This window comes from Manacus vitellinus, unplaced genomic scaffold (genome assembly GCF_001715985.3).
Source record: "Manacus vitellinus isolate BGI_N305 unplaced genomic scaffold, ASM171598v3 scaffold_29_pilon, whole genome shotgun sequence".
Classification (NCBI taxonomy): Eukaryota; Metazoa; Chordata; class Aves; order Passeriformes; family Pipridae; genus Manacus; species Manacus vitellinus.
The window spans coordinates 8258675-8402853 of NW_021940207.1; the positions used below are offsets into that span (position 1 = coordinate 8258675).

At 37.7% G+C, this 144179-nt stretch overlaps 2 protein-coding genes and 1 long non-coding RNA gene across 4 annotated transcripts in view; 2 read left to right on the forward strand and 1 right to left on the reverse strand.

Moving 5' to 3' along the window:
• Positions 1-18252: 18252 nt before the first annotated feature.
• On the forward strand, positions 18253-91478 carry LOC103759258 (sodium/hydrogen exchanger 9). The gene is made up of 9 exons (XM_018074813.2): positions 18253-18594; positions 26582-26784; positions 29713-29790; positions 30403-30479; positions 59239-59354; positions 67423-67528; positions 90068-90206; positions 91045-91150; positions 91372-91478. The coding sequence occupies exons 1-9, from the start codon at positions 18420-18422 to the stop codon at positions 91476-91478; spliced, it is 1107 nt and encodes a 368-aa protein (XP_017930302.2). The 5' UTR covers positions 18253-18419.
• On the reverse strand, positions 30862-42750 carry LOC108640122. Of its 2 annotated transcripts, none has more exons than XR_003915891.1 (5): positions 42639-42750; positions 41018-41119; positions 39734-39859; positions 33373-33476; positions 30862-30966 (listed from the first exon to the last, which is right to left on the reverse strand). It is a non-coding gene; the product is annotated as an uncharacterized LOC108640122 (long non-coding RNA). The 2 variants fall into 2 exon arrangements; XR_003915892.1 differs by having other exon boundaries at positions 41015-41119.
• A 7917-nt stretch (positions 91479-99395) lies between the features above and the next one.
• The window catches only part of LOC108640121 (sodium/hydrogen exchanger 9-like), a 57285-nt gene continuing 12501 nt past the window's right edge, over positions 99396-144179 (forward strand). Inside the window, exons 1-4 of the mRNA XM_018075029.1 lie at positions 99396-99481; positions 116910-117023; positions 118425-118536; positions 124051-124204. Coding sequence (XP_017930518.1) covers positions 99467-99481; positions 116910-117023; positions 118425-118536; positions 124051-124204 — 395 coding nt within the window. The 5' untranslated portion in view covers positions 99396-99466. The remainder of the gene's footprint in view (positions 99482-116909; positions 117024-118424; positions 118537-124050; positions 124205-144179) is intronic.

A 144179-nucleotide genomic window follows, 5' to 3' on the forward strand; every position in this document is an offset into this window, starting at 1 on the left:
GCATGTAATACAACCTCTGTTCTATGCTCTGCCTTCTGCAGACTTAAAACCTATTTTGCTCTGTTGTACTGCTTACTGATGGCAAAATGAAATTAGCATGGTTCTGGAAAAATAACACCTAAAATATGGGTTGGGTTAATATGTCATGTTTGAAGCAGGAGGGAGTGTCCTTTAACCAATAAAAAACTGCAGTAAATTGGTGTTCTAATTGTCTATGTACGATATAATTCCTGTTTAGAGTGCAAGCAAAAATGGTAAAAAAGCAACAAGACTCCCTTTTTTATAAATAATCATAAAATTTTTAATTGGGTTGAATTTCATGCATGTAACACGCTGTATGTGCTGCAGCATAACACAGAAATACTGGCTCTGTAGAATTTTTGCCTTTAGAAATCTGGCATTTTTCCTCAATTTCTCCTTCCTTTTAATTGCTGCCTGGGTATTACAGCCTTTGAACAGCTGAACAACATTACAGATTATTTTGCTGAATCAACGTCCTAGAAAATATGCTTTATCATCATGATGTGGACATTTGCTGATTATTGCACTGAACTTAAATATTAAAAGCTGCAGAAGTATTTTCAAGTTCTCCTTTCTCTTTCCTCACATCTGCAAGTATAGATTAAGGATGGTCATTATTTTTGTCCTTTAAAGTCAACAACTTTTCTTATCCTGATTTCATGTAGTATGTTGGTGTAAGAATAAGGTGACAGTGCCTATGTCCTTGTGTGAAGTCTAATTAATTTGTTTAATTAATTTGTTTCTGATGGAAATATTGAGATCTCTCGATGAAAACAATAATTTGTTTTCATCTTTGAGCAATAGTTTTACCATAATATCTTTTTCTTCAGTGCAGAATTTTGCTACTTTTATGTGTAGCTTGATTTTGTTCAATTAGTTGTGTGTAAGTATAATATAGCATCTGACATCTCTTTATTTAAATGTATCATTGCTTTATGTGGATTTTCAGGTTTGTCTACTGGGAGGGTTTAGGTTGTCAGGTTTTTTTTCCTTTCTTCCTATTTACCATACAATGATCAGTTTGCAAGTTTCATATTATACTAATCAGAATTTTCATGACATGGAAATTGTGGGCCCCTCAAAGTTATTCTTCTTTTTGTATTATTTTATATAAGTATGAATCTGATAAGACTGCACTAAATATATCATTGTTTGGAAATTGGCTTGGACTTTTATTGAGTTGTCCTGTGTCTGATGTTACTGATTCAAATGATAATTTGCAAGTAATTATTTAGATTTGAAGAAAGGAACTGAAAACCAACTCTGTAATTTACTTCATTGCGCCCCTTCAGTGCTGACTGTCCATCTGTTGATGGAGTTAGTTTACTGTAAGCAGTGCCAATCTGTAATATATGAAACCACCTGAATGCCATTGGCAACTTTTGCATTCTTGTTTACTAAAGCTGCTGTTATTATAAATGAATCTGAAAGTGACTGTGGGAACGCATTGCTATGGTAACTGTGATCCACAACAGCAGCTGCTTGCTTTTAGTTGCTGTTGCATATATACATTAAAGCTGACAATGCCTCTTCATTCAATTTTAACATGTGTAACCTGAAAAAAAGACATCAGCATTCCAAAAGCTACACATCTTATGTCAAATGAAGCCAATCTATGAGTTAGGTTTATTTAGTCTTTTGGTTTCCGTCTTAGAGTTGTTGAAAACTATCTAAAACCTTAGCTTTAATGTGATTTTGTGCCATGAGAAGGGGTAAAACAACAAAGGTTCTTCCATACTGTTTTGTCAAATTCAAAACATTAGAATATTTTCCACTAATTCAGTTCCAGAAAATGTCTTTGTTATCAATATTTACCAGTTTTTATAGTAATTATATTCAATAGTTATGAAGACATTTTCCTCCCTTGCCAGCCTTTCCAGGAGCAATCTGTAACTGGGGGTTCTGTTCCGTTTTTTAATGTCCCATAGTCTAAGAACTAAAATCTGGTAGTTGTCCTCCAGTTCTACACTGTATTCTATTTTACATTTCAGAGATGTCTTTAGCTCTAAGCTATGCTGTTCTGGAGATACTTCGTAAAAAATATGTTTCTTGGGCCAGCGGGCAGAGGAAATACAAAGTGTGTCCCTCATGTCAGTAAGAGTAAAATAATCACATTAGTCGTCTTAAAAATCTCGTCAGAGAAAGTATTTGATGGTCTATGTGGATATTTAGTTTGGGCCACTGGGCTTGTCCTTCAGTGTCCATACCCCGTAAACAGCATCTCCTTTCAAAGTATAAAACAACTATAAGGTATTTAGTCTTACTATATTTGGTTTTCACACATGAAACAAATGCAAATATTTGAACATTGTTGGCAGATCAACTGTTTGACAGTAGGTCCATTATTATTCTGTTTATAAAACGTTGCATCTTCAAACGCTTCAACTTCAGTGTAAACTGAAGGGCTTAAACACTTGCTTTCATGTCCATTCATTGACATATTTTTTAAAACCTAATTGAAAGTGTGCTGCCACTGGGATGAAACTTTTAAAGGATGTAGAAGTTCTCTTAACTGCATTTTGATAACTTTCAAGAGTAGGAAGCATAATGTGAAATTACTGAGCTCATTAAAATTAAGTAATACTGGAAGAAACAAACATTTGGTGACTCTGAAAGTCCTTACCACAGTAATAAGATGCAGAACTGGCTTCCACAAAAGACACTACATTTTTAATATTATTTCTTTTCTATTCCTTTATGAATATCACTTATGGTGCATTCATACCACCCCTGCAGCACACACACTCCATATCCCTGCTAGCAAAACCTTGCCACATAAACCTGATGTAGAAATCTTCGAGGAAACTAAATATTTTGACTATGCTATACTTGCCAAACAATCTTAAAGCTTCAGCTGGCAGATAAATAACTAATTAAAAGAGAAATTAAATAAATTTTACTGTCATACAAAGTATGTACTAGAACCATTTATGACAGCTAATGAAAATAGTAGTAAAGAGAAATATAAAACTAAATTTTAAGCTACAGTAACAGGAATTAAGTTTTTGCAAGGAGAGTAAAATGCAAAGAATAACAACAGAACATACTGTATGGCAATAAATGTGTTTAAAAATTAAGATTTGATATAGAAAAAATAGGACACATGTAGGAATTGGTAGATAAGTTCAAGCCTTAGCATAGGGCTGCCAGTATAACTGTGTCTTTAAGTAGAGGTTCTGTAATACACTGCAAACTATTGTAAATAATTATAGTCAAGGGACTGCAAGAATAATTATAATCAAGGGACCTCGCCATTTTAAGAATATTTGCTTAGGAAGGGAAGTTCTGAAATTGGCATCTAATTAGAAAATGCTGCAGTCAAGATTAGATATTCAGAGTAAAGGATTAACCATTGGAAGTGTTACCATGATCCACTAGTAGCCTACATGCCCTTCACTAACAAAGGATACCTTTTTCCTGTGAGGACTCTTCCCACCTTGTTTTCTCTGTTTAGATGACAACTGAAGTTACGGACACCTCAGCTGTCAGGACTGCCCCAGTGCTCTGGACACACCAGTACAAATCCCTTACAGGTTCCAGTGTAAATGATAAATGAACCACTCACTTTAAACACAATTATATCTGGTAAGTGAGAGCATCAAGGAAGTGTGGGTTAAAGCAAAAAAGAGTAGAGGGTTTTTTAAAAGGCATGGAAGGCTCTCTGAGTCACTGAGAACAGGACTACTAAAGGGAATTGAGGTATTTTTCTTCTGCTTTAACACTAAGTGTGGGATAAAGCTTTGATTTCTGTGGAATGGAGAAAATCCACAAAAGGCAAAATGAGGCTTTTACATCTTACAATAGTGGATAAAACCAAACTACTTTCATTACTCTTTTATGAAAGAGTACACATAGAGACACAACCTGGAGAATAATAAACCACACCAGGATACAGCAATTTAAAAAAAATTGTAAGGGCCATGCTTTCAAAGAAAAGTCTGACCACATAAGAATTTAGCCCACCTCTTTCCCAAAAAATACAATTCAAAGAAGAATGTAATCTTTTTCTTAACTATTAAATATGTTATTTAGTCCAGAATCAGAACTATTACTATATAGGAGCTATGAAAAGTTCCACATTGTCCAGTGAGATGGATTAGTTTAGCCTAGGGACAAATCTCTCCAGAGTATTTGTCTAACAAAATAGAAACTTATCTCTGGCAAGGAAATAAATCTCTTTGTCTTATACAGGCAGATTTTTCTTTTTTCTTAGTCAAGCAACCACTGGGGATTCTTAAAAATTCAATAGAACAACCAAAATGTGTCGGAAGCAGAATTCTTTTTCAATATTGCATGTTGTTTTACAAGTTCAGAAAAAAGTTTTGCTGAGAGGTGGAATATCCTGTGTCAGTCAGCACCTACAAAGTGTAGCCAATGACTGTTGGTTCACAGCTGACACCATGTCTGAGCAGGAAGGCACAGTTTGTTCCCATCTACCTGTAAAGCCCCGCAGAGCCACTTCACTGCTGTCCCAAGGTCTTAATAACAAGTTGGTAATTAGTCTAGAAGGGCAGGACTGGGGCCACTTGAAAGTAGCTGAAAGCACCTCATGCTGGACATGCTTTCATCAGGGAAAAGGACTAGGTGATCTGACTTCCTTTGAAACCCAAAATAATCTGCATTTCTGTGGGTTTTTTTCCAATTCACAATTGCAGAATAGACTGCTGTTTGATTAAGCAGTGGATTTAGCTTAATGAAAGGGTAACTCTGAAATTTAACTGTATGCAGTAAGACCCCAAGCTGTATGATTCAGTACTCCTTTCTGGTCTAGGAAACTACGAAGCTCAGGAAAATGCAACCCATATTTTAATATTACAATAGTAGATACACCAGAAGTAGAAAAATGGATTCAATATATACAGTCATCTGCTCAACACTCTACTGAGGCTTTGTTGAGAAATAAATAACAAATTGCTGTCAAGTTGGCATAACTTAAAAGCCAGTTCTAGCTAGTTTTTGCTTCAGTCAACAGTTTCACACATGGAAAACCATACAGTGCTTATTCTGCTTTGCAGATGGACATGATAACAAGGCCAAATGTTTGCAGACCTCCTAATAAGGATGACTAGTGTAAGGAGTATCATGGTTAATCATGCCTCAGACCTTCAGGAAAGTTGATTATTTCCACACAACTGGATGTAGGTAGATCACAGCCACAGCAAATTCAGCTGAAAGGTTGGTGTTTACTGGCTACTCTGTATTAGGAGACAGTGTGCTTTTGGTCTGAAGTTTGACCTAAAGATCACAATCTGGAAATACATGATTTCTAGCAAGTAACCATGAAAATTAGTAGAGCTGGATTTTTTATTTAGCAATCCAAAGAAGCTTACTTTTAGGTATCTGAGGTCATAGGATTGAGCAGCAGTATTACAGAGTGCTGTCTGTAATACTGGCATGTCTTTCAAGTTCACAAATAATTCACATTTCAGAGCAAGCTTTGCAGCAGTCCATACTAATCACTGATACATCTCATATGAGGGACAGAAGAAAAAAGGAAATGGCCTCACCAAGCCAAAATATCAATAGTTTTAGCCTCTGATTCTGAAAATTCCTACAGAGACAAGGTCAGTTAAATTACATACTTTCTGTACTTTACTCCAGCTGACAATCTGCTGGTTATAATGCAAGAACACAAGGGCTCAAATAGATTTTCCTGCCATGCTGTACCATCTGGCACAGAGCAGTCTCACAAATGCTGCTTCCCCGCTCTGCTTCTGCAGATCTAGTGACGGGATAATTGTAAGCCCTGGCAGTTTTCAGCAGCAAAGTCAGCTTAATGCAATCTATCTGTAGGTATCAAAGTCACTTGCCAGATGCAAATGTTTCATGGTCCAAAGTTAAAGATGTAACTATATTTCCAGGCAGAAAATAAATCTCCAACATTGGAAGCACCTTTGAAAGTGTAGCAGGATTAAAACAAAAAGTAGGGATTATATCTGGGACTGGTTGGTAAATTGATGCTTAATGGAATAATGCATTAGGTAGCAAATGAGTTATTTCACTGTTATGGGCCCAGATTGTGGTCTTATTTCCTCAGATGCAAGAGAGATGAGAATCTGCTTTTAATAAGTGAAGCAGTAACAGAATGAACCATCCTGCAGTCTCATGCTGAAGTGTTCCCAAGCAGCACTGTCAGTACATCTCAGTGCTGAGGCAGGAATGCGTGTCTGTCTAACTTGGATTTCATAGCATTCAGAATGATGCTACAGTGTGTGGTAATGCTGCACAGATGGGCACTGTCATAAAATTCCTCTTTCATTTGTGATTCAACTCAGAATCCAACCTTAGGTCTTCAGCAGGGACAGGAGAGAAAACCAACTCACAGCAACAGGTTTTTTTCTTTCAATGAAATTTTTTAAATATCTGCTTGATGCTGCTGTTGCTGATGAAATCTTAGTTCCTAAATATTAATGCTACAAGGAATAAAAGACCTGCAGATTTTACAGTAAAAGCATCATGTATTCTGATATGCTGAATAGCTAGATCTGCTGTTCTAAAAGATACCTTTTAATACAAAGATCCCATCCTATTTTTTCCATATTTATCTATGTATGGCACTAACTGGTGTTGATTTCATCTTCCTCAGGACAAAATTCAGTGTTCAAGTGAACAGAAGGCACTCCTTTAACCATTTCTGATATAATATTGTTTACTGGAGCCAATATACACCTCAGACTGTGGAGGTACACAAAGAAATTTGGTACACTTGCATTTAACCACCATAATTTTGTACTCCTACAGGTAAGATTGCAGCTTTCTGTGGTTATGCAGTTTTAGGAATGCCATTTTCCCATGGAAATCTCTGTTCACTGTGGTAACTTAAAATTGGAGGCCCATGAGCTACAGTCCATAGGGTACATAGTGTAAAGCACAATTTAGTGCTTAAAGAACACAGAAACATTACTTTTCTGTAAATGGGAGTGAAACAGAGGGCAGTTGAAAGAAAAGATGTGTCTTCTATAGAGATATTGGTAGCATTTCTTCAATGGCATATCCAAATAGAGGGTTGGGCATGGTAGCATCAAAATATTAAGCCCCTACATAGCCGGATGTGTTCCTTTAGGAAAATGCTGAATTACTTGGCAATTCTTCAGTAACAGTACTGAACACTTGTATAGTAACTGCTCAGAAATCCAAAAATTGTTTATAAACATGAGTAAATTGTACCTCACAAGTCATAAATTCCCTATGGGAAGTATGTGGCAAAGTCAGGCAAGGAAATCAGATGTCCCATCTCCCAGATCTGGGCTTTAGAAGAACTAGACTTCATAAATTCTACATTTTTTATAAGAAATTTTCACTCTGAGTGATCAATTGCTGAAAAAGAAAGCATCAGAGCCCCCAAGAGGTAACAAAAAGCCCCAGTTTTGGAGAAGTGGTGTCCTAACACCTTAGTGCTTTGGGACAGTATTTTCTCTCAGTTTACAGGATCCATCTATTTGGATGATGCTGCCTTCTTCCAATGCCAGCTCAACACTGGTCTCAGTATTGAGGGCTCAGAGTTTTTCCTCAATTCTACACATTGACTGAATTTGCCTGTCCTTCCTTGTTTTCCTACAAGACAAAATGACTGTCCCAGAAGAAATAGTTTCTACCTCTTCATGAAAGAGGGATGGGGCCAATTCCCAGTTTCCTTGTAGATGTATTACCATCTGCAACAGTTGTCCAATGCCTTAAGAGCAAGATGGAAAATACATGGTGACTTGTTCAAAAGTAGTTTCATTTTAGAAGCCCTTTTACATTTTACTTCAAGATTTCTTAACCACTGGCTGGTTTTTTTGTTGATTTTGTTTAGTTGGGTTTTTGTAAGAAAACCATATCATATGAAAAGGAGTGGGGGGAAAAATCCTATTTATAACCCCCAAAATATTTACTATTATTTAAGAAATAAATATCTTTTTCCCCATTAATAAAATGATATTGACTTCTATTTGCTTTGCAACAGAAGCTCAAAGGAGTAACTTTTGCTTACAGATATGAATGCTGGAAACAAAATCCATTATTTACAGTACTTTTGAAAATGTTATCTCACTTACAGGAAGATGTTTGGACTATTTAAAGTAATTTTACCACTTCCTTAGGACAAAGCACATACTCTATTTTACCATATTAGCTAGTAATAAAAAAAAAAAAAAAACAAACCTAAATTCATATCTAAAAATATCAAAAGGGATTTATTTTTATAATAAGTCCAGGTAGAATGACAGAACACAAGAAACAAGTAGTGAATTGCTTGTTTTTATGGCAATATCACCTTTATGAATTGCAAAACAAATGTGTCTGCATTAGATTTAGATTGCACAGAAAGAAAAAGCCAAGCTGAAACAGAACAATAATTTATGGCTGAGCAGATGGCAACTCAGGATAACTCTGGATTTGATTCCAGAGCAAAAATTCTGTTTAAAATACATTGTTAATCTGGCTAGCTACTTTTATGGCCCCCTTCCATTCATTGCAAATGAGTGATAAATTTGAGGATTGTCCCAAGGGGTTCTTGCAATATCAAAAATTGTATTATTTCCCTTTAAAAAATTATGATTTTAATATAAATTCTAATAATGTTAAGGAAGGACATGTAAATTTGATCATTCCCATTTGGAATGCAAATATTCCTCTATTTGCCTACTATGACTGCAATTCAGTTTAAGATCACATTTTAGCCTACCTTTTAAAATGCTATATATCTTTTGAAATATCACATGGAAAGTTACGTGACCCACTTTAAAAAAAAAAACAACAGTGTAGTAAAAGGTATTTCTCAGCTTACCATATTTCATTTTGGGGATATGCTGAATGACATATTAGTCAGTGACTTTAAATAATATATTAAAACATTTTTGCTGACTTTTTTCCTAAAAATTCTAGCTCTTATGTTAGATGTGAATTATTAAATTTCACAGCACCAAATTCTATGAGGGATTTAGGAGGAGATTTTTAAATCTGAATTTTCATTGGGAAAATGCAACCCATTGTATTATCAGAATACTAACATACTCTCAGTTTCTTCTACTATTTTAAGACATGAAAAATACCTATTGTTATAAAATATTACTATATCTGCATTCCAAGTGTTATCATTAATATTATATTTTGAGATTCATAATTCCTAGATAGAGGAGCAACTTGTAAAGCCTGATAATGGTATTTGCAATTTTACTTCCTTTAAAACCCCTAAAACTAAGTCAGTATGCAAGATGTAAATGGAACTCAAGGAATTACTTTCTTCAGAGCCAATAACTGACTTTTTGCTCACCCACAGTGTGTCTTTCATTGAAAGGCCATATTCAAAACCAGACAACAGATTAACAAAATAGTCTGTGCTCTGCTGGCAGAGTCTTCCATAGTCACAAAGAGAACCTTTAAGCCTGCACAGGAATGTGGTAAACACGTTTTATGATGTAATACACCCCATTTAACACCCTAAAAATACCCTGGGGGCTTTTTCCATGGGGAATATTATGAAATATATTAAGAACTACATGCAAATACTATTTCTCTATACATTTAGAAGATGGGAAGAATAGGAAAGCAACAACAAGTGGAGTGCTAAATCTTTGTGACTGTTCTGTCTCCACATCCAGGAAAAGCCAACTGGTCAGGAAGTTCCGACTTTTCCACTTTTCCAAGGCCAGTTCAATTCTTTCCTCTTTGGAGTGACAGAATATGTGGATGCACAAAAGTTGTGGGATTTGCTGCTACTAAAACAAACCAAAAAGGGCTGCTGTGAGACAGTGATCTAATACGCCCTTATTTATGGCTCTTCTCAGTGTAGAGAATCTTATTTCTGTTCGGTGAGGACCTATCCTGCTGTCCTCTGTACACATGTAGGGTGTGCTCTGCAGGTAGAGTGTTGCCAGGTTTAGACTGTCAGACATGGAGCAGAGAACATTCCTCAAAGAAGAATTCAAGCTGTGCTCCAGAGGAGTTCCTAAGTTGTAATGGCAACGTTTCTCCATTTCATACTTCTTCCATAGCAAATGAAACACTCTGTTTATTCTGGCCTAGCACTTTAGAAAGGATCAATGGCAGTTATTTCATGTACTTTCACAATTTTCTTTCATCTAGTCATGACTGCTTAAAATGAGCAGATTTTCATACAAGATATGCATGGTAGAAGTCTTCTTATAGATTTCTGAGGTTTCAAATTTTGCAGCAGCTGTTGAAGTGGGCATGTCAGAGATGTTATTCTGAGCATACCAAAAATCAGACATTTTGTAATCTTGCCTGTAACTTAGCCCTTACTGAGGGGATCAAGGGGAAGAACTTCTGTTCTTCTGACACAAGCTCACAGTGTATTTCCCCACAGGTTCACAAAAACAGTGGATAAACAGGAGAACAGTAATCAGTTCCTAAAAAGGCCACCAAATGAAGGCACAAGCCACTACAACTGACATATGTGATAATTTGGGTATAACCTAACAAAACAAACATATGTGGATGCACACATCAAATATAGTGCTTTCCAGTCTCAGTTTCTCCTTGAATTGGATTCCCGTGACTTTAAAAGTATCTCCAGGATACCTTAAATAGAACAGAAATAGCTCAAAGACAAAGTTGACTTTAAGACATTCTTCAGAGGTCATTCCCACAGTGTCAAAAAAGATTCAGGGAGATTGCCAAGAAATAATGTCTTCTGGAAGAGCAGCATTATATCTACCTTTCCAGCAGGGATACCACTTCTGTGAAGTGATGATGTCTTCTTGAAAACCTTTACTCTCTTGTCACTCTTTCCACAAAGCAACAAAAGGGAAACATTTCTCCTGGAAGAAAACCAAAATGATCAAAGTATTTTAAAGATTTTTGTTTTACAATTCCTCTATTTAAAAGCATACACACACCATCCCCACAAGGACCATGACATGTTTGGTCTGAGAACTGACTATTTAGAATCACAAAATTTCTATATTATTCAGAAGAAAAAGACTATCATTTAAGTCAGACTTTACTAAAATACAGTCACAGACATCAGAGCTTTGTTACCGGGTTCAGCTATTACTGACTGAATGAAGCCATACTCTGCCACTGAGCTGAAAGTAGATTCCTTTTGTTATTTATGGACTGGGGAGTTTAGGATCAAACTGTGGTCTCACTGAAGTTAATGGCAAAACTCCCACTGACTTCAATTAGAACAGAATTTGGCTCACAGTCTCATTACTGAGCATAACAATTAAAAGAAGCTTTTACAAGCTGTATTGCTGTGTAAAAGGGCATGAACCACGTAGCAGATTTCATTGAACCCACAGCCAACAGTCATTGCTATAGCAACTGAGGTTCTAACAAAGGTAGTCACTGTCTCTGTAATCATCAGGTGTCTCTATAGCAACTAGAGTTTCCAGAGAACAAGAGAAAAATATTTGAAAACTGTCAGTTGAAAGAAAAGAGGTCTGTGAATAAGGAGGTTGGAACCAAAAGCAACGTAAGGGTAAAACATGGCTCAGAGTAAAGAGAAATGATTGTCCTGAACATACACAGACAATGGCAAAGGAAGAGAGAGCACAGGCCAAGAGCTGGACTGAAGATGAGACACGGCTTTCCCTTGGGTGAGGAAAGCAATATGGCACTTCAAAGAGATATTCCCAGATCTAAATTAGTTATATATCAGACATAATTCTGTTAAAGAAAGATTAGTTACTATGTGAGAGAAGCAGGGCCAAACCTTGTCTGTAATAGGAGTTACAGTCCACTGGGGTTTTCAAAAGCACCTGCCTGCACTTCTTGTGCCTACATTCCTTTACAAGCACAGCCCTGTTTCTCTTCAGAATGGAAGAACACAACCTGTGTTACTGAGCTGCTATTAGCACAGTACAACTAGAAATGATGGTTAAATGTTCTTATTCACAAATTTTTAAACAGTGTTGAAGTGAAAAAAGGAATAGCTGCTGTTTGGATACTGATAGAGATGAAAACAGCATCGTTCATCATAGATCTATTCAGTAAAATATGCTTTTAATCTCCAAGGTCGGAAGATAGCAGGGTTACACATAAGAACAGCATGTGTAAATATCAGACCCCACGAAACAATACTTTAGTGGTATTGACAGAACCCATAAAATAAAAATTTTGGACTAATCTGATTCCTACCAATATCAGGGAAATATGAATTTGGGTGACGTGTTTAATTTAAGCAGGAATTATCTAAAATATTTCTGTTCACAGACTAAAAATAATTTAATTGGATCGGCGTGCTTCCTCTGAAAGTAAAGTCACAATACTAATTATATATTCCAAATGGGATCCTATCCAGTATACTTATGCACTACAATGCGTTTCTTAAGTAAACCAAAACCCATCTTTAACCTGAAAAATTGATAAAAAATCCAGTAGTTCTAAAGTCAGATTTCCATTTCACGTGTAAGGAGAGCCCTCTAGTGGGATGAACTTTCAGATTCGACTCACGGAAAAGAGCAGTCCTTGTTATGCCAGTCAGTTAAATCAGGTATTTTCCCCACTTTCCTTACTAGCATTTTGTTACAACACAGTACAGTTTGTATCCAAAACAGAAGTCACCACACGACACACTGTGGTGTCATATCAACTGGTTTAAGTTTAGTTTCCTATAAAGCAGGCAATGCATCAGTCCCACAAACTCTGCTACAGGTTGTGTTAAGTAAAAACTGAGGCAAAAAGGTCATTGAATTCCTTTGGCTTTTCCATGTCCTTTACCACTAGTTTCTCTGCCACACTGAGGCCTGGGTCTACATTTCCAAGAGCTACTTTTGCTGCCGGCATAGTCACAGAAGCGCTTTTCCTTATATCCCTAGGGAGTTTCAACTCTAATTGCCTCAACATTTCTCTGTATGCTCAAGCGACATCTCTATATTCCTCCTGTATTGCCTCTTCCTGCTTCCACTTTCTGTGCTTCCTTTTCCAATTTGAGTTCAGCCAAGTGTTCCTTTTTCATCTACACCAGCCTTCTGCCCTACTTGCTTGACCTTCTGCATGTCGGGAGGTCTTTGTGATTTGAAGAAGCCACATTTGGAGATCAATCTGCTCTCCTGGGCTGGTGACATTAATACCCCAGGCTTCCATATCAACAGTGATATGGCAGCACTGATTCAATTGTATTGGGTAAACAGCAACTACAGAAATACAGACAAATCCAGGAGTGCCATATCTCAGCAGCAAACACCCTGACTGTCACTGCCATTTAAAGCTTAACCTCCTGCCACCCCTCAGGAAACCCCACCAAACTCAAACAAAAAACCCCCAAACAAACAAACAAAAGCTCCCTGATAAAGTATATCAGTATAGTGCTTTTCATTTTTCTCAGGTTCATTGTTCATCACTAACACTAACTTCATTATCTTTACATTTTTAAGTTAAATCTTGCCATCTAGATTCTTTTTGAGTTTATTAAAATGTGAAAGAAAATACCACAGGACAGCAGTTCAAGCTGAAAATGAACATTAAACCCACAAAAGTAAACTTGGAAATACCTCCTTCATAATCCTGACATTTAATGATGTGGATTAATTTAAACTGTATAAACAGGTGATATCAGTTTCCCAGAATTTTATAAGAACTCATCTTAGTTCTGAACCTATTGGTTAAAATTGTCTAAACTGGAACAGATTAACCGTACAATAACAACTCATAGAACCAAACTCCTCCCTCTCTTTCAGAGCTTTAGTTTCTTCAGGTGTGCTGGCATTTCTGTCTTCTCAGTGAGAAAAATGCACATAAGCATTTCTACTCTCTCAGAACTGAATTTGGTCTCTAAAGGAGATCCCAGCATGATGATTACAGTGTGCTGAGCTGGTTGTTACATCACATGGTCCATTGAATTCATTCATGCTCAAAAAGGAGGAAATATTTTCCTGTGTTGATGCAATGCCTGGAGACAGTGACATGAGCAGAAGTATCACAACTCTTGGGAGATTAAAAGTCCAGTTCCACTCAACTTAATGTATATTCATCATAATTAGTACTGTATTGTGATCAGTCACTAAAACAGGCTCCAAATCAAGGAGGGAAAAAAAAAACCAACCCAGACTTTACCTTCTGGATAGAAAGATGTATTCCAGTCAGCAGAAATTATTTTTAAAGCTATTTTTAAGCTAAGGGTAATAGCTGTAATATAATAGATATATAGATTATGTGGATTTATTTCTCTCACTAGAGACTCTGTGACCAATGTAGATGGAATACCAGCAATGTCGAATAAGCAATAGTAAAACCAGAGTTTGACCTCAGAAAGAAAGAGAACCTGCAAATAAACTGATTTCATAGGAATCAGTAGAAGAATAGATTTCAAAATACACTGTAGCCTGGCAGTTATAAACTGACCCTTAGCCCAGCACTGTGGGCTTAGTGGCCTTAAGTGGCCTTAGCCCACAGTATTTCCTAGGCAGTTGTGTATCAGAACAGGAGCTAGCAGGGCAGATCTTCTTGGCTGGAATGGATTAGAGAAGGATAACCACTTGTGATCCCACTAATCCTGTTCCAGTCTGTCTGGGGATTTTAGGCAAGCGAGCTGTGACAGAACATTTGTTATCTGTGCACTCACAATGTGGTTGATTTCTCAGTTTCAGAGTTGGCTTTGCTCGGTTTTTTAATTACATGTATAGATACACTTGTTTTCAGTGTTTGCTTTTACTTTTGGCTCTACTTTTCCTATACTTGCAGAATTGCCAGTGCTGCTAAAGCTTTGCATCTTTGCTTAGAATTCTCACTAACTATAATTAATTACAATTTTTACACTGTGCTCCTTTTCTGACTTTGTATTTTCCAAAGTGAGAATCCCTCTACTGATTTACAAGATTCTTCTTGCTTTCTGTTCCATCTTGATAGTTTCTATAAGAGCAGACTTCTACATCTGCCAAGCTAAGGGAGGAAAGGATTATTTTTCTGTGAAATGCGTAGAGTTGATAAGGTGAACATAGAAAATTAGTAAGAACTACCTCTTGTTCATCAAAATTACATGCCAAGGGAGATAAAGCATGGTATTATGAGAATTACCTGATGCACTGCCTTCCAGAAACTTTAATTTGTTTGGCTTTGTATTTGGTCTGTTAAATAATATTCAAAACACCCTCCCTGTGAAAACTTTCTTCATTTACCTGGTAGTCTATTCTGAAAGTCAAAATGTAACTTTCTATTTTATCAAGTTCCTTCCTTCTTGAATTACCATCTGCATTAATATTGCAAATATGATGCAACTGCTGCAATATACTGTTGTCCTATCTGACATGCAAACCAACCAAAACTTGGAGAGAAGTTATTCCACTTAGGAGGCGAAATTGGTGAGGGGTTTGGATACCACTGAAAATCTGGTTACATGTAAGAATGTGGAAAGACCTGAGCACAGAAAGAATCAAACAGATTACCTGGTAATATTGCCAACGCTTTTTCAAATGAGAACCTATTGCAAAACCTGATTAGTTTTTCTGAGGCTATACGGTTTTCCTGTGTATTCTTCATGGGTAGCTCTGCTTTCTCAGTAGAGCTGTTTTTCATCTAACTGAACTCATTCTTCTTTACAAAACTGTACGTAGCAAAAGTTTCCTGAAGAAAAACTGGAGAGGTGATTTGGTTTAATTTAGCTCAAGAGGTATTTGGCTCTGTGTATCTATATTTCTAATAAAATAATATGGCATACAGAGAACAATAATACAGCCATACCATTCAGCACAAAGTATAACAAAACTAACTGGATTGAAACTTATAATATAGCCTCTTCTATTACTTACAAGTTTCACATTAGCTCTTCTCCATGTATGAGCCTGAACATTTGGGACATCCCTCTGAGTAGCTTATAAGTGCCAAAATATCCTCAGGTTATTAAAAGCAAAAAACATTCTTAAGGTCCTGCACCATTTAGTTCCAATATATTTCCCCAATAACACATATATATAATTCTCACTTGCAAACATGCTGCAACAGATAGTTAGCTTGCCTTAATCATCCTATCTTTTGCATATTACAGATGGTGTACTGTAATAATTAATTAATACAATGTTTGAGGATGCAAAGAGAAACAACAGTTTTGGATGTCATTTCTGGATTGCTCGTAAGTGGCAGCTGTGATGGGTGGCTGTGGCTGGGAGCTTTGTCAGAATTTAAGCCCCAAGCCCAACACCTGCAAGCCTGGTAACTAAATCTGACATTCTGTTTTCATTTAAGCTCTGGCATGGTGCAAGTCACTGTAATGTGCAATTGTTTCATGAACATGCATCAGATTATCTTGTGAGATAGGGCAGAGTCATAACCCAATTTTGCTTCGGGAAATTAACACTTATGTGTTTCAAATATTTCATACTGCACCTACTCGAGCAGTAAGATTAAGAAACCCCTTTTTATTTGCTGAAAAATATGGGTTTGGGTAAATGCAAATAAAAAAATGAACTTGGTCTCCCAAATCTGAGGTAAACAATCTAATCACTGAGATTCTTCGTATAAGTGACCTCCTTTTACTGTTTCATGCTTCTTCTCCATTGATTTTATTATAAGTGCTTGCAAATTACCTATTTGACAGGGTAGAAAAGAACTCTGACTTTCATAGTAAACAAACCTTTGGTTTTCATTGCAAAAGATACTGAATGTGATTGTGTTCAATTGATCTTTTTTGCTTGCTTTTGATACCTCCACACTGGAGATGGATGATCAGACTCACAAAATTGAGGTCATTATCATTCTAAACTGTGAATATGACATCCACATCAACTCTTCATTTTTATTTTTTCTCCTTTATAAAGGGTAGAAGCCTTAGCTATTTGACTAACACTTTTTAGACAGTTGCATCTGTTGTATAATGAAATTGCTGCACCTAATTCCCTTACACATTATTTTTTAATTCAAAATACAGTATTGAATACTTCTCAAAAAGTACAGGTTACCACCATTATCCTTGCTTAAAATTGACTTGCCCGGTTCATTAGTTTGGGAAGTGTCATCTGGGCTTTGCCAACTTTTCATCTCACAGAGACTCCCTTGAAAATCCTTTCACAAATACAGTTTTGCCTTAACCAATGCTGACTGTGTTTGCAAATTATCAGGTAAAATTACAAAAAGAAAGAGAAAATGAGGGAAACACAAAGGAGAGAAGATAGTGAAAGAGTGGAGAGAACAGAGTGAAACCACTCTCAGATAGAGATGGAAAAAATGTCTGGTAAGCAAGGAGAAAGCATTAACTGAAAAAGAACTAGAAGGAATCAACTTTTCTTACAAGCTGAAAGAAAAAAAACTGAAAACCTGTAAAATGGGATGAAATTAGTTTATGCAGAGGACAGAGCTGATTGATTATCAAGCTAAAATTATTTTAAAACATGATAGATTGATTGAAGCAACAGTGCCTCCCCAAGAACACTCAGCCCTGAAAGTACTGAGAGTATGGACAGCTGGGTATTTCTGGTTTATTCACCTGTGACACATATCTGACTTGGAATAGGCTGTGTCCAGATTAGTTTGCCCCAAAATATTTTAAAAAATAAATTTTAGCAGACTTTAACATCAAATAATGAGAAGACTGTCTTTTTGTAATGAGAAGCAGAATTGATGTTTTTTTCTGATGAAGATGAGAGTTTATTTGGAATTCTTCCATATAGACATGCATTGCATCCTTGAGCTCAGATAGAAAAGCTTCCAGGAGGATTTGCTGTACATAGTTAGAGTATTTCTACTGTTTTCCTGGCCTAATTGAGTAAATGAAAACATGCAAACAGCAGAAACGATGGGGAGTAAATTCCACTGCATTTTGTTCCGTTTGATAGAGGTTTTTAATTACTTTTAATTCTAGGTAATTAGACCCTTGCTTTTACAGAGATCACTCTGTCTTCTGGCAGGTTCAATACATGTGCAATGCCTAAATCTTGAAATCCTTATTCACTGATTTGTTTTTTTCTTCTGTCTTTGCACCATAGTAAAGTGCCACCTGTATTCTACCTCACCTGCACTTAAACATGGGCAACTGGGAAACAGGAAAGATTTTTAAACTTCCGAAATGTAGTAAAGGTTTCTATCTCATTCTTTTAACATAATTTTTTCTGTCTTGAGCTGTCAAGGCAAAATATGATTTTTAGGATTCAGATTGTGCTATTAACTCCAGGGACAAACATTATGAACATGCACTGAGTTTTACAACAGAATTTTAGAAATTAAGAGAGTCTGAGGCTCAGAGGCAGTTTGTGCATCCACAGCTTGAGCAAGCGCAGTCCAGCGACACAACTGTAACATCAAAAATGAGACAGGGCAGCTTTAAGAGAGAAACAGGAAGCTGTAACTAGAATCCAGCTGAATTCTGAGCTGGGGCACTTTACTATGAGGCTGCAAATGGAACAGATGTGCTTGCTGTGAATTTCTGTAGTATCTGGACTTTTTGTACCAAAGGTGATAACACTTCTGTTCCTGTGATTTTTTTTTCTTCTTTTATTTTTCACATATTTTTCCATAAAGGGAATGAAATGGAGAAGTTGAAGAAATACATACCAGTGAAAGATGAAGATCAGTTTTATCATCAGGGAGCTGTGGAGCTGCTAGTCTTTAACTTTTTGCTCATTCTTACAATATTAACAATTTGGTTGTTTAAAAACCATCGATTCCGCTTTCTGCATGAAACTGGAGGAGCTATGCTTTATGGTGAGTAAAAATTCAAGTGCCAGCATAACATGGGGCTAGTTGCATATTTTTGATCAGGCACTTGAGATCAAGTGCTGACAAAGCTCAGAAAATGTGTGAATTAAATGTCATCAGCTCCTTAACTGTATGGCAAAATAATAATGTAGCAGCATCTCTCCTGAAGTAGCTGGAGGCTGCCTTGAGGAGAGAGCAATTGTCATGAGCTGGTTATCCTCAGGATGTGCATGTTCTGTTCCTCTGTGGTCCAACAGCCACTGCATGACACCTTGGGAGTTGGGGAGTTTGCTGTTTACCAAAGAATGAAATGTCCTCAGTGGCTTTTGTAACACTCAAAGATATTAGATTAAGGAGCCTTGTGGGTACAGACATGTTGTCTAATAAAGTTTAAATGATCTTTAGAATTTTCTTTTGGTTTTGCTCTATGCCTTTGAAAAACACAATATGATGAATGCCTCTGTCAGTCTTCTCTGAATGCTGTCATTGTGCTGTAAGTTCAGTTTGCCTGTCTAGTTCTAATCTTTCATGAAGTTTTGTCATGTTACATATCGCTTTCCTGTAGAACTTCCTGCATTGTCCCCGAGTACTCACTGGTTTAATGGTATACACTTACATGTATAATGATTTTTCTTGTCATTCTCTTACTGTTGTTTCACTTTGAGAGATGTGGTTGCCATTTCTCCTACCATAAAACGCATATAGGAAGGTAATGCTGCCACAATGGAAGATAGAAATCAAGAGCTCAATCATTACCCATCTAAATGCCAGCCTGTTCAGGCACATTCTGTGCACATAATATACTCTAGCAGTGTAATATCCAAACCTGACTTTGTTAAGATTCCATATTCTGAAGAATATTTGTTTATCATGGGACACCACATACAAAAAGTTTCATCTGAAAGCCTGCAACAGCAAAGGCAACTGAGCCCTACATTTTGAGGTAAATGTTTCATTTGCTATATCAAGCATTTTCAGGTGATCTCAGCATCTTTGGAGGACTGAAGCTGAAACTCAGTCTTCCTTGCATCCCTTAAAGCTGTTTTGTGTGAGACATTAACTGTACGAATTTTCAAGAACACAAGCTATTTCATCTTCTTGGCTCACTGTCTTCACAAGTAACTTGATACTTTAAAGGAAAGCAAGCAAAAAAGAAACTCCTGTATTAATCCAGTCACTGAGCCCCTAACACTTGAGTCTGTGGGATTCTTCATTCTCATCTGCCTTGCCTGTATTTTAAAGTTGTGGGAAAATATTTCTTTAATAATATACTGTTTTTCTAATCTTTAAATCTGTTACACACAGAAAGCACACTTCAACTGAATCCGTTGAGACTGAAATACACATCACATGACACTTATTTGGGACACTTTTTGTTGTCAGACATCACCTGGATTGTTGTTTAACAGTTTTATGAGGTACAAGTTACAAAACACTGAGAATACATTTGCTTATTGCATTTCTGTTAACATGTCTCAAAAGGAAAATCATGAGACAGTGGGCAATATATTCATTATGATCCACTTGTAAATTGCAATGTTTTCCTAAATACATGGGTGCCTCTTCTATAGTAGCTATAGTATACTATTGGGCTGTTTCCCATGTACAGCTGATAACATTTGTTGAAGATTTAGACAAAAGCCTGTCAAAACAGAAATGAAATATGGAGAAATACAACATAACACAAACCAGTATTTAATTAGAGTTTTTTCTGTCCTTTGGTTCTATTTTGCTGCCTGCCCAGGACATACTCTGCACATCATGAGGACAATGCACTCATATTCTTTTGATCAGTTCAGAGATTAGTGCTCCAGCAGGACAGAGCTTTTGAATTATTAAAACAGTCATGAACAAAGGAAGCATTCCTCATTATTGTAAATAAACTACCTGTTTAGTCTTTCATTATTTATGGCAATCTTCAAACAGGGAAAAAAGCTTATTTGTAGCATCCAAAAAGTTGATGATGTCCCTTTTATCCTTCAAAATTTTGGATATGGGTTTAGTTATCTTTAGCATTGTGGAATAGCAATAATGAAAAGAAATTGAAATTTCAGAGGTCATGAGAGAAGTGTCAGATCAACAGCAACAGCTTCAGGAGTAAATCTGTGTGGCACCAAGCACTGACAGTGAGTCAAATCCTGCCCTCACATAATTTTTGCCTTCCATATCCAAACAATTCTGATTTATACCTGTTCAATTCAAACTCAAAGTCTCGGTCCTACAGTTTGCTTTGCTCTTGCCCATTCAGCTATTCATTAGATATGTGAATAGCAACAAAAGAAACAGATAATTTGGTTTTGAGTGACAGAAGAATATGGCCACTTATTGCAGACTGTGCCCCACAGCATGACAGATGGGTCTGTATTTCTCATCAAGTGTGCCATTAGAGGTGCAGCAGTGGAGAGGATAGAGAAAATGAAGTGTGAGGAAGATCAGGAGAAAAAAACCACAGAAATACAAAAACAGGAAGTTTTACAGCTACTGCAAAGTGCTGAACAGCCACAAATTGAACATAGCCTGATAGAAAGTTCTATTTAAAGTACAGAACAAATAAAAGAGGGGGTTGGCTTTTTTTTTTCTTTTTTTGCATCAGCTTTGTAGGAAAATTCAGTTTTAGATTGAATAGTTCCAGCTCATTAAAAAAAGAACATAAGCCCATAGTGGAAAACTGTCCATTTAGAAACTTTCAGAACTGAGGTGTTTCAGCTCTACTTTTTTATCAAAGAAATGGTTCAACACTAAGTATAGCTATATTTAATTTCAAAGTCTTTCAGTAGTTACAAAGAAAAAAAAAACAAAGCATTTAACATAACCCAGTATTAATTCACAAAAAATAATTCAGCATGAATTCAACATTATTTCACAAAAAATTATGTGCACGTATGTGTGTTTGCATATACATTGCAAGGCATTCAGCTTGAAAGTATTTAAAGACTCAAATTATTTTGTTTTGAGACCAAACTGAAAAATCACTCACAAACAATAAAGAATACAGATTCACCTGTTTATTCATTGATTCCTTTATTTTCCTGTATCTCAGAGAGCAAGTTTCTCTGCACGTTGCAGTTTGGTTTGATAAACAGACCTCAAATAATAAATTCAACTCACTTCCTGATATCTGTATACCAAGGAGGCAGGTGGTTATGAAACAATAATTTTGTGCCACCCAGAAGGGGATGAACATCCTTTCTATGCATTATCAGCACGGTTACTGTACAAGAGCATAGTGAGAAATAGTGTGGTAGATTATAGACACAAACAAAACCAGAATTGTCACTTCTCTCAGATCAGAGTAGGTGACCCCTCTCATAGCACCACACCCTAGAAGATACCTCTTAGTACCAGTCAAGAGACAACCAGCCAATAAAACACTGAAGTGCCTGTAGCCACCTCCTGCAGGGCCTGGTGTCTTTAGATACCTCAGCCAAAAAAACATTAGGTGCCAAATTCCCCATATGATAAGTAAGTCATGGCACTTCACATTAGTGGGGAAATAGTCTAGAGCTACACAATGAAAAACTGGGTACACATATCCCAGTGCCTCATCCTCCCCAGAATTTAGGTATTAGACCCTCACAGAGAGGCCACCACTCACCTCTGATGAAGAGGCTAAAACGCTCCTGCAGGTCAGCAGCCAGAATTGAACATAAACAAAAAAAACCACCACCACTCCCATCTGTGCCTTTTATCTGCAAGGTTAATTAGCAATTTTGTTGGAATTGTTTTCAGCTAATTATCACCCCTAGGGAGTGTGTGATACCCTTTAGGTGGAGGTCAGCCTGATTGGAGATGTACCAGCTTTCAAAGTTGTGCTCTGTGTTGAACAGACTGGAAGGAAAACATGAAAAGGCTGAATGACAGAAGAGTCACTGGAGTGCTCACACAAAACTGGCTTTGTGTTGCAGTGCTTAGAGGGGCTTCCCCAAGTTTTGAGGGGATGTGTGTGACAGGTGTGCAATGGGAAAGCTGACTCACAGCAGCCCTTCCCCAGCCTCTTCTGAGGATCCCATTCAGCATGTTTGGAAATAAGGCACAGGTCAGATCTTGATTCAGCTTTGGTAGAGGTGTCTGATGATTAAGCAATATGATTCTTGCACTTTCTAAATCCAGTGGAAACAATTGTAGTTGCCTTCTGATGGTGAGTGTGTTCTGAGTAGCCCTAATTCTCAAAGGCAGCAATGGATGTAACAAGTCTCAGAAAAAGAGACCTCAATAAAATAGAGTACTACATTGTCTTCCTGCTTACAAAATTCATAATGAAGAAAGATTGCCAGGATTCAGAAAACAGTATGGGAAAATCATGACACTTGGGAGAAAATCTAAAATATTTGGAAAAACCTGCATCCCTGAGTGTCATTATTAAGGAAGGTGCTTAATAGCTGACTAGATAGAATCCTGGGGAAAGAACAGCCCTGCTTAGCTCAGGAGTTTAGCATCAGTGACTTAAGAAAACCCTTCCAATGTTCTCATCTATGATTAAGAATTTTATCCTGCTTCCACTGAACAAGCTGGAAAACCTGAATTGCCTTCAGTTGAAACATGACTGAGCCGTAGTTAGTGAGGTTTTGCTGCAAAATCTTCCTTCAAAAGATAGTTGAGCCTTTTTAAAGAAATCTGTAACATTAGTTACAGCCCTTCCTGTTTCACTGCTGCATTTAAATAAATGTGCTTAAAACAGGAATTAAACGAGGCCTTGGTAGGAAAATATCTTAAATAATGGGCAGCTGAGCTGAAAACATTTAAAAGTAGATTTGGACACCTAGAATATAAGATAGGTACTTTGTGCTAGTACACTCAAGTTTTGCCTTGCATAAGGCTTTGCATTTACAATTATCTACATCCTTAACTCATTGAAACTTAACTATTTGAAACTTTCATTCATGACAACCCATACCTCAGTGCAATACCTACTTGTGATGTCAGGTAACAGGTGCAACATCATTCCTGACTCATCTCCAGGGAATTTTACCTGCTGAATTCCTAGACTTACATGGTAAAGCCAAACTTTCTGTGTGTGCCACTGGGAAATCAGAACTATTTGTAGAGGAGGTCTGTTTTTACATACCAAAGTCATAGAGCTTTGTGAGAAAAACTTCATGATAAATTTTTTCTGCCATGAAACATTGATTGCAAAAGACAAGTTATTGGTCTTTTTTTCCTGGTAAATACATCCACATGGTATTTCCCAGTTTTTTTCCTTTAAATGAACTATACAGCACGCTTCAGAAGATACATCACAAAAGCATGACTTCAGTCTGGAAGGGGGAGTAGTGGAAAGGAGAGTACATTATACGCTTATTTAAAAATTAATTATTTCTGTTAGAATATGATCTGGACTCCTGAATGCTCTTATGAAATAAATGCTATATAATGATTTAAAGTAGAAAGTGCATTCCATAAATGATACACCTACTAAAATATTAAATACCCTCTTCCCTGATTTTTAATTCCCTGGAGATTTTATATAGCATCTTTGGCACATTTATTATTATTGCAGGAAGAATACAATCCCATTACTTACATTGGCTTTTGCCAAATAGTGTGTTGATGGCAATTGTCTTCATCTGAACCTTCTCTCGAGCTTTTGAGAATATTCTGAATCAGCCCATCGTTATGGATCCTGTCCATATTTTGTTCAGATTAATATATTTTAGAATTTCCTTGGGAGTTGCAAGGACCTTAAAGCCCCACTGAAACCCTGAGAATATCAATTATTAGAATCTTCTCTAATGTATTTTCTCCAGTATGTGTATGCTGCTGGATGCTCTATAATTTCTTTGTTCTCTCATTATCATTTCATAATTTGTGTGGCTCTGTACGTTCCTCCCATCTGGACTCCATCAGAGGATCAGATCCAAAGCTGGTAGAAGAAAACCCAAAAGACAAACTTGAATTCCAGTTGTAAAACTCAGTCAGTGTCGATCTTTCTTTCTCTAAAGCTACTGTGATCATATATTTAAAATATTCATTTTCTGCAAATGGATTTATTTATACTCAAGAGCTGTCTTGCAGGACTAGGATCTGGATATTTGCATTTGTTTTCACTCCAGAAAATTCCTACAGAGGCAGTTTGAAATGACAGCTGAAGATAACATTTCCTCTCAGAATACAGAATAAAAGAACAGTCTAAACATGATACAACAGGTTTAAATAATTTGCCCTTGAACCATTCAATGCAATTGCACGACTATAATTGAGAACATTCGTTTTAATTTTTAAAACAATCAAATGGAATTTGGTTCAAAGGAAATGCTCTGTTAGCCAATATAGCACACCTACCAGGAATCTTGAAATATTGTAGGACACAGGACCTGACTCTACAACAGAGACATTACATGCAATGTCAGTCAGTCTCCACTGGTCTCCCTTGAGCAGTTCCATGTTGCCATTCTCAAAGTTATTGTGTGATTTGAAATTGAATTTGAAAACTGTGGTTCTCCTAGAGAAAATCTGATAAAAATAAGCTGAAAAGCCTGACTGTTTTAACTAATGACTGGTTTCTTGGTTTCTGACTCATGATTTTGGGCATCTAGGCTGACCACTGTAGAAATCATATTTCAGAGCACTTGCAGTGTTTGCTTCCCTCTACACACCCTTGCTTTCCCTTAAAACTTTGAGGAATTCTCTCTTTTACCACAAGTAGATTTATAATGTGATTTATTGCACAAATGCTGTGTAACTTAAGAAAGTGGCCTTGGGATTTTCTACAGCTTACTGAAATCCTCTATCATTTACAGAAAGCAACCATAGTAAACAATAGATATTAAACAAGTACAAATGCATACACAGACTGAACAGGCAATACAGCTGTTACTCCATTCTAGCATCAGTACAAGAGCCTACAAACCTGCCTTACATGTATGCCAGGAATCTGCAGTTCAGAGAATCTCTGTTATCAGAAAACTTGACAATAACAAAGACATCCTATTTATCTCTCTAGGTGTTTGTGATCACTTGGCATCTGATTACAGGACAAAACTGAAACTGTAATATTTTGTCCTGATTACAGGACAAAACTGAAACTGCAGATGCTTCTCAGCTACTTCCTGTAATTTATTTTCTTTCTTATCTTTCATTAGTAAGTATATCTATCTAGATGTTTAGATGTCTTCCATCAATATTTAATCTAAGTATTCTTAGCATTTTACCATATGTTCATAATTAGTAACTTTAAAGCTGTTCATCCTATACATGGTACTTAAAGCACATAGGACATAAAAGAAGCATGGAAATTGAATTTGAAACCAAATCTAAGTCTCTGAGGGTGGAAATAATCTCAGCAATATTATCAGCTAAATATTAGTCACCTCTCCTGAAGTAAACATGCAAGCTCCCACTAGAGCCAACAGAAAGAAGCATACCTTCCACAGGATAGTTGCAGAAGTACATTTTCCTTTTTCTTAAATGTAAACGGAGACAAAATATCTGTCTCAGATAAGAGTCCTAAATTGCAGATAGTCAAATCAATTAGTTCCAGTCTTAATCTTCCTTCCCTTCCCCCTGCTTTTATTGTCCTATGTTTATACAGTCTTAAAAATAGTCTCCTACAGAAGGCAAAATGTGCCTGAGGATGTGTCAGAGTTTTGTCCCCACAAATGAAGTGTGTAAAATCACCAACAGCACAGCTGATGTTTTTATGCTCAGTACAGCACATTAGTTATGCAGGCATCTCCCTGCTCTGAATATCTATTGAAAATTTGGTGCATGAGAAACTTAGTTAATAATTATGCCAGCAAGTGCATCACAAAAATAAGAATACGACTGCACATATGTCAAACCAACATCTGCATTCTAATGAAATGACTACTTTGGAAAACTATTTTATGGTCATCCATGGCGTGTTGAGAGAGGTGTATCTCTGTGAAGGTAGAAACACTGCAAAGGGGTCCTAACTTTGACAGAGTTATTTTTTCTCTAAGTCAGTAATTGTGTAGCATCAAATACTGAAAAGTACTTGAATCTTTCTCATTTTTCTTTTTTCTTTACTCTCCAGGCCTCGTAATGGGATTAATTATACGATATGTGACAAAAGCATCAGATGTAGAAAGTGGGACCGTTTATGAATGTGAAAAGCTGAAATCTGGGCCATCCACTCTGCTTATTAATATAACAAATCAGGTCTATGAATATCAATACAAAAGAGAGATCAGCCATCACAATGTCAATGGACACCAGGGCAATGCAATGCTTCAAAAGGTAAAACTTATTTTTGTTCTTAACTGTGCAGGATATTTATTTTATTTTCACTGTTGAGACAGGAAAACAAGTTTCAAGTTAAAATGTGACAGAGGGTATTTTGAATTTAGGGTGAGAAAGGTAAGCAAGGAAGAAGAACAGGAAAGGAAATAAGGTGCAATAGAAACCTGACCATCCTTTCACTCACAGCTGACTGTATGCTTGTGGAATAGTTGCCTGGACTCTTTTAGAAGGCAGCCCCAGATCCTGCAGACACTGAGTTCATTGCAGACACAGCTGTTAACCTGGATATTCATTGCCACCAAACCTTTATAAACCCCACTGATATCGTTATTTCTCCTCTGTCTTAAAAAGGACTTGCTCTGGCAGGGTAATGCAGGGGAGGTTGTCTCCTGTGTACAGCACAAGTAACTACAAACTCTACACATTCTTCAAAACACAAACCTGTAAGTGTGTAAACTCCCAGAGATAAGTTTTATAATTCTTAAATTCATCACAACATTCTTGGACATTCTTTCACTCCTGCAGTGGTCCTCAGCAGGGATTTCGCTGGCTGTCCCCAGGCTTGGGGAGATGGCATTGTGGCAATTTCGGCTGGATGAAAAAGGGAACTGTGGGGAAAAGTTTGCAGTCTTTCACAATGTCATGGCTTTTTCTGTTTTCCAGTGCATAACAATTAAAATATTTTACTTTGTTAGTATATTTTTTCCTCACCCATGTAATATTTACTTGTTTTAATGTTTACTTCCTTAAAAAATGGCAGCAATTTGAAGAACTCTTAAGTGCACAGGCACTTTTTAAAACCTAGCTTTTGTGCTCAGAGACATTGCATATCCACATGAAGCTTCTAAGCCCGTACCAGTAGCTTTTTACAATATTGCAATGTAGTATTTTGCTTTTTTCCAAGTGCTATTGTTTATCTAGCACAGTAATGTGTGTTCCTTTATATTACAGTGGTTATCGTTATAACAACTTTTAAGTTATGCTTAGAATGTACACTGGGAAGCTCAGCAGAATTAGGACATAACCATCTGCTCAAATTTCTTGCTGATGCAGCACTACTGTGTGTCTGTCTGCTGTGACTGCTGGACTTGCCCTTCTCAGAAAGAACTAGACTGTCAAGGACTGTTAGAGCTGTGGTGGGTGGAGACAGGAAAACACTGTGGCAGTCAGACTAATCAGGTTTTGCTGAATCTTCATCCATTTTCCTGCTAGTTGGTTGCAAGAGCTTTATCTGAGCCAAAGTGTGTGTTTAGTTTCCAGGGCATATGTCCATTCCATTTGAACATCTTCATCAAACCTGGTACACTGGAGCTGACTTGTGTTATGAAAAGGGAGGAGCACTAACTTGCACAGAAGATTCTGTTGCCCTTACAGGGGATTGCCCAGTTTTCTTTCCATAGTCTCACTTTGCTGGAAGATTCTTAAAAGTCTCAACTGTGAATTGCTGGTTTCTCTATATTACTGGAGAGGCCTTAGTCTGCCTGGATTTTCACTTCTTTTCCCTTTAAAATTATCTGGCAAATGCCCTCTTGAAAAGAAAATAAAGAAAAAAGGAAAAAGAGAGAAATGCAGCCATATTTAGGAGACAATAGCAATTGCTGGCAGCCTTCCTGACTGGGGAAAGCTCTACTGTAAAAAGCAGAAAGCATGATCACACCATTCCCTCAGTTTTGTACAACTTTAATTCCCTTTTGAGTGCAGTAAAAGCATTTACGTATTGCATTTATCAGAGAGAATAGATTGTGCCATGCCTTATAAACATGTACACATTAGAACAGGGTTTTGAATAATAAAACATGCAGTCAGGATTTCGGATGTCTGTGGAAAAGATATTTTTACGTATTTGCTAAATTAATTCCAAAACAAACATTTGAGGCTGTTAGTTAAAAAGTGAAGCAAATCTTTTTCTGTCATGTTTTCACTGAAGGTACCAGCACAGATACAGTTCTTAGGAGGTTATTTGCCAGCTCACTTTTTTCAGCTTTCTAATTCAAAGTAAGTAGGATGGAAAAAAGTCTCAACTCTCACTTCCTGTTTATCAAGTCAGGTTGTCTGTTAATAAGACAGAAGTAATTACTCTTACTCTTTTGAAACGAAATAATTATTCTAGAATACTGTAGCCTTAAAATATCACTTCATCTGAACAAGTAGCTGCAAGCCTTTGTGTTAATTACCTCCTGCCTCTTTTAAAAGTATTGATATAATACAGCCCACTGACAGAACAGTAAGCAGCACGCAGGCCCATTAAAGTATTTTTTTCTTCAGCAATGCTGTGGTTTTAAAGCAGATTCTATTTTATTGAAAGCTACTTGTAATGAGTTGCAATGACTGAACGTTGTCCTTGGCCTTTCCCTGTACCAGAAGTTGAAGGCCAATATGAAGACTGTACTGACAGCAGCTGGAATAGGAACTTTTTGGTTTCCTCATTCTAGCATTACTTTAAGAATTTTAATGGGTATTTTATAAAAGGTTTCCTTCAAAGGAAACATTACATCAGGTTTGGTAGTGTAGGCCTTTTCTTATATCACCCTTCTGCACATGGGGAATTGAGGCACAACGCTGCCAATGCATCTGCCCCAAAACTGAGCAGGAGGTCTGTGTCTGAAGCAGGAATTCAGCCATGGGACAGTCAAGTTGCCTGGTAGTGCAGCTACTATCACAGCTAACACTGCTTCTATGTGTTCCCTGGAACGTAGTACATGACTGATTTCCTTCTTGAAGGAATACTTTTTAAGTAATAATCTGCTTCATTAAGCTGTAAGGAACTACACATTTATACTTGCAAGAAAACAACTCAGAATAATCCTGCAGACATTGAAGGTGATCCTCAGATCAATTCTGATAAGAAGTTACAATTAGAACCTATCCTATCAAATTAAATGCTGTTTTATTTGTCCTTACCCTCTCTTTTGTCCTTTCTGGCAGATGACCTTTGATCCTTCCATCTTCTTCAATATTCTGCTGCCACCCATTATATTCCATGCTGGATATAGTTTAAAGAAGGTATGTGTCTCTTTTTTATATGACAAAAGGGACTGAATGTGGCTACTTCTCTGTAAGTCCGACAGGCCAGTGACAGAGGAAAGGGCCAGTTAACAACTATGTTGCACAGGAAGAACTTGACAGGAATGGCAAAAAATGAGAGATGCATGGCCTCATTCTGGTCCCTTTCTGCCGCTGTGCAAAGATCTGACTGTGTGGGTTATAACACTTGGGCCTTCCTGTTTTCAGAAGAAACCACTTTGAATCTGGTGAACTGCAGGCAGCAGCCTGTCTGTGTTTCATACACTGCCTGATCAGGGCTTTGTTTGTTCAAGGGATGGGGTCATGATACCTTTTGGATCAGATATTTTCAGTGTGAATGTCAGTTATGATCATGAAGCATTTGTCCAGACCCGTGAATGAGGGAACTTTGATGGCATTCCCATTTGATGGAAAAAAATCAAACATCTTAAATTGTATTTTCCAAAATAACTCAAGCCTGTATTGTTCCATCTTATATTTGAGATATGTGTAGTAACAAATGGCACTTCTAGATGCAGTGTTTCATCTTGGACTGAAAGCTCTTTTATTTACTGTATTACAAAGGACTTTTTTTCAAACTTTTCTCTCCAGAGGCATTTTTTTCGCAACTTAGGATCGATTTTAACCTACGCCTTCTTGGGAACTGCCATCTCCTGCATTGTCATAGGGTAAGTGAATGCCTTCTGCTATTATTGCATGCTTGATATCTTTTTCAATTAAAAGCTAAACTGTAAAAAGAATTGCAGACTTTGCATGGTCAATATAGTTACCAATTTGTAAGGCAAAACTCTTGGATAGCCAAGAACTGTCCCAGGCATTCAGAAAATTGTGTCCTTCATTTCTGGTCTATGACTGCTGCAAGCATGAGCTGCCTTCCACACTCCATAGGTGTAACCATCTGTCCTGAGAAACAGAACCATTATCTCAAGTGAAATTCCATGCTACTAGAATTCCTTCTAGAAAAGAGCAGATCTCCAACAGAAAAGAAAGGACTTTAAATCTCAGAGGGAGTAGGAACAGTTACCTGGTAGCATATATGTAAAAAATCCCTGGAGTCATTTCACAGACTAAGTGAAAACTTTTAGTTGAAGATCACAGGAAAAGCCTCAGTCTGGAACAATGTGTGAATTTAGCCTGGCTGTGAATAAATGGCTCCTGCAGAAAAAGAGGAAGGGGGAAAAGCAGAGGGACAAAACATCCTGTTTTATTTTCATATCTCCTTAATGAAAAATTTCTAATTTTGTTTCAAAATTTGCCTAACTAAAAGAAGTATTTGCTAGTCAGAAATGGATTATATACTTCCAGCTGGCATGATGTGAAACTTCTGTTTATCAGTTTGATTAGCTCAATCAAATTTATACAAACTGTTTAAAAATCCTTAAGTCAAGGATGAAGATCCGTCTTTCACAATATTTATGAATATCACACAGACACTTCCGCTCTCATGTTCTGGGAAAATTCCTGATTCAGGTGAAAATAAATGACAAGAGTTGGATTCTGCAGTGAGAGGGTCTCTGTGCCTGCACAGAGCCTTACTGAGGGAAGCAGGTCACTATTCACAGTTTAACCTGAGCATCACCTGGCATTTCTGTGCTATGGAGACAGCTGAGGTAGCTCAGTCTGTATGGTCTGAGGAGGTGATGCAGCAGTGCTGCATGTAAGTAAGTCTTGCTGAGAGGCCTTGATCTTGCTGGTACTGTGCAGAATTATAATGGAAAAAAGTCACAGAACTCTGGTGTTCAGACTTTAGACTAGGAAGCACAACATATCTTGTAAGTCTTATTTGAGGGCCTGGGCTGTAGAACTCTAAAATATACCATTTATATCTCTGCATGATATGGAAAGATATGTGGAAACACTTCAGGTATTGTAAAGGTGCTTGAATTTAAAACTGGTCCAAATTCTGTACATATAAATAGCAGTTTCAAGTTATAGAAGCAGTTAATTTTTTTAATGTCAGTCTTTCCCTTCCTTTATATTAAAGATGTAAGTGCTGCGTCAAGGTGTAAGGTCCTCGCTGGCATTATTATGAGATGGAACTTTCTCCTTTAATGCCATTTTAATGATAGTAAAATACATGAATGACCTATAACTTAGAGTTCAATGATTTTAAAACTATTCTTTTATGAGTATGCCATCATATCTATCTCGATAGCCTGGATTCCTAATAATCAAGTAGCTTAGTAAGCATAATGCACCGGAGGCATTGTGGTATTAAATGTTCTGCAAGCTGTGTTCACTCCAAATGTCAGGAAACTTTAGACTCTGCAATGAAAAATGACATTCAAAGTATGATCACCTTCTGTGCTGAACTAAGGGGTGCAAGCTCTGTGTGTGGCTGCTTCCCTTTCGGAAAGAAAAACGATGGCACATCTGTGGGCTGAGCAGAAAGGAGGCCTTCAATTCCAGACACAAATCTGTACCTACAGGAGGAATTGTACTATGTGTCCTATCTATTGGAGACAAAAAGCTTAACCTCACTTTTCTTTCTGAAATCTTTCTTTCCTTGAGAAATGGCATCTCATCACAAGTCGAAGATCACAACTTGGACAGCTGCACCACTCATATTTTCCCCCTGTCTTTATTTGCAATAATACACACCTCTCTGTGACCTCTGCTCATGGAGTTGTTTCTTTTTATACCCATTTATATGGCAAATAGCACCCCTAAGGTTGGAATTATAAATTCAGTAAAAAAATCTTTATCCTGGCAATGGGTTGAGCTGAATGGTAGCACATTCATGAGGTAACAGTGATTCTGGACCACAGTAGGACCCTTCCTGTGCTTCCTCTCACTTGTCTCAGCTATTGAACATTTCTCCTGTAAACCAATAGCTCTGTGAGACTGCAGGAAAGCAGTAGGACTGTCCAGCCCAGTGATCCTTTTGAACATGCATTTAGTTTATGACTCTGACGTGTGTCATTGCCCTTTGCAAATGGAAAATGCCAGAGCAGCTTTGATGAAATTGTTAAAAGAAACATAATACATTGAGTTTAGCCTATATTCCAAATACTTTCATTCCTGTATCCACACAATTTTATCTAAAACAGAATGAATGCAGATAGAATCTACTACAGAAAGTTCCTGTTAGGAACAGTTCCTACTAGCACTTCAAAGTTCAAGCCCAAAGTCAAGGATGAAGATCCAAATGAAACCTTAAGTTAAAGAGGAGTAAGAACTGGGCCTTACACAGTGTTCTGTACAAACCCACAACCCCACTGGAATCACTGCAGGGAAGGCACTAATGTATTCAGAGCAGGGCTTATGTGAATGTGAAGCATGTTTGCATAATGTACATGTCAGGATAAGAAGGAGATACTGAGTGCACAAAGAACAAAAGGTTATATAAAAACTTTACTGAAGAAAATGAAAAATGAGTCCTAAAAGAAAAACATGTCCTAAGAGAGAAGGGGTGAAGAACTACAGTTGCTGCTACAAAAGAAAGGACAGAACCCCAAGGTACTTCCAGGTTGCATTGCTGTGGACAAATATTTTGTGCATAGATATGATTAAACATGCTTAGTTTTTATTATATATGTGCAACACATACATGTACAGTACCTCAATATCCATAGGCTCAGGGTCTGTGTATCTGCAGCCTTGCACTGGGACTGTGCTCCTCCTGCCTGAGGGAGTTACAGAGCTCCCTGTGTGAACCCTGGAGGCTGTAACAAAGAAGGACCAGACCTCTCTTTCTCAACCAGAAACAGCTGGGAAATATCATTAATAAAGGACAGAAACATCCTTTGGATTGCTGCAAACTCTCAGAGTGCTAAAACGTTGCCATGGAACACACTGATACAATGGTGCCTGTCTCCTCTTTGTGAGTCTTTGCTTTTGTGTGAAAGGCCTCAAGAAAGAGGAGCTGTGTAGAATTTGAGTGAAAAGGCTATAATCAGATATTCCCACTGAGGGCAGGGGAAGGAGGGGTAAGAGAGATTGCTTTATTTTAGTGAAAACAGTGCTGAAATGTAATTGCTTTCTGCTAAATACTGCTCTAAGGAATGCCTGCCCATGTTAGCTGTAACACTGCCCTTGGCCACTTAACACACAGGCAAGTTATACTAATTTCTAAGCTCTCCCAGCAAAGCAAAATTATGCCCTTTGCACCAAGTCTGGCTAGCAAGGATCCATGCAGAGAGATCCCATGAGGTAAAGGAGAAATTCCCCCACTCCAAGCCTTTGCAGAATTGCTGAAATTGTTCCCTTCACAGCAAAGAGAGTCTGCTGACTCTGGATCTGTATGACATAAGATCATATAAGATCCAGTCTCTCAACAGACCTTTTCTCTGCCAGTGGTTCCAGCCTCCTGCCTCCTGAAGAAGAGTGTGGGATGATCACTGAGACAGCTCTTTATTCCTCAAACCTTACAGGTCAAGACCCTCTTAGGCTTTCTCTGATACAGGGCAGGCAGTCTCTTGCTGTAGCAGAGTACTCAAGTTTCATAGACTCAGAGAATAATTTAGGTTGGAAGCAATGTCTGGATGTCTGCAGTCCAACCCCCTAACAAATGCATGACTGGCTTCAAATTTAAATCCAGGTGCTCAGAACCCTGTCCAGTCAACTTCTGAGTATCTCCAAGAATGTGATTTCCACTGGCTTTCTGGGAAATATGTTCCAGTCTTAACCACCCTCACTACAACAACTGTTTTTCTGTATATCCAACTGGAATTTCCTTTGCTTCACCTTGTAACCTTTATCTCCCATCCTTTCCCTATGCACCCCTCAGAAGGTGGGTCGTCTATAACCACCTGAAGACAGGTCCCCTCCTAGTTACAAGAGAAAGCTCACCTGCTGCCTCTTCTCATATGTTATAGCCCCTAAATTATCTTAGTGGTTCTCTGTTGGACTGTCTCCTATCTGTCTTCCCTGTATCAGAGGTCCAAAACTAAACACACTATTCCAGATGCCACCTCACAAATGCCAACAAAGACTTAATGGCTTCCCTTTTCTTGCTCACTGTGCTTCCATGAACACAATGTGGTTTGCAGTTATGCTTCACAGTTGTTGTTGTGAAATCCACTTCTGACTCGTGCTCAATCTGATATCCTCCTGGGCTCCAGGGGCTTTCTGCACACACCTATGTAGCCAGCCATGCTCCTGTGGGACTGTTGCACAGGGTTATTCCATCTTTTCCATATGTACCTTGATATTAGCTCCGCATTATGACTGATTGTAAGTTGAAGCAGCACTGAGCTGAAGCTACTCAGTGAGCACATGAAAACTGTGCTGCTGAAAAATTAAATTAACATCTGCCCCCTCTTGCCTTTTCTTGTTTATTTTTTACATATTAGGCAGAGGCAGGGAGAAGGACCTAATTTCAACTTTTGCAAGGAATAGTGTTCCCTTCCCTTAGATTCTATTTTTAATAAACTGTGCTGGGATGCATCTTCCAGAATTGATATCCATCATAGATATTTTGAATTTTGATCATGGAAGAGTGCTCAAGTATTTGGAAGAATCTTGACACTATGGTAACAGCCTATTAGAGCAACATACTGAGTGGCAGGGGGCGTAGAAAGATTTGCATTTCCCCCCCCTTAAATCATCTTGACTTGATTTTCAGCATTTTCAGTGGCAGCCAGAGCCAAGATGGCTAAGCACAGGAGCACTGGCATCATTAAGTTGGCCTTATCTGTGATTTTTGATTTGGCTTCACTTGGGTTTTCTTGAATTGCAATGCCAAAACCACATTTTTGATATTCAGAATGCAGCATGTTTGCAGTCACTTACTCATATTTTTCCAGCCTGTCTACTACTTTTGGCAAGGCCTGATTTTTCTGGAATTTAAAGCTTTCTAAGTGTGCAACTCAAATAACAAATGTATTTGCAGACAACTTAGGCTAAGTTTATCTATCTTTGTGGCTGCAGTGAGAATTTTACTTGAAAAAAGCTTTGGGGTTTGGATCAGAAAAAGTAGGGTAATTGCAGTTTTGAGAAGGTGAAGTTATGAAATTCACACAACTGATAATAATGGTATTAGGGAGAGTCATTCCAAGATGATCACTGTTTTAAGGGGAAAGATGTTGGTGTTTATATCAGCTACTCAGATTGCATAACTTTCCCTGGCTGGAGAGACTTCTCCATATTTCAACAGTTAGTTAGTTTGACCTGATTAATTCCAGTATGTCTGTGAGTACATGAGAACTTGCTTTACAATAAGTATATCAGATTGTTTCATGGTAATCAGTGCTTTAAATTGAACTTCCTATTAAAAAACCCACATTGAATCAAACTATTTCTTTGTGCATCTGTTTAACTGCAGTGACTAACATTTTGGAGAAAGAAGTCTCTTTTGACATTTAAATTCAAGTGTAAAGAGTAAGTCATCATCATACTTGATTCTCCCAAGCAGTTCAAGAATTCTTTCCCTTGCCATTCCTCACCATTCTACAAATGAATATTCACATGCTTTCTGCATATGATCACTAAAGGGTGAGATTATAATAATAGGATGCAATACAGTATAATAAATATTTTCTAAATTCCTTCTTTTTAAAACTGAATCTTAAGTGGTTTTATTTGAAAACCAGAACAGTTTTTTGTTTCTATACACAGACATGTACATATATAAGTAAAAATTTATAAAAGAGAAAAAGAAATATTAAGGAGTATCAAATACGAATCCAGATATTTTTGTAGGGGAAAAAAAGGACATGAAATTGGGTGTTCCATCATAACCTTTCTATGAAAGTAGAAATTTTCAATTCAAATGTCTGTGGTATCAAGATTCCATCATCACATGATGTAATTATTTTTCTTCACTCTTAACTGCACTGTTTTGACAGCCCCTCTTTGTGCTTCCTAAAGGAGGAAGGGTTGGGCTGAGTTAATAACATTGTTGCTCAAATGCAGCAAGGGCAAGAAATGTTCAATTTTTCTTTACACGGTTTACATGGGTAAGATGCATTCTGACATAACTATACAGTCAGAGATTTAGTTCTCTCATCATTATACTTATACAAATGCAATTCTAAAAGTTAGGAGACAAATTCCTTCCACTGGCATACCATTAAAAAAAGACTATCTACAATTAAAAATTTTTAGTAGAAAACAGTCTTTCAAAACAAACAATCCAACAAAAGTGTAACATTTTGTATGTGTGTGGTGTATTCATTTCCTCCTAAAAATGTCAGCTTGTTTTACAGCCACCTTCTCACCTACAAGTCTCTTGCTGTGGCCTCCTAGGAACATGGGGTGGGACTGGGGATGTACAGATATAGTGTTGACACAGGTTCCACCTCTCCCTGAGCATGGAGCAGGCAGTGCACACCTGAGAGGTTCAGCAGGCAATAGTTGTGGTTACTGAGCACGGCTGGGGATTTCTTTTTATTTTCATAGATACTTTGATAGTTTGGCAAAGGCTAGATGGAGGTTTAGTTAGGTTGTTAGTGTGTTTATTACTTTCTGTTGGGAGCTCAATGGAATATACAAATGGGATCTGCTGATGTGAAACAGTCCTGAGTTTATAATCTGACTGTTCTTTCTCACTGGAGGGCTAGAGATAGACTTTACAACTTGGAAACAAAATACTTGTAGCTGTGTGCTTCAGCAGAGCAAAGCCAAATGTTGTTTGGCTTGAATTTACTGTGTAGTGCTGTGGGATTCTTCTGGATTTTGGAACTGTTTCTGCAAGGGAAAATGGGGCCAGGTTAAGGGTAACAGGAAAAAAAATCTCTCAGAGCTCTCCGTAAACTAAGCAAATACCTTTACAAGGATCATCTATTGCTACACCAGCTCAGCTCTTGTCTTTCCAGATGATAACTTCTGTAATAATTTAGACTCAGTTCATGTTCAAAGAAAGTAGTATTTTTTTTCTGATTAAAATACTGTTTTCTACTGCATGTTCCCATCAAATGATAAAAAAACCTAGGTCCATCTTTCCTCCACACACCACCTGTAAATAGCAAATGCTTAACCTCCCTACAGGCAAGAATAAAAGCTTTATTCTTGGTACAAATACAAACTGGTGAGGAGGAGTGTTAATGTATCTTCATGCTGTAGAAATTAACTGAGGGAGAAATAGGGAAAAATTATATATAGACCATTTTCCCTCCTCCATAGTAAAACCCTCAGAACATAATTTCTAATGCTCTTTTGAAGCTGATATTCAGCCTAAGAGTGGAAATAAAGACAAAACTAGTAAGCAGACATTGATTTGAAGAGTACAGTGCCTGTGTTTGTAAGGGTAGAGGGCCTGTGTTGGTACCCTTTTTGGGGGGTTCGGCTGCTTTCGTGTCCCATCCTGGAGTGAATGCAGGCATTTTCTGTCAGTCAGTATTGCCCCAGTTTTGCATTGACTTGAGGAAACTCAACGGAGATGATTTAGCTGAAAAACCAAGCCAAGTCTCTCCAGGGTCCTCCAAAGAAGGCAGCCTAACAATGAGTTTTCCAGCAGGAAAAGAGCTAGTGTTTAGTTGTCCATGTGCAGCTCAGTTTCCCAACTCAGTAGCTTTGATTCTTTGGTCAGTCCAAATCTAAGATCATTCTGTTGCAGTCTGTGGAGTTGCCACCTGCAACTCATAGATGCAGTTGCAAGGGTTAATTCCTATGTATCACTTTTGTTTAAAGGTGTGTAGTGAATCCAAAATGGGTTAGTAAAGTGTGAGTTTAGAGAAGCTTGAAAATACGCACCCACTGTGATACCTCGTTTGGGGGATTCTGCACAGGGAGTAAAGAGGGAAAAGGCTTCCTCATAGCCATAACTCTCAGAGAGTTCTAGCAGTTCTAGAAGTTATAAAGTATTAAAAAAAGCCTTCTATTTGTATGACTTGTGAAATTGTGGATAAGAAGCTGGGTTAAATGAAGACTGATATAAAATAGTGTTTCCCAGACCACTAACACCCACACAGAGTGAAAAGTTCTTCCAAGAGTACTTTGATGCCTTCAAGTATGTGTTGTTGAAAGTTCAGTCAGAATTTGTAGCTATTTCGCAATAAACATCTGACATTGTTTACTGCAGCAAAGCTGATCAAGCAGAAAACAGTTTTTCTTCTCATAAACAGATGTGATGAGCAGCAGGGTGTAATTATTTGTATCGTCCAGAAGAACTCCTCAGCATACTAAGGATTTTGAAAGAAATATATTACAGGGAACACCAAAGGTGTGGGGCTGCAGAGACAAGCAGAACCTGGAATAGCAGGAGATTCATCTAAAATAAAAAGGCTGCTTAATTTGGTATTTGATACCCAGTAGGTTCTCCAGGAACCCATCAAAAAATTTAAATTATGTGCTCTTCTGAAAAACATGAGAACAGCATTTGTTGCAAAACAGCCAAAACACTCAAGTCCAGATATTTCCCAAGAAGAAACCCACCCTGGAGGGACGAGTTTGTTTGTGGGGCTTTTGTTTGGTTTTGTGGGGGTTTTTTGCAAACTGTCTTCCCAGCTGCCTTGAAAGCCAAAGCTTTTACTGCAGGAATTAATACTTTTGGATAGATCTCCTAATGTCTTCTCCCTGATATTCATGGATCCTTTAAGAATTGACACCCAGTGTGGTCTCCAAAGACTGCCATCGCTTATTTCTCTGGCTATAGATCACCTCTACACCTGTACAACAGCTTCCTTGGCTGCAGCATCATTTGGAAGTCTCAAGTTTGCAAGACTGCTTTCACAGTCTCTATATTGACTTTCAGGGAAAACATCTTTACAGAGCAGGTGAAATGGAAAATATGCATCCCTTATGGCCCCTATTCCTGACATCCACTGCCTTTCTCAGTACATACGATCTTCCCAGAAAAATTCCAGGCTACAGAGGAGATGAAAACAGAAGGAGAAGGAGATACATTGACTGTGATTAGTTCATTTTCCATCTCATACAGATATTTTTCCACACTGCATGAGAAACCTGCACACCAAGCCTATGACTGAGGAGGGTATGTCCCCTTCAGGCCATGCTGTGCATTACTCCAGGCCCTACATACCTGTATGGCTTTGCCAGGTAGTGAGCCAGGCCACGTTTCCCTCTGAATCAAAATGGGCAACAATGTGACCTCTGTCATGCGCACGGGAACTTGTGAATTGGTTGAAAAGTCCTTTGAGCTGTTTCACTGTGAAAGGTGTAAGAGAAATTTAAAACAGAGGAGGAGAAACCTATTCTACTTCAGTAGCATGGAGCTGCCTTTAGTCTCTTCAAACTGGGGGGATTACTGTTAGATAAAATGCTGAGCAAGATTTGGAAGTGTACAGGCAGTAGCTCGTTGGAGCAGGAATAGAGTGGGTGATGCAGCTCTCCTACCTGTTACCTTGAATATTTCATGTCAACTCAAAAGATGCTTTTTTCTCCCACCCACCACCGTTTTGCATATCCCTCTTCTGAGCCAGTTGATCAAACAGTGCACTTGCATCTGACAAATCTTTTACAGAGCACAATTGCTATTAGGCTGAAATGTTCTGTAAACACACAAGTTTTCGTGATGGCCCTGGGACAGATCCTACACTCACTGGGGACAAAACCTACAAAAGCTGGTCTGATCAAGTAACCAGATTCTCTGCAGAATAGAGCAGATAGATGACATTTAAATAGTATACAAAGCTTTTCTTCAGCTCCTGGTTGTTCCTGAGTATTAAGATGACAATGAATCATCTAAATGTTTCTCTAGTCTTGGCTCTCTTCTGAATACTCATTGTCTGAGAAGTCCATTACATTTGATTCCATATTCCATACACTTGACTGTGATGATCAATTGCAGCAAGTTCAGTGGGTGGCCACCAAGATGGATAAGGGCTGGGACATTTGCCCTATAAAGAAGAAACTGAAGAAACTGAGCTCATTTAGCCTAAGTAAGAGGGGCTTCCAGGGGAGATTATCAAGAAAGCAAAGCCAAGGCTCTGCACAGTAGTGCATGGTGAGAGGACAAAACTGAGAGACATAAATTGTAACTTAAAAAAACTATGACTTGATAAAAGCAAAAACTTTTTCATGATGAGGACAGCCAAGCATTGGAACAGATTGTCCAGAGATGCTGGATGTACAATCTCAATCCTTGGAGGTTTTCAAGACCTAAATGGCTAAAGCTCTGAGCACTCTGGTCTCATAGCAGACTCTGCCTTGAGGAGGAATTTGGACTAGAGACAACCTGGGGTCCCTTCTAACACAAATTAGTCTACAATTCTGTGTTGCTATAAATAACATATTTTACAGCAGAACATGTGCTGCCCCCAGCCCATCCCTTTCAGCCATTTTCTACTTTCAACTTTTCTACCACTTTTTCTGTTGATTCAATTATCTTGGTCTCCATCATCCCATATCCAACAGTTAGCTTCCAGGAGGTTTTTCTTTCTCATCACCTTTTGTTGAAATATGGAATCTGCAATAAAAGGAAATATCACTTTCATTTCTGTAATAAACTGATTGGGCACTTCCTTCCTCTTTGCAACACCACCTCTCCCCAGTTAACCACTGTCCCCCTGAAGCTTAGCAGCAACCAAAACTGAAATTAAAAGACCACAATTTCTACCCCTTTTTGACCTTTCTGTTATTGGGAGCATGGGTGCTTTTATCTTTTGTGGGGTATTTATGTGCACGTAGCAAATTTTGAGCAGTATGATTTCACTGGTAAAAAAACCCACTTGATCTGTAAAAAGACAATGACTAATAGTGAAACTTCTGCAATAAGAATTTTAAGATCACGTGTAGGTACACTGACTGACCCAGAGGCTGTGCCAGCATTGCCTTTCCATAGCCTGCTGCTGTATGAGAAGATTGCTATTCCTCAGACTGAAAAGGAAAAACAATTTTTTCTTTTTTTAATTGCTCACCTTTCTTTCACCCATCCTTACTACCCACTCAGTGATGAAAACAAAACTCCTCATTTTGCCAAGGAGTAGAGATTATTTTCAGAGTTCTGTTTACCTGTTTTATTTAACCCAAGTGAGACTGCACATGAAACCGTTAGATGTGTTCCCTGAGAATGATCCTAATTTATTTTGGGAGGAGAAAGAGTGTATGTTTATGCAATCTCTATGGAACATAAGTATCATAAAATGAAATTAGGAAAGCAGTGGAACTGATCTGATGCTTTCAGTTCTCTTGCAAATCATGTCATCTGGTTTATGCAGTTGCCCTCCATTGTTCATTGGGATGTGATGAACTGGTTTCAGCTTCTCTCCCTTAGGATGGTATTCTGAGTGAGATTGCTCTTCACCACTCTTTTGTCATCAAATAATTTGGGGTGGAATTGACCTTCAGATCCAATCCCCTGATGAAAACAAGTTAGAGCAGGTTACTTGGAGCCTGCTGGTCACGTTTTGAATACACCTCAGTGTCCATCTCTAAGGAACAGCATTAGTATCCAAGTGCCAGCTGGATTTCAAACCAATGTTCATTACTCTCTGAGCCCAGCAAGAGGGTGGGTTTGCCACCTTCCAAGTCCTTCCAAAGTGGGTGACTTGATTTAGCCAGCTTTCAGTAATCTTCTTATGAATATTGTCTTATCTAGCCCATACAGGAATCCACAGTTTGTGCTTAAGCATAACATATTACCTGTCTAAGCTACCTGCTACATAGATCTTCTCTTGCAAAGATGTTGAAGTACCTTTTAAGTTCCACTTGATTTCTAGGAAGCAGAGTCTTGACCTCACTTTAGATGTGGAAAAATGCACTTGCTGACAGGTTACAGATGTGATAGAGTTGGGAGACAGCTCCAAAGCCCCTCCCCTGCCCATCCCTGGGCTGTGCTTCACCATTTGCTGTACAACCGTGAGTAACCAAAAAGCACTTTTTTTGCCATCACCATTCAGATGGCTCAAAAATTCATGTATCATGGAGGGCAGAACAGCCTTGGTGAGGCTGGCGCCAATGAGCACTGCCAGAGCCACAAGCCTTACCAGTGTACTTGAGATACTCAGGATCTGGTTTCCTGTCCAAATTCCAATCCCATTTTGGCATCTTTCCAAAGCAGCCCTCAGCTGAGGCCAAAGGACCACTTATGCCTGATTTCCCCCCCAGCAGACCGGTGCAAGAGCCTCACTTCTGGTTTCATTCAGACTCGGAATGGTCCCTTTTGCTGTTGGGCGCAGTTTGACCCGCAGCTCTCGTGGCTGTTCTCCTTCAGCTGTTAGACACGAGCCACCGGCTTTGCTTCCCACGCGTCAGAAGGGGGGGGGGGGGAAACCGCATCCTGACTACTTTTAAAATACAAATAAACCACGAGAGAAACAGCAATCAGCCACGAGAGAAACAGCAATCAGGAGTGAGTGTTTAGCAGCATCAGCCAGCACCGCGGTGAGGAGCAGCCCGAGCGGCGCACACGGTCCCTCACGGCGGTGCCGCGGGCCCCGGAGCGGCCACCGGGTGGCCGCGGGCCCCGGAGCGGCCACCGGGTGGCACCCGCGCTCCGCCCGCAGCGGCGGGTTACGGGGGATTACGGGAAAGCCTGAATGAGGGAAGGAAACATTGCGGTTTGTCTCCAACAACACTTTCTTTCAAGTGCCTGGTTTCTGTTTAGAGCTCCTCTAGGCGAGTCCTGGGGGCACCAGTCCGCATGGGAGGGCTAGTCTGGGGCATCCAGATTCAGGGTAACGGGTCAGGCAACGCTCCAGTTCCAAATCCAGTGTCAGCTCTGTTGTTGATCCGGTGACAGAGCAGCTTCCAAAGTCTGCAGCAGCCAGGACACTCACTTCTCTTTTCTCAAACGCTGAGCACGGGTTGTACTGGGAATACTACAAGTTGCTAAACAAGCATCATCCTTTACACATCACTCTTCAAACACTGACCTACCCAGGGATTCTGAATAACACAGTAAATGAAACAATTCTGACGAAAACTAGGGGTGTCTTGGGGGATAAGAGGGAGTCTTTTAGCTAAAATTGTTGTGCAATCTGTCTAAATGTCCGAGTCTTAACAATCAGCCTGATTTTCAAATGTTTTCACATAGTTTTCTAAGTATGGACTTAGTTACTGGAGTTGTGACACAACGATTTGAGGTCATTGCTAACAAAATTGCACAGTTGTGGGAACACTTGCAAGACTGGAAGTGACTCAGGAGCCTGAACTAGTTGTTAAAATGCCCTCCTAGTAAAAGGAATAGACTGCAAAACCCATTACAGTTGCAACCTCTCGCTGGCAAATTGCAGCCTCATTAGTAATCTTGGCAAGATGACGGGGGTTTTACATTACTGATCCCCTTGTTAGCCCTCAAGTGTGCAACTGAAGCGCTCTTTTGGGAGCAGTTTGTGGAAGTGAATGTTGTAAATATATTTCCTTTATAGGCAAACAGATGCTCTCTGTCTTTGGAGCCATCAAACTCGTGCATTCACAAACACACAACTCACTTAAAAATAAATGGGAAGTGAAAGTAGTAGCTAAACCTGCCAAAAATGAAGATCTAATGATAATTGTAAGCACATAAATTTTGCTGCGTTTTCCCAGTGAGCCAAGACACATAAAGTAACATAAAGTAACTCCCTCTCCCCCAAAACTGTCTCTTCAGGGGTGTGGATGTTCCGTATAGTTTTTCTGTATGGCAAGGATGAGATACATATAAATATAGATAGATATAGATATATAAAATTGAAAAACATTAACAATGACATAGTGACTTGCAATGTACTCACAGTACTATAGGGCAATAGCAGTTGTTCTCAGACAGGTAGTAGGTGGTCCTGTTCAGGTACTCCACTATGACAAGAAATTTATATAATTAGGAATTGGTCTGACACAAGTGTCCCCAACCACTCCCACAGTGTCCCTCTCACCACAGTCTGGCCAGTAGCATGTGTGATGCATGTAGCAAAGGAGCAACATTACTTCTCAACTGTGTCTCAATTTTTCCCATAGGTTGTCTAAAGCAGGCTGGTTTTCCATTAAGTTGACCTGGGAAAGCTGTGGAGCATCCAGGCAGACTGCTTCCACATCAGTAGAGCACATTGGTAGGAGTTTAACACGTTTCCCAATAATTGCCCACAAATTCTTTATGAGGGACAAACAGTTTCACAAAACTTCTCAGACAATATTCCACCTGATTACAGAGCCTCAGGAAGGGTTTTTCTGCCAAGGAGAAAGAAATGTCACACCTTGAGGAGAGTTTGTCATGGGCTGTAAACAAGGTGTCCTTAGCCACACTGTTCAAAACTCTTTCTCCTCCGTGTTCTTCCTCTATTCATTAGGTACTGGCCCCTGTGTGGCTTCTGCTTTGAAAGAATTAATTATTCAAGCTGCCTACGTATCTCTTTTCAGCAAGAACTACCCCCATTGTGTTACAAGGACAAAAACCTTCCATAACAGCCAGGACAGATGGATGAAGCCTGGCAACACTTTTCAGAGGAGTGCCACACCTCTGTGTTATCAAACCTGGGTTTATTTGCAAACCTTGTTATCTTTGATAATTTAATTACAGTACTACTCTTGAGGATATTCTTGTTGTACAAAAACATCATCTTCAATTAATTTTTTAGTGTCTCATAATGACAAAAAAAACGGAAAACAGATGCAAACTAAAAGCTGAACAATCGAAAGAATACAAACTATGTCATTTAATAAAAATCTTGTTTAAGAAATGATTATATATCTCTTAGTGGTTTTTTAACATGTTGGGGATGGAAACACTGCTGTATTATTCAGCAAATACCCCTACTGGAATACTTTGTTCTTTCCATAGTGATACTGTATAAGCTGTGCTGTCTCAAGGGAATTGTAACGGTGCAGTGCTAAGATGCTGTGCTGAGATATTTGTGCCTTCATACTTCCTTTCCTGCAGGGCTTTCTGCCTCTAAAAAGATGTTTGAGTTGCTTTCCCCTGTTTCTCTCACTTCTTTGATCTGTTTGATCATTACAGTCTAACCTATTCTTAATTTCCTCTTGCTGGCCCATTTTGAAAGCCTTGTGTACGATTTCCAGTGGATAAAATTGCCATTGGGATGCCCTTTCTCTCCCTTTAGCATTGATCGTCATCAGTCATGAGCAGATGCTGGGGAGGCAGATGATCTTTCAAATGTAGCAAGGAAGACTAGGAGGAGAGTGCCTGGAGGCAGATTCAACCACTTAGAAGCATGTAGTCACACACCATGGTGTTAGCTTGCTTCAGGGAGGGAGGGGAGCGAGAGCTGAACATCAAAGTGCAATGGAAATGTAAAATCCTTAGTGCTGTGATTCCTCCTTTCATCTGTGCTTTTTCTCCTGGCGAGGTGTTGCAGGCAGTTCTGCTTTCTATGCTACTGAATAGACTCAGGCTTTGGTGAATGTAAATGGAGCTCCAGGATCAGTTTTTTTATCCTTTAGAAGTTCTAACACTCTAAAATTAATTTGAGATTGAATATTTTCAATCAGCAAAAGCAGGTACAAACAGTCTTTCTAGGACAAACAAGGCACAGGTATTCTTCAGGCTCAAGTTGCAACAAGATGGGGAAGAGCAGGAAAATTGGGAAGAATCCATCCTAGGGGACTCCATACGCCGGGTCAAGTCATATGCTGCTGCACGGTGGTGACACACCAGAAGCTTTGGTTCAGGATGCTGCCCCTCCTTTGGAGATCCTGTTTCATCCCAGCTGCAGGGCTGTCAAAGCACAGCCACATGGGGTCGGGGTGCCAGGGCCTCTCCCAAGGTCTGTGGCCAGACCTGGATCCCACAGGCACTGCCCACGCTGGGGCTGCCCCACACTGGCTGTGGGATCGAGTTGTATTCCCTGACCCCCTGTTGCTCGTGCTATTGCTTAGCTGCTCTGCTGCACTCCTCTGTCTTGTCTCTCGTGTTCCATTTGGCTTTCCCTGTACATTCAGTTACTAGAGAAAACATTGGCATCATTGTCTCCCTGTACAGCCCAAGCAACTGGTGCCTTCAGTTTGGGAAGTGCGAGCAATTCTGTAACACCTCTTTCAGTGCTCCCATAGACCGATGGTTATTGTACACGAGAGGTTGCAGTGAGAAAAAGAATGCTGCGTATGTAAAAAAACCCTGAAATGTAATATAGAAAGTATAATATAAAGTTAACACAGCAAGAACTCCAAACTGAAGGATATAGAGATCTTAAGGTCAATCTTTAAAATTTTGTCAAGAAATTCTAGAAATACTTATTAACTTAATTACTTGGAGCTATACCAACAGGCAGCCTAAAACAATAATGTTAACTTATTTCTGAAGCACTTGTTACTTTTGTGAATAGTCTTGAAATTTTTTTCCATATGTGGAGGCCCAGGCTGAATTAAGAAAGGAGAAGGGCTTCTGTAATGTGACATGCACAGTATCTGATGACCTGTGGTTCAACCTATTGAACAAACTGCTGCTGGCAAACATTTTGAGTAATCAGTTTTCCGTATGAGATTAAAGGGGAAAAAATATTTCTGCAATTTACAGATTACAGTGAGGCCTGAATAGACACTGTGTGAAAATACTTCTATGGTGGGTTGACCCTGGCTGGATGCCAGGTGCCCACCAAAGCCACTCTGTCTCTGCCCTGCTCAGCTGGACAGGGGAGAGAAAATACAATGAAAGGCTCTCAGGTCAAGATAAGGGTAAGGAGAGATCACTCACCGATTGCTGTCATGAGCAAAACAGACACAACTTGAGGAAATTAGCTTAATTTATTACCAATCAAATCAGAGTAGGATAATGAGAAATGAAACCCTTCTCTCCTTCTCTGGCTTAACTACTCATGAGTTCTCTCCCTCCTTCCCTTGGCTGCACAGGGTGGGTGGGGAATGGGGATTGTGGTCAGTCCATCACACCTAATCTCTGCTGCTCCTTCCTCCTCAGGGGGAGGACTCCCCACACGCTTGCCCTGCTTCAGCACGCACTTCCCAAGGGGTCACAGCATCCTTTGGGCATCCACCTGCTCTGACATGAGGTCCTCCTGGGGCTGCAGGTGGATCTCTGCTCCAACATGGACCTGCATGGGCTGCAGAGGCACAGCTGCCTCACCATGGTCTGACCATGGGCTGCAGGGGAATCTCTGCTCTGGCACCTGAAGCGCCTCATCCCCCCTTCCCTGGTGTCTGCAGGGCTGTTTGTCTCACATATCCTCACTCCTGTCTCCATCTGCAGAGGTTTTTTTCCGCCTCTGAAGTACCTTATCCCAGAGTCGCTGCCACCATTGCATGAGCTCAGCCTTGGCCAGTGGCTGGTCCATCTTGGGACCAGCTGGCATTGGCTCCATCAGACACAGGGGAAGCTTCTGGCAGCTTCTCAGAGAAGCCACCCCTCTAGCCTCCCCCACTACCAAAACTCTGCCGTGCAAACCCAATACAGTGTTAAACAAATTTGGCTACAGCTGTTGCATAAAATCAAACTCAAAAGTTACCATAGTTCATAGTGAGCAATGCTCAGTGATGTAGAATCAGTTAATTTGAATCAGTGTCCTCCCAAGAAGGGAATGTTCTTCAGCCTTGCTCATTTTGGAATATAATCTTTCTCTGATCTTTGAAGTGATGAAATGAAGGAGTCAATCACAGAGGCACAGAAATTAGAGCAATAAAAGAGCTATTAGACTGTAGAGCTCATTATTCCATCCCTAAAAGGCTACTCTGCAGTGCATTCTTGGGTACTTTGTCCAGTATACCTAAAAATCTAGGAGTATGGAAAGAATGAAGGAGACATACTACTGCACAGAAATGTCAGTCCTTTTCTCTCTGTTTTGATCCAGCTATAGGATGAAGCAAAGCAGTAATTGCTGCCATTATAGAGAACAAATCTATTTGCATTTCTACAGTGCTTCAGCTCTAGCTGTGAATGCCTAATCAGTCCTATTGCTGGAAAAATATTTTCCAGCCTCTTGTCAAATTTCTGTCTGATTGCAGTGCATTACTGCAAAGCCACTTTACTCCATCCATGTCCTGGCCCACATCACTAGAGGGCTGTGGTGAAAATTTTTGAAGCCAACACTGGTGTGTAAGAAACAATATAGCAATGTCTGTCAGTGGTTCAGTAAATGATCTTTCACCTCTGGTAGAATCCTGCCTAGCATAACACGCAATGGTATCTGTGTTTCTAGAACTGTAAAACTCTGAATAATGGGTGTATAAAGATCCCATTGCACACTTTTACAGGAATAGTGACATTTGCCCAATGTCTGTACTGGCTTTAGCCATAACAATCACACTGTGTTTCTCTCCCCCATCCTTCCCCAGCAGTGGTGCCTGCAGGCTGTGTTTCTCATTCCCTGCTGTACCTGCTTTATCACAGTGATAAGCACTATCGAGTGACTGCTACATTCTGATGCAAAGGTAACTGCGCAGGTGACATGCATTTGTAAATTTACCCTGAATCTGGAGGACTTGCACCTGCTCTTCTACTAATCAGCAGCTTTGTTCTACCTCCACAAACCCTGTGAATTTAAGGTCAGTTTAAGCTTAGTGCACAGTTCCCAGGTCTGATATAGCCGCTTTGTTTCCATCACCAGGCACAGAAGTGTTGTAACCTGGCCAGGTTAAAGATCCCTGCAGGAAAAGGAGGTGGCTGGAACAGCACAGAGCTGGCAACTGTCAAACTGTTTGTGTGAGCAATAGACATGCAAGTGGTGAGGACAGATCACTCACTACTCCTCAGTTCCACCCCTGCTCACACCTTGATATCCCATGGTTCAGCTGCAGGAGCCCTAATGTACCATGCAAAGGAAAAGTGTCATTCAATCAGCTATCACAGACTTTGGAGGAAGAAAAAATGAACAAAAAGTGTTACTTGCAATGAAATAATCAGCTTGTTCTTACAGAGGAAGTTGACTTTACTTTCTTCTTTTTTATTATCAGTTAATTTATGTTAGTAAATACTGTGTCTTACAAAGCCTTGTATCTCATGGATTTGGTTTATCAAAAAGCAAATGTGTATATGATTCATCTGACAGAATTGTTCATGCCTAGAAAAGAAAAAGCCACTCTTTCTCCAAGCTCTTCAAATACTGAAAGATCAATAAGACTACAAAACGTGACAAGGGATTGACAGTCATGCCCAGTGAGTAACAATGTAAGACCAAAGTTACTCGTGCAGTTATTCTGCATTTACACCCTATCGAGAGAAGTCAGTGCTGGGAGTGATATTCAAGCTGAGCAAGTGAAGAAAAGGAGACATAACAGTTTTTAGTGCTATTTTCAGCCCAATCCCACATGCTTGCCTTATTCACGCTTCTATTTAATTTGATAAGTAATGCACATGAGTTAGACAAAAATTATTTGTCTCATGGTTTGATGTTTTTACATACACATTTAAGAATTATATTCCCTGTAATCCTCTCTCACTATGTTAGAGCTGTTCCAAAGTTGAAATCTTTCACACAAATATCTCAATCTTTTCTCACCAAAATCATTCATATTTCATGTATTTACAAAGTAAATTTTCCCTGAGAAAGCAGCCAAAATCTCATAACAGCATTTCCATTTCATCAATTCATTCAACTCACCCAGGAAACATTTAAGGCCATTTTCCACTTAATCATTTCAACTAAATCTACAGTACTAGCTTTAGATTTTAAAGATTGCAAAACCTCATCCTGTAGAATTAGAAATTTTATTTGTTAAACAAGACACAACAATTATGAAAGACCCTGTAATGGGAACAGCATGTCCTGTAACTGGGCATGTGCAATCCTTAACATTTAGAGAAGTGCCCTTCATGAGATGCACTGAATCAATCTGTCCTAGGGGTCCTACTTCCACAAACTGTTCAGAAATGCTGTGGTAGAACTGTCTTTTATACACCCAACTTGTGCCTATGTAAGTCTTCTTCATCAGATCCTAGTGCTAGAAAAATAAAATACGTTTATTTAGAAGGTTGTTCTGCCCTCAGGGGAAAGGAAATGAAAATCTGGGCAGGGACTGAAGAAGATCCTGATACATCCATAGATTTATGCTGGAGGTTCAATCATATATCCTACAGAATCCTATAGGTTTATGGCCTAAACCCCAGAAGGAGTAACAAATAGCTGCTACACTCTGCCTTCTACCAGCAATAACTAACCAAATTTCCTGGCACTTCCTAAGCTTAAATGGGACCTGTCCTTGGCTGTTGTCAGTGAGGAGCGTGGGTTTAGGATAGAGCCACAGAACATATCCATACTGCTGTGTGCTTGGGCTTCCTGCAATGAGAACTAGAACAAAAGAAGAAAAAAAGAAGAATTCTACGCAGGGTTTTTACAGGGTTAAAGCTTGTGAGGATCTCACTGGTATGTCCAGATCTGACAGAAAGCAGCATGATGTACTCAGAATATCTAGTGCTTTCTTGGTAGTGGGGACAGGAGATTTTCATTGACCTTTTGGGCCAGTCACTGGCATAAACCACACCCTGAGGCTTCCTGAGGAGCAGGGACTGGAATAGAGAGGGACAAAGAAACACAAGTCGTCCCACTTGTATCTTGTGCCCAAAATCAGTCTTTCCCCATTCCCAGTGCTGCTCAGGTATAGTAACCAACTGTGCTGACTTTGCCATAGGTGTTTTGAGGCATCAGAGATAGAAAAGTCAAATCTGCACAACAAAAGTAAAATCTGCACAACATTCTCATCATCACAATTAGCCATAAGTAAAGAACTCTTTTAAAAGATACGCATTTGATGCATATTGTATAAAAAAATAAGAAAGCTACAATGAAGAAATAGCTATGTTCAATGGAGCAGAACCAACACCACTGTGTGAAAAAGCTGAATTAAGTATTTCTGTTCCTACTGACTCTGCAATTGTGTGATACAGTAACATAGCCTGGTGGGGAAGATGCAACTCTCACAAGAGGGCAGACTGGTAACTGCAGACTCCTCTACAGTACACTGATACTTGTCAAACATTATTACAACTTCAGAAGCCACAAACCTATTAAATAAGAGGGTTTTAAAATAAAAATAAAGAAGCACAATAGTGGGCTTCTCTGGGACCCCACTGCGATATTTAATGTATTAAAAATCATTTCTATTTAGCACATCAATTAAGGATAACTGTATAAGAAAGAGATAACCTGCTTGCCACAGGTTGTTTTGAAGCTCATGTCCTGCTGATTCATTCTGAATCATATCACCACAAATACTTTCACCCTGAGAAGTTTTTTATTGGCCTAGAAGGTTCCTATTTCTGAAAGTTTATCACAGTATTTTCATGTCACTTTAGACCTATCTGCATACCTGTCCTTCTGTTAATTATTTTTTTCCAACAAAAAAACCTCAATTTTCACTTGACCAATGAGCATCATTACACAATAATACTCTTATATCCCCAGTAACAGGAGCTAACCTGGACACAAGGAATTTTATCATTCTTCTTCTTCATCCCCGTTTGCCATAGCAAGGATGCTGTTTAAAAAAACCCTGAAACTTAATATGTTTTTAAAGGTTGGATGAGTTTCTTTTCCTGTCTACACACTTACAGAGATCCACACACTTTCAGAGGTCTAATTTTTGGATTTCAATTACTAAGGCACAAGACTGATCCATGTCCCAAGAGGTACCACACCCTAGTTTAGAAATGTGAAACTCAGGGTTGATATTCTGAAGCGTCCCTTATTTCTAGGGGAGATTGAACCAAGCCCAGGCAGGCTCCTGGAAACTCTCAAGACACAGCAAGGGCCCCCTCTGTCCTAAACACATTCAACTCTTTCATCAACCAATACATTTTATGTTTGAAAACTGCACTATAAATTAAATGTCCATCGAGGGTACCTGGCAATCTCCATTTACGGTACAGGTATGAATTCCTCTGTTCTTGAGCACTTGCATCTCTATTTGACTGAGCTAATCCAATAAAAATTCTAAAAGTTTCAAACATGTTTCTCTAGATTTCATTTCATGCCCTATTTTACATCAGGTTATTCTCTAATCTAATTTACATTATTCTGAAATTACAAACTGATCATAATTACCTTTTAATGGTAATACAAGCTCATTTAAAGGGAACATCAGGTGCTCCAGTGAAGACCTACTGTAGCAGTTCCTTGCAAATAAGATCATGGGGTTTATTTATTTTGATATGAAATAGTAAAAGAAAAGAAGTTAAATTCAATATTTACACTGTATTTTCAAATGAGGAGCAAAAATATTGCTGTTTCAGAATCTCACGGGGGAAGTTGTTCTGAAATTTAGATACTAGCTGAATTGTTCATGAGTTAGTTCAGTACAAATAATAACCAGAAGCATGAGTCTGTCTTCCACATAGATTGATGGAAGGTTACTATCCAGCAATGTTTCTATACTTGGAGAGGGAGATCAAAACATTACTGGTTCCTGCTTTCTTGACTCAAAATAGTTCTCTTCTGAATTTCTGCTGAATCAGATTTTTTTTTCCTTTTAATCCCTCAGATGTGTGAGGTTTGAAGTCTTTCCATAGACAGGTCTTTTATCCTAACATGCTCAGCTGTCCTGAACACTATTTCTGAAAGTAGGATTTTGCTGCTTCATGGAATTCTGAAGAAAACTCATATAGAAGTTTTTATGACACCTGGAATGTTCTTGAGGTTGAAAAGACAAAATGATCCTCATATATCCTTCTGTCCATATGATAATGAGGTGATACTCAGTGATATTAAAGGCTGGCACTTTTGAAGCTTCAAAGGTGAAGAAAACAAAGTTTTGTTCTTAGTCCATAGCTAATCTGTGACAATGCTATCAGATGTGGTTAAAGCCATGGGTTTAGCAAAGTCTTTCATAAAGTCAGACATTTATATGGATAATGAGATGGGATTAGGGGTCTTCACACTTCAGGATACAAAGTACCCGCTCAGCTGAGAACTAGATAAAATTCTCTTATTGAAGGTAATTTTATAATGGGCTGCAACAGGTTTTCTTGAATTTAAAAAACCTTTTAATATTTAGACCAGATTAAATTCTTCAGGATATTGACTTCTTTTAGGTAAAGAAAGAACCTTGCATATTATGATTGCTAGAATTATGATAATCACTGAAATACCTCATTGTTGAAGTGAATTCACTGGTGGCTGAATGAGACAATTAACTAGTGAAGCCAATTTACCCGACACTCTGACTTTGTGTTTTAATCCCTGTATGTGACAACAGCTGTGTAATCTGAGAACTCAGAGTTACTGACATTTAATTACAATGTTTTTAACTCCTGTAGATAATACAGACACTGTGTTATTTTCCTTCTGCAAACTGGGTATTTTCAGTCCTTCCTTTTTCATAATGAAAGCCTCTTGGTGTCACTAATATTTTTCTTAGAATTCCACTACCTTCTGTACAACAGTGGTTTAGGAATTTCTAAAACAATCATCATTATTGTATCTGGAAAATCTTATGTCTGATTATTTTAAATTCTATTTTTACCGTCAGGAGAATACCTGTCTCAAAATATATGTGTAAGACTGTCAGTAATTCATTATCTCTTTGAGATTCTCTCAATTTATAAGACTGAGTAAAGTAAATCTTGAGGTAATGTTTGAATCTTGCAGTGCAATAAAATATTAAGTGGCACTATGATTTGGACACAGTACAGTTGACAGTGTTTCATGGCTCATTTGCCCAAGTAATTATTAGATTTTACTCACAACTCAAACACCAAGTACAGCTTTTTCATTGCAGAGGTTCAGGTTTGTACGTATATAATGCATAATGGCTCTAATTTAAATGGAGATCAGGAACACAGGGATCCCAAAGCTGTGTTGTACTAATTAGAGAAATATTAAAAACACATTAAATAATACTGTGCAGTTGTGAGAGGTGCTAAATTGGTTTGTATGTCTTCAATGCAAAATGTTGTAAAACTACAGTACAGCAAAGGCTATCTGAAAGTTAATCTGAAAAAAGAGATTTGAAATTTTAAAAACAAACCAAAACAAACATGAAATATCATTTGAGACTTTTTTGAAACCCAAAAAAATCCCATGAAATACCAGTTCCCAGCAATGATTGGTAATCTCAACTAAGTTTTCAGCTCATGTATGTTTACACCTGACTCCCTTTTTTCCACTCTTCACTTAGTTTAGCTACACTGTTAGCATTTATCAGCAAAATCTACAATTGCACTTTGAAATTTTGAAGCTGGATAAAGCGTTTTTCACCTCTATATTTTAATAGATATTTCCCATGGTTGAATGTACTACAGAAGACTAACCAAAATTCATACCAACATGTAGCAATTCTTTACTTTCATGAGTACAAATCCATAGGAAGTTGTTTTTAATTAAGCAAAGGCTCAGACACTGGGGCATTCTGCACAGTCTCATTCAAACATGTCCTAATACACCAAGAACAAATATAGTTGGTCTTTCCTAAAGTGAAATGACGTGGGTTACTTGGGCATGGCAGCCTTGAGCTGGGGCAGAGATACAGCAAGGGGTGAGGATCCAGTGAGTGCTGTAACCTCTGCCCTTGCTTGGCTGACACGGGGCTGGCAGAGCAGCATCTTGCAGACATGCACTGTGCTGAAGTCAGCACTGGACACGTGTGCATGTGTTTCAGTAAGGACAGGCTCTCACTGTGGTTCTGAACCAATGAAGATGGGTTATAGAACTTAAGATAAATATTTTGAAGCCTGTTTCAGATCTCTTCACTGTTTCTGTTACCAGTGGCCCCCAAATTGACTGATACAGAAACCTGGGCTGGATTTTTTTTATTTACATTCAGTACCTGTTTTCTTGACTAAATAACTGAACAGCCATCACTTTCCCAAAACTCCAATACCACAGGACTATCTAACAAGCCAAGCTACCTATAGACCCATGGTTACCAGAACACAGCCTTTCTTACTCACATAACATACATCATATCTCTGAGGTGTAAAACGTGTTCCTCTCCATTTACCCTTCCCATCACAGCTTCTGATTGAAGAAGCAAAAAGATAATCTGTGACTACTGACAAAACGTTGGTGGCAGATCTTTTCCATTGCTCAGTGGGAAATGCCAAGCAAAAGCACTTTGCACCTCACCCCGTGCCCTCCCAGGAGCCCAGCTGTGCTCCCTGGAGCTGTTTGTCAGATCCACTGATGCTCAAGCTTTGTGTGTAGTTCTAATGCTCAGCTCCTGGGCAGTCACTGTACCCCAGGTGACTGGGTAAGCAGTGGGTTTTTTAAAGCCAGGTTCTTTTCTGATCTCTCAGTTATTTCTATGGCCAGAGGGGTTTTCTTCTTCTGTGATTTATATAGAATAACTTCAGGTAACTTCACTATCACTTTATTCTTACCTGACAAACTTCACTGACGTTTTCTCCTGCTTTGATTAGTTGGCAAATGAGTTTTTGAAGAAAAACCCATGATATTATCCTTCCTAGTGACAAAACTGATTTAAAAGATGACTAAAAGAAGGATGTAATACTACATAGAACACTCTGAAATAATGGATCACTGCAGCCAGGACATTTCATGTGAAGCATTTCATTGTATAGGAAAAGGTTATAAAAATATATTGATATAGTAGAAAGAGAAAGATCAAAATAAAGGAGTGGGTATTTAATTTTTATCTCTACTATTTATATTTTTCATCATGTATTTTAAATTTGGATAAGTGACTTTTTGTTTCTATTATGGTATCCGTCAATCACTATGTTACTTCATATATATTCTTGGCTTATTAATCTTGCTATTCCTTGAGAAAAGGAAGAAATGTGAAGGAAGAAATATTTTTTCATCTTTTGCTTGCATGATTACAATCTGTAACTATGTTCAACTGGCTTCCAGCTACAAGATAATCACGTCTAGATAAAGTAGGATTCTTTAGAGAGTTGGACTACGAGATGAAAAATTCTCTGCAGACTAGAAAACATATTTTGCAGAAAAGATTTAAATTACAAGTCTCTTTCATGCTACACAACATAACTGCACAAACACTTTAAATCAGGAATTATGCTTTTAAAACCTTTAACACAATAAAGACCCTTAGTGAGATTCAGCAGTGATAATGCAATGAACAGCAAAACTGAAAAAATACAACTGCTGATAAAATCCTCAGGCAGATGGGGCTGTCTGTACTGAGGATACGGGGTGTGTTGTACATCTTTGCTTAGCAGGCTTTCTTACATTCTAATTATGTCCCCTGCAGCTTTAAATTAAGAGTAGATTCTTTTAGAACTGGTAGGTTTTCCCATTTTAGCTTGCATGTGAGGATTCAGCTACTTATCAAAGAATCAGCATTCTATAAACCAACCTGCCCTGGTTTTGTGTGTAGCAATCAGTCTGTAAAGGCCTTAGGAGAGGGCTCTCTCTTTTTCCCCTCTACAAGTAAACAGCAGCTGGTTCAAGAATGTCCCAGTCCCAGAGTAACCTTCCTAGAGAGCAGCTTTATAAACAAATTCACTGGAAAAATCCAGCAGTTCCCAGAAAGCCAAGGTGCTTTCCTAAGTCCTTTCCTCAGTGCACGACAATAGAAGGTTATTAGCAGCAGAACTGTAGTAGTAAAAAAAGTGGACCCTTTACAAATGGAGATTCATCCTCCCTTTTTCACACCAGCAAGCTTCAAAATTCAGTCCAGCTTCAAAACTGTAAGGACAACCCAGTGCTCAGAATAATTAAAGCCTTGTGGAATTTTTGTTCTGGTTGTTCAGTCTCTGTTATTTACTTCAACTTTTGCCAGTCTACAGTTTATTTTGTGCCTTTGTGCTGAGGACTCGTGGTTTTCTTGCCGATTTCTACTGGAAATTATGGTAGTTAAAGTTCAGTTTCCCAGAAGAAGATTCTTACTTCAGCAACTCAAATATTTATATGATGTCTCCTCTACTGTGTAATGACAGCATTCTATGTAGAATTTTTGAGAGATGAGACACTTTGTAAGTTCCAGACTTGCATAATCTGGAAAATTCTGAATTCTCCTGTGTTTCATTACATTACTGCCTCTCTCTTTTCCTGTTGAAGTAGCAAAATACTTGCTCTAGCTTGATGAGCTCCTTCCCACATTTAAAAGAAATTTGTTTGGGTGTAGAAAATGTCAGGTCTCCTGCAGCAAAGCTCATCTGAGTTTTATTCTTCTGTTGTATTGCCTTATAATGTTCCAAATCCATGACCAAATCCATTATTCACAAATACAATTTGCAGCACTGAACCAACCTTAAGTCCAGCTGAGAAGTTTTCAGAACAGTTATGTTGTGTGGTACTGAATGATGTGTAATAGCACCACCATTTGGAGCTCAGGTATCCAGCTGAGATCAAACTTTTCAATATCATTACTAAATTTTACAGATAGTCAAGATTTATTTTTATTTATTATTTTAATTTTTTTTTAAAATGAGGAAGAAGAGTATCTCTGGTCAAAACTGCAAGCAGGTCTGGGCAATTATTTCTAAAAGGCATCCCCATGCTCACTTCCATTGCTGTGGCTTTTGAGACAATTGCAAATTGGGATAGCAGCACCACAGTCAGGTTTTGAAGGATTCATTCCTGAAAGCTGACAAATTAGTGCTGGAGATAAAAAGACTAAGTTCACTGCAGGGTCCTGAGTCTTTGTTCTTTGGCAATGGAGAGAAAGTGAACTCATCAATCAAGGAGAACCATAGCTGGATAAACAGTTTTAGGGCAATTGGTGGTGAACTGTTTGCTAGGCAGCTCCTGTAAATACAGATACTCAGGGACCACTGGGGAATGCTGTGGAGACTTATCTGCTGCCCTCCTAGTGGAATACAGTAAGACTGGTAAAGTATTTGAAAGCAATTTGTAATCAACTCTCAGACTGTTGGGTAAGTAACACTTCCTATGTCCCTCAGATCTTCTGCATTTTTGCAGCTTTGGTAACACCTTAGGAGTGTAGCTGAGGGCAAAACATAGCTCAGTATGTGCATGTGTGGAGCCCTGCTTAAATGGTTGGTTTAAAGTCCATAGTTAGAAGAGCCCAGTTGTCAATTTATGTGTTGTATTTATGGAAAAGGGATGGAATGCAATTGGGTTTATTATTAACTAGATTGGAAACATAAAATTGTGAAAATCTACAACAGGTTCTAACAACAACTGAATCTCTTTTTTTCGAGGTATTTCAAGATTCTTACTAGACTTCACATCTCAGATAGCATTGCCTGGTTATATAAACCAGTGATAACATTTCCTGTGAAACTGGTGAGGATGTAGCAGTGCATTTTGAAGTGTGACTTTGTTGCCTCACTGTCACTGTGAGTTGTTAAATATGTCTCATTTGGAGACCTTATCTGGAACTTTGAGTACAGCTAACATTTAAAAGCTCATAGAATAAAACTAATCATTTAGAAATATTAGAGCAAGCCACAGAGCTGATAGTGGAACTGCCTTTGTTTAAATGTTCTTCAATATTAGACAAATTAGTCTTAATAATGTCTTCTTACATTTACATTATCTTTCCTTTTGAAAAATAAACAGCTCAAACCATTGTCCTCTGCTACCAGCAGATGACAATTATTCAGAAAAGCCTTTGCTTTGGAATTGCCTCTGGTGTTTCAATACAATATTTGACAGTTGAACAGGAAATAAAATTTTTACATGATAACTGTTTATGTTCAGTATTCGTGTGATAAGTTTACTGAAAAGAAGCTAAAGAAAATAAGAACCTGTTTAATACTGTAAATTGAGCATAAGTGTCAAATGCTCTGTCTGAATGCCTGTCTTATCTTTCCTCTGACAGGTTGATAATGTATGGCTTTGTGAAGGCCATGGTACACATGGGCCAGTTAAAGCAATGGGAATTCCACTTCACTGACTGTTTATTTTTTGGATCACTGATGTCTGCCACAGATCCAGGTAACCATTTAAATAAATTGCTTTTTCAAAAGTCAGAAGAGTAAATAAGAACATCACAATTGTAAGTCCCATAGAAATGTTTTCTTCCAATAGCTGTTAAATGTCTGATATTCTGATAATCACAAGTCAAATCAGCTCCAGAGATCCCTTGTGTTTGTTTCAGTGACTAGTTTACCTAGGTTTAGCTCACAGACTTCATAATTGGAGTTGCTGGAAAGACTGGAAAAATGTCCTCTGATCTCCAGGACACCTCCCTGCTGATTGCTGTGAGAACTGCTGTAACCTGGGGCCTCACAGTTAGAAATCTCCACATCACATCCATGTGTGATCTAACCCAGCTTAAAGATACGGGGAACGAAGCTTTCAGATTTGGCCACATGAATACTGTTTATAAGGCATCAGTTACACTTTGAATGCAGTGCTCATATAAATACAACTCTAAAAAATCCCACACCAACAGATTGACTTGAATTTGGAGACATGAGATTTAAAGCCTGAAGTTGCAGTAAATAGCAAAGTCTGGGAAGCAGACTCAGAAGCAGACTCAGTGAGTTTTGGAATCCCAGAAGTACAGAATTTCTTACATTTGAAGGGATGTCTGGGGGTCTTCTAGTCCATCCTTCTAATCAAAACAGGGCTTATCTCAAAGTAAGCCTAGGTTTCGTAGATTTTTCCAGGTTTTGTTATGTTGAAAATGTTAATAAGAGTACTCTGATATTGAAAGGAAGGTATTGCTATTTGCACCTGTAACAGTGAAGGGCAAGGTGAAAAAAGGATTTTTTAATATGTTGTCTGCTGAGACAAAATACAAATTTTGCAAGGGTATGTTGGAATTTTTCAAAATGTTCAGCTGAGCTGTTACAGGCAATGTAACAGAAAACATTTTGTCATGCACATTAGTGTCAACTACCCTTGAGAAACTTCTCTGAGAAACTTAGGAATAAAGCTTTCAAATCCCTGGCTTTGAAAAGAAATGAGAAAAAGCCATTTGTTCTACAATTTTTTTCCATTCTCTAAATGATCTCTCAATATTTAACAAGATACTTTTGGCTTGTGATTTATCGTTCTGATGGCTTAAAAATATGGTCTAAAACAATTTATTTCCACAAAAGCAGTTGTTGCAAGATTGCTGTAAAAGCTGCATCAAGTTGTTATTCTCAAATTAATCCAAGCATCCAATATGCTGCCACTTATCACCCAGCTACATTATTAAGATTCAGCTCAGATTGGAGCCTATCCTCAGAGCAAGAGAAAAACACAGAAACTGAAAGCACAAGGGAAACCTTGGAAAATAAACTGCTTATGGAATAAAAAGGGTGCTTACAATTTCTAAGTATGTTTCTTGATGGTGCCATGAATAGGTTTTTGCAGTTGACTTGGTTTCTTTTCCCATTTTCCAGTCCAATACTATTTAGTTTCACAAATTAACATGTTGACTTATGAGGAGTAATGTATAAGACAAATGCACTGATTTTGATTAGAATGGTACTAAATCACCACTGATTAATCTGAAACAACCATGAAATAAAAAAAGAAAACAAAACAGAAGCTCCTCTTAGACTGTAAGGAATAAGAAGTGAAAAGGATTTCTTTTCCTAGATTTTTAAATAGGCTTAAAAATCTAATGCTGCAGTTGAGAAAACTGCTTTTAGTGTGACAAACTGTCATTAATTAATATTGTTTGCAATTACTCCTTACTTATATAGTGTCTGCTCATGTCCAAGAGGTTTTTTAATGTTCAGTCTTGCTCCCTCTGTTATCTACTCACAATATTCTAAGTTGTTCCATGTGTTCACTAACCTTATCCATAAATTTCAACCACTCAAAGACTTAGAGAATTTTGAATTAAGTTTGTCATTAATTAAATGGTGGAGACTGCTGAAAATATTTCATTGTGTTGCAGGATCTGCTAATGAATTATAATCTCAAGCCATGTAAAGAGCTCACTGGCATTCCAGAAGTTAAAGCTAAAATTTTGTGCCATGGAGGACTGATATGTATTAGAGCATAAAATAATCAGTCTAATGATTTTATATGTGATAACTAGGTTTTGATTTTGTTTTCTTAAAGAAATCTTTGGTAAAATGTCAGCATTATAGAAGTAGGCTAGAACAATAAATTAGTGTCTTAAGATGAAAAAATAAATTCCTGTCAGATTTCCTACATGATTTTCATTTAATTTTTTACTGTGTAGGATTATTAACTCATTTTAAAAAGAGATTTAATTTCCCTTGGCTGTTGGAAGCAATTAAGCCTCAAAATATGCTAAAACTGATCAGTTGACAGAAGTTGGTTTGATTGAGTTCTGTATTTGTAATTGTAAAGATGACTGGTAGATGTTTACATGATAAATAAAGACTTTTACTAGCAGGGCAGTGAACAAATGTCTGCCAGTTACAGTTGCCAATACTGTTAAGAAGAACAAAAAAATATCATAGCAGTCTGTAGGTTTTAGTTTTGAAAGTTATCTGAAGATTATTAATCTAGATATTTTTGCATAAAAATAATTCAGGTGAGTTGCTCTTACATGCTGTGTGTTCCTTTATAGAGAAAACTAGCTCTTGAACTAAGATTAAGAAATTAATTTGAGACTGGATATACTTGGGACTGTGTTTTGCATTATAGACTGTGATCCCTAAACATCAGTGATGCTTTGGGATACCTCAAAAGAACTTTCATGTCTCTAGACAGGAAAGTTAGAAACTTCACGGACAAAAGAAAGTTACTTTCAACTAAATAATTCGTTTTACAGAGAATACCTCCTTTCAATAATTTATTATTTTCAGCAGGAAAAGTTTGTTATTTTAAGACTTCAGGTGAGAGATTTAATTTAAAGAAACAGAATTCTAAAATTCCCAAATTATCACTTCCTCAATCTTTGATTTAAACATGACCAGTATTTACATTTTTCTTTCTTCTGATCAATCTTGTTCTTTCATCTGTGTCAAACAGCACAGATTTCTCTTTTGCTGTAGAAAGGGTTTCCTCGTGTTAGTATTGCATTTTGATTTCTAATGGAACCTGACTCTGGGAGTGTTTTGCTGTGATCCCCTCAAAGGGGATGGAGCAGTTCCTTCCTGCATCCTCGTGCACATGTCACTCATCAAAAGCAGCAGGGAGAGTGTGGCAGAGGTGCTGCCGTGGGCGTGGAGCCCCCAGCGCTTGGCCCCTGAGCAACAGAGACCTGGCAAATGAAACCCTCTGCCGGGCGAGCACAGCCCGGGTGTTCTGCCAGCGGCTGTGCTGTGCTGGGAAGGCAGGTCAGCAACGAGCCCCAGCAATCGGCTGCTCCAGGGCGCCAGTGCTTGTAGCAAATGAAGGGACAGAACAAAACGGGCACGTGAATGTAAAGGTCTGAGCTCTGCCTCAGCCACCAAAAATAACCCAACAGTGCGACTGGCACATTGTCTTGGCTGCTGCCATTAACACGTTCTGTGCAATGACCTTCCCATCCAGACACATCTCATGTGTCTTTGGCACTTCCTTTTTCTTTTTCACTTTTGACATTTCAAGTGTAGAAAACAGCTTTACCTTACAAGGGTTTGCTGGAGCACGGCTATTTCTGAGCTATATGAACTCCCTTACCTTTGGTCACACTGATAATCACAAGGCTCTTCCCTATTTGGAGTTACTATGGTTACAGCTGAACTGGAGCTGTGGGTTGCACTGCTCTTGTTATTGATAAAATTGGATATTTATCAGAAAGAGCAGTTTCTGTTTCTCATAAAATCAAAGGATTTCATATTAAGAAGCATAATGTACAAATACAACAACATAGTACATTTCATATACTGGTTATGTAAGACTTTATAAATGTGGTTTTAATTAAAATATTTGTATGCTTTCTTCTTTTTCACCACTGAACTAATTGTGAGTGGTGTGACTGCTTAATAGGGAAAGAAGACTATAACTTAAATTGAAATCTTTATTTTTAGACCCAGTCAATAGGAAATATAAGTTAAATTTCTCTCATCTTATTTTCTTCCTGTTTGACACTGCCCTCCTAAAAGAATTTATGCCCATGAGAAAGATATTAATAGTTCTAGTCAGAGGATCGAGGTACAATAATACCAGTACTTTATATAATGGTCTCATTTATTTTCTGGGTTTCCTTATTCTTTTTAAACATAACAGCAAAGTAGCATTGGATACAGTTAGTTCAGGGATTGTTGTAGTTTGCTGATATTTCAGTTGCAAATACTTTTTACAGGGACCAATAACAAGCCGATTTGTTTCTACATATGTCAAAAGTTACCTTTCACAAACCAGCTCCACAGACACTTGTTATGACTTGGGTACAACTGAAAGCATGCTAAGCTTATCATCTAGCAGATGTTCCCTAAAGCCATGAAGTTAAGGAAGAAATGAATCAGATTTCTGCTGGCACAAGTACTGTGAAAATCTTAAATGCTTCACTATTTCCTGCTTCCCATGTCTGAATATTTGAGTGAAGGTCACAACTCTTTCTGAGTCAGCAGCTCTCATACACGTTATTTCCACTGGCGTCAGTTTTCTACTGCCACAAAAGGTGTTTGTGCTCCCCCAATTACCTGTCCCTTTAGCCATCAAGTTCTTTACCTGTCTTTATCCCTGTCCTCATATACTTACACTGAAATAAGAGATGAAGAGGTGTTGTGTACTTTAACGAAAAGTAGTTTGGTGTCTTTATAATACATATTGTATCTATTGAATTGTGCAAGTCTTTGAGTAGTTTCCACACAAAACCCAAGTTGTACTTACTGTTCCTCAAAGTGCCTTCAGAAAGCCAGGGAGGCCGTGCTAACTGCAATGCAGCGTCTATGGTCTTTGCTTAAAGTTCTCACAGATTAGACATGTCATTGTGATATATGATTATTTTAAAATTAATTCCCTTGAGTTTAAAGTCAATCATCAGACAAAACACGATGTGTCTACTTTGGACTTGATGACTATTCCTAGGGTGTGATTCTATCCAGAGAGCAATTTAAATTAACTTTCTTCCGTAGCAGAATGTCATGTCCCTTTTATCATGTCTGTTCTGACCTATACCCATAGATTCTCATAATTAATGAAGGCAAATGTGATCTGGGGGAAGTGACTACATGCTGGTTGTCAAAACAAGGTGCAAATGTTTTCTTGAGCTCTTAAACAGGGTGGGTGTGCCAAAGATTCTGCAGTTCTCTGTTGTTATGCAGATACTATTTACAATGTTCATTAATGAGTTGGCTAATGCAACAGAGGGGGCTTCTTCAATGTATAATATTATGTATAAAGGAGATTGCAAACACTTTGAAAAATGTGATTAGAACTCAATATGATTCCTGCAATGATTTAAAATCAAGAAGGATAAATGCTTCACTTAGACAAAATCAACCTCATAGATAGCAGACAAGAAGTGAGCATTCACTTATGAGAAGGATTTCAGGTTTACAACCTGAAAATGAGTCATAAGTACCAATACATAGCAAAAACAAAAGGAAAATAGGATTTATTAACATGTTCTACAGCATCTTTTCATTCTATTTCTTGACAGCAAATGTCAACTACAATACTGGTGTCTGGTTTTGGGCACTGTATTTCAGGGAAGATATGCACAGATTAGAAAGCAAGAAAACCTTACTAAAGGGAGGAGATTGAAAGTGAGTCAGTTTAGGGAGGAGATGTCTGAAATGAGTCTTTGAATAGGCAAAATGTTGCTGGAAAGAAAAACTGAATAAATGTGACAAATTATCTGTGTCTCATGAGGCTGGGAATGGAAATTACAGACTTGAAGAGCAGGAGGGGAGATTTAGGTTAGACATCATTCAGAAATAACTGCATTTATAAATTGTATGAATACTGAAGAGTAAGTTACTTTCCCTTGGGATTTGTGGAACCAGCATCACTTCAGTTCCTTAAAAACAGATCAGAAAAATATCTGTCAGCAGCGATATGGCTGAAGTTTGCTGTGTCTTGGGCCAGACAAACATAGGGACAAAGCAGAGACCAGAATCCTTGGGTCAGGGACAGGTAGTTCTGTAAAGAAGATCCTATAACCTCCACTGGAAACGAGAAAACATTTGAAATAGAAGATACTTTCTGAAAACTGGGTGAACTGGGCATTCAATGCATTATTGTGTCACTTGCTTTATTATTTTGCTTTCATTTGAAAAGATTTGAAGTCATATTTTTGGGGTAGGGTTGAGAAAGAAAACAAAAGAAATCTGTTTACTTAGGAGGAAAGAAGAAGGAGAGGAATGTGTAGGCATCTGTCTAATTGGGTTGGCCTGCTACATGTACACACCGACAGGACTTTGGACTTTACTGCTTTCTTTTCCTTCTATCATTACCACAGGGACTATTAATGAGAGTCCAAACTAATTAGCCAGTAAACAAAAGCTAGAAGTGGCAAATAGTTTTAGAAAACAAGTCTGTTGTTATGGCAATGACATCAAAGAACAGGGCACTAAACTGGGTCCACATTTAGCACATTAAGTCAGCATTGCTAATCAGGAAAAAACCTGAATATAGATGTTGGTGAACCAAGAAAATATCGTTTGTCAATAAAACTCCTTCCTACACCTTTGAGCTATTCTGGGGAAAGAACTCTTTTCCTAGTTTAAATTATAGCTGCAGTGGGAGTAGATGGGTGAGGTTACCAGGATGGTTAAATATAACTAGCTAATTTAAATATAGCTATATCAGCAAATGTTCAGCTACACACATCCCCTAAATTGTCTTCTGTAGGATAACACTTCCAAAATTCTTCAAAGATAACACATCAACAGAGATCACTTTGACATAAAATCTCACAGGAGAACTGAGAATCTATTTTGGGTTTATAAACAGATTTTTAGATTACACAGATATTTAAATGTCATTTAGAAAATCTAAGGAGTAATGATCTCAAAGTTCCAAGAAATATTATTAAGACAAAACGTCATTAGCTGTTCATGTTTTTCTGTGATTTATCAGCAGTCATGTGAATGTAAAAGCATATAATTGTCATATCTAAAATGTCAGAGGTGAACATGGCATCCCAGAGGCACTCCTAAACTTTGGGATTCCTGGACCTTGAGGACTGAGTCATTTGCACAATTATGTACTAGAATGAGCGCCAGTGAAGCAGTGAGTTATCATGTAATTGGGGGCCTTTACATTAAATTCTGTTTGAAAAGAGAAAGCTCTGCTTCACCCATGCAAAGATAAAATAAAACCAACACAGAACATAAACAGTCTTCTTCAGTTGGAGATTACTGTGAGAAATAAAGAATCGGTTTTATCATTATGAAGTGCAAGGTAGATCTTGGGAAGGACTGTGATACCCTGTTTGCAGGTAAGAAAACTGAGGCATAAAACAGATAAGGCATAAGTTAATAACTGTAGGACCTTATTTCCTGAATATGAGCCAAGTGTCTAAATGCCCCTGAGGATGTTTGTCTAAATGTTTTGCCCAACTTCAATTTAAATTCAACACACTCTATTCTTTTTCTACTACACTGGTAAACTAAAAATCAAATAGAGGATATAACTCATGAAGGAGGAAGGAACGTTAGTTAATGATATTCTGAGGGCAAAGGGTTACAGGTGTCAGATATCCTGATCTGGACCAGAAGGCTGCATGACCACAGATATGCTAATCCAAGGGGAAAGTGGTTCAGGACAGGGTAAGTTATTATGCATATTCTTCAGTGAACAAGCATAATAGATGGATAAGTGTTATTAAATCCTTCTTAAAACAGGTAAACCACTACTCATTACACATGAAGTCCATGGAAAAGCCTATCTTTTCATCACCCTTGTTTTTTCTGTAGTCACAAGATCACAGTCCCTTATGCACAGTGAAACATGCTGGGACATTTTCATATATGCATGATTCTCTGTGTGAGAGGGAAAGTGTCTTCCTAACTCAGCTGAAACACCAAAACTCATAGACCTAATGGATTTAAGGATCTTATATACTTCAGTTGATCCCTTATAACTTATTATTAACCACTTAGGCAATAAATAGGACTAGACTTCTCAAAACTCATATTCTAATATTGCTTTATTTCTTGAACTGCCAGAGCAACACGAAAATAAGAACTCACTTTGCTTTGTTTCCATACAGTGACAGTTCTTGCTATTTTCCATGAGCTGCATGTGGATACAGATTTATACACGCTCCTGTTTGGAGAGAGTGTCCTAAATGATGCTGTGGCTATAGTGCTGACACAGTAAGTACACCCACCTCCATTCTTTACTTGGTGAGATAATTACAGGCTTTAGTAGCTGATGTAATTCTCATTGATATAGTTTGTGCAAGTATAGATAGAGCATTTGAAGATTTTGTTACAGAGAAGTAGTTTTGGAATTGTTCTTGGTTTGTTAAACACTAGAATTTCAATATTGTTAATGGTAACTGCATATCCAGAATGCAGTTTTTACTTTATATTCTTCAACCTAAAAAGCAGTCTATTCTGTAAAATTTGTAAAATTAATTCAATATTATTTCTTTCTCATCTAAACAAGGTATCTTGAAAAAATAATGCAGAATGAGCACCTGGGATATAGGGCAACTGTAAAATTGGAGACAGGTTCTTTTTGTTTTTTGCAATCTTTTATTTTCTAAGATTAAAACCAAAAAGTGGTACACAGTAGCTCAGTTTATCTACTCTTGCCTATTGAATCTGACAGAGCTTCAGCTGATAATATTATCTTGAATTTATATATAGCTTTTTTATTCTCAGGAATCCTCAAACAGATCACAAATGATGGGCCAAAATCACACAAGTATGTGCTGTTCTAAAAACACAGATGCTAAGTACATGATTAACAGAATCTCAACTCCACTCTACATGTATTATATGCTTCCTGAAGCTTTGCTAGAAAAACAAATAATCCTCTCAGATATAAGAGTAACAGAATTGCAAAATCAAGTTCAATTCTCCAGGATGCTTGAAGATGCTTCACAGTAAGCCTCAATTCAGTGCCACCTTTCTCCTTACAACATGGTTCCTTGAACTAGGATTTATTCTATCCTTCAGAAAAAAAGACTTTTACAGATTTTACAGTCGTTAAAAAACTGAGATTTATATTTTTGTCTGAAACTCCATGCAGTTTCACTTATAATAGTTGAATTGCAAAAAAAAACAAACCCAAACTCGTTTCAAAATACAAAAAAAAAAGTATTCTTATTTAATTTATCATTCTCCAGTTATCAGTCTAGTTGCATTCACCCACACTAAACTCCTCATATTGTTTTCAGAGCAAGAGTAGTATTTTCAAACACTGTCAAGTGTCTGAGCACAGCATTTCATGATTAGATACAGCATGGCTGTCACATCCAGTGACTGGGGCTGGAATGTGTCACTTAGAAGAGCATCTGGTACATCAGCAAATAAAATGCTCAGAAGGAAAACTAATCAAAGACAAGACAACTGGGTAGAGAGAGCAGACAGAAAAGCATTAAAGCAGCTATTAGAATCAGAAAGAAGCATGTAGGTGACAGTAAGTCTGGGATCTTTTTCCTCTCCCTTGGTGTTGTTTAATAGAGGCCTAGACATTTACAGCTCATTTAGACTCTTCACCTGTTACTGCAAGATTCCTGGGCTGAGGAACTGTAAGGCTACAAGCAACTCAAGGGCACCCAGAATGTTTTAAGTATCTCTATTTTTCAGTCACTGTGATGCCAAAGCACACAGATCCCTTCAAAGGCACAACTCAACTGCAAAACAAATCTAGAAAGACAAGAACTATCAGATAGAACATGATCCATGAGTTTCTAAACTCTGCTCTTCACAGTACTCAAGTCTAGGTTTTGAATCTCAGCCTAACTCCTTTTCGTGTTTTCTTTGCTGTACATGGGAGATTACAAATCTTTACTATACAATCTCTTGTCACTGGAAAACTAATGTTTTGGGGTTTTTTTATATTCAGTGTGACTGATAGTTTGATTTCTAGAGACATTTTTAGCGACTGAAGAGAATATATGGCATCATCAGTTTCACAATTCATGACTCTCTGGCTTAAATAATCAGCTTCTGCAGAAATACAATGTTTCTGAAACCTAATATGATCTTCCCGTTGCCATTTAAGTAAAGATATACTGTTAATAATGTCAGCTTCAGGTCATTAACACCGCACTAAACCAATCTGAGTTTAAATGAAGAATATTATTTTTCTATGACTGTGAAAGATCAGCTATTTTTTTTCCCTGTAACCCATACCATTCTTGTGTGCAAACACAACATGTTCATAATTACAGTAATAGAGGTCTATTTAAAAAGGTGTGAGAATAATGTTTACAAATCTGCAAAAGCAATAATGAGTGGCTTAGTACACTACATAATGGTAAACAGAAAATAGAACAAGAAAATACACAGTGTCTTTCATTATCTAACAGAAAAGACAAGATAATGTCTGCAGGAGTGACTCACTGCAGGAAAGGCAGGGAGAGAAAAGAGGGAAGGCCCTTCTGGCTGGCTGTGGCAATTGGACAAGGTGAAGGTGGTGTGGCTGACTGCCAACAAGGGTTTAGATTGATCTCTCTCCTTTCCTTCAGCTTCTCCCTCCAACCACTATTCTTCCTCCGCTGTTTATCATTTAGTTTAAGAAGGACAGCAGCAGGACCAGCTACTCCTACATTTTTCTTCTGGATTTAGTAAGTCACAGGAGCTCTGTGTTGCTGCAGCAGTAAGTACAGACACTGTGGCCAATTGCCCTCAGAAAATACTGATCAAGGACACAAATCTTCCAGGCCAGTTTAGCGACTCTCCTCTGGCCATCCTGCCACACCAAACACCTGGGTGTTTGTGATAATTGCAAGATTTCATTTATACTGTGCTATTTTAAGATAATCCATGCAGGAGGGATCACTGTGACTCGAATAGACAGCAGTGGCTGCAGGAAGGCTGGCAAGCTGTTGTGCATCTGGGAGAGCTCACACACACAAGGGCCTCTGGGAGCAAGGGCACTGTAGATGTGACAAGAATTTTCTCCTATAAAAGTAACTTGCAGAGTTGCTTACAACTTTTCATTATTAGGATAAAAGTCTCACTTTAATAAAAAGTTTTTGACAATTCTCACAGAAAAATAAATATTTTGGAAGAAAACAAGTATTTAAATTATTAAAAATTAGTAATTTATGAGCCTGGTTTAGATCAAGGATTCAAGATATTTAAGAAAAATAATAACAGAACCTTGCAAGACAACACTTACTAGATTACTAAACATGTCTGCTTTTAGGCAGAAAAACCTGTATGATTAATTATGCCACAAATATTTCCCACATCCTTTGTTTTTCAGAAAATTAACTTGTCACTTGTGTCCACTTTCTATGTCTATTCACAGTAGAAACTTTATATGTAGAATTATTTTATACATACTAACATTAAAACAAATAAATAAAACATAATCTTTATGATTACAGATTGTTTCACTATTTAGAATTTCATTTTAGACAACAGATTATGGGAATCTTTTAATAAAAGGTTGATCATATCTTCATATATTTATTATATTTTACCATATCTTTATTACAATTTTAAAGAAATCATTCTCAGTTCTTCAGATATACACCAAGAACTAGTAGTACCTTATGCAAGTTAATATTGTGTTCAAACCAGCCTTTCCTGGCAGAAAGTCTCCTGGAAGCTTGTATGGGGCTTTCTAAAATAACACGGCAAAGGTAACTGAGACAACTGTATTGAAAAACAATATTCACTTCCAGGGGAAATAACTTAGAAACCAGAGTTCAGCTCAGTGTGTGCTGAGCACCCTCTAAGGTTATATCTTGTCAGACAGTGATCTTTATAATTATCTTAGGAAGACAGGAGAATTCCTTCTGACACACTGGTGATTCTTACTGGTAGGCACAGTCATCATATTACTAATTTCAGTACAGTTTAGATCTCTTCAAAATATAAGGAACTCTTGATGTAATGGACCTCAAATAAAAAATTAATAAAACCTTTAAACCTTTCTGAGTTTAGGTCTCTGTTTATGTGTATTGTTATTACTTCAGTGGGTTTAGTGCTGTTACTATGCCATTGAATTTGAAGGTACTTTACACAGGAGGCAAATGTAATCAGAGATTGAAGAAACGGATATTTGACAAACATCAAATATAATTGCAAATATTCAGTCTATGTTTTATGTTGTCATTGGCCCAGTGAGGTGACTGTCCATTATCTGCAAGTGTTACTTTCCTAGTTTTCACAATTTCTAATTGTTATTCTTTGTGTATTATATATTAAAATCAGTAGTTCTATAAAGGACACAAAAAGATACTACGACTATGCTGTTGAATAATTAAGTTGGGAGCTGGGACTTGAGGGAAATAATATTGGCTTTGAAAGCTATGATGGGTGTCTCCTTGATGCTTATCTCAGTAGATCTGAAGCTCCCTTTATGATTATATTATGCTTTTTTCTTTTGTCATGGACTGTCTCTAATTTGGATCCTTTACCCTTTCATTTTTGGAGCATTGTTCTGTATAGACTTTGCTACACTTTGATCCCTGGGCACATTGAATAAGAAATATTGCAGAGGAAAGATAGCTGAATGTTCTCATATCATATTTTTCCCTCAAACTGCTGTTATAGTCAGAAAGTGGCCTTTAAAAGTGACATTGTGTGCTTCCGTATGTATATCTCAAAACCTTTTTTATCATGTGTACCAATTGAGAAACAAAGACTTTGTTTCAGTTCCCTCCCCACCTGTGGGTAAGTGGGAGTTTGTTCGGTCTAAGAACACGGTGAATTCTGTCAGCCTGAATCCCAAACCTCGTGCTGAGGCACTGTTAGCAAATAGCAGAAAAATATGACTGCATCAGTATGGAGCAATCACATATTAAAAAAAGAACTTTTGTTTCTCTGTTGCCCTTGTATTTTTAACCATTTTTTTAAACCCTGCATTCATGCAATTTCTTAGCGTCTTTTAATGTTTTATCTCAGCCACTGGAGTGAAAAAGAAACTCATTTAAGTTCTATTTAGTTCCAACATATATCTGAGCGTAGACATTATTCACACGTCCTAGGCATATCAGTACGTAAGAAATAGTGTAAAAAAACACTTCTAAGTGGGCCCTTATGTGCCCACAGTTTAAAGTTTCAGTGTACCTACACATAAAGCTTTTCAGTCTAGGTAACTGGTTTTCAAAAGTATAAAAGCCTCATTCCTTGCCAAGTACTGTACAAAGCTGCACAGAGCAACACTTGTAGCCAAGGAAGGAAAGAAGAAAATAGAAGCACCTGTGCCATTAAGCACATGACAAAAAGGTAAAAAGTATCAACACATGCAACACTTTCCTGCTCAAAGAAAATAGATTTCTAAGTGTTGCAAGAGGTGGTGAAATGGAGATGAAAGAGAAAGTAGGAAAAAGAGCTGGTGAAAGCAACAAATGGATATTGTGAAAGCACGGCTAGGAAAAAGATGCAAGAGTGAGAAAAGACAAGACATGGTGAGAAACAAAGATAAGGCACACTGTGTAACTACAGATCATGACAGTGATACATAAACCTGTAGCTAGGACTCCTTGGAGGGAAGAAAAGCTTGTTTACTCATAGGGATGCAGAGAAAAACCTGATTATTTTTCTCTGATGCAATTTTGCGGTTTAATCTTGATTTCTTGTAAATATCTATGTTGAAATCCTTAAGCAGAACATCAAAATCTGCTCCTGAACTGTAAAGAAACTGGCAACAGAATAGGAGTTAGGACAGCCAGTTCTAAAGAGTGATAGGCTGCAATCAAGTAGTGAGTCTGAATTTAGAAAAGGAATGAGATTCTACCAGAAATACAAGGGGTTGCCCCCAGACCTTTTCTTTGTAGCTGTCTTTATGTTAACTAGTTTGGCAGACCTGCAGGAACTGAGGCCTGTATGAGCTCAGTTTGAGCAGTGGCAAGCTTAGATAGGGGTTGCCTTTGCAAAATCCAACCTAGAAATCACAGCTCAAAGTGAGACCAGCACTGGAACCCAACCAGGCATAGGGAGAGTTGTTCCATGGTACTGACTGGCATGACCTTGAATCTTTACCAAAGATTTAGGGATTTCAATGCCTGTGAGCTACAATGCTACATGAATGACTGGCTGTATCTCTGGATAAAGTCCTCGCCTCATTCCAGATAAATACTATTTGTAATTTTATTCCCACTAAGATTCCTAAGGAAGGACGTCTGTAACACTGTGGAAGAGAATAAAATAGAACCACCTGAAAACCTGAAAGCAGGCAAGGATGGAAGCTCAGCCCAAACATTTCAGTTACTCGTTCCCCTTAGACAAGATGAATTTGGCTACTATTCCCCATATTGTTGGAAAGGCTTATATACCAAGCAGCCATTCAACCAGTCAAATAACAGAGTAATTTATAAATTAATAGAGCAAGGAGTTAATTGTGCAATGAGCTAGTGAGTGATTTCAAAAGGTGGATGAGGAATCCTTTCCCTCTATTATTTCTATAATAATGAAATTATGGTTGTCCATCTGCTCTTTTTACCTTTGAGGAAGGGTTTAGTCCCAGCTTATTTTGTTGATGATAATTAGAGTTTCACGTCACTGACCATCTGGAACAGGAGATGTGAGCACTGGGAAACTAACCAAACTTGCTATTAGCAGGAACTTTAAAAGAGCTTCTTTCCCAGAATAGAGGAAATCCCACATAAAATGTTTGTGTCATTTTTTAATAAATCTTCCTTTCTTTTTTCTCCATAAGCCTTACAGTAAAGGCCAGAGTTATGCTTAAATCAGGGGGGGGAATGTTATTGAATTTCTGTAATGCTTGTTAAAGCTGGAATTTCAGCATGAAAATGGAAACTCAGAATGTTTTCAGGAGGTAATTCTCCTTATTATATTTTTTCACATTTCATATTTCATATCCCTTTTTCCAAAATTAGCGCCACATCAAAATTTTACTTCATATGTACTTAATACACACTAAAGGTCTTACTCGCTGCTGTATTGGCTCTGCCTGAGCTGCAGTTCATTCTCCCCACAGAGCCCTCCCAGTGCTGGGCTTTGTGTTGGTACCAGAGAGGTGTTGATAGCACAGCAGTGTTTTGGCTGCAGCTGAGCAGAGCTGGCACAGTGCCAGAGCTGCCTCCCCAGCATCCTACCCCTCTGCTGGAGTGGGCAAAGTCTTGGGAGAGCACACAGCCAGGACAGCTGACCCCAACTGACCAAAGGGATATTCCACACACATGACGAGCTGGGCAGGAACAGCCCAGAGAAAGGAGGAAGGGGGCAGGGGAGGCTTTTGTTACTGTGTTTATCTTCCAGAGCAACTGCTACACGTACTTGCTACAGATACACATGCTCTGCTTCCCGGGAAGTGGCTGCGCATCACCTACTGATGGGAAGTAGAGAATAAATATTTTGTTTTCTTTTGCTTCCACACACAGCTTTTGCTTTATTAATCTGCCTTTATCTCGACCCGTGAGTTTTTTTCCATTTTATTTTGTTCCCCCCACCCCATCCTGCTGAGGAGGGGAGAGTGAGAGTGGCTGGCTGGGCACCCGTCATCCATCCAGGGTCAGCCCACCACAGTTACCTAATTGGGTCTGGATTGTTTGTGCAATTTATTTGAATAGGCAGCCTTCAGTCGCATTCTGCTAAACTAGAATATATTTCAGTGAGTAATGTTATAGAGAGTGCCCTCAGGGATGTATAGAAATGTAGCTTAGCTCAAATCAGCTGGGAATGTCTGTACTTGTCACACCCAATCAAATCAGGCTAGCTGCAGGTATCTCTGTCCACTGATACACAATCAGACTGATAAGATTTAAGATCAGAATTAAGAACACTGCTTGCAGTCCTTGCAAATCACATCTAAGGGGCAATTATTTAGACATATTTTCTGTACAAATGACCGAACTGGCATCAAAGCTTCTTCATTTCAAAGACCTATTGGGAACTCTTCAGAACTGAAGTACAGCCTGGGATGAGTCAGCTTGTTTTGTGAGCTCTTCCAGATGTTTTTTCTTGTCCAAATAACCTTTCTCTAGTGAATAAGACAGATTTTTCTGAGACCAAGATAATTTCATACAGAATCTAATTCTACTTACAGAGACAACTCCCTTTTAGTTTAAAATGATAATATGATACTATTTCCCTTGAAAGGTTCCAAAAGAAAGCTCATTTCATCCTCTCTGGATGAGATACTGTACATAAGAGTCTGTCTGGTTCTTGCAGTAGATCAACATATTTTTCAAGTCTCCTGGCAGGGAAGAGAGAGGAGGAGTGTGTATTGGAAAGGTGGGGAGAGCCTGCCATTTCATTTGCTGGGTACCCACCAATACCTATTCACTGCCCAAATCCTTTCCAGAAACACAGTATTGAAGAGCACAGCTATCTCAAAGAGGCAGAGGATTTGTGACAACAGGATAAACTCTGTAAAAATTCTGTTATTCTTTGGAGATCAGGTTGTGATTAAATGAAAGGAACCTGTTCCTAGAATGGACTGCATGTTTTCAGTGGCTACCCAGGAACACAAGGAAAGACTGAAGTCTCTCATGATCCCTCTGTGAACTCCTCCAGAAGCTGTGTGCTACAGTTCAATTGGAATTTCATCATTCTGACCTGCTCTAAGCCTTTTTTTGTTTTACTAAAAAACAAAACTGCTTCCCACTGCAAGCCTTGATCTTTCAAGACTCACATCCTTAAGCTACTGATTCTGTTAGAACTGACAAAATTCTCCACAAAATTCTTTTGCATGTGTGTATGTGCATATATATGTATATACACTTCTGGATATATGGGGGATTATCCATAAAGCACGTCAAGATAACGCAAATGTTATCAAGTACTCAAAATTTACATAATGCCCCAAGATTTTCATATCTTACTGAAGAGGAGTTGAGAGGCACCTTTTGTAAACATTTTAACCAAATGTAATTTTTAAGTTTATTTTTTTCATACACAGAAACCCCCCTCTCTCCATACCCAAGACATTATTTTCAGTGTGCATGTTTCACCTTTTGGATTAGGAACTTTAATGTTTTCAGGATATACTTTTGTCACTTGAGCAAAGAGAATAATTGATAACAGTAGCATACAGCTGCCTTCCCTCAGTGCCAGGCACAGCAGAAGAGACTGCATGCCTCTAGCTACTGCATTTCACAGCTACTTAAACCACGAGACTCAGCAAATATCTTTTCTTAGAATTTATTTCAATGGTTATAGGCCTTTTATATTGGTCACAATCTCATTCTTTCTCTCTCCTTTGTCTGTTCACAATCTCTGTCTTGCTCTACCCATTTCCCTGAATTGCTTGACCTCCTGCACTTCTGCTGCAGTCACCAGACCTCAGCTCTCCCATCTGAGATGGAAAGAAATTATTTCTAGAAATAAGCTAAGAGTGAAAACTCTTAAACCAATCTCCTGCATTCCCTAAAGCCAAGAGATACCCTGACTTCATTTCTGCTACCCTTCTGACTATGTTGGGACAAACAGAGGAGGTGATGAGGACAAGAGAGAGAGATGTGATGGTTCTGAAGTCTGGGGACACAGCAGCTGGCAGAGTTTGGGGAGCAGCAATTGCAGGAAAAAAACATATGTTTTAGATGGCACAGGCCTAATACAGATGAGATCTTATCAGATTGTTTTAGTTGATGAAGTTTATCAGATCTCCACTGAGATTTGTCATCTAAACATTTTAGAAACCTTAAAGATTTGCACAATTTTGCCACATTTTCACATTTTGAAAGATGTGTAAGTAACAGATGGGTAATTTCCTCTTTCCTCCCTTTAGAAATGACAAGTCTGAATTTCAAAGTGGTTCAGTGAGAAAGCCTTGTAATTATGTGGCTGTGAGGTTTCTGTCCAAGATAAGCACAAATGTGTTCTCTCTTTACTGGGTCTGCAAAATGCAAAAAAAAAAAAAGGTCTTCATGGAAATTGCAAATGCAACAAGGAAATGTAGCCTCAATGGTGGCATTTTGGCAAAGTCACAAGCTATAACTGAAAGAGAGGAAACACTCAGGGCAGCAGTTGTGCAAGTGGCCCTGAGAGAGGATAATCTGACAATGCTTCTTCATTTCTACTGTGTTGAGGGCAATGGGACTTATGAACATTTCCTGTAAAGACCACTGTACCAAAGAAAGAAGCCCAGGCCTTTTATCAGATTGCTCTTAATGCATTAGGTACTTAGATTTTCCCTAACTAATTGCTAATTATAATGATCTACATATGCTGAACGTAATATGCATATGTGTATGTTATTTGAATTCCTAATGAACATCCACCACATTTCTGGGGAGACCTAGTGACATTAGAATTTGGATTTTGAAAAGCAAGGTTTAAATATAATTAAAACTTTGAACAAAGTAGCATCCCAACAATACACTGAGTAAACTGATATTCATATTTTTCCCCTTAGTAATTTCTCCATTACAAAATCTCACAAAAATGAAATAATTTTCAAAATTAAAGCATTTTCAGTTTGTATCCCCATTCATTTAATGTTTACTTTATTTTCATTTAAAAGAAATCAACGAGTTCTTTCTTTCTACATTGTTCTACTGATCTGTAGCAAGCACAACCAGAAAAGAGAGCGAGAGAAATGAGAATAATAGAATGCCAAGCAGGGTGCTGTGCCCTGCCTCAGACACACTGGGAGAGGGTTACAGCTAGATGAAAATATTCCTAAAGAAAATGTGTCAGCCTCCTGAACCATCTAACAATGTATATCTTCTTTATTACAGCATTTTTATTCCTAGAGAGTAATGTTAAAGGTATTTCTAAACTCTCGTTTTAGAGTGTTCAGTTTTACATTCTATTTGTAGCACTAGCAGGACTCAGCCCATAGCTAGGAGAGTGTTTTCTCTGCAATGATAGAGTGAGGTGAATGCAAAAGTTTCTGAGCCAAGACTCCTACATTCTAGTAATTATGAGGGTAATGAAGCTAGGCAGAATTATTTTCATCTTATTAATAGCTGTGTTTAAGCCTCATAGAACTGCCTGTCTAGGGAAAGTATTTATTTTTAAACTAAGTGGTGGAAATTAATGTGTTATACTAAATATTTATCCAAAAGTCAATGGAGTCTTTAAAAAGTCAGAAGGAAAAATTGTCTGTTTGACTGCCTATCATTTTTGTGAGATTTTCCACAGTGCATTGGATAGGCCAACGGCATATACCTTAATTTTAAACAAAGGAAGGTGGTCCTTAACTCTTTTAATCTTATCATTGATAAGTAGTTCATGATCAGCTGGCAGTTGTGTGTTCAAAACCTTAGCATATGCACTTATGAATAATGGATTCTTATCAAAGTAAGAACTCCCATCCAGTATATTTGTATAAGGTCTCTTTGATTAGGTGATTTATATTCAGGAAATTGCAGGGTTAGGGTTAGGATTTTGTTATCCAGATTATTTTCAAGATTTTTCATTAGCTTTTAAATTATTCTTTAAGTAGCATGTGTTTATGCAGCAAGGCTTAAAGTTGACTTATCATTTGAAACTTCTGCACCAAGGATAAAAAAATACAGACTTCCAGGTGTTTTGAGTATAAAGTCCCCAAAGATGGAAGTCAGAGCTATAGAATGAGTGTGTGAATGTGTGTGTGTTTTCTGGTTATCTCTTCTTGCTATAATCTTCAAAGATAAAGAGAATGTTTTAGTATTTTGATTGCCTTAGAATTTGGGGCTGAAATTCTATCCACATCAACTTCACTGGCTAAGTGGTGATTCCTTCTCTTTATTTTATTTTACCATGAGTAATCCCCTGGAGTAAAGGGTATTGGCAGGTGTCATAATCACCACTGACTTAAGGCTTGAGGAAAACAACTTCCACAAGGTTGAGCTGCCACATCTCTGCTCCCAGCAGCCCCAAGCTGCTGAAATGAACCCCTGAGGCTGTGGGTAGCTCATGACAGTTCAGAATGGCTTCAGCCAGAGCAGCCTTTTACAGCTCCCAGGCAAGGAGAAAAGGTACAAGACAGATGCAAAGCCACCTTTCAGCCCATCTGCCATCCTACCCAAGTCCCAGCCTCTGACAGACTACACAGTCTGCCTCCAAACACCTCTCTTTCTCATGCTTTGTGCAATTGCTTTCCAGTCAGCATTTACTAGAGAGATAATTCCAAACTCTTTTTTTCACTTTGAAATAAGTCTGGATCTATTCCTCTATCACCTTCTCAAAAAATCTATCTTTAAATAGCTTTTTCTCTAAAGAGACTTAAACATACTATACTTTCTGAGCACACACTGGATTTTTCCAGTGGATTGTTATTAGTACAAGTTGGGACTTGTTGGATTACACTTTCTTTGCAGACACTGCCCAGTAATTTTGTTTTAATGTTCTAACTTTAAAGGTATAGCAGAGATGTTAAAGAACTTCAGGCTACAGACTGGTAAGGCAGCAAGCAATAGGCAATATGAATTTTTAAAACTTCAGCCAGAGCTTGGATAAATGAGGAGAGCCTCAGGCCCATGTTTCTCCTACAGGAATATTACTGACATTCTCTATGCAAGGCTGACCAGCTTTTCTGGCAAGAGAAGTGCCTTTCCCTAAGGTGAAATTTCATTCTGTTCATTTGCAATATTTGGGTCAGGAACAGAGACCTACAATTCAGAATATCCCTAAATCCCCACCCTCAGCTCCAGTATATCAAGAAAACAAAACATGTAACATGTTTTGTTTCTGACATTATTACTGCCAACACTAGAGCATACAATTCACATCTGGATTTATTTTAGACTTTCTCATAACAACAGCTGCATTTCTTGTCTTCACTGGGATACATTTTTAAAAATGAAAATTGCCATGGCAACAGCTGCAACCATTTATTATAAAGCAATAGAAGTGGAACTAATATTTGTGAGAGAAGCTTTGTTATCAGGATAGTATTTCATTCAGACAATGCCCAAGTCATTTTTCCCTAGCTGTTTCATTTTTTTCTAAAATATAGAAAATATTTCCAATAATGAAATGTAGGTGGGATTGAACAGCTCAGGAGATTAAAAAGATTTTCTTCTTTAGATTACTGGCTCATCTCAAATCCAGATTAGCAAGAGGCAAAAATTATCATCTGTCTGGTGGGCACATGAAAAAAATCAATAAGGTTATCGAGCTTTGAAAATCCCATTCCCATACTAGCTATGTTCCCAACTGAAGCACAGGACCAGCAGACTGAGTACACAGGGTGTGTCTTCACTGGGGGAAAAAATGATGTGACCCATCCTTGAGAAGTGTTAATGTCTAATGCAAAGGAAAAATTCATAAGCAGCTTGCAATGATAACACAGAACAGTTCAAAGAGAACTCTCCTTTCCTCCATGTCAGCTGCAATGGACTGTGTTACCTGAGATAAGTGTTCCCCTCGTAAAATGTGGCTAAAGAGGGACATTTGGCACCGACCTCGAGGTTACATTGCTGCAAGTCAAGATTGAGGAAGGGTCATCTAAGGTATGGTCTGGGTGCATTAGAAACCACATGGCCCATTTTGTTTGCATCTGTTTACAATATTTCTCAGAGCATTAATATTGTTTAAAAAAATCTCCACAAGGGTCTGGGTACAAGATAGACAAACTGTACTCCAGATATTGAAAAGCTACATGAAATGTAGATTTTTCCTATTTATGTCTTTTCTGGCTATGATAAAATCTGTTTTGCATGCACAGGTTATACAGGGATGACACATCATGTTGTGGACACATACTGAGGATCACATTTCTTCCTATTTATTACACATTAGAGAGTCTTAGGCAGCAGTGAGGGAGAACACTGAAACAGAAAAAAACTTTAAACAGACTTTCTTACTCCTTTCACTCTAATTTCTATGGGATTCACTGTACCTTATCTTCATCAATTACACTCAGCATCAGGTCTCCCAGTGTACTCCTCTGCACACAAGCCTCAGGATCTTCCTAAGCAGAGGCCACAGAAGAATAAAGTTTTTTGAATATTAAATAAGAACCTGCTGTAAATGTTCTTCCATTGATCAGCTAAGCAATCTGATATTGACCCTCCACCCATTTGTTCAGATTCATTAAAGGGAATTTCAAGGAAAATTATAGTGTACTGTAGTGCTGTTTAACCAGCTAAATCTCAGGGACAAGTTGATTTAAACCCTGGAGGAGGGTGAGGTGAGCAGGACTGTGAATTTGTGAAGGATGAGAACCAGCTATTATTCCAAATGGAAGGCTGCTGTTCAACCCTGGTATTTCACACAGCACACAGGTGTAGTGAGTTCTGCAGTGTTGTGATGATGAGTCAAACCCTAAATGAAGGGAGTACTGTCTGGCATAAAATATACATCATTTTCTGTTATTTCAATCTTAAAATGCTCCTGAGAAAAATCATGGGTTGCATAATTCTGAGAAAATTACTACTCAATAAAGGTTTAGCGCAAACTGTTTTAGCTTAATCTCTGCTAGTTACCCACAAGGGCAAAGGATTTTTTCATGGCTAACCAAGCTCCTTAAAACCTCCCTTAAAGTGTTGGGGTCATATTCTGCTTTCTTGTAACACCAGTGTAAATCTAGAACAACTGTGTTGAATCAGTGGAGTTGCTTCAGATGCTCATCATTGTGACAGTAATTTGAGGCAGTTTCTCATCTAGAGAGCTGCAGCAGAATGACAGCAAATCATAGTAATTTTGATGCTGCAGCATCCTAACACTCCATGCAGGCAACCACCAGGCTACATCATTTTATCAACAGGGAGGTAGAGTCCAATTGACGTAGATAAATGTCATATATGTTTGCAAGAGTACAGTCACTGCAAAAGACAAGGATAGTTGAAAGGCTTCATTTTCTCATCCTGGAGTTATCCCAGAAATTTTAGTACAAAGGGGGAGGGTTAATTAAGATCACCCATCCTTCCAGTAATCACCTTCCCTACCTCTATGGACACATCAGTCAGTGTCTCGTTAGCGTGCTCTGATGTTCTATTCTTTGTACTCTGTGTGTGTAGAGTAAATTAAGTCCCATAGTATCATGTTTTGCCACTTTTGCACAAATAAAGCTGAGGTGTGGATCGAATTAGGCCTCCAAGAGCACATTAAACTTGCCTATGCTGACAGTACACTTGAAATTACACACTGGTTCGATTTTTGTCTTTCAAGAGTGATATATCATTTTCACTGCAAATCCTTACTCCAGGGTCTCATCACCCTGCACTAATGGTAAGAACTGTCACGTAAAGGGAAGGTTCTGTAAAGGTTTCTGATAAATATTTATTAGCTCTGTTCTAAGTAACTTTGAAGGCTAGTGGCTCACAAGTCAAGGAATTGAAAGACAACACAAAGGTGAAGAATGCTATAATAAGGGAGAATAATGTAAAGCTGATAGGAGATAAAAATCTGGCTGTATATGAAGAAAGTAAGTGCTGCACACTATTATTAGAGAGATACAAATCTTTAGATCATGTTACCAGTTCAGATGGTCGGGTCTAGAAGTGCGAGAGCTGGGAGTGGACGATCGCTCTCAACTCAGATGTTGGGGTTAGGGAGGCAAAAAGATTGCTTAGACTCACAGACAAGCATCAGCAGTAGTGTTAACACATACAGCACATCTAATTCCCTTAGTGGCACAATTATCATGATGCAGCAGTTTTGGTTCAAATAACATAGAAATCTATTTGTTTTTTCCTCCAGATACTGACTGGAGAAATTTTTCCTTGTTTATTGTTTCTTGTTAATTCAGAAGGTTGGTTGTTTGCACCTTTAACAGTCATGTTTGTTATGCAGAAAAAAAAATGTGTATTTTTTACAGTACTGTTCTAATTCGTAAGTTCCATTTTGCAAAAGCATCAGTGATTGCAGATAGATCTGCAAGGAAGAGGAGAAATCCAGCTCTTCATATTAACACAAAAATAATTTACTTTTATCTTTATCTGTTCCTTGCTGATTGATTCTTTGTTTCTACTTTCTTAGCACTATGTACATCTTCACAGTTGATGAAGCCACTAAGAGCTCCCTAACTGGGAGGATAGACTTCAAGCTGCTCTAGATACACAGGCCTTTTCTCTCCATGCAAGGTTTGAAAAGAATGGAAATTAAACAGCGAGCTGGATTACAGTTGTGATATCCAAATGGGAAAGGATCATTTTTTCAGGCACAGAACTGTGTAATTTATATGCTTTTTGATATCATCAGCTCATAAGGACAGTCAGGCACAGAACAGAATGCAGCACGTGCTGTCATAGGGACGCACTATCAGCCATCTGCTTTCTGCTCATGTGCTTCATTCCTCTCAAAGATATGGGACAGGAAAAGAGTTGTCACTGGGAAGTGAGTATGATCAAATAGATTTATGAAAATTAGACATTTAGAAGCAATAGCAGTCATTTGAGAATGACAACACCGAGCCACAGATATATGCAAACACATTTGACTATTAAAGCCTTAGTTTTCTTTTACATAGATTTTAAACCCAGGCTTTCTTTCTGTCAAAGATAAAAACAGGATGGTGTTTGCCTAGAACAAAGTAATGAGGAGTTAAGATACTTGTACAGATGACAGCATATACCATTTCTCAGATGCACAGGGATAGAGAAGCTCCACCCCAGATCAGAGACGACTTTAGATTTCAATCTCTCAGCCTGCAGCCCTGTTAGCTCGTTACTCATTGTCAAAACTATGGTCTCTCACCTCCTGTCTGTGTGTCTTTAGTGACTACAGGTCTGTAGTGACTGAGTTCTGGTCAGGATCAGAAGGAGGGGGGGTGTCCAGCACCTCTGTCAGGAGGGACTTGCAGAGGTTTTCCCTGGGCACCAGAGTATTTGGGTTCAACCCCATCAAGGTGAGTGAGTTACCAGGTACTTTTAAGGCAATGGTGGTGGAATTTTCAGGGCAAGAATGGGATCACCACAATAGATGGTTTCCAAGGGTCCCTAAGGAGGTAGAGCAGGCTTCCTAAAGGTAATGGGTAGGGAGGCAGAGAAGGAGGAGGGAGAATGACAGATTTTCTACAGTCCCCGATTTTGGGGGTCGATGAGAACTAAGATCTGCATTAGGGAAAATCTACCTGGAACGACACAAACTACTTGTCCTTTTCTCTGACAAACTGCTGCCATGTGTCAGTTCAGGCCTGAACACAGAAGAAAACTGAAAATAGTTACCAGTGTAAAAAATATTTATCATCAGCTGCCAAAAATGACTCCTGATGAGCTAAACTGATTTCTGATTGCCCAAGTGATGGCACAGAGTCACTCAAATTCTGCAACTGCTGTGTAATGCTGTTGACAACTGTAGTAAGCTACACAGTTATATCAGCTCCGAAAATGCTTTGTGTCACCTAAAAAGGAGCCTGAGTCAGTAGAATAAACCTATGATTTTTTATGTTAAGTGGAAATCTAGCAGAGAGTTTGATTTCCTATTTTCATGCAGATAAATGGGAAAAGGGGTTTTCCATAGGGTCTGTGATAGCTTTGCCTTTCCAGCAAGGATGCTTGGACATATGTCATCAGCTAGTCCCTTTGAACTGATAGCAAATCCCTTTGGAGAAAGGTTTCCATAAACACTAAAATCTCATATACAACAACAGTAAGTGCTAGTGTGGTTTAAAGTCATCAAAATGAAATGTTCCGTAAATAGTTTATAGAGTCTGGAAAAGCCTACAAAGGAACAAAAGTAAGGTCAGAAAAGAGAAGAAGCAAATAAAGCATGACACAGAGAAAAAGGAACAGAGTGTAATCCAAGATAGAAAATAGTTCCTAAAACAACTGCTAGACCTTCTTCTAGAATTAAAAGCAATAGTACTCGTAGCAGTGTGCTGAAACCAGGCTGTCAATAGAACCCATGATGTACTGTGTTGCCAAGGAGAATAAAGTTTTGGATATCCAGAAAAATGAAGGTTCAAATACTGGCCATTCCAGCAGCAATTCAACCACCAGTACCTTTATCTTTTGCAGCTCTTACACACATATCAATAGAAAGCTTAATATGTGTATTTCTGTGAAATCCATGTTTCAGGAGCCTTAAATATCTAAAAACATGCAAGTATTATCAGGCATATATTCCAGAAAGATAGATTTCCTTATACAGAAGGATGTTCAAAAGATTCATCTGTGTTCTTTTAGTGCACCTTCTGTGCATTTGCGTTACTTATTGATCACTGTTTTAAACACATCTGAAAAATACAGTGTTTGTTGTTGGAAATTTTCATCTAGAGGATCTCCATGTATTTGCCTCAAACTACTGTTACAATTGGCTGCCTAAAGTCTTCCCACACTGATCTGTCTCTGCTTTGCCTTAATTGTCTTCAAACCTTCCCTGCTTCATACGTGCTTTTGTTGGCTTGGCACACTCACGTCCCAAACCTCCTCATTTGTTTTTATTTTTATAGTTCATCTACTTGCTCTTGCTGTGTGAGGAGCTCTTTTGTGAGGAAGTCTGGAAAGCTTTACCAACCTAAAACTTGCCAAGAGAAGATGTAGGTGTCTGCATGGGCTTTCACTTCTAGCTTGTAGCTCAAACACTTATACTGTGGGCAAATTACAATTCTGTCTTTTCAGCTTTCTTCTAACACTTTTAAGAAAACTATATAGTTAAAAAAGTTGTGTGGGAACAGAAATCGTTCAGTTCAATCCACTTCTCTTAAAGATCCAAGTTTTCTAACACAGTATAGTGACCTACCTTTTTCTATATAATTATAATGTCAGGAAAAACAACCTTTTTTCCTTCTTAAAAATAACCTTGAACTCTAGAAGCCTTTTTTTCTGGCCTGTTTTATTTTTCTTAATTAGCAGCTGATGAAATTGCCATTTAATTCTATAATTATTTATCACCTGAGGGAGATCTCACTTCATTCAATGAAGGTATTTTAAGGAACATCTGACCTTTCTGTATTTTCATGTATTTTTTCTTCACATTATTCCCAATTTTCTTCTGTGCAGTATTACATGATAAAGTGGTACATAGGAAGAAGGCCACTGGGCTAAAGGAAGCCCTTTCATTTAGCAAGTGGAAAGAAATCTTCCTGTCCAAAGATAATTAGCTGTTTGTTTTCATGTTGTTCAAATAGACAGAAGGAGGAAGAAAGGAATAAAACAGTCTGTTTACTGGTTATTTCTAATAATTGATTCCACATCATTCTACTTGAAAATTTCTACTGTTTACAAACATTCTCCTTCTGATGCTTGAGTGTATTTTCTTCAGCATATTGCCTTTTTCTAACAGTCATCTGATGCAGATGTTGCATCACTTTGGCTTATATCAAGAAAAAGAATCTTTTCCACTAGTTAAAAGAAAATCCTTTAGAATAATTGAAGGTGTAAAAAAGGAATCAATTAAGATGTAACTGGAAATGTAACTATGCTTTCTACTGTAATAGCACTCCTCTCATGTAGACCTTTTTTGTGAGATCCCTGCACAAGTCCATAGAATGAAAGTGCTTGTTGTGCTGAGTTTTCATCCTAATGTGATCTTAACAGATGAGGGGAAGAAAGAAGTGCAATAATTAGCGTGGTACAAGTGACACAAACTGCCAGTCCTTCTATCTGCTTCAAGCAAGAGCAACCACCCTAACTTGCAATTTATTGTATGAATAAATATTGCCTAGATTTCCCTCTTGAAAGCTGTGAAAACACTTGACCCTGTCCAATGTTGTTTGGTGTAGGAAGCACAGAAGAACTGGAAATAAAAAGGCCTCTGTTAAATAACTTTCTAATATAGAAAATACTGGCTAATCCTTATAAGAACCATCAAGGAAGCTAAGTATTATTTCTAACTCCAACCTGAAGGAGAGAGAGAGGTTACCAAACTTACATATAGACAGATAGTAGAGACTGGGGCAGGTGTTTGTGAGATACATATATAGGGCATTCAGGGAGGATCCAACAAAAATCTTTTATTACTATCCTTCCATTCTATCTCATTGTGGGTGGCAGATAAAGCATGTCTTTGTCATTAATTCTGTTCATTTATCAGTCTCTGAAAAAGGTTTTCTACTGCTTTTATTTTATGCATTCCCTTAATCCACCTCTGATACCAATTTACAGAAATAAACTCTTTTTTTTCTTAAACAAGTTCAGCAATTAGAGAGCCTATAAAAACTAAACACAGTTTGAAATTTTGTATCAAACTCTCCCGCACTGCTTATTAATGAACTGCAATCAACCCCTTTTGTAGCAGGCACAGAGAGCAGAGAGCAGAAATGGCAAGTCATGCCAGCACGCCTCTTGAAGTGCTCTCTGAGGAAAAGGAAGAAGAGTAGAGGAACCATAATTTTAATTATGGCTCTCTCCAGTGTTAAACTTTGCAATTTTGTTTTTACGCCAAATAATTGGTTTGGCAGGAAGTACTGGAATAAACAGGATAAAATCCTGTTCTGCTAAATTACAGCTGATATAGAAAAACTGCCAGGTAAATTAGTGTGTATTTTGGATGGTTGAAAGGGTTAAAAGTTAGTGTTAAAGACGAAATATATTCAGAAAAATAAATAATGGGTCTAATAGAGAATAATGCAAAGTGAAAATCTGAAGTAAATACTCTTTGAGCTGCAGGGAAACACGAGTTCTAGAAAGATTTAGTCCAGGAACCACAGTTAGGACAATGAGCATGTGCTGTGTTATGGTGCTTTTAAAAACCCTGGGGTTTCAGGGTGTATTGAGTAGAAAAATTTCCCAGTGAGAATGAGTCACTTCATATTCGTTCCTGAAATAACTATATTAAGAATAGGATGCTTTCTTCTAGTTTGCTTCATACCTGAAAGCTATTGCTAAGTTGGAGGGCAAACTGGAACCCTAATTGGTCTTAATAAAGTCGACTTTTCTTCCTTTAATGTTAGCATACTTAATAAAAAGTCATTTAATGACTATAGTTTACATTAGACTATTAAACTTTCACTCTGTGTCAAGATTTTTTTGTTTTACATTTTATTACTGAGCATCCCTACCATGGGCAAAGCCCATCAATGTCACAGAATCATTTTCCTCGATTCTAGGCTGACCTCTCTGAATTCACCACTCATTGCTGTCAGCAGTACCAATGGCAAAAAAGATCATGTCCTGATTTATAATTCACTAAGCCAAGCAGCACAGCAGCTGAAGTCTCTGTATACTTGTTTGGGGCAAACATCAGAGGGCAAAGTGGCTGCTTTGCTGTCAAGACAGACCCACAAGCTTTAGATCTAACAGTTCTGGTTACACTACCAAATAGTTCCAATTTTATATAATTAGCTAAAGCAAAGCCCTCCCTAACAACACAAAATACACTTACTAAATCACACTTTAACCAGACTGTATCACGGCTGATAGGATTCTGCCAGTTTAGGGAATGCATCTGTGGCTTAATATAGTTCTTTATTTCATGTGGGGTCTAAACCAATACATTTTGAGTAGGCCAGAGGTGAAAAACATTTCAGGAATAATCTGAAGGCAAGAGAAACAAAGAACTGTAACTGACCCTTGGTCTGAGAGAGTCACAGTTGAAAAAGGACTGAAAATTTGGACAGCAACATGTTGCTGATTAGCATTTCCTCTGCTAATAATATTTTGTATCCTTCCATCAATAGTACTTTCCACCACAAATAATCTCACTAGTTTTGTAGTGGTGCTAATCAGCATAATTGGAGAGAGCAGATTTTAGGGCTTAGTTACTTCTGTTGTAGTAGATGAGTATTCATTCCTCATAATTATTGGTGCTCCACCATATGCCTTGAGAAACCTTGTGCCATTTTTTGCAGACTGAAAGCATGAGAACTGTTTTCACATATCTCCATGTGATTTGAATGCAACTATTTAAAAAATCCTTCAAGCAGAACTTCAACTCTAAGCCTTATTTCAAAGTGAAAGACTGCAAAAATCACATTTTTAATATGCAAAAGCTTAAAATGCTTACAACTTTTTAAATTTCTAAATTTTTAAAGCTTAAAATACTTATCATTTTCCAGCAATCCAAGCTGCATTCTGGAATCCAATGCCAAGCTCAGTACATTTTCTTTGACAACTAACATAAAAGACCTACAGTACTCAAAGCAACAGAACACAAAGATCTAAAGTGTTGCTTAATTAGTTTAGGAGGCTTAGAGCAATTTTTCATCTGTTAAATATAACATTTCAACAAGAAAAAAAGACATTCATACAAGGAGTAACTGGTGTTCTGGGTAATAATTGACTGGTGACAAACAACAAGCCTGAAACTCTCAAAAATTATTTAATGCACAGCCCATTTGCTTTAGTGGCATCATTTCCTTTTCAAAAATACTCATGAGGGCTGCACTCGGGGCTGGGATACAGGAGGTGGCCTTTGACAACTGCAGCAGTTTCTTTCTGTGGGACAACATTCATCCTGCCCACAAGGTCTCCTATTGCTGAGCTCTTGATGTGGCTTCAGCTCTAGTTATGAAGGGTTATACCAAAAAGGGAACTACTTTACGACAAAATTGCTGCTGCAGGTTTGGTACCTGCTGTGATTTGTGTCCCCCATTTGAGCCTCAGCCACAAACCTGCACTTCTTATCGAGTATTTGTGAATATGTAACTGCTCTGAAGACACATGGACAATAAATAATTCAAAGTTATCTATCTTCCCTGCAGTTTTCTTCTACACCTATCACCTTTTAATGTTTAGTTGGCCTTGTTTATGGCACTTCTAGTATACAAATGTTACTGACTTGCAGTAGACTATTGATTTACAGTGTGACACCTTGAAAATAAATTGGTTGTCCCCAGTCTCCATCTGCTTTGCTCTCATCTGCTATTAGCCCAGAGAAGCTTTGGTTTGCATTTTGAGTCCCTAAAAATATTAATTTTCAATTATTGATTCTAAAATTGTAACAATGTGATTGAGTTTGTTATTCCTTTTTCTTTCCCTCCCCCCTATCCTTTTGTTTTCTTTTCAGCTCTATATCCATTTACAGTCCTAAGGAGAATCCTAATGCTTTTGATGCTGCGGCTTTCTTCCAGTCAATGGGAAATTTCCTGGGGATCTTTGCTGGATCATTTGCCATGGGATCCTCTTATGCTGTTGTCACAGCTTTAATATCCTTTATGGTTTGTTTTCAGAGAGAAAATTTATATATGTTGGAAAAAACACCTGATATTAAACACCTGATATCTGAGACTGACCATTTTTAGTTTAAGCCTGAACCTTTTCACTCTAGATTCAAGTCTTTGCAAACCAACAGACAAATCATAAATTGACAGAAAATGTTATTTGTCAGAACCCACAAAGAACTTTATGCTCAAATTTCTTTTGAACATTAGGCAAGACTCTGGTCTTTATCTTACTATTTGGAAATGGTTGCATTTTAAAGAAAGTGTTTTGAAGTCAAAACATGAATTTATTAAATACAGTAACTTATTTATGAACTACAAGCTAGCAGCAATTATACAAAAATACAAGGGAAACACTACAACATGTCAGTGTGACTGACAACTTCATCAGTTTACCTAAGCTAGAAATTAAAGGTCTATCTGTTGCCCTGCATTTTTTCTTGGGTTTTACAGTTCTTTGTGTAAAATGCTACTGTAGAAAGACAAGTGATTTTCATCTTTCTTGCATGGATGCAAGTGTAAACAAATGCCAGGTAGCTTATAAAACTGGACAAAATTACTTCTTTTTTCTGGGAAAAAGAATATCAAATGCAAACAACTAGGCATTAATTCAAACTCCACAAAAGCACTTAAAATAGCTGACTTCAAAACCTGTTCTAGATTTTCCTCTTTGAGATAACTTAAAAACTGTGCATTTGTTCCTGAATTCAACTAGTATAGATGAGTATGGTGGGGGAGCTTTCTTTCTTCTATCCTTTATCAGGTCAGGAGCAATTTTAGCTTACAAAACTGTTTTTATTTTTCCTTAGTAATCTTTTAGCACTTGACAAAATTTACAAAGCTGTGTGAGTTTCCTATGTTGGAGACAGGTCTATTTTTCCTCCTGTCCTGGAGTGCCTTCTTATCAGCAGAAGCCGCTGGGCTGACAGGTAAGTGTTGAATTTTACTGAATAAAAGCAGTTTTATAATATGCCTCTAGTGTGGGTAAAATGCATGTTTATTTTAGGCATGACATCACATAAAAATTTTCTAAAGGCCCATTGCTATACTGAAGATTGTTTCATCTTTAAGAACATTAAGAGACATTGAATAGTTCTTCCAGACAAAGACATATTAGATCAGACTCAAGTTCTCAGTCTTTCTTCCCTAGATTATCCCATCCCTATTAGTCCCACTACTAATCCAACTATTTTCTGCCCAGCTATAGGACCAAAGATGACAGTAAGTACAAGGAAGCGAATATGCAGTGGCATGTGACTGTGAGACTGTTTGTTCCTCTGCACACACTGCATGTCCTGGTCCCTTTTTGTTCTTCCCAATTATCAATGACTAAAGTGAGGACAGGGCCATCCTCAACATTGCCAGTGGCATCCACCTCTGTACTTAGAAAAAAAAAAAAAAAAAGAAGTCATCTTGTTCAGTGCCCCTCCATGAACACCTTTAGCAACAGGAGAGGCACAGCCATGTCCCAGTGACAGGTAGAGATGTGTGATCTGGTTATTTTTTCGTTAATGTCAGGAAAGAAATTATATGATCACAGTCAGTTACATACCCAGGGCCTCCATTAAAGAGTATACAGGAGTTTAGGCAAAAATTGTTTACCTACACAGCAGCCTACTGTATAGTGTAATTCAAGAGAACACAGGTTGCATGGCCCTGATTGTTTTAATGTTTTTGAGGCCGTCACCCCTGAAATCTAGTGCTCTAACTAATGTCAGGGAAAGTCAGGGGAAGAAAACTGCTTAATGGAGTGATGATGCAGCCCATGCTTGTCTGTTTGCAAAACTGTTCAAAGCCTTTTGGAGTCAACAGTTATATTTTTATATTTTTACTGAGTTGTCTGGAACTAGCATATTACTTTTTTAATATCAGCCACACAATCGCACTATGTCTGAATGGGTATCAACATCTGCATCTTCTGGCATCCTTGTCTTATTAATTAAACAATTTTGCATCCTGCTTACTGCCAAAATCTTCAGGCCAATGAATAAAAAGAGGGGCATCTGAACTTCATTTTCCTTGGATATTGTGTTTTTTCTGTTCCTTCCTTCTTAATGAACTTCAAAGGATTAACACTAGACATCACTATTTCCCTGTAGCTATTAAGTAATGTAATTGCAAAATAATTTTATTCTTATAATGCTTTCCATACCAGTTCTTCAATCATTCTGAGTCTTTTGAAGTCTATTATTGAAATGTTTCATAATTTAGAAATAATGGCCTATACTGTTTTTGTGTGAGTATAGTAGGTGGTAGAGCCCACTAGCAGATTTTTTAAATAAATTGTAAATGGAGAGTAGTACAGGCCAATATTTTAGAAAATATTTTATTCCTTTGCCTCAAGATATCCTGTGATATATAACACATAGTATATGGGCCTGACCCTGGTTGAAAAATAGATGTGACTGAACCAGCAAATCAACATAAAAATCCTGGATGACTACACAATTATTGTCATACTGATAACTGTAAAATTATAAATTAATGTTATGGTTATTAATCTTATAGCTATATCATCAAGCTGTGATATATGCATGATAAATTGATTCTTATACAGTAGAAACTAATTTGTGCATTTTCTCATTTGCCCTGAAGTATATAATTCCTGACTGCTGAAAAAAGCTGTAATAACAGAGTACTAGAGTAAGGTCAGTGTTAATAGAGTTGTTTTCATGTTCAAACTTCATTACAGAGTATTTACTAGTAGGCTATAAAAAAAAATCATAAATAATTTAAATTAAACACTTGTCAAAATAAATGAGGAAAGTACATCTTGCATGTATTAATTGCTTGTTCTCTTGTTTTGTAATTAACAAAATTTGCTAAATTTTAAATGATCACTCAGTCATTAGTCTGTGAAAGATTCCATGATGTACACAAGCATTTAATGTTCACCTCACTTAGACTCTATCTACAGCTGTTTGAAATGAGTAGATATTCAAATAAAAAGAGATAAATATACCTGCAGAAATACACTCAAATGTATATGTGAATTTACTTGCACATATGTATTCAGTGAATGCATACTGCAAAGTCATATAGAATTTATCAGTGTAAAGGCATCAAAATTGCAGCCAACCACCTCTGATCTTTACATGGTAAAGATCTGCACTATGAAGGCAAGAAAGAAATAGGTCTTGAAGGAAAAAATGTTGAAGAGCATCTTCTTCGTTCATTTACTGTTTTTCAGAGCCCTTTGTTTTCTGAACATTATAAAGGGAAAAGTTTGTGATAATAAATTACTGTTGTTTCCTCACCTTCAGCAATTCTCATCTGAACATTTTGTGATGTGTCTGACACCTGTCTTCTTATTCAAGGGCTCAGAGGAGAGCACAGTCTACCTAGTAGGAAAGCTTTTCCTCCAAAAATAAATAAGCAGTTTATTATGGATGATGTACCCAGGATGAGTCCAGAAATCTGGTCTCTCACTGGGGCAATTTTGTGCTACCTTTGTGTTTAGGACATAGCAAGAACAAATGTCACCAACTTCCATTTCCTTTAGTGCTGCTGACAAAGTGCATTTATTCTGCTGTTCACTGCTCCTGTCTGTTTGCTGTAATTTGTCTTGGATCCACCATCTACCTCATCGCTTTTTAAAATGTTGTGACCGGTTCTTCTTGTGACACTCTCAGAAGGGATCTACCAGAACATTTCTGTCTGCAGTTCTGAGCACTGCAAGCCCAGGTCAGGTTGGGACCACATGGGCTTTAGTTCACTGAGCTGACATTATTCTATAAAAGGAAGTTATTCTGGGCTTTAAATTCCAAACTTTGTGGTTTTCTTTCCTTTAGTCATAAGTAGCGTGCCATGTTGTGTCACACAGAGAAATAGGCAGACTCCTCCCACTAAGGAAGAAGAGATACCTTGGCTTCTAGAGTAAAACTCAATTCTCCTAAGCCATAGATCTGCCACTCCCAGGAGCACAGAGTGAAATCTGAGCCCAATGAGAAGAGCAGGTTCTTCTGAGGTGAGAAGATGGCCCTTGCAGTGCTGTGCAGAGACGGATAACAAGTGAGCCAGATTGCTACAAATTTGGAGTCAATTCTTGGGTCTGGCTAATTTAGGGTCTGCTGTAGGTATAGCCTTTTAAGACAGTATGGGAAAAAGAGAAAGGTATATGATTTTAGAGAAAAGTACATATTCTAGCATGGCATTAGGTTGAGACCAATGAACAGTTGCATAAAATGAGGATAGTGGAGTCTTATTGCTATTGCATAGATTCAGGATAAACAGGGTAAGCACTCTAAGCGTGTCTAGGATAAAAGCTGTTATGTGTCACCATAGGGGTTCCAATCTAAATTGAATTCAGCAATTCATTTGAGGTTACAAAAGTACAACACTGCAGCTCAGGTCTGGAAGCAGCCAGGTGCAATACCAATGTACCATCCCCAGATAAGGGCCCAAAAAATCCCCTCAGCTCTATCTTTTGTTACTTTCTGTCACTTCAACATAAAATAAACCTCACACAACTCCAGAGATAAAAGCTTCATGAACAAAGTACGAGCTTTAGTTCTGCATTGGTGCAGGTCTGGTGAAAGAAGCCTTAAATCTTTTCTTTAGTATCAAGAAAATGATTAGTCACACTTCATACCCTCAGTGAAAACAGAGTGAATAGGGATATTGTTGCCACTGGATGTATGGCCTTATTACCACAGCAATTTGAGGCAGACGACAGTGCCTCATTTCCTGCCACTCACACAGTCACTCTGCATCCCAGTAGGTGCTGGGGAGATTCTGACATAAATATGACTCCAAAGTACATTTTATCTGATTTAAATAATTTCTCTTTTACCCAATCCTCATTGTTCTCCTTTCCACACATTTCACCACCTTTGATGAAGACCAGTTCCTGCTGGTTTTGCTTTACTGGGGGATTTGCAGTATGTTGTGCATCTTTAGAGATGAACTTTTTATCTATTCCCTTGCTTCCCCAGAAGGTAGAGGTTTGGGAGTTTTCTTTTTCTATCCCTTTTTTACCACTAAAGGCCTGACAGCTGGAGACATCATGTCAGTTTTATTCTCTCAAATCAGCAAATTCTCAAGTTTTGATTGTGGCCACTCACTTCCAGGTTTACATTAAAAGCACATTGCACATGCTGCCCTTTCTAAATGTTTCTTTTTATGCATTTGTGAAATGATCCAAAAAAAAATTGTCTTTTAGTGAAAATATAGAAGATGTTTTTAGATAAACTCTTGTAAATTAATTCTCACACTGTCAGGTTAATGTTCACACCATCAACAAAATACTTTTTAAAATACAAGTTATTCATTTATCCTGTATTATCTTTTCATATTACTCACTTTTGTCCCAACAATCAGCTACAAGTATTGGTAAAAACTAATGTAAGAATAAGTTCTCTAACTGTATTAGCAGCTAGCAAGCTGTCTGTTTCTCTGTTATATAAGGTGGGGAAAAAAATCAAATAAAATTGTAAGATTTTTTTTCTAATAAAACTTGTTCAAAGAGGATGAGCTGCAGCTGAAAGTTTACTAGTGACTATAAGCATTTTATTGTGAAGTGTCTCGTCTTTTATATTAAGAGAAAAATTTCAATAATCTGTTAATAAACACAAGGAGCTGTATTGCACTTAGCAACTGATCACTCATTTCAAATCAAAACATTACCTGGTTAAGTTAGCATTTTGTTCGGCAATTGTAGTACTAAGTGTCTCAGTAGTTGCTACTTTTGCCACTTAAAAATGAAACCAGAGAGCTGAGTCTCCAAGTCTGAAATTACTCACTGAGCACTAAGTACTGCTAAAAAGACTGTCTTGTTTTATTTGCCTCCCTACATCTAATAGATACTTTCTGTTTACAATTCCAGTATTGCCATATTTGCTCTTACCTGTTTCTCTGTGAAAGCAAGCCTGCAAAAACTAACAACCTCATTTATGTGCCATACTCTGTTCATACAGTATTTTGCTACCCAGCTAACTTCAAGATCTAGCTTTAATAGTCTTACAAAGAAATCCAGATTGCTTTTTTCTTCTAACTAAAGAGTTCTGTGTTTGCCTCTTTAGGTACTTCTCTTTCATTTGTAGTTGCATTAAAATGTAATTGGTCCTTACTCTTAAGTAATCATTTTTATGTAAATACATTACAAACAATTTTCTCCAAGACTCTTAATGAACCATTCATTGCAAGAGGCATGGCTGGTACATATTAAGCTTTCTATTGTAGCAATTGAAATATTCCTCTGCATTCCCCCAGTCTTCCCTGGAAACAGGGTATCTGGTTTCTACACTTGCATAATTGCACGGTTCGGTTCATTTATTCTTATTGTAAAATCAGATTTAGGCCATTTTTTACCTCACGTCACTCAGTTCTCTCACACACATAATTAACAGTTTCTTAGCAGTCAAGAACAGTTCATAATCATATTTAATAGTCAATTTTAAAAATGCAAGATGACACTATGATGATTAATAGAGAAGAAAGTGAATCAGAAGCTCTTATCTCCATTTCTGTTCTGAGCCTGGAGCTAGTGATACTTAGCAACATTACTGACTGGCTACATTTTTAGCTGAAATGTCATTGTTTGAGCATCCCATTGCATATTATCTATACCTTGAGAATTTTTAAACTCACCAGATCATTTCTGCACAATCAAATACAATTATTGAGAAAAAAGACTTAGACATATTTATGAGCAATTAGACCTCACGAAAATATGAACTCCCTGAAATGTATTTAGGCAGTGACAACCTCACCGCTCCTCACGTTATTTACTGTGAAGAAAAGTCTTAGTGTAGCTAGAAAAAAACAAATATCAAAGCCAACTTAAGAAAATAAATATTAAAAAAAGAAGACATTACTTAAAGCTTGGTGGAATTTCTCTTGGCTACAGAGACAGTTCTGCAGAAGCAATACAGGTAAATTTACAATATAAAGATAACCCAGAAGCAAAGAAAATGTCTACAGTGGTTTTTTGAGGGAAAAAAATATTATTTTTATAATATATTATTATTATTATTAAAGAAATAATCATTTTCTTTCTGATGGCAGTTATCCCTTGGGCCAAATTCATCTCAGAATTATTTACTCCATTCTTCCTTTAAAGGCATATTAATGCCAGGTCTCAGTTCTTCCCAGAAACAAGAGAGTCTTGCAAGTAATGAAAATTGGATTTTGTTGGCCAATATTTGCATGGGTAGCAATCCAAGGAGAGTCTAGAGAAAGATGTAGTAAGGTAATAATTAATGTAACTGGTATGTGACACCACACAGATCCCACACACACCATCTCCCTCAAATGGATTAATTTCAGCATTGTCTAAATTATTACTTTGATTTGTTCCCTTATCTGTGCCATGGTTCAGGGCAGAAGGATACTTCACCTACCTCAAAGACCCTCCTGCTGCTAAAATTCAAACATTTAGAGATTTGGATAAGCCTGTTAAAGAACATGTTGAGGCACCAGTGCTTGAAGCACCTCACACTTGTTCAGTACAGTGCAGTCCATTTTTCCTGTGAGTCTGAAGCCCAGCCTGCTTCTATTAACCCTTTTGAAGTAGCAGATTGTTTATATTGGGTTGCTGTGCTAAAGGTGCAGCACTACAAATTCCATCCCCTTACTGAGCCCCTTCTTACTGGCCTTCATTAAGTCAGGATAGTCCCCATCCTGGAGAAGATGGAGGAAGCTTTATCCAGTTTCAAGTCCAGGACTGAAGGAAGACACTGGGATTACTTTTACATTCCACTTCATGCTTTTGCTTCCAATACAACTAGTTTATATGTTTCAGTTCATGCTAGTTTAACACAATAAATGCTCAGAAAGCTGAGCACAATCACATTGCAAGGCTGGATAGTGCCTAAATCTGGACAGATATCTTTCCGCTTGCTTTGTTGCCTCAGACTCATCAATATAATTTCAGTAAATGTGAGCAGCCTATGAGCTAAAAATTACCTAACAATGACCAGAGCAGCCCATGAGGAAGCAGAACTGAAAGGCTAATCAGGGCATGTTGTGGCTCCTACACAGGAGGCAGGGAGTAGAAGGGCTGAAAGGCACAAGGACTAAGGCACTGTGGAAAAGTGGCTGTGTGAGCCCTGGAGATCCCTGGCACACAGTGATGCCTCCGCAGGCTGGCTCTGGGCTAAGCCAGCTGTTGCTCACATGATGTGCAGCTCAAAACCAAGCAGAACTTGCACGCTCCATGTGCTTCAGGAAAAGTGTGTGAAGGTTTTCAGGGGAATGATGATCAGAATGGACACCATAAAGCCCTGAGCTGTTGTGTAAATAATTATCTATGTAGGCATGCCCTGAGTTGAAGAAAAGCCCAGAGCTTTCTTCCCACGAGGGCACTTACGTATGGCTACTGGTGGACATTTTATTTTGGTTTTCCATTTTCTCCCTGTATGGGCTCCTTCTTCATTATCTGGGTCCAGAGCTGACAGGAAACTATAGTTACAATCTTGTCAGCTACTTTAATTATAATACTGCATTACAGTGATGTTACTGTATGATTGTAGCGAGTTAGAACCAGGGCCAGGGAAGAAGTATTAAAAAATAGCACTAAAAAAAAAATAATTTTTATTATTATTCCTGGAAAACCTGCTGCCCTGCTCCTCAAGCTGGGAATATAACTGCTGCCATGTGTCATTGACCTGGTTGTTCTGGGCAGTGCAGTTTGCACCTGCCAGAGCACCACTTCTAAGCAATGTGTTGTTGTCCTCCTTGCACATGATTATGAAAAGGCTGCAGTAAGGCACAGACTGAATTGACTTTCCCCTGCTGCAGTCATTCAGTACCAAGTGAACTCAAACCACTAAAATATAATAAAATTATTTTTTTCCTTTCCTATTCAGTCTCTGACAAATTTTTTCAAAAGGTCTGAAGTCCTACATACTACAATTATGTTAGTCTTACTTTTACAATTACTGTCAGATAGATTACAGTCAGATCATACACCATGTATTAGTTGAAACAAATTTTCTACAGCCTCAGGCCAAATACACAACAATAGAAGTGCTATGAATGCATGATCATCCAGGTAGAAGATTCAAGATCTACAGGATTTTTAGCAAAGAAAAAAAAAATATCTAGAATATATCTCAAATTTCTTCTGATATAAAAAGGTGATAACAGACTAATTTTCTCTTTTATGCAACCTTTTGCAAACCTAAGTAAGAAAATCGAAACAGCTAACGCTGTTTTTTCTTTGAATTTCAGGTATTGTTGCAGTCCTTTTCTGTGGAGTTACACAGGCCCATTACACCTACAACAATCTGTCAACAGATTCCAAAATGAGAACTAAACAGGTATGGAAATAATTGACTTTGTTTCTTCAACTGGTGCAAGGAATAACAGCTACTGGAATATAGCTGGATGGCATTTCATTGATGCAAGGCAAGAGGCTTATGTCTTCGCTAGGGGAAAGACTAGAGAAACAGTTAACTATTCTCTGGATAAGAAAAAAATACAAGAATATAAGAATCTGTCCTTCCCAAGAGACCTGAAATGCCAGTCAGGTGTGCAGACAACAGTTTACACCAGCCTCCATACAAAAATGCTTCCAAGTTAAGGAAATCAAAGAGCTCTGGTAAGACAGAAGTGCTCAGAGAGGCTGGATCCATGTAGATTTTTGGAAAGGACAGTCTAAACTACAGTCTGGCCCACAGACTTCATTAAAAAATGACATAATTAGAAGGATAGTGATTTTTTTTTCCACTGTGTTATTTAGAGCTTTAGAGATGAGAAATTTGGTCATCTGCTTTTTGTTCGAACAAGTGACTAGTGCAATTGTAATTATTTTTTAAAACTTGGAGAAGTTCTCAGATCTATGGCATTGCAATCTTCAAAATACTTTTCAGCACAAGGAGTAATTTTAGACTACCCTGCCACTACCTAGATCCTATAATAAGTCATTTAAATGCAGTTTTCTTCCCCTTTAATGTTGACTCATATGTCCCATGAACACCAGGTTGTAGAAAATCTATCTCCTAGAACAAAATGGAAACACACAGTCCAATACTATAATTTTCATGATGTGATCTGGTACCTTTTTCAGCAGCTCCTCTCTTCTAAGCATTGGAAATTTCACGTAGAAAATTTCATCGTTTCTTACACATCTCAATCTAATCAAAAATCCAATTTTCTATCAAAAACAGCTTGATAGAAAAAAATACTGGCCATAGTCCCAGCTCAACTGTTAGAGTCTTACAGATTTTAAATCAGAAAAAACTTTCTGGTCAGTACTTCCATAATAAAGTGTTAGCTATTGAACAGGGTAAGACTTCTCAATTGCATTTCTTCATACCAGCAGAGTCTGATGCTTTCAAAAAGTATTCCAGCAGAGAAGTAACCTTTCTCTGATGACTGTATTGTAAGGGAAGGACATTTATATCTACTATAGAATTGTTTCTCTTTTGCAGAAATACTGAATTAAATTTGCCATTGCTACCCTTGCATATAACTTCAAATTTGAATACAAGGTTTTTTCAGGGATCCATCTGCATGCTTTGGTGATGCATAACTTCAGACAGAGAAAAAGAAAAATGGTGATATTTTTAATTACATATGAAGCTTTTTCAACTACAGAATTAACTAACATCTTGTTTAAACGCATACTGGTTTTATTCATGTTTACTTTGTTATTCCCTTCTATTCAAGAAGTGCAAATAAAATAGTGAAAATAAACTCGATTTACCCTTGAACACACAGAAAAGGGATTATGTGTTTCTCTATGGAGTTATGAGTTTTATGCACCCTTTTCTATTCTGTTTTTCTCTTCCCCAATAAGCTCTTAATCCTCAGCCTCCTTTATGATGTAGTTCAAAAATTGTTGTTAAATTCCTTTGAATTCTTCTAATTTATTTTCTAATCCAAATATTACCCTTTCACATGCAGCTGTTTCAGTGAGACCTGCACTGCCTCTTTCTTTCTCTTCTCCCAAGAATTCTCATCAAGCAAATTTAATAAGCCATACACTTGGCATTCTCATAATCATATATGACTTCAATGCATTTCAAATTAATATTGTTGCTCAGATAGTTGGCTTTGCTCCCAATCTGAGTCTTTTTTATTACTCATTACTGGCCAAAATCAAGGGCTTTTCAGTTCATTTATAGAACTATTCCAAAGCAGTCTCTATCTTTTGTTACAATATGACAGAAGTTTCAATAAGGAGTGCTGAACTGTAATGCACACTACAAAACAGTGAGTTAAGGCTCAGGCTAAAGCTAACAAAAACCATGGAAATTAGATTTAAAACTCTAAATCTGATTGTTATATTGTGTTAGCTGTTTTTAAATAAATGCATTTTCTTTACTGCTTTGCATAATTTTCTTTAAATTTTTTACTGAATTTTAACATTTCATAGCTCGATGGTAAAATCCAGCATACAGTGATAGAGAAGGTATTTCTGACTATGATGCCGAGTTCTGCATATCTCATAATACCTCATCATTTTTTCTAAAAAAATAGGTAAGGGAGAAAAAAAGACAAGTATGTTTTTCTTCAGTTATTGATATAAAATGAAAACTTACCTACAGTTCTTAAATGAGAGTTTAAGAACCTCAATTAAAAATGCCTGTTAAAAGATGCCATGCAATTATTAGTCCCCATGTATCCTTTATTACCCTGTCAATCCCTGTTTAACATTCCATGAAAGAGAAATACTGGATTTCAAGCATCTGCATCTGGAAGTATAACACTAATCTTGTCAGAAAAAATTGATTATTGGAACACTGTCACAAGAAAAGTAAGATAACAAAGATTTAGTGAAAATGGAGGCTTTAGATAGTTTTCATTCAATTCACTTATCCCAATTCTCATTAAGTGTTTATAAACATTCTCTCTGTGTGTTTTTACTGACTTTTTTAACATGAAAGATGTTTTATGGCAGTATTTTTAAGTCATCCTCATTGACCTGACCATGGTCATAGTGGTTTTAACATTGCAATCGACCATGCCCTCCGTGGCAACAAGGTTAGGTCAAACAGAGTGCTCCTGAGTCTCAGACACTTAAAGTTTAATTTATCCAATATATCTTTCACGAAGGAGAAGATGAAACTGCTGGGATCAGATCGAAAGCTATTTGATTCTGAGCAGCTTTCTCTGGAATTATTTACAGCTGCTGTATCACCTCACGTTATGCTGCAGCCAAACAACAGTTGCTTCTAAATCTTGGGACATTATAGCTCAGATTTTACATTAGGCTTCAGATGTACAGTAGGGCTGGGTTGATTTGCTCTGCTACAAGAAGTCAGTAGCTGGGCAGGGTGTTGTGAGATAAATGGAAATCCCCAGTTTGTTGAAAGTGGGCAGCATAAATCCCCACAGGTCACCTGTAGAAAGGGATGCATGCACAATACTTTGTTCTCTATGGGAAGATAAGATACACCTCACTATCTTTTTCTCTCTGCCCTCTCTCACTTTCACTCAAATGCCAAGCTAAGATAGTCCATTTTCCTGGTGGGGGAGTACTGACTAATGGTTATAAATGTTACCCATCATACTTAGGAGTTGTATCATTTTCTAGTTATATTCCTTTAACTCTGGGGAACAACCACAGTGATGAGAATGGTACAGGGCAATACCTTTCTTTGGTTAAGTTTGCAAGGATATGGAGAATTCTGTTCACAGACAGCATAGAGTGTCAGCAACAAATTCTGGAAAGGGAATTCTGAAAGGCATCTCCTATGGGAGTAGAGCCAGAGAATTACAAGAAGACACCAGAAAGCATGTCCAGCCAACAAGGGAGTGTGTCACACACTGCCCTGCCTGTCTCCATTCATTCCACCAGTCTAACCCTTGTTCACATAGTCACCTATTAAATAGTTTGTCTAACAAGCTAGTGAAGGTTGCTATCTCAAATTAAATGTCCTAGCCTTTCTAACCACCTTAGAGTTAAACAGGGACCTGTTTTGCTGACACTGAGAGCAACCCCATTATGGAACACCTGTCTTAGAGATAAAAGCTTGTGGCCTGATTGTTCAGCTGCACTGGGTGTGCAGTGTGCACAAGATGCCACATTAAGATTTCAGTGGCCTTTCACCTCCAAGGTTTTACATGGGTGGGACAATGAGGTAAAGGAAAAACAAGAGAGCTCAGTGCTGCTTAACCTCTGAGTAACTTTACCAAAGCATGTACTCTAAGATGCTTGAGCAAATTAGTTTAGACTGGAGGACTGAAAGTTCAGACTGGTCTTGGGGCTTTGCTCATTGATAGACATAGTACTGATTGGTTCAAATTTTACTCTCCACACTATAAATGATGTCTCCACAGAGACATGATTATCTCTGATTATTAAAAGTCATCATTTTGCAGAGGAGCAGCTAATATTTCCTGGAAATCCCTTGAAAATACCTGGAATTTTAAAAGCTTTCCTATTGTTGATGACATAGCTGTATGTTTTCCAACAAGGACACAGGCTAGGGATCAATCCAACTGATTGTTGGATCATAAATTAAGCTGCATTCCAAAGAAACTTTGGTGTAAAAGGACTGTGTTTATAAGTATATTAATTCTAATTGATCATATTCATCAAAATAGGTTGACAAAACAGTCATAAAATATCAATTTTTTAATTTCTCAAAAACTGTAAATCAAATCATTATAGTCTCTTGACCCTAGTATGTTATCATATAGTTTCAATATAGAATCACTATCACTAAGGTTGGAAAAGATCTCCAAGATCATGAAATCCAACTATTGACTGAATACCACTATGGCCACTGAACTATACTGCAAAGTGTCACATCTATTCATTCTTTGAGAACTTCTGGAGATGGTGACTCCACCACTTCCCTGGGGAGCTTATTCCAATGCTTAGGTTGATGCTGTTCCATCCATGATTATAGACTCAATTCAGAAGCAAATTGAAACAGTAAAGTAAAAGTAAAGTATGGCAATGGAGGTGTAAAATCAACTGAAAGGGGAAAAAGTAATCAATTAATCAAAAGAGTATTATCTGAACTCCAGCAGAAAATTTTTACTAAAAAGAGCCTTGTAGGACTAAAGGCAAAGAGGTGGCTGAAGTCAGGTTTTGGCTCACAATATCCAAACGACACACTATCACTGTGATTGGTCATTCTGCTGCTTTTCTGCTGGCCTATGTGTCTTGTAAACAAGTTACAAGCAGACCTACAGCCACCACTGAAACAACAGATCTCCTTTCTCCAGACATAAGATACAGCAACTGACTTTTAGGATTCTTCCATGAGCTGTCTTTTCACAAGAAAATTAATAAGGCACTGCAGATTCTGCTCCAGTTACAGAGTGATTTCTCCTGAATCTGTTGTTAAAAACACGTGCCAGGAGCTGCAGCTGCTGTTGTTATCTTTCTGTGAGAGAAGGAAGCAGCTGAGCAGAACTGGCCATGTGTTACTAACGCCCAGATTGCATCGATCTGTTTTACAAAGGGTCTCACCCAGGATATCTTGCACCTGAGAGAAGTAGCCCTCTAAATTCACTCTAAATTCACAGGGAGAAGCAGCAGCACAGAACGAAATAGGTTGAGTACCCTTATCTTAAATCCTCCACAGTCCACAGGACATGTGTGTGCCCTGTGGCTTTGGTTCTGCTATTTGTGTGAGCATCTAAGAGACTAAACATTGGAGCTGGGCTTACTTCTATAGCACACAGCCTATACTAATATATCTCTGGCTAATGCCTAGTATTTTCTGTTATCAGACATTGGATTGTTCATAGATAATGTGTTTACACTTCTGGGAAGAAAAGTACACACACAAATGTCACGTTATAATGGCTCTTACAATTCAATCTCTTGACTTATAAAAACTTTGAGAGTATTTCAAGACCAAGAAAAACCCTACTTACAGCAAAATATCCTCGATAATTAGCCAGGTAGCAACTACCACAAAATGTAATTCCCATCCTTTTGAAATGAGCAGCCTAACTGACAGCTGTTGTGATTTGTTCAGAAACTCTACTTAGGGAAAAATGACCTTTAAGGCACTGCAAGAGGTCAGGTGTTTCCAAATACACGATTAGCAGAGAGAAAGACTAAGAAAGTTATCTTTCAAACAAGGTTACCACCAGTACTAGATTCTAATCAGTCTTTGCATATGTGCTGTGCAGGAGGAATCTGTTTTCCCAGCACAGTCTCAGTGCCTACAGGAAAATTTCATTGTAGAATATTTTTTTTATTGTCTTCCAAGGTGTACAGCACGACTGGCTGTTGGATATGAGATAACATATTTGATGGCTAGTACTCTGAGGGTAAACTGAAAATTCTTCTTAACTAATTCATGGCACTGAGGTCTGGGAAAAAAAGACTCAGGTCTTCAAAAAGTATACAAGAGGTCTTTGCCTAAAGGATCCAGTAAATTCCAAATTCCCGGTTAGCATCAAACAGGTTGCATGCATGAAGTACTTTTTTCCATTTAAGTGGAGACTGAGCATAAAATTTAGCTCTGATGGGCACTGTCTCCATCTGTTTCATGGTTCCCTTTCTGCAGCTGAACAAAAAAATCCTGAATTTCCAATGCCCTTGAACTCCTGCAAGGGCATTCAAAAGTCAGAAAAACTGGGGCTTCAGACAACGCTGCTCAGAAAAGAGCACAGGTGACCAACTTACAGAGGTCAACAGAAAGGTCTGGAGAAAAAGCTCATTCTGATAACAAAAATATGAAAATAAAATAGCATTTGGAAAGATTTATTTGTATTGAAATAGCATTAGTAGAGTTTTGCCCCTGTTTTAACTAGTTTTGCTTAAAGTAAATACTTTGGAAATTAGTAACATTAGGGGAAAACTTTGCTCTAGTTTTCTTATAGTGCGCACAGATTTTTTTTTTTTTTTTGGATGAGGCCTGTAGCAAAACCTTCATTTTGCAGCTGTTCAAAACAATCAGGGAGAACAGAGAAATGCCCCTGTTGTTTTTCTTTCTGAGAGAAGAAAATGATACAAACATAAAAAGCTTGTAAGCACAGTTAAAAAAGAAAAATGGTTTATGCTGCATTTAGCATATGGCTATTAGGAGTAGACACCTGAAACTGTACAGAGATTCCTGCTAAGTTTGAGATAGCTAACTTATACTAGAAACAACACAAGTCACAGCCTTCTACCCTTCTAAAAGTCCAAAAACTGGCATCTCTAGACATTAGGTCTCATTACAGCTCCAGCCTAAGTACCCTGGAGAGAACAGCCTCTCATTCTTGTCCTGTGCTTTCTCTTAAAACCTCCACTTTACCCTCCTGAGGCACTGCTGAGCTGCAGTGGTGTCCTGGACATGCTGGCTGAGCCCTGTGTTCCCGAGCTGCAGTGCCATAGCTTGGGAGCTCAGTGCACCTCTGCAGAGCCACCGGGGTGTTACAAACACGCTGCTCTCCTTCATAAATTGCCTTCTTTTCTCTAAGTGAAAATGCACCACACACGTGGTGCTTGCAATAATTATTACCTTTCAAATGGATTGCAACTGACAGGACGTGTACAATGAATTCCAGATCTCCTCACAGCTATTTTCTGTGGTTAGCAGAAAAGGCTGAGGTCTGGAAACACGCCAGGTGCATTGTTTGACCAGATGTATCATAAGATCTTATGGAACCCTGCAGAATAGTATAATGCTATAAAGAAAGCTAAAGCTGCTTACTGTATGAGTTTAACAAGAATCATAACAACACAAGAAAATCTTGATTTCTGCAAAAGAAAATCATGTCTTTCAATCTGAATTTCTTAACAAAATCCCTCATTATCTGACTGATGTTCCTGATTACTTAACCATGCTAAAAGAATGTTAATCTGCAGTCTCTTTACATATGACTCCCCTTAAATTTATGTGGAAATGCTGTAATTGTTTCCTCTCTTTCAGCTGTGAGCTACATGATGGATGGTAAACAGCTTGGAAACATTGCTACGAGTGAAGCGATAACAGTAGACTTTATGGTGTATCAGTAATTACCTGCATAATTTATGGTTTATATCATAAATTAGCTGCTGTCCTATCCATAATACTGAAAATACCGGGTGTGCACATACAGAAATCTTGTTAGAATATTCAGTCTTATACTTCATTCTGCAGTTTTCATTTTTCCTGTTTTTGCACACCTGCATTAGTGACTCCTTAACTGCAAATGTGCACGTGTGCTCTGGCCTCATTAGTTCCCATCAAGCAAAGTGTCCCCATATTTTATAAGGAAAATCATATTCTAGTATCTTACACACACAGCCCTCTGAATAAAAAAGGTACTTTGGACCTATGAAGAAGAGAAAGTCTCTTGAAAAACAAACCAAAAACCATTTTCTTTCATTTTGCTTAAGCACAGTAACCGGAAAATACAACATGCTCAAATGTAATTCATACCCTGAAGTAACCCAGAACTTCAGTGAAGCAGTATTTCTACAGAGAAGCTCATCTTGTTGAAAAATGATGTCATTTTTGATGCTGGTAGGCTAAGGAACATAATGCCATATGCAAACTAGTTTCCAAATGGCTTCATTAAAGTTTTTACAATCTGTTTAAACATTAAACATTTTCTTTAAATATTAATAAAGATCTTAGATTGTTAAGGTTATAGTTTACTCTTTACAGCACAGTAGCAGATGCCAGCAGTTAGCTAACATATACCAATTGGAATTATAACCTATAGGCCAAAATCTCATTGGCATATGGAGAAATGTGTAATGAACTTCCAAACTGAGACACATGCTGTAGTTTCTTTGAAAGGTGCCCTGAATCACAAATCAGACTCTCATATATCTTCATCTGTGCGGTGGAGTCAAACTGCATGGGGCTATGTAAGCTACTGCAGAGCCCAAAACTGCTTTATGTAACTATGCAGATCATGTTACTGTGTCTTTCTTGATCTTCTCACAAGATGTTTGAAGAGTGATCTCTGAAACTTTTCTCCCTACTGTGGGTAGTTAGCACTCATCCCTAGTTTTTAAGTCTGCATCTATGCAAATATCCAGCCTTGTACCCCACTTCTGTAAAGCACATCTGGTTTTGTGAAGATGTGTGTAGCCTGTCAAATCAAGGCCCTTCCTAATTACTGCCTCCCTCCTCATCACTGCAACTGTGGAGTGTACAGAGGAAGAACAAACAAAACTCAGTCTAGTGCTGGGGTATGAACATATTCTCACATCAGCAACATGCAGTGCTGAAACAGAGCGGGGTACAGGTCAGTGTCCCGTACTGAGGGTGTGTATGGGTACCTTTAGTTTGAAGTATATCTTACACAATCTCATGTTTCGTAAAAGTTGACAATTAAGATTCCCTTAAACATGTAGTCAGTCCCTACTCTCACCTGAGAATCTGTGACAAGGATAAAAAATAAAGGTAGGATTCTTCGTTTAAGTCTTTCTTAATTTTTCATATGGGTAAAGTCATTTAGTAGAGTTTTAGATAATGAACCAAAGCCCATTGACATTAATGAGATTTGGCTTATGCTATAAATGAACAGGTTCTAAATATAATAATAACAGAAGTCAACACAGTCTCTTACTTAAAATACAGTTATGTAATGGCAATGATTTTCTCTAACTAGGAAACACTGACACTTCACATTATTGTGTGATTTTACTACAGGATTTATCAATAAATTTTCCAATTAGGGAATGAATCTCCAGAAAATATTATCTGTTTTGTATTTCTATGCATAGTACATTATACTGCTAAATTGGAGTGCAGTAAAATTATTCAGCACATAGGTTTACATAGTTTTTAATGTTGAGGGTATCAGTAATAGACTCCTTAATTATAGCCCTGTGTTGCCTTACACTTGCATGAGTACGTGTCACCCTGCTCATAATTGCTTTCCTGCGAGGACACTGTGTTTGGAAACGCAATTAAGAGAGCTATTTCTGGCGTGGTTGGAGAGGCTGCACTGGGATCTTTGCAGAGCATCAAGAGTTTTTTGTTGCGAATGTGGACTGGCCTCACCCAAAGAAGCCAGCCTGGTTTGGGAGCTTTGCTACTTTTTTACTTTATATTTTTTTAAGCGGTGATACTTTTGCCCTGCCCAGAGAGCCTTGGGGCAATGGGAGGCCTTAAGGAATCAGAGCTCAAACTGCTATTGACAGAGATCCATTCTTGCAGTCTGAAATATGTTTTATGTGTTTCTTCTTTTTGCATGACTGCTGATTCCTCACAGTTCTCTTTCGAGGGTTATCATCTGAAAAATTCCCTATCAGCTAAAAAAACTGCACAAAAGTTTTGGTCAACACTTTTTAGAAGTATGTAGCTAACACTAAAATTCTCACACAATAAGCTACAAGAAGAAAATACATGTAAATAAGGCATTATAATAGTCTAAAGCCCTTGCCAGCATCCTGTCTTTTTACTGACTGCACAGCTGTGTTTCCATTACACGATTAATGGATTTGCTACCTTCAAAAGAGACATTTGTACCAAATGGTGGCACAGTGCAAGAAATACTAAACAGCTGACTATAGCTCATCTCTTTCTCATGGTACCGTCTGTGCACATAATTAAGGGCTAAAAAGCTCTTTTGTCAAAATTTTTCAGACTGAATGTCTAAATCATGACTGGGATTCAAATAAGTGCTCTGTCTTTGCACATATTTTGGTACCTATCCACTTCCATTAACCTACAATAATGAAATAGCATGCAAGTTTGAACATCTATTTAAGGCTTTTGACTTTTAATTCTGCTCCAGTCACACCAATCAAGGCGGTTCACGCACCTTCTGCTTTCCTGCAGATTCTTACAGAAGGTATTTTTAAGTTGCATTAGTATTATTTTCACTACAGAGACCTAATTTTATTTAAAATAGTCTCCTGATCTCCCAGATTCAAGTACAGTTGAAGGCGTATCTTAGTTTAGGATTTCCAGATTCTATTTGTTTCACTGTGTGCCTGGTTTGTGAGGTTTTTTGTGATATCAGTCATGGGTTTAGTAAAACATCACCAAGGAGACCACAAGTAATTTAGTAGACCTGAAAACCCTGGAAATCTTTGCAATACTTTCTCCAACAGCTCAACAGCTTCTATTCTGTTGGTTTCAAGTGGAGTCACATTATGTCTCATTTATCTCATCTCCATAGAGCCTGCACTCTAGATTACAGCTTTAAGAAGTGTCAGATGAGAAAAGTCATGTACTTAAGACAAAAACGTGACACACAAAAACAGATGTGCTTTTCACACTTCTCAGTCTTTTTGTCCAAATGGATCATCAGTTTTTGAATAGCAGCCTACATCAGGAGGCAGAGAAGCTGTTTAAAGATGACTGTAGAAATGAAACAAAGAATTCCCCAAATCCCCACCCTAAACATATAAGAACAGACCAGTGGACATACTAATTCAGTATCCTGCTTCAGATACTGAACTGCAGAGTAATTGCAAACAGTACTGCCCAAGGGTAATACCACCACGGGGTAGCATTCTCCAAAGTTGACTCATCGGTAATAGGTCTTCAAGAATAAAAAAGAGAGCTTAATATCATCAGAATCTCAAACTATTCAACACTGTTTAGAGCAAGAGCAATTCTCGGAGTGAGGATGCTCTGCATATGTTAGGAAGAGGTAAGGTCTTGGTTTCATTCCCCTCCAGCCTCTATAAACAGACCTATAACAAAGCAGTATTTATATGGAAAACTTTGAACAAATAACTGTAGCACAGAAAGTAGAGACGTTATTTAATAAACGCTCTTTTATCGTAGATTAGGCACTGAATAAAAACAAAACAACATGTCATCAGAAAAAAATGCATGCAAATACTGCTACTGCTTTCTGGGTTAAGGGAAAACAGATTTATTCTTATTTTGCAGTTCTGCAGCTTTTTTTTTTCCACAGAATTAGTTTTACAGACTGTAAAGGGAAACATCAATATTGGTAGCTAGAAGCTGCACTATATTATCTATAAAAGAGATGCAAAGAGGGCAAGTATTTATCCTGTAATAGTCAGATTTGGAGTGAAATGAAGACCTTACAGATACAAAGAAAAGGCACCACAGACTTCATAAGAATCTCTTTTTATTAATTCCTGATAGGTTAAAAGCCCTCATATTTGTTTCTAGTTCCTAGTACATCAAAGACTAACTTTCCAACACCCAAAACTTGGCAAGGAAACAAACTGTTTTTATGAACACAGTTCAAGAATTAGTATTGGAGCATATTTTTAGGTACAACTTAAGGCCTGATGTATAACAGCAAGTCGGTTGTGCTGCAGGAAAGGAAGGGATCCAAAAAGTTTCCCTTTCTTACAAATTGAGCCATGTTTGAAAAAAACCTACTTTGCAGAAATTCCCTTTCCTAGGCAACTTAGCAAGACTAACATTCTAGAGCTAGATCCAATCTACCAAAGGCAACATTGAATTTAAATGCTAAATTCTAATTTAGCTGCCTAACTTTCAACATTTGCAATTTAAACTTCTTTTGTCAAGCAAAGCCATTCAAGACCAATGATATTTTTAATAATAGGATTTGCCTTTATATCTGAGGCCAAGATCTTTTTCTTTGCTATTGCTAGTCAGAAGTGTATTCTGTGCCAGCAGTTTTATCCAGCTTCTCCCAAGCTGAACTTTTGTGATGGTGCGTAGATTATGCCAGAAAGAGTAACCATACCACGGAAATGCAAAATATTGCTGCTCTTTCCTTTCCCTTGGTGCTACTGTTTCTTTATTTCTTTTTCCTTTTCCTTTCTCAGTTCTCCCTCAGGCCTTCTCAGTCCTTTAAACCTCCCAGCTCTATAGGGAAATGGAAAGGTATTGTGAGCCTTCAATAAATCTGTTGGGGTGAAATTCATTTAATTCAGTAGCAAAGCCTACTGATAAAAAAGGCCAGAATTTTTCCCCAGGACATTAAAGATCTTGTACAAATCTCTCTCTGCTACTGTGTGTGCAAGTCTAGAGTCAGATATGCTTGGATATCAAAATTAACACCATAAACAAGTTTATATTCTAGCACGAATTTGAGTCACTTTTGCTGATTCCTTCAACTAAGCATCTTATTCAGAAATGAGCATTTTATCACTATGATGTGAAGATTCATTATAGCTGTATAAGACTTCAAGCAAAAGGTTCAAATTCAAACCTTCTTTTTCTGATTTTGAAACCTCTAATCAAAATAAAATTAAATAAAGCAATTAGGCTATAAAAAAGTCTTCTACAATCTCAGAAGAAATATGGTAGTTCAAATTCTAACTGCATTTTAATTCAAAACAGTTAGGGAAAAGTAATTTTCATCAATTATTGATTTATCAATATCCTTGATTTCATGGAACATTTTTAATAGCTGTGTTCTAATTAAATAGCATTATTCAAATATAATAAATTTTATAACCATCACTTAACATTGACTGCTTGGGTTTTTAATAGCTCTCTGTCACCTTCAGATGTCTCTTAAAAAGTATAATCAATTTTACATGCTCGCTTCCTGGCTGCTGTTGGACTAGGGAAACTCTCCGTGTTTTGATGTAGGAATATATCAGTGCAGGATGTACCCCTGAGACAGGTGGCATTTCTTTGTGTTGTGACCAAAATCAGTACAACCAGAGAAGGCTTGCAGGTACCTGCAAGTGGGGGATGACATTCCTTCAGCAGGTATTAAATCAAGTGAACAAATGCAATATTGCCATCAGTGAGTAAAATTCCCTACATTTTGCTGGGAGGAAGCTGTGGATGTGATTCAGCTTTCATCCAATACCTCCATACTAACGTTATTCCCTTCAGAGAAAAGAATGCTGTTTGCAGTCCTGCTTTTACCCAGTCCCGGCGTATTAACTTTATTCCCTTGAGATGAAAAACGCTCTTTAAAATATTAGGATTTGAAAAATCTTATTTTCCACCTCCCCAGCCACAAGAGGCTGTGGCATAGATTGTGATCATTTTCTCCTTTTGATGATCCTTTAAAGAATTCTATTTTTATTGCAGCTGAGATTGGTACTTAGTGTGTTCCATCTTCCAGGTGCACTAATTACTTACCTAGATAATCTTTCTAACACTCAGTGAAAATATAAGTAGTTCTATAAAATGAATAGAGTTGCAAAAGCCATTCTGGCGTATCTTGTTGCTCTAATTGGCTTGAATTTAACTGTGGGGGTTGAGGGAAGGAAGGAGAAGAAAAACATGGTGTTTTCCTTGTCTTGCTTGAAAGATAAAGCTAAAAAACTTCTATATCATATAAAATTTTTCACTTGAGTTAAAATAATGCATCAGTATAAGATAAACTCAGTGGTTATACCAAGGCTTAAGGTGCAAACAGCCTGGATTTATTCCTTCCTCTGCCAGTGAGAACTGAACTGCAAGTGGCACTTTCCAGAAGAAGGTTCCAACTTAAAACTGATTTTTTGCACATCCCTCTTAGCACTTACAATGGCTGAGAGTAATAGAAAAACTCAGCATATTTAGTGAATGATGTGTTTTTAAATACATAAGTATTATATAAATTTTACCATAAATCTTTTGCAATAAGCACTATTTACAGAGAAAATTACTAAAGCAAAGCAAATACCAGTTTCGGTAACTCACTGAGCTAAACACCTAAACCAAGTGCCTGGATTGGTTCTGAAATGGTGGGTTTGTAATTAATACTTTACTCTGCAATGTGTTGACATTGGTGATTTATTACAGCTCTTACTTTAAAAGTATAAGCAGATTTATAGACTTTGAGGTGAGGTAGAAATGTCACATTAAAAACGAGGGGGGTTAGTTGAAAAATTTTCTTACTACTATGTGTGTATTAAAATGGTTTCTAATATAATTTTCTGTTAGCCTTGGGAAACTAATGGTGGGATATGAGCACTTTAATGCTGATTTCATTTAAAGTAGAAAGAGGTTAGTTGTCTGTGTGGGTGGCAAGGTTAGGGAATTTATGGTTACAGACAAAACACTTCTAAAGACTCAGTTTCTAGGACTTTAATCCTAAATTTTTCTTCCTATTAAAGTAATCCCACTTGCAAGGATGTATATTAAAAATAAAGAACATTTTTTAATAGCATCTAAGCAGACCATGCATCATAGCACAGACCTGGCCCATGGCCATTCAAATAAAAAAGGACTACTGTGTATGGTACAACTCCCTGGATGACCCAGGAAATTTTAAATTCCAGTTGAAGGCCTATTCCTCCTGTTTTTCTGCTTCTCATCAAAAGGTCTTGACACCTCACCTTTAAAATAGTGATAGAAACATTTGAGTGAAAGGCATGACAATTTGGGGAAATGCTTCTATGGAAGCTGTTTCTTAACATGGTTTTCAGAAGATCTCTTAAGTATAAATTGTTTTGCACTGAAGGGATTTGTGCTGCACGGCACTGACAGTTAAGTGGTAAATGGAATATCTCAGTGGGCTCTGTATTACTGTTGAACAAAACACAGAAGTTGAACACTAAATAAAACTGTGCTTAAATACAGGAATAAAAGTGAAGTCAAGAGGACAGTGGGTTTTATGTCATATCTGCAAGCGTCCTTGTTCCAGCAAAAGGCATTCAGATATCACTTCTTTGATGACAATAACTACTTCTGAAGCAGTTGGCTTTTTTGTTTCTTTTGGGGTTTTTTCTCATGGTGGGAAATTTGAATAAGTTGCACTCTGTGAATAAAGTGTCATATGAGTGAGTGATATACTTTTTGAAAGAGAGAGTAAAAGGAGATGAATCTTTCATAAGAGATCATATCATGGCTGTGACTGGAATAGGAAGGAGCTGGGCCTGCTCTAAATGAGCTATTGAAATAGCACCTGGATTTTTGCTACACAAAGGAAGGAAAGTAGTCTGGATTTAATCTTATAGCAGGCAGGCAGTGGTCTGATAGTGGAAGATCAAAATACAGAGAAACTAGAGATAAGAGAGGAAACAAAATAAACCAGCACATTTCAGCAAACACACAAACACACACAAATGTTTGAATTAGCAAGAAACAGGATGCATATAGTCAGTAGAAGGAGGTAAAGTTATTGGGAAATGTAAAAAATGCACTGAAGTGGATTCACAAGAAATCCATAAAGATTTCATCTTGATCAGACTGCTGGAGACAAGTGGTGAGGAGTTCAAAATCAGCTATGTCATGAAAGCACTTCAGGCAAGAGTAAAAGCTTGATTTTACTGGTAAAGATTATTGAGAAAGAGTATAGAGTGAAAGCAATGATACAGCAAAAATCTGTTTTCCTCAAAAAAAAGTATGGTAACAGAAAATCAGAAGATACGAGAAATAAAATTTAGTTTCAGAAACGGTATTTCTAAAATGCATCAATAGTAGATCTACTTTGCCTTTCTTTTAGTCTTGAATGAGATTTTGTAAATTAAGAATGAAATATCATTCAGCTTTAAAACCTCTGGGGCACCTTTATCTTATCCCAACAACCAAAATATGCAGTTGTGGCTCTTCATAGCCATAGTATCCTTCCCTAAAAGGATTTTCATGTATACACAATTAGCTATTTTATATATATGTAGATCCTATCATGACACCACTGATACATTTTTCTAATGATTTAAATAATGTATCAGATGACATTCCCACAAAGACATTGGCTCATGGTTGCTCCCAAATGGAAATGCAAGGATTTACCATCATTTCTATGGGTCACAAGATCCCATACTTTGAGGTTTTTTGACAACTGGTTTCTCTCATTTAAATGTAATGAAAATAATTTAAAACTGCTAACCTGCAAATATTTTATGTGTTTGTTTTCATGTCGTTCAGTATTGCAGCACAAAATGGGGCCTATGGAATATGTGCTTGGGATAATTGATGGTGCTGCCATGGGGTCCAAAATATCTTTCCACATGCTAATAGGGTTTATGCCATTTTGCCTCACAAATTTGTTTTAATGATTGTGACAGCTCTCATTTTTCCTTTGTTAAATCTTAGTGACTGTTATTGGATATTTATTTTTAGAAGCACAAACATATTACAAAAAACACATAAGCTCACTGAGGACAAATAAAAAAATCTCCATAGTAACATTCCAAATAGTGATGTATGACTGTTGTAGACAGACTGACAAACTTCAGTCCTAACTCTGCAACAGGATTTGTTAGCATAGAATCCTGAGCTCAAAAGTGACTTCAGAAGAGAAAAGCCCTCCACTTCTCTGTGGTTATTTGGCAGCATTTTTTTCCAAATGTGGATAAATTTATTTTATTAGTTTTTATATAATCAGCTGCAAATGTAATCAAGACAAATAAATATTTTGGTTTTGCTTGTTTGTTCACAGAAGAAATTCTACCCTAATCATGTATTTTAATCTTTTTTTATAACACCTTTAAATGATATCTTAAAGAGCTTGGTTTCAAATGAGTATTGATATTGATGTCCATACAGAGCAATAAAAGTTTCCACCTGTAGGATAATATTCATGGTAGTAAGAAAGACTGTGCTATATTTCAAAGGCACAGGTTCTTGGAAGTCCATTTAGGAAATCTCTTTTTCTCTCTTGGCATTAGTGCACCCACACCCAGCCACTTTTGTAACCAGGAGCCATTTCCCAGGCTCACCTCTGTAAACACAAGTGAAGCTAAATTCCCTCAGCTTCCTTGCATTTGCACTGGAGCTTGTATAACTTACTTGCTGTTTACATATTCTACCATTTTCTATGTCAAGCTTTCATACACGAATCAGAGAAAAACATGCAAGCAACTATGATGTTTAAAGCTAAAGGACACTCGGTATACTGTATAGCAAATTAGGTGGTTTTAAAATCCACCCTTGCAATAGCAGCAATTTCTGTTCCTTTCATCTAAACAGTTCTGTATTCCAAGGGAATCTGGAATAATCAGTAGTTTGTTACAGACATGAGTCATAATTATGTTCTTTCTCTCTCTCGTTTAAGTTGTTCGAGTTCATGAATTTTTTGGCTGAGAACGTCATCTTCTGTTACATGGGACTTGCACTATTTACATTTCAAAATCACATCTTCAATCCTCTTTTTATATTTGGTGCATTTGTATCCTTTTCTTTAAAGAAGTATGTATCTAAGTGCATGTGTATATATATATAAAAAAATGTACGTTTCATGAGGAAAAAAAAAAAGCCAGTAGGCAAACCAGTCAGTTCCTTGAATAACTAAAAATCAATTTTTGTCAAGTCCAAGAGCAATGATCTGTATTACCTGTATCTTAATAACTGCCCCAGGGCACATAAGCACATGTTCTTTGGACAGTTGCTGTTTTGCTCACCTGCTACCAAGTAAATGGGTTTAAACCATCTGGGGAACTTTTGCCACTGGTTTACAAGTGGGGTGGGAAATTGGGATGAGTATTGGGGCACATCTCTGGGGACAGGTGCTGGCACACAAAATCTTTTTGCCTGTCCAGAGCCAGTGCAGATCCACAAACTGTAGAGCTGCCTCCAGATAGATGTGTGCCATAAGCAGGACTTCCCCAAAACTACTTAAATGATATGAAGTCCTTAAAAACAAGCAGTTCTGCTTTCCTTCTTTATATTTGATATCTCTAGAGTACATAGATTTATTTATACCATCATGTGCCTGACTGGTAAGAAAAAGAGTCTGTGTCTTTAATTCTGCCATGGTTTCTCAACAAATCTGTGGTTTACTTGCACAGCACTATAGATTTTTTTTCACACTGACAATTTATACAATGATTTGTTTGGCTCAGAGCAGCAGCCCTTTGCTTATCACTTTAAGATGAACTGTAATAGCTTTGAAAGTTGGGATCACAGTGTTTACTTACAGTAATTTCTATATGTAATTTCTAAATGAATAACAACAACCCATCAGAGGTCCCTTGGCTACAGGTTGGTTGGATGGCAGAGAGGACCCCCCCCAGCAAGGCAGTACAGTCCCGTGTCCTGCACTCCTGGCATGGGAAGGCAGCCCCATGTTTCTAACTAAGGTAACTTTTGTGAAAGTTTCATGGAGAAGTAATAAAGAACATTCAAAGAATCTACACAGAAAAGGGGAAGAAAAAGCAAAACGTGCAAGGACAATACGAATCGTCAGGAAATAAGAAAGTGATAATCAGGTCCAAAAGCACATTTATTCTTTGCAAATTGCTGCTCAAGGAGATAATGCTATCTCTGCAATTGATGATGGGCATTTTACTGAAGGGATGAAGTCACATGTGACACAAATGTGATGAGTAGAAGTAGAGTGATTGAAGTGGGATATATAATGATGAATATAAAACCAGGATGTCTGGGGAAGGCTAATCTTTGCCACCGCACAGTTTTATTGGAAGCAGAAGGATGTGACATGTAAAATATGATGGAAGATAATAACATATTCATTTTAATTACACTTTAAAATAGCTTTAGAGAAATATTTGGTTAACTCTGATTTTGTCAGTAGTTCCTCCACTATTTTCCTCAACATCTTACATTTCAGGTGGCAGTTTTTGTAGCAAGAGCTTGCAACATATACCCACTTTCTTTCCTTTTGAATTTGGGTCGAAAACAAAAGATTCCCAGGAACTTTCAGCACATGATGATGTTTTCAGGTAAGAGCTATTTTGGTATTTTTGGTATTTTTCCTCTCCACATTAATGACTGACAAAGATAGTCATCTATCACTAGAAAAACCCATATCTATCACAAAGAATTTATTATCCTCAAAGTCAAGGTCATCTCTTCAAAGCTACTAAAGCAAATGGATGCATTCTCATCAACTTCCCTATGCTCTAGACATATTTTAATTAACTTTTTGGAAACTCACCACCCAGGAAGCCATTGTCTTTCCAACCATTGTCCCCCATTTGTCTACACTTCCATGGCAATTTGGGAATACCATGTTTGTATGCTGAGTCATTTTAAAGGCACCTGTAGTATATCTGACAGTATGCTTACATACCAGCAAATAAATACCCAGCTTGGACATTGTTAGTACTGATACATCAGACATGGTCTTTGGCATTCCTTTAACTACAGGAACAGTTTTACTTTGAAACATGAGACTAGAAGACTTTAATTCCACAGACCTTTTCATATGTGTTCCAGCTTGATATTTATTGATTTTTGTTAGCATTGTAGAATAATAGAAAAAGAATTTAAAAATCCAGAAGAGGGAGCCGTGTTCTACTATGATTTGTACTCAGCCCTGGAACTGCCAAAATCTGAACTGGATTCTCTATTTTTTGATTTGTACAAGCTAGAAATAACTCCACGTGACTTTCTGACGCTAGTTAGGAAAAACTAACTTATAAGCTAAGAACATTTGTTCAGTAAAAGACAGAAATGCAGACCCCCCCCAATGCCATTTATGATACAATTTTCTAAAATTAGAAACTTAGCACTTTTTTCCCCTTCATTTTCCTGCTTTTTATATAAAAATCTATTCCAGATTCTTATGGATAAAAGTCCTTGATTGACAGCCTTGATGCACACCAATCCATTTAGCCAGATAACAAGTGCAATACAATGAGCCACATTTCAAGCTTCCTCATCAGGAGTGCTCCACCTCAGGGGGCCTCATTTGTGCCGACGTAATTCCAGCTCTCTGGAGAGCAACACAGTAGTTCATTTCTATATCTATTCAATCCTTCTGCTAAAAGCTGCCACTGAAAATGTCAGTTAATACCAGCTAGACTGTAGTGAGAGATGATGACACATCCAGTGGGAACTGCCTTTCAAACCACCTGCTCACCTGGACTGTCCTACGGGTAACTTGTGTATGTAGATCACTCTAGTAAAGACAGCAAGCAGGTGGCCAACTGGACAACAGCATGAAAAACAGCTCCATATCATTTGTTATCTAGTTTTGGGGCTTCATTTTGGCCTTTGTTTTTCATCAGCTAAAGCAGAGAATTAAAAATCTTCTGAAGTGTATCTCATTCTTTAACTTTTCTGTCCTCGTTTTCTGCAGTTGAATTTCATTCTCCACAGAGCAGGAGCAGAAAGTAGCCTGCAGCCAACAAGCGAATGTGAGAGCTCACACTCACACATTAGCTTTCCAGGACAATCTGGCAGCTGAGAACTGAAACAGCAGTATTGCAAACTTCTAAAATGTAAATGTTAAAATTCTCAGAAAAGTAATTTTTAACTATTCTTGAAGAAAAAAAAAGTGTATTTTGTAGAGAAAAATGTCTTTACAACATTATAGTAAAGTAAATGGCATCATCTGCAAGTAGAATAAAGACTGACTGTCTCTCACACTGCCAGCAGCTGCACACTTCACAGAACACTTAGGATACACAGATTATCTGTGTAATTGTACTTTTTAAGATGCACCAAGATTTGTGCTTAGTTACCAATAACATTCTTATGTGCTATAAACTGATCATGCTGTATATTGTGATAAACAGAGAACAATGACTGCCAGAAGAGAGACACATTTCTGACACAAGTAAACAAGACACTGAATTTTAGTTTGAAGGAAAACATTATCTACCAAAGGTCAGTAGCAACAGTCATAAATAGTTTGGTTGGAGGGGATCTTCAAAGGTCTAATCCAACCCTCTGCAATAAGCAGGGACATCTTCAACTAGCTTAGGGCTCAGAGCCCCATCCAACCTGACCTTTAGTGTCTCCAGGGATGGGGGATCCACCACATCTCTGGGCAACCTGCCAGTATTTACCACCTTCATTGTTCTGGTGTAGCATCAGGTTCTAGTCAATCACAGGGGAAAATGGGCTTCACTCCCCACAGCATCAGACATTCAGGTGTAGAAAAGAATGAATTTGGGGATAGTTTTGTTTTCTATCTTATCATTACCAAACACACCAAATATTTACTGTTTTTTTAACTGAGTTTTAGAGCCACAATCACCAAAGTGATTGCAACTAAGGTCAGGCAACTACATTTTCAATTAGTATTTGATTATAACTTATCCTGCAAAGAATTCTACTGAAATCATCAAGTTCTGCTTTTCGAGGAGTATTAATAAATTTGAGAAAAAGCAGAAGTGTTAGGCTTGGAAGTGGATTGAGTAGCATTTTGATTTATCACATTCTTCATCTGCTTCTGCCACTCCTCTAACAACACATTACAGAGGGTGGATTCATTTCTACCACTATGTTTAATCATGATTCCTGATAACATTCCATTGTAAATGAAAACTTGATTAGCCCTTGTAAATTAAGCCTGAGCTTCTCAAATTAAGCGGAACATCACCTAAAGTAAACAGTCCAGCAGTCTCTGCTCATGTGAAAAAGAAATGCTTTAAAGTCTTAAATTGTAAGGGAGATATCACCACACACTAGTGGTCTATGTTCCATGAAAAATGCCTCATTTCACTTCAGACCCTACTATGATGCATTTAACAGCTAATAAAATTAAAAGGAAAGGAAAATTAATGGATACAGATGAACTTCCACTCCTCTTCCAATATTCTTATTTACTTTTTACTGTGCCCTCTTCTCTACAGCATATAAATCAGCAACAGAGAGGCTTGTGGGACACAGTGCTACAGGGATTGTTGCTGTTAACGTAAGGCATTACAGCAGCAGTGGAGTCTGCAAGGGAGGAACACAAATGCCAAAATACAACAAAAAAGAATGCCAGTGTACAGGCAGCTGCTGTGCAGGCATTTACAGCTGCACACTCATACAGACATGGAGGTGGGAAGTGTCAACGTGAACTTTTCCAAGAGACATAGATACATAAAGAAATCAGCTAAATAGAAGAGAAAGCAAGGAAGAAAAGAGCAGAGAACTACAGTTGAAACCAAAACACCAGATTTACCTACAGAAAGTCTCCCTTCCTGGCAGATTCTCTTCACACCAACAACAAACACTACATCCCTCAAAGCTCCTCAGAGTGCTGGGCTGGGAGAGATGTGTCTGTGTGGAGTCTGAGCAAAGGATGGCTAACAGCCCAACTGGTTTATTCCATGGACCTCTGACACTTAACCCTGGGGTGGTTTTCTTTGAAGGTTCTGACATATTAAAGAATATCAGTTAAAAATGAATCCATAATGGTTGGCACAGTCAGCAGAAAAATCTGATAGGAAATCTGTGATAGAGCCCAAGGATGAATGGATCACAGCACAGATGTGGAGCTGCTGTCAGTGCAGCATCTCTGAAAGATGAGGGGAGAGAATCTCTATCCACGGTTCATCAAGTGTTTTCCTTCTGCAGTGGCACTCTCTCCAGGTGGAGCTGAGGTACCAGTGTCCACTGCATCCAGTCATTCCACTCTGCTGTGCTGGCATTTTTCCCTGAGGTGTTAGAGAAAATCTAATCCTCCTTATCTTTCTATTTCAGCATCTTAACATTTTCTGAGGTTGTTAAAATTCCATTCCTTCATTTGTGTTATTACCCAGAATATATTTTGATATACAGAGAGAAGGGGAGTAGTGTTCCTTGCTTCTCATTGAGTCTTTACATTTGAGGTGTATTCATCTGCTTCCCCTGCTTTAGTTGGAAGCAAAGGCTTTGATCATTTATTTCACTTTAGACATTTTTTAGTTGAAACTGAACTAGCTCTTATGGACCATGTTGAGTCTTGTATAAATAAAAAATGCAGTGAAGGCACTCACTACTTTTCTAAACTGAAGAAACAGCCAGTCCAGTGCTCAAGAAACAGAGATACATTAATTAACTTTTTTTTCCCTATATCCTCTCTTATCAAAACAGATATTCTGTATTTAATATTGCAGTTGTGGAAAGCAGCATTGTTTTCCACCGAAATGTAGCTGGGCTAGTCAGAAAACCACCCCAGGGTTAAGTGTCAGAGGCCCATGGAATAAACCAGATTACCACTGTAACCACTGAAAAATACCTTTTCATTCCCTGTTCATTCCCTTCTCAGACACATGTTTAAAATGAGCTGATATTTTTTTTCCCTGTAAGAAAATAGTAAAGCATCTGCCTTCTCAGACACATCTTCTACACAAAAGCACATCCAAGGACAAATTCTGTTGCTGACTGCAGTGTTTGGAACCTGCTACGCTGACTGGGTAACTACAAGCTGGTTCCTCCTTGCAGAAATGGCTTTGTGCTGTTCCCTGGATAAACTGCCCAGCTTCTATTGCAAATAATTCACATTCTGGCTATGTAATCTTTGAGCTTTAGAGTTCTAGGCCAAAAATAGCTGCATTTAGCAGTTAATTAAATGATTCTGCATATGCCATCAGTGCCTTACAAGAGGTTTAATTACTAGATTTAATCTCTCAATTCCTCCAAAGTACTTTTTGGATTCAGTGTGTATTGTATACATGTAATAGCTTTCCTCTCTACCCTTATTTTGTAGAATTCTTTTTTAGAAAACAATAAAGTAAATTTAAATAGATAAATGAAAAGCACTGGAAAATATAGAGTGTTATTTGTATTATGCATCCTGAGGGCTGGAGGTACCAGCAGGAACTTTCCCCCTCAATTTTTAAACATGGAACTCTGTGAAGACCTATTTAGTCAGCTTATTACTACCTATGGGGCTTTTTTTAAACTCATTTAGCTGTTTTCACCACCTTTGTAAGTTATTGTTTTTTCAGTCTCCGTAGGTGTATAATTTTACAACTATTATAATATTTCAAGTACACTAATTTATTTTGCATCCCCTTTTAGATACTTAGAATCATTTTTTAAAACCTATTCATTGTACTTAAGCCATATTTTTTCTGACTGGTCTTAGCACGTTGAATTATTTTAAAGAAATGTTCTTTTTTCAAGCAAGAAACAATTTGCATGTTTGGGTACAGGTTTTAATGCCAATCCTCTTTCTCACACCTGACTTCAGGAGTAGTCCCACTGAACACAGGATACAGATTTCTTTTTCAACATGCAGAAAGTTCAGATTACTATTTCATTTGCAATTATTCAAGACAAAGAATTCAGTGGATGTAAAGCAACTGTGTGATTATTATGTGAAGATGAGAGTACTTTCATTGTCCACTTTTCAAAGTTGTTTACATTGCATTCAAACCCATCCTTTCAATCAGCACAATTCAGTATTTTATAAGGAGGATTATGATCTGAAAATTTCCTCTGCCCTTGGAACTGGGTTTGGACTGAACAGAGTAAAATTCTGTTTCTCCATCACATTAAGTTCATCCTCCTTGTCTTTTTTCTTTTTTCAGGTTTACGTGGTGCAATAGCATTTGCATTGGCAATTCAAGACACAAACTCCCAGCCCAAACAAATGATGTTTACCACAGCACTGCTAATTGTGTTTTTCACAGTCTGGGTGTTTGGTGGGGGCACGACACCAATGCTCACCTGGCTTCAGATCAGGTTAGTACTCTCTTTACAACATCAATCACTACCTTCTCACAACTTTCTAATGCTTACATATGTGCATTTTAAGAGTTTTAACAAGCAAAAAGGAAGTATTTGTCTACCTGGTAGAGGTTCCAGACCACAAGGAACAGGTTCTCCCCAGGTTTGTATTGGGTTTACACTTAGGTCAGACCCATCCCATCCACTACTGTTCCTTTGAAGCACTGTGAATAAATGTTAGTAGTGTCCTCCTCACTGTTGAAGAAAGAGCTATAAAAGTAGATTTTGCCATCATCTTAAAATGTGTATTTATTACACAAACTTATAATAAATCACATATTTCTGATTATAATGTGAATATGCTAGAAAAATCTTCCTGCATTGGTTTATCGTTCAGCCTCTGTTGGTACATCATTCAGTAACTAATTTATTACTAATTGTTTTATATATGCTTTTTTGCTATGGCATTTTTAAAATTACTTCATAGTGACTTCTATTCACAGACAAGGATGAATGGCAAGGGAGGTGAAATGACAAGAGAGTGAAATAAGAAGCTGGAATAAAAAGTACCTAATTTAAATGCAGTGTCCTTCCAAGTGTGCTTTTTTGAAACCCAACTTTTAATAATGATTGTAATGCTATTGCTGAGTTCTGGTCACTTCATAATCCATTTAGAACTCACTGCCATGATTTGTAAGATTACCAAAGAAAACCACAGTATCAAGATAGCCTTGAAATTCACAATTGCTTATAATTTATTCTATATATAGCATATATTTTCCTTGTTTACAAAATGATGTCTGATTACAAGCCTTTATGTCAGCCTGTTGCTGTAAAATACCAGCTGAAGGTAACCAAATTGGAGCTTTAACAAAGAGCATAGATAAAACTCCCAGACAAAATAAGGACTAGCGTGCAAATTTACTGTATAAACATAAAATGCAGGCATCCATATGTGTGTAGGGTCTTTCTATTTCTGTGACAGTTTGATTCTTTTACATGACATGTCTCATGTCCCATAATGTCAATCAAGTTCATCACAGTTTGGATACACTCTGGCAGTATCAGCTGCCTTTCTGAGATTTGCCACTTTTTCACTGTCAGTCAGCAACAGAGTTTACATGGCAACAGAAACATGGATGAGGAGGAGTGCTCTTATTAGGTCTTGGGGGCCATATCAGTTTGGATTTCTACAAAAGAGGAATAAGGAATAATTTTGAGACTACAGCAAAGGAAAGAGGCAGTGAGCAGTAGTCACATGTCTAGTCTAAGGACTTATCACTAGATGCCTGTCCTGGTTTAGCTTTCTGGGTAATTTTTAAATGAACATTGTCAAGTGCTTTCACTAAGCCAAGCAATTTAATTGGATGTAATTTCTTCTGCTACTTAGTGCTGCCCAGAGGTGCAGAGTCCCACAACACCACAAGCAAGGGGATCTCATGAATTGTTTATACTGTTCAATGCAATCATGTGCTTCTTTCTTCACCCACCTGTACAACAGATTTAACGAAAGACACTGAAAGCAGACAGTCATTATTGATTTGAAATGGTCATCTCTTTGAGGATCTACTCTGAATCCCAGCAGATCTGCCAGGCATTTTTCCCAATCAAATAAATTGCTTTTGTAATTGGGATATAGATTTTCTTACTATAAAGCTATTAGGTTCACAATTTCCAGCTAATTTCTTGACATCAGAGCATACAGCTTCACAAATTATAAGGTGGTCAAACTGAGATAAAATTTTAAATAGACAAATGTATATTGAGGCTCTGATTTCTCTCTCCAGTGAATATATTTCACTGTCTTTATAATTTATTGCACCTCAATATGGAATTTTGTCCTTAGCTACCATTTGTCTTTTTAATCTTAAGTAATTTTGCTAAGTAATTGTATCTAAAGGTGGTGGTGGTGGTAATTCATGACAGATGATACTTGTATGGATTCTAGCAGACTTGAGTTTGCTGAGAAAGTTATGGCCCTGCTGCAAATTACACCACCTTGCTTGGTGCACTCCCCCAGTATGTTTGCAGCTGTGCCTAAACAGCAGTTCTGAGCTGCATCTACACCCACATTTCTTTTTATAAATTTAGAAGAAAGAGACTGTATTTTTCAAGCTAGTTTGGAGGGTTCAGCTCACAAAGCCAAAGGAAACTGCATTACGACTACGCAAAACTTGTATGATTGTCTCTGAAGATATTTATTGGAATAGATTGGGGTGTCATCAATTACATAAAAAAGGGGTGAAGTGCTGCAATGACGTCTCTAAGCACACAAGAGGGAGACTCTTCTCACACTAGCCTTCAGTGTTCAACTGACATGAACCTACATCAGGCTCCACACCCCAGGACAGTTTGAAACGTCTCCTGTGGAATTCCCCAGGGGAATTCTGCTTTGGGGAAGCAGACCTACCACTACTGGTCAAATCCAAAGCACAGTGCTAGATCAGTTAATCTAAACAACTGGAAATAAAGTTATGCACATTATCAAAATAAAGTGCTTACAGGAAATTAAAAATAAATGAATGGTCACCGTAACTACACTGGATTTCTCTATATAATCTATAAGTTGTTGTACTGGTAAACCTTCTCAGGGGGCAGTAATGATCAGAAATACCATCATTTAGCAAATAACAGTTCCAAGTCGAATATGTTTTTTTGCCAATTAATTCTTTCATCATAAAATGGTTATCCAGCAGATAATGTATTTAATTGAACAGGAGGCATTCAGAGACTAGTAGAGAGGACCATGTGATTTCAGTCTATTTGGATGAATTGAATCTTATTCGCATAGAGTTTTGTGCTCACCCTCCCTATGTGGAATAGGCTACAGTTCCCAAGTAGCTCCAGAAATGCAACTCAGCTCCTCAAGGTTGATCAACTCAGTCTTATCCTAGAGTTAAATGCTTGAATTTATATGGTACAGACCAACTGTTTGGTTTTAAAACATAAATAAATCTAGCATCCATTATGTTGAATATACGTAAAAATAACACAAATCAGAAACAACTCACACCAATATCTTTACCATTTGCTCTACCATAATGCATTACAGAGTAAAGGCAAAAGAAGGTATCCAAGATCTGTCTTACTGTACATTATTGTCGACATATTGTACAATGTTTCACTTATGTATTGCACTCTCCATAATTTGTGAAGTTCTCATAACAGTGACCAGGACTCTTAGGGTATAAGAAAAAATAACAATTTTAAAATGATAGCAGGAATTAATAGTCTTCTGAAAAATCAATCTTTGTTTCCATAATAACTGGAATTTCCATAATCTTCCATCTCTCCTCACAGCAATAGCATCAGATCTGTTTTTCTTTTTTTTTTTTCAGTTAAAATTTAACATAATGTAAATATAATCTGTCACTCTATTTTTAGAGAAAAGATGAAGATGTGTCCTCAGAGATAACTACCATTTGATTTATTCCAGGAATATGTATGGCTTATACAACACTTGCAAATTGTTGCCAAAACATATAGTAAGATGTATTATCAAAACTAACCATGTGCTACTGAAAAAGGCTCAACTTCCACCCCCATTTAATGCAGCAATATCACTCAGCTATCCCACAAGGTTGCAGAAGCCAGCTGTGCTAAGAGCTTTTGTAAAAACAAGCTTAAATAGATCCCAGGAGTTCACCAAGTTTATTAAAGTTCAGAGTTCTAGTTCCCTTTATTTAACAAATAAATTATATTGAAACATTTATTCCTACTTAAACCGTAGCTTGAATTTAAGAAAAGTTCTTAAAGCCTTGGAAATCTGACCTGCTAATGGCAAAATTTATGTCTACATGTCTCTGTATGTCAAAACACAGTTTTAAAAGAAACCCATATGAATAATTCTCATTATTTTACTACCACATTTACTCATACAGAGCAGCCTTTAAAATGAGTCTTGAAATTCTGGGCAAAGACTAAATATTTTTTAACTTTGTGCTAAAAAGAATGAAACATACACTTCTGGAAATGTCTTATTTATTTTAACTGTCTCATTTTTAGATACCTGAAACACTGTGTTTCAGGAAGTGTTTAATGTTCTCTTACTGAAAATCGGGTCCTATTTAAATGTTCCCAGTTGTCTGGTGCAGTAACTTAACATTTCTGAGCAAGAGGCACATGCACAGTCCATTACAGCATTATCAGCTGGCATTCAGAGAGCAGAAGTGGTTGCACCACATTCCTAAATAATACATTGTCTTTTGGCTTATCTGAGAGTTATAACTCAGGGGAAAAAAATTGTTTTTACTCCCCATGTGAAAGGACTACAATATTCTGTCCCTGGCAGAATAAATGAATAAACCTGCATCAGTGTGTGAGAATAATTTCATGATACATCAACACCAAGACAAAGATAGCCATGTGGGTTCCCAGTCAAATTGAAGTATTGAATAAATGTGCCTTCAGAGATGCTGAGTATTACTTGCTAATGCTTTTAGATATATGTGTCCCTTCGTTCCCCATACTCTGATTAAAAATAGAGAGCTACATTTTACAGTAAATCTGCAATGAGAGGTTTGAGGATAAAGGATTCTCCTGACAGGCAGAGCAAAAATACAAAGCTGTTAATAAAATATGTGCCATAAAAGCACTGTGCTAAGTATTAGGTCTTGTTTGTTTATCATCACCTTCTGTGTAAATGTTTGTCAAGAGATTTCCAGACTCTTTGTGCATCTCTTTGCAGCAGTTCTTCAGTTAATAAGGATATTTTTATTCCATATTCTAAATAAATACTAAGCAGCATTGAATAGTAACTTTTAATACTGTGCCCATCAGGCCATTCCCTTTGTATGTGCTTTAGAAAAGTGTGTGCCCTTAAAATCATGCCCTCTCTAGTTCACCCAAAACTTCAGTTCCAAACCTTCAACTTTCTCTAAATATTAATGCCAGAGGCCTGGCATATCACATTTCTGGGGAATAGCCTAGGCTGTCCAAACTCACGTTCTCAGCAGAAGTAGTCAAGACTTTGGTTCCTTTAGTATCCAACACTTCAATCCATTGTTCAGTATCAAAGGCTAGGGCAGTGTGTATGTTTACCAGGATGTCACACTAGGGATGCAGATGGGCAGTGGGGCTAAATGCTGTGTGTGACTACAGCTGTCTACCACAACAAAAACAAACCAAACCAAACCAAACCAAAACCTAGTTGGTAGTCTATGATTCTGTGCTCATCTCAGACCTTTAACGACTAGTTATAGACTGCTGAAGGACAGAACTTTATGACCCAGCAATCACACTAACAACATGACCTTGGCCAGGATTCTAGCACTCCTGTTTCAAAAATATTTTTTTCATTATTCCCAACTCTATAGTAGCATTCCCTGCGTTCAGCTGTGTTCAAAGAGATGCTGCAGAATAACACAGTGCAACAGTGGTAGCACTCAGCACTGCCAAGTGGGAAGCTTTGAACAGATTTGGTCTGTTTTATGCTTCCAAAGTTGTTCTTTCTGCTTCCCAAAAGAGGCCCTTCAAACAAAAAAAAAAAAAACCTACACAAATCAATATCATGGTCTTTGGAAACACTTCTGCCTTATCTAGAAAGACAACAGTTGCAGTAAGAAATCCCAAGGGTTGAAATGGTGGTAAAAATATGACTGAGCTTCGGGGCTCCAGAACAGGAGGCACTGAGCAGGAAACTTCCTTTTCCACAGCCTAAGATCAAAGGAGGATGTACTTTAGATCAAAGGATTAACAGATTGGTTTAGACAAGGTGGATGGTGCTGCCTACATTACTTTACTTTCCCAGTTACACAGAAAGATTGATACATCCTTTTTTTATACTGACATGCATGTCTTTCTTATTAAAAATCTATATATTTCTGAGTTTTCCCAGAGTTAAGATCCTATTTACCATCATACGGTTGTAGCATCTGGATAGTTTTATTCAATCTCCTGTCTCAAATCAGTCTTAAGAGAAAATAATCCTCCAGATCCCATTTGTAGAAATTTGTATGAATGGGACGGTGAGATAAACTGGACTTTTAAATTAGGATGCTTAATCTCACAGTGTTTGCTAAACAGAAGTCTTTAAACAATAACAAACTGATTTAAAAGGACATAAGCAATATTAAAAGTGGTGGTTTTCATATCAGCTTCTATTTGCAGCATTTGCTGGTTTGTGGGCAAACTCAGGTCACATAGGGCTGAGACTTCAACTGGCCTGAAAGTGTTTGCATGTGCTTGACACCCTCCTGCCCTGGAGCTTTAGGAGCAAACTGCACTGGACCCTTTCTGGTGCTTTCAAGTAGGTGACTGAGCCCTCTCAGCTCCTGAGACCCCGTCTCTTATTGCAAATGCAGGTACTGAGAATCTTGAGACTCTTCTAACTGTATTAAAACTTTCAGAGAGATACAATAACTATGTCTGTAAATTCCCAAGCTTTAAAACAAATAATAGAAGGTTAAACGTATGTACTATGTTCTATTACAAAGCCCTATAGTCAAAAGTGGCTTAGAAACTTAAGTCCATTGCAATTCAATGGAGGTGAAGCTCCTAAGTGACTTTCAGGAGTTTGTTTTAGGTAGTTTCTCTCAGTGATAAGTGGAGCAATGCCTTCTCTAATCTTACTGGGGTGAGACACGACTATGGCACTGGAAAGGACAGTGTCCTGACAGGGGATCCAGGCAAAGAGGCTGGGGCAAGGAGGAATGATGATCCTTTTGCCTGGTTAGAAAGAGCCTCCTCAGAATACTGTGCTCCATTGCTGAATTGTGCTCTGCTCATGGAGAAGAGCATGAGATAGTACATCTCCTTACAGTCATTTGTTATGAACTAGATTCAAACTAGAGTTTGATCTCTGCTGTTCCTCATTTATTCCTATATTAAGTAAACACATCTTGGCTTTCCTTTTTCACCCTCACATAGGTGCACAAGGATTATCCTTCCTGAAGCGTAGCTAGTCCTTGAGCTACTCTGAACGTACCAGCCAAGGGCACGTGTTCATATCTTCAGATGATCCATAATTTAATAGTTATAAATTATAATGAACTTTCTTAATTGTTTTATTTGTATTCCTATGAGCACATTTTCCTGTCACCATATGCCCAGAGGAAGTCAGTTTAGAAGAAGAGATTTAGTTAAATGTTTTCTCCTGGCCTTGATATGTTCTCTCTACTATAACCATATTCCTTTGGGTCATATTTCCTCTAGATTCCTGGAAAAGTTTAGCTGAAGCGAAGCATCTGTTGCTTTACTATTGAAAATGGAATGTCAGCTTAAGTATCTTCAACTGCAATTTGTGAGTGACCACAACATAGAGACGAACAGTGCAATTAAAGGCACTATGTTTTTAAGTGCAGTTATATTTTTTTGTACTGTTTATTATTTTGTTTTGTGCTCAGAATAGTCATAATCAGCCTAACTGGTGTTCCCTCTCGGTAACAAATATAGCTCCAATAAACAAAGCTTGCTCTTGTTTCCAGGGTCATATTCATCTTTAGCCAGAGTATAATATATATTTAAAATCACACTGCAATAAACACTCCTGTGGAGAGCCCAGTTTCAGTCAAGTCTCTTCAGCCCATCGAGTTTCTTTTCACCCAGACACACTTTCAACAGAGATCACACCATCTTTGCCTGGAAAGGCTTATAATCCTAACAACCCTCTGAAATCCAGAAACTGCTGTAATTTAATGTAACAAGTCTAATCATTAATACTGCAGCTATTTTTAAATTACTACTGTCCTTAGTTGGCCAACTATCTGCTCCTGTGAACATCTACAGGAGAGCCTTTTGTCTGCCATCTTTTATACATGATAGTTTGAATATTCCTGCATTAACAGTAATTGCATACACATGAGAAAACATTCTGCTGACTCCCTGGGCTCTCCTCAGCATTAGGACATTACTCATTTATGGGAAGATTCTTAGGTCACAAAATCTACTTTGCTGTTTAAAGGCTGAGTTTCACAATTGTGAAGAAGATCTTTAAAACTATTCAAATAAAACTAAACTAACAAGGAAGCTTTTGTGTGAGTTCATGGACAGTCCGAAACAACGGCTAAGAGAAGGCTCTGTCCCACAGTTATTGAAGGAGTGTTGCCTTCAAGACACCATTTTGCTAATGAGCTCCAGCATTGTTCCCACACATTACTCCAGATACAACAAAAAATAGTAGTTTAGGGTTAACATAGGAAACTGCAGGGCTGTCAATCCCTCTCTGTTCACCCAGTAACCTACCCAGTATGATGGGGAACAAGTAATCCGGGAAGAGACTGGAAAAAGCAGAGTTTTGACTTCAGCTATAAGACATTTAGCCACTATAAGTAACTATCAGCAATTCCAAGTGTAGCCAAGCACATCAGATATCATTGTGATTAAGCACTGGAATAATTTGCATGGTAATCTATTGATTACTTGTGACAGAGGTCACAGAGAGCATGAAATCAGATTCTAGTTTATCACTTCATTCTGTTTGATCTCCTGTAGTAGCACAGACTAAAATATTGGCTTACATCCTAGCTACAGATCTTTTTTTAATACAAAACCATTGCTTGATGTGGTTCTTTCTCTTTGCTTGGTGGTCTTTGCCACCAGTTCTGGATTTGTGGATATGTAAACCCTTAGCGTGTATGCGGTATCTACAAGAGACAGGAAATGGTCTGGTGTTCCTGACTGAAGTCATTTTAGAGAATTGCATTCTGGTTCAAATCCAGAGGTGTTCAACATCACACGTGAAATTATCTGTGAGGAAAGAAAACACTTCTTGGGGTACACCCACATTGAAAGGGTTAATATAATAGCTGCTTTTGTAATAGTAGCTAGAGCACCATTAGCCTGGGAAATGCTATAAATCAAGGAGCAGTATGAAATTGGACATCAAATGTATTGGATGTTATAAAAAAAAGAAAAATAAATTGGATAATTTCCTTTCATTTCTATCTGAAAATGAGAAATCGTCCAGGTAATGAATCTCAGTGATCTTCTGAAATGCCTATCATTTATTTGCAAGGTACAGTTCTGCTAAGATAAGGGGTGCATTTGATCCCTCGGAATTATTCACCATAGCATTTTGTCTGAATGATACTAAACAAGATTTATAAACAATTGTGCTTCATAAGAAAATAAAAGACCAAAATACAGAGGACTTGGGCTTTCTGACTGCAACTGTGAAGTCAGTCCTGGGCAGATGTTGAATGGGAGATTTTGGATTGCAATTGTGACTCGTGCACAACTCCTACATGACTCCACCTGTCAGCTTGTTGATCTTTATTGGCCAGAGGGGTCTAATTTTTAGCATAGTCTCCTAACACAACAGGCAGTTAAATCCCACCTCACATATCTTTTATTTCTTGATCCACATAGCTACTGAAAACAGAAAAAGAAAGAAGAAATGAAACATACACTTTTATTGCTAGAATATTTGGTACAGGAGAGAGGAAAAACTACACAGTAATAAAAGATTCATGTCTAACAACAAATGGTAAGATGAATTTTCCACAGGCCAAAAACTCTGAATAGTTTATAGGTATTTCCAGAAAATTATAAATAAACCAATAGCTTGGAATATAATCCACCCAGCTGGATTAGAGTCAATTAACTATATAGTTTGTTATATTTTAAAGTACTGTTGCTTTGATATGCCTGAGTATGAAAAAAAACAATTCTTCCATTTAATGCAATAATTTTATTCTTCCATGAAAACTTTTCTCCTTGTCATACAAAAGGTAGCTGCTATGCAGCAGTCAACATGATGAAGTTCTTCTAATTACAAATAAAGAATCTTAAAAACCTATTTGGAAATGCTGCTAAGGAACATCTTAATTATCTGGGACTTTGGAACGAAGCTGATGATTTATTACTCTCTACCAAAATATCCCAGATTAATTTGGAGCTCTAACAAGTCTGTCAGAATTAAATTGGTGCAAGAATAAACCCAGTTTACTTCATGCATATGCCAAAACTGTGTCATTTGAGGGTAAACAGAAAGTACAGAAAAATAGCTGAGCCTTTAAAAATTATGAGATAAATATGTGGTATGAAACCTGGCTCTAGAAAAAATAAGGATCACATTTATTAAGATGAATCTTATATTCCTACTCTGTAAGTACTGATCAAGATACCTCTTAAATCTTTCTATTATTTGTTAGAAACTATTTCTGCAAAATAATTGCTCTGGAAATTCACTGAACTTTCATATTTTAAGAATTGTGTGACGGACTGAAAAATAGAGGGGTACAGAATTAATGCTCTTCACAGTTGTTAGTTTACATAATTTCCAAAGTGTGCATATTCATTCTTTTCCCATTTAGCTTGACTAAGAATATTAGAATTTCTTCAGCAAGAAAATATGAAATGAATGTTTCATTTTGAAGAGATGAAAGTTTTCATCGTAACTTAATATATCATTTCAGTATGAAAAAAACTCCAATGTTTTTCAAACTTCCTCAAGTTTTTTTAAGATTTCCTGTGGTTTTCTTTCTTTCTTGCTATCAAATATTTCACAAATGCAAGAACATATAATTCCATTTTTTAACTCTACATTAAATGTAGAAAAAAACCCGAATATAGTTTTTTCTTCCAACAAGAATAAAGGTGGTAACTGGGAAGAGCTGGGGTCTTACAGGCCTCCTTAAGGGTCTTATACAGCAAATGGACTGTGGTATAAATATTCTTGTAAATTGAAACAAAAAGGCATCACTGGGTCTATCTCTGTTTGCAAAGGAACTTAGTGACAGAAGAGAACTGTGACTTCAAATTTCATGAAACTTGCAACACTTGTGAAACATTCCTCTGGAAATTCTGAAATTCCTATCCTTTTTTGAAATGCAGAGTGGAAGAAAAGGTCTGGCACCCTTGATAACAAGCCTATCAAATTGTTCCAGAATTAGTTGAGTGTGAAAAGTTAATTAAAGCAGATATTAAATAATCTAGGCTCTGTATAGTGGTATGAGCTTTTAGCTTTTAATAAACAGATACAGATTACAGGGAAATACAGACTTTTTTTATAGTGAATTATCAGTGCAGAAACAGCCCAACAGTGACTGGCTAGTCAGAACATTGATGAGCTTTAAATGAGAAAACTACCCCCTGTCTCAGTAAGAGGTACTTGATTTCAATGCCCTTAAATGTATATTTCTGTTTCTGCATTTTTTGCTTCTTCTAAAAGATACACCATTTAATTACATAATGACAAATAATACATAAAGGAATCTTGAAAGTGTACTAAAAAATCTGGTTTTATAATTCCAAAATATTTCCTCTGCAAATAAATATATAGAACTGATGTTTATATAAAAGTTTATATGTAAGTGCTGTTTATGTAAAATATCCTAAACAGCAATCCTAAAAAAACCATGTTTTGCTAATCTAATCTTACAAGTAGACAAGGTGTTGCACACAGTGACCTTGAAACTACCCAGTTGCATTTGCTATTCACTTATCCACGTGCATTAAGCCTGGTCAGGAATCACAGTGTAGGTTCAGGGAATCTGCCTGAATCTTGATCTGAGTCTTAATCAGTCCCTGAGTTTTTCTGATCTCCACCCAAAGGGATTCCTACAAATGCCATGACAGCCACTGTTTTCCATTTAGACACAGCATGGGGGGCTCTGCTCTCCCTTTCCTGCTGCACCCACCGGTGGCATGGACACGATGGTTCCCTTCCTCTGCCTCATTCAATCCATGTGCATTTCTTCCACCTTTATGGAAGAATTCCAACCCAAACCTCACCAATTTTGTGTGTGTATGCAGATGTATTCACGAGGTAAAGAAAACAGAGAAGTCAGAAAATAATTTTAATTAACCAGAAAACGAGGCAAAAATATTCTGTAGACTGATGGTTAATGTGTTCACTAGGAAGGTGTCAGCTTCTGTCCAAAAAAGTGTTTCTGTTCCATTTAAAATGAGTCAGCAACTAAAACACAAGTCATCTCTGTGTATTAAAGATGAGAATCCAGGTCTTCCAGTACCCTGTTCAGTAGTCTACAGAAGAATGATTGCTCACATGCTTTCTGATCTAGTAACCCTTACATATACATATATTTGAATTTACTTAAGACCAACCTTTTTTAAAAGCCCAAGGATCATTATTTTTTCCTCCTGAAATCAGTGGCACTGCATAACCTCCCACTGATCTGACTGTCCTTTACTTGGCTTTGTATGACAGCTCCCATTTTAAATGGGCACCACTTGGGCTCCTCAGTGCTTCTGTTCTTTTTGAAACTGCTGCTTGGGCACGGTTTTATATTTCACTGATTCCGAAAGTCTTAAGAAAACTTCTCAGCCCATAAAATGAATTGCCAAATCTGGTTCAATTGCCATGTCTTAGTTCACTGACCAAAATAGTTGCATTATTTACTTCTTTCACATTTTGAGAAATACTACTGTAATGTTTCCATATTGATAAGTGATAAAATTATCTATTTGCTCAACTTAGTTCCAAAAGACAGTCTGCAGCCTATGTACTTTCTTATTTATGCTCAGTGCAATATTGGGGGGAAAAAACATTGTATTGGATTCTCTGTCAGAGTTCTTTGCATTGTCCTATCACTTTGAAATCTAAGTCATAATGGCTGTGTGCCACTTTTCTATCACTTTCATTCAAAATCAGGATTATAAATAAGTGACAAGTTCACCAATTTAGATTAAGCAATTGTCCCAGCTTTCAATACAATTTATTACATATATCTCAAGCTGCACTACCTTACATAAGATGCATGTCTGAGAGAAGAGTAGTGATACATTTTAAAAAGTAAAATTAATTAATGTTCTCTTTATTTCACAGCCTTCCCAGATGTAAATGTGGCCCATTCTTTAGTGGTGAACTTGGCAGTGCTGGGTTAACAGTTGGACTAGGTGATCTTAAAGATTTTTTCCATCTGAAATGGCTCTGTGATTCTATGGGGAATTTTAAGCATTAGACTTGCCTTTCAGCTATCAAGTTTACTGGCTCTGTACAGCAAGGTAGGAACCTGAAGCCAATGCCTAAGTATCACGTATTTATGAATACACCGACAGAAATATCACATAGGCCTGAAGTCACTGGCCACTGAGAAGTACTTAGAGCCCCAGGGGAGCTGGGTGGCAGTGGATAAATGGGGACAGATCCTCAGCTGGTGCAGGCTGTTATAACGACATTCATTTATTTTCTTGGCAGAAGCACACTATGCTTTAAGAATCCCTGATCGAGGCAATTTCTCACTCTACTTTCTCCCTTCATCTTTTCATAATCTCTTGCAAGCTATTGCTTTCATTGTCATCACTGCTAGAATTCAAATGTTGGTTCATAGTTACTCCATACAGCAGTTTATTTTCATTTTTGCAAGAAGGCAATGAGAATGGAGTCCCTTTCTTAACCATGATGCAGCAAACACCTTCTAGCACACTGCAAAGCAACACAAGAAGCTTAAGTAAAACTATAAAACTTTATAGCATGCTCCCTATCTCATCCTCGTAGCACTCCTTTTCCCCTGAACTAATTTTAAACTTCAACTGGGTGCTTCAGAGTTTTTGCTCAAGCTGTATATGGTTATAAGGAGAAGAAAAAAAAAATTAAAAAAAATAAAACCAAACCCACAATCAACTAGAAGCTTTGAAGAGCATCTTCAAATGCTCTTATGAAAAGATAGACTTCAATTAATTAAAATTAAAGTGTTTTACCAATCTTAACCACAGTGTCACAATTAATAAGTACTATACAACAAGGGGATGACTAGCCCTCCTCGTGGGTGCTCATAAAAAGCTTGCAAGGACTGGTGCAGGCATTACAAAAATCTCAAGACAGCACATGTTTAGGAGAGAGCGCCCAGCAAACCAGACAGGAATGCTGATTCAGTTCATTACCAAAAGAAAATCAGGACATTTTTGAGATCAACAGAATGACCAGAATCAAGAGGTTTTTAGCCACAGTTGAGTCACTGACACAAAAGGAAAAAGCTACTATTGACATCTGAAACCTTTGCCTTGCCAGAATAAGTGTGCTCAAATCGAAAGTGCCTGATATTACCTAAATTCTCTGAAATACAATACATCACAATGCAAATACATGTTTATAAGTTGAATTTCAACAATGTTAGGGCACTGGGCCTGAGCGTCTGGATCATTTACATTCCATTTAAGCTCTTATTCTCTCCAAATGAATGAATTGATTCCCAAAGTCATGCATATTTAGAAATGTGAGACTAGTAAATTCAGGAGTAAAAAAAACCTCAAGCCCAACATTTGTATTTAGTGCACTTTCTGAATTCTAGAATGGGACTTTGCACACTGTGAAATAAGGACGGTTCCTGTAGGTCTGGATAAACACAGCAACTAACTTTAAAGTGTCTGTCTTTGGTGGTGGTGGCGTGTAAAAGCTGACTGCAAACCAAAAGGAAAAACCACCCCACTGAACAACATTGTATCAAAGCCAGACATCAGTAACAGTTTTGCATTGCCTCACATTGCAAACCAGTGCAAATATACAGATCATAAATAGATCAGTATCTATTTTAGATACTTACTATTTTAGTAAGTTTTTGTACGAATTCCCTAAATAGTATTTTAAACAGCCACACGATCTAAATGTATCACCTGCAACTGGTAAGGGTGGCTAAGTTTCTTAAGCAAAGATTACACTGCAAAATAAATTCAAAATGAACAGAAATCTGCACTGTCTAAACTAAACAGTGCAATTGTCAGAACAAGGTTATAATGGAATAAAACAATTCGTGAACTAAAACCAACATGGGATGACATAAACCCTAGATGAAAGGAAGCATACTGTACCAGCACTTCTATAGCCACTCTGTCAAAAAGACTATTACACTGTAATTGATATTTGCTATATCAGCAACATATAATGTATGTAAGTTTGTTTTTTTAAATGACAGAGTGAAAAATTAAATAAAATTGGTGTCTTTGAGTCTTTATTTTATTTCTTGTTGCTGAGAAGCAAAGTGGTGTAAAAAAAATTAAAAGATAAATTTTCCATTAAGCAGCATTTTAGAACATTGCCTCCAGAGAAGACAGTACTGTTTATCCTGCTCTATTTAAAGTGGCTTCAAAGAGTGTTTTGACACAAATGTGCACAGGTGTTTTCCTGCCATTAAAACTGAAAGGGTAATAATTGTTGACGCTGCACACATCAGACAATGAAAATTTAGGCAAAACTCTTCCATTTTAGTACATGACATTTTAGTCACTCTGAGACTTTTTCCTAGATGAGGAACTGTGGAAAGATCCTATCAATGCTTATTCAGACCACACCCTGCAGTGTATCTGCCTATGAACGTCATGACCTCAGCTCTAGAGGCCTGTGTGCTGCATTCTCATTTTAAGAATTCAGAAATGTCATTTTTATTTACACTTTGATTAAAAGATTGTACAGGGTATCTTTGAAAGCACATTCTCCTATATACCATATATCTGCTTTATACACCCTTGGGTGAATCAATTCATACAAATCCTTCCTATAATTCCCTGATGTTCTGAACATTTCAGACAGAGCTTAGGTGAACATATTTCAAAGCAGGAATTAGATATGGACTTAAGCAATGCAGCTGATTTACAAGCTGCTTGTGTAAAAAACAGCCTAAATGGACATATCAGTGACAGCTTTCATGTCACCAGTTCTCAGCAGCAAAGCCAGAAGCATTTACTCAGTGTGTTTTGGTCATCCCATACATTTAGCCTGACCAGCATTAGTCTTCCCTTCTGATGGCTCTGCGCAGAATTGCTCCCAGCACCAGCTTCATATGATAAATTTCAAATGTCAAGGCAAGAGATGAAGTGCACGAAATGTTTCTCCCTGTGCTGTGAGCCCAAGGAACTTAGAGTTGGTCATCTCATTATTTAGACTAATGCCTCAGGAGGATTTAATGTTTTACTTTGGGTTAATCACATTAGCAATAATATAATGCATCTACAATGGCCTGGGCTTCTTTCCAAAGCCGTGCTGTTTATGTTCAAGGAAAAAAAGGAACAGACACCTAAAGTGATTCAGAGAACAAACATTTTACTGCTCTAAAAATCACTGACATAATTCACTGGAGGGAACTGTTATTTCTGAGCCAGGAATTAACTAGACTCATCTGTAGGAAATTGTCAAAATACATCTGAGCACAGTTGCTTTCCCTCATACAGATCTTTAGTAAAATCAGTTCTAATTTTTCCTGGCTGGCAAAGCTTATTAGTAGTCTAAGTAAGATGCCAACAAAATGGCCTAATTCCTGACTTTTTTTTTTTTTTTTTTTGAAAGCTGTATTCATCTCCACAGAGTTCATAAAAGTAGCAATTAGGATATTTGCTATGTGTGAAAATGATACTTTTTATAATGCATCAGTGTTTCTGTCTTTTTGCATTAACTGGAAATGCATTTTTAATAATGTTCCAGACACTTTTTTATTTATACATTTTCAATATTGTGCACAGAGCATTTGATCTATAGACTTCCTTGCAGCGGGGGAGAGGTACAGTAATAGTAATGAAAATCTTAAAGCACATGGAGGTTGATCAATATTGTGTTTTGTGTACTGTCTCTTATTAAAGAGACAATATAGAGATGTCTTTGTATGCCTATACATCTCCATTTGCAACATCTTAAGTTAAAGCAAAGAAAAGCACCTGCCATCATCAGTAGCTCCCTAAGACATGTAGGCTGATATCAGTCCCAGTAGGTGCTATTGAAAATACAAGATCATTGACTTAAATAAGGGAAATCAAAGCATACACACAAATCCCTTTTTTTTTTCTGTTCCCCCAAAACACAGGGTAGAGTTTGGATGAGAGGCATCACAGTCACTTCATGAGGACATCACCACGCTGTATTGTGATTCAATATTTCAAAAGCTCAACTTGGTTGGGATTAACTGGGTTGGCAGTCAAAACAAACACCACCATTACTACCAAAAGGGACACCCAATCCCATCCTTTCTCCTAAGTCAACACTATAATACAATATCAAGTGATCTTCTTATTCTGAGTCCCAGTTTTCATCTGAGACTTAAAGCTCAGGTGAAAACTAAACAGCAAATGCAGCCTTACTGAGAAAAAGATGATTGCACTGTATATCCCAGCTACTACCATGCACATTCCTCATATCTGAGCTTCTCCTGCAGTTTTATAAAATCATTCAAGTCACATCATTTTTCACATATTGTTATTTTTCAGTTTCTCTAATTGCAATGCAGCATTTCTGAGTGATGTGACCCTTGTAACAACATTTTTTTCTAGAGGTCTCTGCATCTCAGATGAGTTTGAAGTGGATTTTTTTTTCCAATTTTAAACAAACCAAGTTTTTAATAATTTTTTAACATTTAAATATCAAATAATCTACTGTTAGCATAAGAATTTCATTTTAGAATTCTTCTGGTAGCTATTATCTTGAATTTTAGATTTACTGAGGGTTTGGGGTTTGGGTTTTTTCTGTAGCGGAGATTAAAAATAAAAATTCAAGAGGATTACAATCCTTTCAAGCTTTCCCAGCCTTCCCCATTAATCTATATCTGATTCCTACAAGCAATCATTTACCTGTTCAATAAGTAGAGTGCAACTGCAAAGGGCAGTGACTATCAACTATGGTTGTGCAACTGCATGACCCTGCTCGGGTCTTTCTGCTCTTCTTGCACTTCAAAACAAGAGGGAGATTCCAGACAGAATTTAAATGCTTGAAAAGCAGGCAGTAAAGTGCTTACCTTGTTCTATAGATCTCACTTTTTACATAAATGAGCTGCATAAAACTATCTATTTCCTTCACTGAGAGAATAGCAGATGACAGTAATAGCAGTAAGTGCCAGTCTCCAGTCAGTCTGCTGATGAAAACCACACTAGATGAGTGATGCCAGTACAGTCATAAGTGGAAAGTTAAAATGACCATCACATCCCTGTATAACTCAGAAATGCTGAGAGATGGCAAAGATATTAAAGAAAGACTCTTTGGAAACACCCAGTGCCAGTGTAACTTTGCTCCCCTGGAGTCAGTGAGAGCAGTGATGCTGCTTGACTGAGAGCCTTGGGGAAACCTCCCCTCACACGCTGCAACTCAGAGCCTGCTCAAAACACAGAGGGGGCATTTTAGAAAAAGAATGGATGAATAAAAACTGCTCTTTTGGGGAAGGGAGAATGGAAAGCCTCACATACAAGTATGTGACATACAGACCGGTCCTTCCTGAGGAGTGGGGAACAGAACAAAGTTTTACCGAGCTGTCAGAGGGATCTGAACATTGTCAGGTTCCTAGAAAAACAATTGCATCTGAGATACGTGTTTACCAAATAAGGATATTAAAAGGGGGGAAAGGGGTAGAGTTTGCCATATATTTTAGAACAGAAAGTTTATTAATTTAAATATGGACTACTAAAAATACCATCTTATGAAAGATTTTTCTTCTCCCTGAGGCAGGAGTAAAAAACATGCAAGTGTATTGTAACTCAGCAAAGAGCTATAAACACCAAAGTAGAAGGTGATAGCTGGATCACCTACCACAGTGCAATGAAAGGTACATGAACAACCTGTGACTATAAACATATATAAATAGGAGAACAAAAAATAAAGGGGAAACAAAAAAAAGACAGGGGGAAGGAAAGTGAAGAAGAGTCTCACAGGAGAGACAATAAAAGAAGCAAAACAGTATTGATCAGCTGATGTCCCTAGAGTATGTTAAACATTGCTGCCAAGGGTCAATGGGTTTCACTAGTTGTCTATGGGCCACGTATTGAATATATTTGATTGGATAATTCCTGTGAAATTCAAGAAAAAAAATTTAGAGAAAGCACAGAAATCAAATTTCTCACACATTCCCTTTGTATCAGGAAGCAACTGTGAGTTTGGATCCCTAAAGACTGCACACACGTACGCATAGACACAGGAATGTAAACTGACCTTGCCCTGTGTTTTTCAGAATGCAGGTTTAAAGTAGGAACCCCAAGCAGCTCACTGCCTGCACAAAAACTCCTGAACTGACCTGCAGCCACCTGCTGTGAGTTCAGCCTCTTTAGTTAGCTGGAAGCAGGAAGTAAGATATTGGGGCAGAGTCAGTAGCTGCTATTTGTCCAGTTTGACATGGAATTCAGTATAATTCATGCAGTTAGTGTCTGTTGACATAAACATACAACTTGCATTTCCCATTTAGCTAAATTTAGTGATCTTTGGCATAACAAGCCTCAGTGTCCCAATAAACAGTACTACTTCTTATTATGTCATAGAATCTACTACAATAATCTTTCCTTAAACCTGAAAACTACTCCCAGGTCAAACAGTTGCCAGAAGTTCACAATATTTTGGTTGCTGCCAACCTTCATGCTGATTTTTTTCCAATTCTATTCACATGCACTGATGTTACTACAAATGATGATTTCTAAAATTTCCACAAAAGCTAAATTATTCAGTTAACTTAGTTTCATATTTTTGAACAAGAGGCCTGATTCTTCACTACAGGTATATTCGCATGGCACAATGACATAATCTCCTACATGTGCCAGAAGCATTATAGGGATGTAAATCTGTGCTGCTCAGAGCCCCTGCACTGGAGTGCCATGACTGTGAGACATCTGGCACTGCACTGTGCCATGCAGATGTACTTTACTACTTCAGAGTGACCACACTATTTTAGCACCCCAATATTAGAATAAAATAGGATTAACAGAATAGAGAACCAGATCCCAGCTATGTGTGAATCCAGTTCATTGTCCTAGTTACTATGCACATAAGTGCACAATGTAAATGCAAGCCATCATCTATTTTTAAATTTTAGCATTTTCTTCACATGGCTGCACAGCTGTGGGGAAGTGATAGGTAAAATTTTATGCAGTGATATTACCCACAATTTTACAATCTTTTTGATACTTAAGGTCACATCTAGAAACTATAACTTGTGGATCTCTGACAGAGCACTACAGTTCTTTCTTCAACCTCTTCTTCTACTTGCATTTATACACTACCTCAAGTCATCACAGCCCTCCTTTACTTGGACTGCTTTTACAGGTATATTAATTTAACTGTCACTTCTGCAACCAGGTAGTTCTCCACATGTCCACCAAAAGCAGTGCGTAGACTTTGAGCACAGAACTAATA

Bases quoted from the DNA above. Each gene is read 5' to 3' on its own strand.
- LOC103759258 (XM_018074813.2), top strand. From the start codon at position 18,420: ATGGAGAAGTTGAAGAAATACATACCAGTGAAAGATGAAGATCAGTTT. The intron at 30,480-59,238 runs GTAAGTGAATGC...TTCCTCTGACAG, and splicing joins ATCTCCTGCATTGTCATAGG to GTTGATAATGTATGGCTTTG. The intron at 67,529-90,067 runs GTAAGTACACCC...TTTTCTTTTCAG, and splicing joins GTGGCTATAGTGCTGACACA to CTCTATATCCATTTACAGTC.